At 42.4% G+C, this 144,179-nt stretch overlaps 1 protein-coding gene across 16 annotated transcripts; it reads right to left on the reverse strand.

Annotated features, from left to right (window-relative positions):
* Positions 1-10,070: 10,070 nt before the first annotated feature.
* Positions 10,071-115,766, reverse strand: ST8SIA4 (ST8 alpha-N-acetyl-neuraminide alpha-2,8-sialyltransferase 4). 16 transcript variants are annotated; one of them, XR_004420693.1, is made up of 6 exons: positions 115,285-115,748; positions 101,419-101,550; positions 89,686-89,943; positions 69,494-69,787; positions 50,836-51,482; positions 22,562-23,128 (listed from the first exon to the last, which is right to left on the reverse strand). XR_004420693.1 is itself a non-coding variant. In XM_033085022.1 (5 exons), exons 1-5 carry the CDS (start codon positions 115,395-115,397, stop codon positions 10,804-10,806), a joined length of 951 nt encoding a protein of 316 aa, XP_032940913.1. In that variant the 5' UTR covers positions 115,398-115,750; the 3' UTR covers positions 10,071-10,803. The 16 variants fall into 16 exon arrangements, 14 of the variants coding, with proteins under 14 accessions (XP_032940913.1, XP_042636111.1, XP_032940914.1 ...); XR_004420692.2 differs by lacking the exon at positions 22,562-23,128 and adding an exon at positions 38,693-40,312; XM_033085022.1 differs by lacking the exons at positions 22,562-23,128; positions 50,836-51,482 and adding an exon at positions 10,071-10,957 and having other exon boundaries at positions 115,285-115,750.
* Between the last annotated feature and the right edge of the window lie 28,413 nt (positions 115,767-144,179).

The following is a 144,179-nucleotide window of genomic DNA, read 5'->3' on the forward strand; positions in this document are numbered from 1 at the left end:
ATTTGACCCATTCCAAGGTCGAAACTTTTTATTTCTAGATGCTGCTTATCAAACCTACATCCTTCTACTGCTCCCACCTAACATCTGGAGGATTCCATCTGCTTTGTCTCACCATTTCCTTTTGTTTTGCTTTGTAACAATTATTTTCTGTTGATATGAGTACAATTTTGCTAATATAGTTACAATTTAGTTAGCGCGAATCACATTTATCACAGTTTGTATGTATGTACAAAGAAACTGCAAGTTTCTCCTGAAGAAATTAGGAGAGCAGTGTTGACTTTTGTGAGCACAGCAAGTATGCAGACATTTGGGGACAGTTTTATTCCTGTGTAACTGTTAGGCTGCCTAGTCACAACATCTTAAGGTTTGTGCATGGCAAAAAACTCAACAGCTTTCCAGCTCCAAAATTCTTTCATCATGCTGTGGTCTGAAAAAAAATCACATTTTTTACAAAGGTCCATACTCATGAAGTACACAGGGATTGCTGATGTTTATTTCAAGAAAATTTATAAATGTGATAAGACTGTGCTAGGCAATCTACCACATGGCAGAAGAATAGTTTATTTCTGAAATAAAACTTAGCAAAGAACATGGCATATACTGGAGGTCCAGTATTAGTAGCATTGCATGAGGCTTTAAAATAATCCAAGATAAAATAGTTCAGTTGGAGGGGACCTATAGTAACAATGCACTCCAAGCGCTTGATAAATTCTGAGCTGACCAAAAATTAAAGTATGGCATTATTAAAGGTACTATCCTATGCCTCTTAACACTGACAGGCTTGAGGTATCGACCACACTCCCTAGGGAGTTGTAACTGCCTCTCTGCACACTCTATAGATCACACTGTAGATGCACCTAGCATCTAATGTTTATATTTTGACTGGACTAGATTTTCTTCCCTTCCTAATTTCACTTTCCAACCACTTCTTATTACGAACTTCAGTGAAAGACTGAAAAACTGCATAGAATCAATGGTCTTTCCCATGTCTGACTTACAAGTTACTTCTAAACCCCTTCTAGAGAAACCAAGTAGACTAGGTTTTGATATTTAACACACTCCACCCCAGCAGTTGCACCACACACATGAGCTGTGACTGGCTAACCATTTGACCATTCAAAATTGAGTTTTATTTAATCTAAAAATTTTATTAACAGAAGTAATACAGTGTCTCTACTGTAGTTGTGGATGACTTTCTTAAAATGCTTAAACTATCTCCTATTGCACTAAGCATTTGCTTACGTTAAAAAAAAACAAACATAAAAATCAGTTTTGAAGGAACAGGTAATAGAATAAATTCTTAGTTAGTTCAAGGTATTTAAAAGGGTTTACTGAAAAAATAAAGGTTTTCGTCTTAATTTTCAGGGGAATCAGCTTATCCAATAAGAAGTAAAAATGAGAAGTAAAGAAAAAGTAGTTGTACCTAAAGGACTCATTAAAAAATAGAAGGGGAAAAACAAGCCATGATAAAGATCCAAACCTTAAGTTATACTTTGAGTTTTCAGATTCACGGTGCTTATCCAGATCTTTCTTTTGCAAGCTTCCTTTCCTTCCCTTCCTTTGCATTTTCCTTTGCAGGTATGAGTAATCAACACAAACCGGGCTGGTTTTTGGTACTAGCAGTGAACGGCCTTCATTCTTCCACCTAAACATATTTTACCTCCTAAAAAGAATAGCAAGCTGTCTATTGGAATCAGTTCACAGCACCCTGTTTCTAAGTCCTAAACTGGGTCTGACAATCTCCTAGAACAGAGTTTCTGGTCCCGTAAAATTGCCTGTGAAAAGTTTAACATTAGGACAGAATATCTTTTTGAATTTTATTACTGAAATACTACCTTCTTAATTCATAGCATAGATGAAGTGCTGTTGAAAGTCCCAATACCACTTCAATAAGATAATAGGTAGAATGTAGGAGCCAACACCTGGTACTCTTCAGACATTTCCTCCAAACATTAGTTATGAAAAGCTTGCTGCCAAGTGCTAGGAGGAAGCAAGGATTTGTCATCACTCTTGAAGACCAGCTCTGCCATCAGGGCTGACCCTGCCGCAGTCAGGAGCTGGGCTTGAGATGTCCCAAGGCATCTTCCCACCCGAATTGCTTTCCCTGTGTGTGATATTCTGGTACACTGGTCGTAAATTAGCTCCTTGTAACTCATTTTCCTGAGACTCAGAGCATAAGGATGCAGTACCTGTAAATGCAACCAAACACTAATGCCTTCATAGGCAGTGCCTAGGTCTCAAAACACCTCTCTTACTTCTCTTTCTGTTTTGTTTTACAGCTATTCAAAGTTAGTTCTGCCTCCGCAAATAGAGACTACTCTGGCAGTAATATGTTCACAGTGTTTGTATACCTTATTTTATTAATGTGTCATTAAAAAAAAAAATCTCTAAACCAAACCAAAGCTCTAGGCTGGACTTCTAAGATATAGGCTATTTCTACTGTCAGGCAACGAATTTCAATAAACAGAAAGAAGAGATTTTGTTTACTTTTCTTTTTTGCCTGTAAGATAGTCTTAAAATGTTTTCCTTTAATAATTTTCTCTATAACTACCACAAAGTTTATAGTTGCATAAGTGTAATTAATCATGCACATTTACCAGCGAATGATATAATCAAAGGCAGCCCAAAAACCTGTTCAAACCCTCAGCTATACCATACACTGCAGAGCATCAGTGATGTCACAAGTTCTTTGCCAGTCACTCTCGATCAGTTTTGTGTACTTCGCTTCATTTTATAGTTTATGCTAGTCTATCAAGGAGTTCAAAATGTTAAGCTGGTCGTTTCATTTTAAGTAAAGTATTATTGGTTATATTACAGGTATCTTTGGAAACATCATTTACTCACATCAAAGGAACATACTGAAAATATGAAAATATGGCAGTCCTTGCTATGATAGTATTTTGGAATACAGATTTCATGATGTCTGTGAATATCAGTAACATTATGAGTTTCCAGTTGTTTCAAATGCTTTACAGAAGATGTGTTCAAGTCGAAACAATATTTCTCCATTTCTGAAAATGTAATTTTAAAACTCTTCCATACATGTAACAAATGTTTCTGTACAAAATAAACGCTCTCAACTTTTTATGTTGCTTAAAGCTATGGGGATGCTGAGAGTAGAAAGTCCATTAGGATACCAGCATTAGAAAAAGATTATATGAGTAAATGTGAAAAATATATTTAGTATATTCTGGATTTGATTGCAAACTGTAAAGCATATAGTCTGGAAGTACACAAAATGTATATTAATTAAATAACACTAGTAAGGATAGCACTTGTGATAAGAATACTTGCATAATTTTCCAAATATTTATGGGGCTGTCTGGTTTGGCTGATCTTTATCCAAACCTTATTCAATTTGCAAACTGGAAGCATGCAGCAGTGCAAGAATAAGACATTTATTCTGCTCAAAAGCCAATTTTTTTTGTTTTAAATGGCTGCACTGTTAAAAGGACCAATTATTCAGAGAAAACTATTAAGAGCAAAATTTTAATACTAAGAGAAAGAAAATCCTGTCAAGTTATTCAATAGAATATTGAACATTAGCTTGAGCAGACCATTGCAAAGCACTCTACATTCCTTTTATGAAAATAAAAACAAACTTATATAAGGTATTAATTAAAACCTTAGATTGCTGAATTCTGGAAGCAATTGACTTTGATGGTTTTCTAACAACATTTTATTAGCATAAAATATCTCCATTTAACCTCAATAAATATCTCACTTATGACTACCAGAGAGAAAGTTTTATTTCTTAAATATGAATAATAAAGAAAAAAATATATTCTATTTGCTTTAGGTTCATTCCTTTTGGTTAGAAAGGCATTAGTTAAAGGGCTGCTGGTCACAACTGACATACACAGTTCATTGCAATTTAAGCAAAATTCTCACAAGCTGAAGGCATGCCACCAGGAGTTATAAAAGACAAATAGCTTACTGATGCCTCATAAATTACCCTAGAAGAAGACAATAATTGTGGAAAAACCTACAGCTGAAATACTACTTTCAACTAATGCTGCAATGTTTCAAGAAAGGCACTGTGTACCTGTTCCAAGAAAGCCTTTGTAAACTGCCAAACACTAGGAAATTTGTAAGCTAAATTCTAGTCTTAGTGCCTGAAGAGCTTTTAGTATGTGGGTTTTTTTTTTATTTTAAGTGATTCAAAAAATTCACATTTTAAAAATATCAAACAGCTCAAAGATCTTTTAGGTATCCACAAAGGCTTTCATATGAGCAAGAAGCTGAAAATGTTGAAGATGTTTATATGAGAAAGTGAAATATGGGGTTATGTTTAAATGATGGGTTTTTAGGATATTTTGCAGTTCTTCAAGTCTGTTTACAGTAGTTCAAAAAACTCAATGGGAATTCAGCTTTCATTCTGGTTTTTTGTTTAAGTGCAAACGTCATCATCATGTCTTGATAAGTTTACAAAGTCAGATTTTACAGCTTTGTAGAAGAAATGCACCTAATTCTTGTATCAGCGCACCTGAAGAGAATCAGAGATGAGGTTGCTCTGACACTTTTTCTTGCTGTATTGTCTCATTGCAGTTTTGCTAATTATCTGTCATACTGTAATTTCTATAGCAAGATCCAATGCTCTTTGCTTTAACTTCATGGCATTGGAGCACACCATGGCTGAAGATTACAGTAATTTCACGACCATAAGGCGCACCGGACTATAAGGCGCACCCCCCGGGACCCGGCACATTTTGCAACTTTGTAGATCAGATAAGGCACACCGGACTATAAGGCGCACTTTTTTTTTGCAGTGAGGAGCAGCGCGGCACGCAACAAAGTAACGAATTGCTGGCAGGTGCTCAATTTACAAACATTTTTCAAAGATCGGTGCCGCCTTTAAATGCAACCCCAGGTGCCCTCCCCATGCAGCGGGCCCCGGCACTCCCGCCCGCCCCCGGCGCCAGCTGGCATGGCTCACGGCACCCGGCTCCCACCACGCGAACGCAATGCGTCCCGGTTTCCCTGCGGCCAGCGGCGGTGGTGCTTCCCATTGCTTTCCCACGACTGCGCTGCTTCTCTCCGCTTCCCCGGGGCTGCGCCACTTGTCGCCGCTTTTCGGTGGCTGCAAGGGCTCCGCTGGCATCGCTTCTCGGCGGCCGCGGGGGCTCCGCCGGTGCCACAGTTTGGCAGCCGCAAGGGGCTCAGCCGCTGCTGCAATTCGGTGGCCGCAAGATGCTCGCCCAGTGCCACGATTTGGCGGCGGCCAGGGCTCGGCTAGTGCCGCGATTTGGTGGACGCGGGGGCTTCCCCACCGCCGCTTCTCGGCGGCTGTGGGGGCTTGGCCGCTGCTGCGATTCGGCGGCCGCAAGGGGCTTCCCCAGCACCGTGATTTGGCGGCCGTAAGGGGCTCGGCTGGCGCCGCTTCTCGGCAGCCGCAGGGGCTCAACCAGCACTGCTTCTCAGTGGCCGTGGGGGCTCCGCTGCCACTGCGATTTGATGGCCGCGGGAGCTCCACTGGCACCGCAATTTGGCGACTGTAGGGTCTTGGTCAGTGCCGCTTCTCTGAGGCCGCGGGGTCTCGGCTGGCGCCGCTTCTCGGCAGCTGTGGGGGCTCAGCTGGCGCCACGACTCGGTGGCCGCAGGGGTTTCCCCGCCGCCGCTTCACCACCGCCACTTTTTGGCGGCCGCAGCAGCTCGGCCAGCACCGCGTTTTGGCGGCCGCAGGGTCTTTGCCGCCGCTGCTCCGATGCCACCGCTGGGTGGGCTCTACTCGGGGTTGTTGCGGCTTGCACTTCTCATTCCCTCTGTGCCTGGGCCAGGGCCGCCCGGGTTCTCGTTTCCCCCGAGTCCGGGCCAGGGCCGGCACCGCCTGGCTTCTCGTTCCCCCCGCGCCCATGGTGGCACCACCCGGCTTCTTGTTCCGCCCGGGCCAGGGCTGGCACTGGCTCCCTCCCTCCCCTCATTGCTCCTGCTGGCTGTGGCCGCCCGCTCCCGCCCCCACCTCGCGACTCGGCGCTCCCACGGCACCGCCCCCCCATTGCGACTTGCACTTCTGGTTTGGCAAATTTCGCAACCTTGTCCATCAGATAAGGTGCACCGGACTATAAAGTGCACTTCAGGGTTCGAGGAAAAAATTTAATCAAAATGGTGCGCCTTATAGTCGTGAAATTACTCTATTTCTCTTTGTGCCTCTCTGCCATGTCACTGGTTTACCTCCTTGGAAGAGAAAGCAGGTTTGGACAGCCTGTTACCCACTTTGCATGCATAATACCCAGATATATGTTTTGTGCTCAGGTTTGACTAGCTGCTACGGTAGGAACTTGGGTAATTAGTTTTAGAATTTAATCATTTCCCCAGAGTTTGTGAAAAGCTCAAACTGTGACTTCAATTCATCAGGTAAATAAAATAGGGTGGGAAAATCAAAGGTACACGTATCTTGTAAGTGTGAACTTAGAAATCTGAACCCTGAGGCATACAGCCGTAAGATATATATCCTTGAAAACTTACAGAACTGCCAGTTCTCAGACCTCCTTTTACTCTTTTCATACTAAATTTTCAAAAAAGTAGATTCCAAACAAAATTTTAACAAAGAAAAATGAAGCATTATGTATCATTATACTCAGAATAAAGTAGTTATTATGGAGAGTTTCATACAGAAATGCACCCTTCAATCAATGTCTATAGTCACAAATGTGATGGAAATTCAAAGCGGACACTTGTTCACCATTTGCCAGAACATCCCTAGATTACGATGTTAGACTTCAAAGGAAGTAATTCTTTACTTAACATATAATTAAAGTTGATAGCCTGATATTTTACCACAGGATGTTGTGTCTGAAAAACATGCAGGCTTGACAAATTAGGAAACTAAAATAACATAGATACACGATAACCACTGGAACACAGGAGCCTTAGTAGAGTTTTAAATGGGAAACTTTCTGAATAATACTTTTTGGAGGCAAAGAAAATATTTCCTATAAGTGCCTCTTCCTATTTTCCTTCTCTTTCTCTTCTTTGGTAGTGTCTAAGATGACATATCTGAGCAGAAACTGTTTTGATGATCTTTTCTTAAGGCTGAGATGTCACAGAAAGGACAGATTTGCTGGGAAGGAGAACCTTTGCTGGAAATACCAAGAAACCTGGAGGTTTTGTTGCAAGAGTGTCTAGTTTTCACTGCAAAAACATGGAGAAATCTTAGAACCCGTTGAGATCAATAGTGACTGCTCAGATTTGCAGAGCCATTCAAAGCACATGCTTAAACATCTTGGTAGAGGACAGGAGAATTACAACCAGCAACTTCAGTTTCATGATCCATAAGCTTTAGTTCAGGTTGAAACAGATTATTTACCTCCTAGTTAGAACTGAAAGAATGGAATAAGTACTGAAATACAGATCTCTATACAAACTGAAATATAAAATTCATATGTTTCTAATTATGGACCAAAATTTTAAAGACTTTAACTTTCTCAGATGTCTGTCCAAATTGTAATTCTAAAGATGCATTCTACTGTTTCAATTTGTTTTTTTTTTTTGGTTGTTGTTGGTTGGAGTTTGTTTGTTTGTTTAATTTGGGGTTTTTTGTTTTGTTTTGTTTTAATTTTCTTCAAATAAATAGCTTCAGTTTTGGTATTTGAATCAAAACTGTATAAGCAATTTTAAATCTGAAATAAGGTTTTCCATTTGTTTATTCAGTAAGGAAACTAAGGAATAATAAGTTGATTAGATATAAAAAATATACCAGAAAATTAATATTTAAACAATACCTGTGTTTTATTTGTAACTTTTAATAACAGTTGTGAAGAAATGTATTATATATAGGATATTACAGCAATCCATCGTACAATGATGGACTTCATTAAAATATAATTGATTTCAGTTATTTTTGCAGCCCTCAAGTCAAGAGCAATGATACTAACAACTTAGGACCTAGTATCTGTACATATCCAAAAGAAGACATTATTGCTTAATTATTATTGCAAAAACACATATAAAAACCTGCAAAAACACAACCAAAGAGAAACACAAACTTAAACCCAAACCAAACTATTAAAACCCATTGACTTGTATGCATTGGGAATAAATTTTAAAAATGTTACTCTGTCTTTTCAATATATAAGGGCATTTCTATATCAAAGATATATTCACAAAATACAATGGGATCCTGAATTAGACATAACAATATGTGAACAGTAATAAATTGAAAATGGCAAGTCAATGAAAGATCTACCATACAGAACTTTTCACAAATTACTCAGTTCATGACACAAATGAAGTGCATTAAACTTTCTCATTTTGTCTTGTTTGGGATAATGATAAAGAATATACAGTCTCAAAACTAATTAAAGGGAAATTCTAAACAACAGCAAAGCCTAATAAGGCTTAAGAAGTATTCACAGGTCTGTCTTAGGGGATTGTTTGAAATTTTTGATTTAACACATGCAGTATTAAATTTGTGAAGGCAGTGAAACTTGCTCGAAGGAAATATTCCTGTGCCCAAACTAAAACCAGGATCTATATCCTGTAATACGTAAACAGCTATAAATCACAGCAGGTCGCTTTTTTCTTATTAGCTCTACAACAAACACCAGCAGACACAGCAGTAGCAAACAACTGAGCCATAGCAGTGGAACTCAATGTATTGCCAGTCACGCACCATGTGCATTTCCTTTCCCAAGCCCAAGCCCAAGTCAGATCCAGCTATTCCTGAATCCCTGATGAAACACACCAAGTCTGTAAGATGGTTCTTTGAGATACCCTTCTTGAATAATGCCAAAGGGTCAGAGCTTGGGTTGTTTTAGTAACAAAAAATTGTCAGGATAAGCCCTATTGCTTTCCAACTTAGTTTTGAACCCTGTTCCACAGGAGACTATTAAATGTCTGTCATTTACTTAGAGAATGCCATAGTAATTGCAGCTAGAAGCTGGCTCAGAGAGAAATCAGGGATCTGATTCTTATGACAGAAGTGAGAGGAAAGAAATGCCAGCTGTTTTTCTGTAGCACTTTATGTACTCAGTGCATACAATTTGACATAAAATCTCATGTAAGAAAAATAGCAACAAAAGAAAATAATTTACTGGTATGAAATACTTACAAAAAATATTTTCTATACAAACTATTTTGATCTATTCGAATTATGTTACATATATAAAGGTTTTGAAACTAAAACTTAAAACCTAGTAACATTTCTTTGATGATTTTATGACAGGACCAAAATGATCTTTCTTTAATGTGCAAACACCTTTCTGTCTCTTATCATTTTAGTGGGTTTTAACTTGGACTAGGTGAGGGAGTATATATAATGTAAATAAAGAAAAAGAGAGGGTTTAGACATTGGAGCTATGTTTGAGCAAAACAAATGCCTGTAACAGGGTGACAATGAGCCATTAACGGCCTTCTTAAGAAACTTCCATTTTTCTGTACAATCTTGTTCCTAGCAGGAGTGAACTTCTGAAACCCAACTCTTAAGTGTCTCCTTTTATCATGCTTTAGTTCACACTGTGAATGGCAAGATGAAAACTTGTGCCTACATGTATGATCCCACAGGGCACATGTATTCTAGAAATGCACCTGTTGGGACCTGTGGTAAACCTTGTGTAAATGCCTGAAAGGCACGGAGACTGGCAGTGGTGTCTCAGCATTAATTTGTTTTTCCTGTACAGAAGTCCTCATATTTGCTAAGGTGAGCACAACCTCAAAGCAAGTCATCTCCTAGAGAGAAAAATAATAACTACCTACACTGTCTATATTAGATGCTGACTCTTTTCTGAAGCAGAATACATTATCCTGAAGACTTCTTTCCTGAATCAGGAGGGTTGGAAAATAAAACTCAGACAGCTTCAGATGATACTGTGCAGCAGTGTTTTAAAACCTCTGTTAAATGCCTAACCTAACAGAACTATGAACAATGTAAAAAATCAATTAAGTGTAATTGACATGCATAGTTTCCAGTTATGGCAGTCTGTTTTTCTACAGAGCTCATAAAGAGTATCAATTTCCCTCATTTTGGGTATAGAAAAGTTCTTTTGTTTTTGTTTGGGTTTTTTGTTGTGTTTGTGGTTGTTGTTTTTATTTAGGTTTTGGGGTGGCTTTTTGCTTTTTTGTCTGTTTGGGTTTCTGTGTCTTTGTTGGTTTGTTTGTTTGTTGGGGATTGGGGTGTTAAGTGGTTGTTTTTTAATGTTTCTTTTAACAGCACTTTAAAAACTATTTGACTCTTGTAGTTCCACCAAGGCCTTTCACAACAGTGCTTATTCTTAGAGACTGTTTGCTTCTCTGAAATAGAAGAAGCTGTAAATGAAAAGGAAATATATAAGCCAGACAGTCAGATACCTTCTCTCAGAAGAGAATTTGCATGGCTGCAAATGCACATGAAATGGTTTAAAACCCTATTAAAATATGCCACCCACTGCATACGGCTATCCCTAGATAATTCATAACTGGAGCTCTGACATGGATGTGGAGGTCTCTCCACAGTGTTCAGATTCACCCCTCTTACCTGGTTTATTCAATCAGCTCTGTGGGGAGATTGCAAAATGCAAGGAGGAAACTAGTCCTCTGAACAGTAATCTGAAGGAACATGAGAGGGAGAGGTTCAGATATGTTATTTCAGCTCTTTCTCATGTCAGTTCATAGAACCAGGAGAGAAGTTGCTTGATAATGAAAGAAGACCTAGAAGTATTTTTCTCTTCTTCATTCTAAAAAGTGTCAATTGTTTGTTTTCTTGCCAATTTAATGCTCAATAACTAAATCCTTGTTGTATCAGGCAACAAGACGCAAGTATGTTTCCTTATTCAGAAAATGCTTGAAAAAATATCCAGGACTTTTCACTCTCCTAGGCTTTTCAATGCCCTAAACAAAATGGGAACTTGAGTCCGGACTCCAATGCGTGCTATTGTCTTCACATCCGTCAGGCCCAATAAGAGTTTCTGTCACAGTCAGATTCAGAAAGCAAAGGCAGAGTGGAAGTGGGGGCAGAAAGGAACCTGTGGGCTCTGATTTTCCTCTGCAAAAGAAGAAATGGCAAAAGGTAAATGGTACAGATGTTAAGAAATGCTTACAAAAGGGTACTTGTTGCCAGAATTGTTATTGCAGAAAGTCCAGGCATAAATATCTGACTTCAGAAGGGAGTTCAAGACTTCAAGTGATAAACCTCTGAGATTATCTGGAGGTAGACATGACTGCAGTCTTTCATCCCAGGGGTTTAGTTTGGTTGTTTTGTTGTGGACCACCTTCTGACATTTGTATTGCTTGACTCATCTAGCCACTATTAAATGACTACATCAGTGGATAAGAACTGTGGATCCCACTAAACATCTCTAAGGCCTTTGATATGCTTCCCTACAACATTCCTACCTCTCAGCTGGAAAGATATGGGTTTGATGTGGAATCAGAGTGTCTTGATTTGAAAGACAGGTGTTTGCCAGCCCAGTCTGGGGTTGAATAGATCGAGAGCAGCCCTGCCCAGAAGGACTTGGGGGTGCTGGAGGTGAGAGTTGGACATGAGCCAGCCATGGGCACTCCCAGCCCAGGCAGCCAACTGTGTCCCGGGCTGCATCCAGAGCCCTGTGGGCAGCAGGGGACGGAGAGGATTCTTCCCCTCTGCACCAGTCTGGTAAGACCTCACCTGCAGAGCTGCCTCCAGCCCTGGGATCCCAGCACAGGAAGGATATGGACTTATTACAGAGAGGGTTCAGAGGGGAACCACAAAAATGATCAGAGGGCAAAAGCACCTCTCCTGTGAAGAGAGACTGAGATAGCTGGGATTGTTCAGCCTGGAGGAGACTTGGGGCAGATTTATTGCACCCTTCCAATACTTGAAGTGGGCTTATAAGGAAGATGGAAACACACTTTTTACCAAGGCCTGTAATGAGAGAACAATGATTTTAAATTCAAAGAGGATACATTTAGATTTGATTTAAGGTTACAAGGAGGAAGGTGAGACATTGTAACAAGTTTCCACTGGAAGTTGTTGATGCCACAGCACTGGAGGTGTTCAAGTTAAGGTGTGGATGAAGCAACCTGATCTAGAGAAATATGTCCTTGCCCATGACAGCCCAGTGAACAAGATGAACTTTCAAATGTCCCCCAGCCCAAAGTGTTCTGTGATTCTATTACTGTATCCTTCATATGCACAGGTAAGGCCTGTATCCAGGACCAGGTGCAATCTCTTCTGATACCAAAGAATTTCAAACCTGAAAGGTATCTGAAGTGGACTAAATATAGGCTCATTCTGCTAACTAAATAAAGAAAAAGTCTATGAAACACAATTTTTTTTCCTTTTTCAGTTTTCACTGAAGTCCCTTGCTGTGAGTCACTAACTTAACAATGTTTACACTTATCCAAAGACCACATTTTTCCGTGTTTTGATGTCCCCAAAATCTTTCCAGACAGATGACCAAGTCCAGTAGTGCAACCTTTCCAGGGAATCATATTTCCTTGAGGACTGTCCACCTCTTCATGTGCATCAGCTTGATCTGAAGATTTGGGAGTCTAATAGAACATAAAAGAAAAGCTATAATAAAATGCAAATAATTCAAACACCCCTATCTGTGGTGGCTAACAGCTAGCCTGGAGGCCTCAAAGTCGTAGATAACCACGATTATAACTCAACTGGTCTATGCCATCAGGGAAAAGGGGTAAACATCCCTATGAGGAAGTCACTGAGCAGCAGGAAGATTTAAACATCTGCTAACTCTTGTTGGATATTTGAAGGATGCTTTATTCTATCTTCCAATCACCACCAAAAACCCACACCTTTCTGCACACTGAAAGTACAGTGTCCATCTAAATCATCAATGGTTCTTTTAGTTAGACAACAAGATGCTGTTAGTAGTTCCTCAATTGTCCGTGAAAAAGATTTATAGGTGAACTGAGGAAAAGGTTTCATTTTATCTCTTTTTTTAAACCTCCATTTCCCAAGAATGTGAATCTTGCATCAGCTATTTCAGTTTCTCAGACAATTTTTTCTCCATCTGCCTGGGTATTAAAATCAAGACAATTCATTTCTTTAAATAAATTTTATCCTTGATTTGTTTTTTAAAAGTAAGGTTTCAGAATTTTTAGCATGTAATTTTTTAAATAATACATTCACTTTGTTATGATAACTTCTGTGTGGTTTTAACGGTCACTGCCAGGAACATCAGAAATGTGTGTATTCATGTACAGAAATAGGTTTAGATTAAAGTTCACTCAGAGGGCAAAATAGATACAGATAAATTATTTATTTAAAAATATTTCAGGGGGCAATAAGACAAAGTTTAATTGAATAAAGTAACAGGTTTGCAGAAGATCACCACAGGACATATGCAATACCTAAGTTCATGCTGAGATAATGGGTTTATACAGTTTTAGCAAAGTAGTTGAGAAATTTTGTTTGGTTTTTCCATTTGCGTTGTATCTTATTGTCCTAGTTTGGAGGACAGGTGTCTGCTAAGAAAGGCAGAAGCCTCTCTTTGAAATGGACAATGTAAACCCCCTCCCTCCAAATTATTATAATTTTGAAATCAAGTGGCTCTCAGGCAAAAATATGGGAATTAGGAATAACAGTTCTTTACTAGGGAAATTAAAATAGAAATACAGTACTACAAAGGAACAAACCCCAAACCCTGACAAAGTCAGAGTACAACCTGACACCTCGTCAGGCAGGGTGTTGGTAGCAGTCCGATTAAATGATGGTTGCAGTCCTCTTGCAGTGACAGATGTGATTCAGTTGAAGCAGTGGTCCTGTAGAAGGTGCAGTTTCCCCCCGGGGGTCCAGTGGTGATGTGGAGGAGTTCCATTTCCCTCTTGAGTCCAGTGGAAAATGGGGCTTACCTTAGTGTCCCAAAACCTCTGTTTTATCTTGGTAAGAAATGTTGGGCCCTTCCCCCTGGTTGGAGCAACTTCCAATGGGATGAAGCCTGCCAGGCCCCGAGCCGAGTCAGTAAACCCCGCGATCATGTGATTTCATTACTAATTCATTACTGTGTTGTGTGTGACGTGGATCCTCGTTGCAAAAAAAAAGTGCACCTTATAGTCCAGTGCACCTTATATATGGACAAAGTTTGGAAATTTGCTGACTCCCAGAGGTGCACCTCATAATCTGGTGCACTTTATAGTTGTGAAATTACTGTAATTTTATCAGTCACACAGTGGGACTCAACGGGCCATTAGCAGAAAATAACTCCCTGGAAGAAGGATAGGTTGTGAAAAGATAAAGAACAATGTCCCACCTGGTTTCAATGCATGGACCATTAGCAGAATATCTCCCACAGAGATAAGGATCACTGCCCCCACCCTCAACAGATGGTGATAGAATAGATACCTTTTATCACATCCTGTATTGTTACCCTAGACACTTATTATTTGTGCTGCTGAAAATCCAATGTCTGTTTTAGTATGCAATCACAAAGGCCACAATTAGCAGAGAGGGAACAAAAATCTCAGTTGTTTTGAATCTTACAAACATATTTGTAACACAGTTATTATAGTTGTAAAGTCTATCCATGCACCTCATTGTTTTATTTTATTTTATTTTATTTTATTTTATTTTAGGAATCAGTTTTTGTTGGGTTTTGTTTAGTTTTGACCAATATGCAGTTTAACAAGGGAAATGACTAAAAGACCTGGCAAAAGTAATTTTCAATAATCACAGTAATTTCATGACCATAAGGTGCACCGGACTATAAGGTGCACCCCCTGGGAGTCGGCAACTTTCGCAACTTTGTTGATCATATAAGGCGCACCGGACTATAAGGCGCACTATTATTTTGCAGCAAGGAGCAGTGTGGCACGCAACAAAGTGACGAATTACTGGCAGGTGCTCGATTTGCAAACAATTTTCAACGATCGGTGTAGCCTTTAAACGCAGCCCCAGGTGTCCTCCCTGTGCAGCGGGCCCTGGCACTCCCGCTCACCCCCGGCGCCGGTTGGCACAGCTCATGGCTCCTGGCTCCCACCATGCGGCCGCACTGCGTCTCAGCTTCCCCCAGGTTGGCGGCGGCGCGGCTTCTCAGTGCTTTCCCGCAGCACTTTTTCACCGCTTTTTGATGCTTTCCCGGGATGCTTTTTCGCCGCTTTTTCACAGCGCTTTTTCGCCGCTTTTCCATGCTTTCCCACGGTACTTTTTCGCTGCTTTTCACCGCTTTCCCAGGGCACTTTTTTGCCGTTTTTTGGTGTTTTCCCAGGGCGCTTTTTTGCTGCTTTTTGGTGCTTTCCTGTGGTGATTTTTCATGGCATTTTTTCTCCACTTTTTTGCCGCTTTTTAACACTTTCCTGGGACGCTTTCTCACCGCTTCTTGGCTCTTTCCCCAGGCGCTTCTTGGCGCTTACCCACGGCTGCGCCGCTTCCCCCTGCTTCTGCCCGGTCAGTGGCTGTGCTGGTTCCTGGCTTCCCCTGCCTGCGGTTCTCGGCTCAGTTTGCAGCTAGCACTTCCGGGTTCGCAAATTTCCGAACTTTGTACATCAGATAAGGCGCACCGGATTATATGGCGCACTTCCGGGTTCCGGGGAAAATTTTAGTCAAAAGGGTGTGCTTTATAGTTGTGAATGTACTGTAATCCATTATAAGGTAATTGTGTTTGGTCAAATTTATTTAGAAAATAAAAGAACTATATACAGTGCTCTGTGAAATATTGGTAATGTTGGTATTACATGAAGTTGATTACATGAGATGCTTGTCTGATAAGCACTTCGACACAGATCTAATATTGGGATTTGCCAAGAAAGAAGTTGAAGACAAATTGATTGAAAGACAATTCAGTGAAAACATTCCTGCAAAGGTTTTGCTGGTAAGTATGTAAGTGATCACACTGAGATGATTAAAGTAATTTCACGATTATAAGCTGCACTGAGTATAAGCCACACTTCTGGGTGTCGGCAACATTTCGTTCTTTGTCCATATATAAGCTGCACCAGATTAATAGCCGCACTTCCGTTCGCAGCGAGGATCTGTGTGCAACTTTCACCAAGTTTGCAATTAGTAACAGAATCGCGGGATCATAGGGTTTACTGGCTCGGGGCCAGGGGGGCCCCACTCCCTGCTGCCTCCCCGGGGCTGGGCTGTGCCTGCCGCCGCTCCCTGCCACCTCCCCGAGGCTGGGTAATGCCTGCAGCCGCTCCCTGCCGCCTCCCTGGGGCTGGGCAATGCCTACCGCTGCTCCACACCACGACCCCGGAGCTGAGTTGTGCCTGCCACCACTCCCTGCCGCCTCACTGGGGTCGGGCTGTGCCCGCTACCACTCCCTGTTGCCTCCCCGGGGCTGGGCTGCACCTGTCGCCACTCCCTGTTGCCTCCCTGGGGCCAGGCAATGCCTGCAGCTGCTCCCTGCCGCCTCCCTGGGGCTGGGCAATGCCTGCCACCACTCCGTGCCGCGACCCCAGAGCTGGGCCATGCCTGCCACCGCTCCCTGCCGACTCACCAGGGTCGGGCTGTGCCCGCCGCTGCTCCCTGTTGCCTCCCCGGGGCCGGGCTGTGCCTGCTGCCACTGCGCCCTGCCTCCCCTGGGCCGGGCAATGCCTGCCGCCACTCTGCCCTGCCTCCATGGGGCCGGGCAATGCCTGCCACTGCTCCCTGCTACCTCCCTGGGGCCAAGCAATGCCTGCCGCCATTTTATCCCACCTCCCTGGGGCCAGGCTGTACCTGCCGCTGCTCCACCCCACCTCCCCGGGGCCTGGCTGTGCCTGCCGCCGCTCCCTGCTGCCTCCCTGGGGCAGGGCTGTGCCTGCTGCTGTTTCCTTCCGCCTCCTCGGGGCCAGACTGTGCCTGCCGCTGCTCTCTGCCGCCTCCCCGGGGCTGGGCAATGCCTGCCGCCGCTGCGCCCTGCCTCCCTGGGGTCAGGCTGTGCCTGCCACTGCTCCCTGCCGCCTCCCCAGGGCTGGGCTGTACCTGCCACTGCTCGGCGGGCTCGTACTTCTGGGTTGGCAAATTTCTGAACTTTGTTCATATATTGGCCACATCTGATTATATGCCACACTTCTAGGTTTGGACCAAAATTTTAGTCAAAATGGTGTGGCTTATATTCGTGAAATTACTGTACCTGGCAGAAGTTCTTTAGTTTTACCTCACATTTATTTCCTTGGTACTGCTCATGTGTTTGAAAGCAGCCAAAAACAGTTGCAGAGGATTTTGAAGATGGTAACCTTTGCACATATCTTCACTGAAATGTTTCACTCAAATTCTCCCAAGGTCCCCAGAACTGGATGACTAACTTCTTCTTGTGGAACAATTCAAGTAATCTGTTTCCACTGCTCTGTATAACCAAGATTATTTCAATATTTAAAATGTGTGTATAGAATCAGTCACCTTTGAACCACATGCACCGGCGCCGGGGCAGTGCCGAGCCAAGTCCACCCAGCCCTGAGCCAAGCCAGTATTCCCCGCGATCACGCACTTCCGTTACTAATTCGTTACTTTGTTGCATGCAGCACAAAAATCCTCACTGCAAAAAAAAAAAGGGTGCCTTATATGCCAGTGCGCCTTATACACGGACAAAGTTCGGAAATTTGCCGACACCCAGAAGTGCACCTTAGACTCCGATGTGCCTTATATTTGTGAAGTTACTGTACATCTGGAAGTTCTCAGTAGTGAAGATACTTCTTTATGCGTAGACTTTCTTTTTTCTTCTCTGCAATAGAGAAATGAATCTCATATACCAATTTTGTATAATAATATTTCATATGTATTTTTGGTGGCAGTGCCAGACTTTTCCCCTGGTGTAACTAGAATTAGTGGTCTGAGTTGTCCACTTACCCAATATTGCTCAATAATGAATAATTTTCTTTCAGCTACCATGTTTCCCTTTAAGCATCAACTTTCACAGACTAATCTGCGGTATGGAAAAGGCCAAAAATTGCTAGAATTTTATGACCAGTGGACCTCATATAAAACCATTGAATCAGTATCACTTGGTTAACATTATGTTTCTGAATTTCCTTTTCTCTCTCATTCTTTCCAAACGAAAAAAAAAATCCTTTTTGCCGATCAAGTTATTTTAATGTTTTATCTCAAATTTTGTTCAAATAAATCAGTTCACAAAACACTAAGAAAAACATTTGGTATAGAGCTTGCCTGAAAAAAATGCTGTGAAATATTTCCATATATTGTAAAATCTGCGGTCTGATTTTTTGCCCATTCTACCTCAGTAGATACTTTCATTTTGCATCAGATTTCATGTTATTTAAATCACTTTACACCTGCTTGTTAATACATGAGATACCATATACTGTTTTATGTTAATCAAAGAACAGTTTTTGGGTCTGATAAATTCCTTTACTCCAAGTATTAATATATATTCATCATACATATTAATTCATCTTGGAAAGTAAGGAAACTTTGACCTTGCTAACCTTTGAAAGAGAGAACCACTAGGAATCTCACACAGGCCTAGGATCAAGGTGAGTTTTTAGCAATCACTCCATCATTGGAATGTGCAAGTCGAAAGAACTGTTAGCATCCCTTGCCACTGTTCTACTACTAGATGAGGAAGAAGGCAAAATTGCAATTTACTGGAAAGATCTGCAAAGCAAAATGCAAAATACTTTTCTAAAACCTTGGGTTTGGTGGCAAGCATTTATTTATTTGTAGAGCGATTAAGAAATTAATATTGACTCAAATACAGATTGACTCTTTCCTGTTGAACAGAGGAAATGTTTATAATACAAGAAGTTGCCAGATTTGTTGCCAGATCTAATTAGTACTGTGTCTTATGCACTTGGGAAAGCTGTTAGCAATAGTTGGTGGAAGAGGCAGGCAAAGAAAAACGTATGTGTGTGTGCATGTGTACATGTGTGTGTGTATGTGTGAGTGAAAGATTAAGAAAATGGCAAGCCAGTTATGTCTAATAACTGACAACTATTTGCATGGTTGCATTCTCAGAATCCCAAAATCCTACATTTTCCACAGGAGAAAGAAAATAATAATTTTTAATGCAACCTGGGGTTCAGTAGTTTTTTAGATGAATATCCCCAAAGAATGTGATACTCATCATGTATTCATCAGTAAGCACTAAGCTACTGTGCAAAGAGTGGGAGTTTCCTCTTAAATCTTTACTGTTTTTGTAAAAGAGAAGTGAGCCATTGGTGTAAATTATAAAGGCATGAGTTAGGTGCTTCATTCTGGAGGGAAATTTGATGGCGAATGCCCAAACTGTCTCCCAGTATTTTAGCTCAGGAGGAGAGAAATGGGAAGATCTCTTGCATGTGTTTAAGCGTTGTAGAAAACACGTCAAATAAATATCAAATAGTTCATCCTGTAATTTTGTAATCAACAATTACAGTAATTTCACGAATACAAGCCGCACGGACTATAAGTCGCATCTCTGGGTGTTGGCAAACATTTCATTCTTTGTCCATAAATAAGCCGCACCTGAATATAAGCCGCTCTGTCGTTCGCAGCGAGGGCCTGCATGCAACAAAGTTGCCAATTAGTAACAGAACTGCGGCATGGCGTGGTTTACTGGCTCAGCTCGGGCTGTGCAGGTTCGGCCCGCTCGGGGCTGCCAACAGGGCCAGGTGGCCTAGCTCGTCGCTGCCACTCGGCGGGGTCGCTTGGGGCTGGCCACCGCCGCTGAGCTCACTCGCCCTGGCCCGGTGCTGCCCTGTGGTGGCAGGCAGGGACGGAGCCACCCCCGCTCCCACGGAGGCGGGCAGGGACGGAGCCCCCCACCACCTCCCCAAGCCACGGTGATGGTGGCACGGGGCCCCCGCCGCCTCCCCGAGCCATGGCGATGGCGGCACGGGGGAGCCGCGGCGATGGCGGCACGGGACCCCCCGTCTCTCCCCCGGGCTGCGGCAGAGGAGGGAAGGAGGGAGCTCTCCTGCCTCTCTCCCTGCCCCGCACACCAATTTGACTAAGATTTTGCTCCTAAACCAGAAATGCGGCTAATACTCAGGAGCGGCTAATATGTGAATAATTTTCTGACATTTACAACCTCAGAAGTGCCAGCCAGAGTGCCGAGCCGAGCTGCTGCAAAGTCGGCATTTTGCGATTGTTACAAATTGCTACTCTGTTGCACCGCGGGTGGAGCCTGGCTGCCTGCAGGCAGCACGGGGGGCGGGAAAAGAGAGGTGGGAGAGCTCCCTACCACAGCCCGGGGGAGAGATGGGGGGGCCCCGCACCACCATTGTCATGGCTCGGGGAGGAGAAGGGGGACCTGGGCTGCCCCTGCCGCAGCTCTGGGAGGTGGCGGGGGACCTGGGCCGCCACTGCCGTGGCTCGGGAAGGCGGTGGGGGGCTCCATCCCCGCCCTCCGCCGCGGGAGCGGAGGGGGCTCGGTCCCTGCCTGCCACCACGGGGCAGCGCCGGGCCGTGGTGATCGAGCCCAGTGGCAGCGGCGGCTGGCCCCCAGTGGCCCCGCTGAGCGGCAGCGCCAGGCTGTGCTTCCTGGCCCCGTCAGCAGCCCCTAGCGGGCCGAGCCTGCACAGCCTTAGCTGAGCCGGTAAACCCCACCATGCCGCCGTTCTGTTACTATTTGGCAACTTTGTTGCACGCGGGTCCTCGCTGCGAACGACAGAGCGGCTTATATTCAGGTGTGGCTTATTTATGGACAAAAACCGAAATATTTGCCAACACCCAGAGATGCAGCTTATACTCAGTGTGGCTTGTATTCGTGAATTTACTGTACTACTTAAACCAAACCCCATATGTGTATTTGGTGGTTGAAAAGCACTTTGGTTAACACACTTGAGGAAGCTGTTGCCTAATGATTACTATTCTGAAGATTAAATAGACAAAATATCACATATAAATTACATGAAATTACATGAAGTAAGTGACACTGTTCTCTTTCTGTAGCATCACAGCATCAGAACTTGAATGTTTATAACTTCTTCAAGCCAGACTCTCAGAGATGCTGAACATATTCTCTTATGTCTAGCTGAATCACACATTCAAGAATACCCCATCTGCATTTTCACACAACTATCCAGGCCTTTATCTCTTTTTGGGTACTCAAGAACAGGTCTTTTAATGATTGAAGTCTGAGTATTCAGAATTGAAGGTCCTATATAATTTATTCCAATTACAACTCTTTTGAAATACCAATTCAAATCCTACTTTCTAACCTATTTTTACTCCCTAAGTACAAACTCTCTTAAATCTGTTACTGAAAACCATGGTCCTTAGATTTTCCTAAAGCATTTTATATATAGGTAAAACTTCTTCAGTAATGCCAAAAATGGAATAAAACTACATAATGGTGATGCAGATGTTGAAAGAATCAACTTAATATTTGTAAACCCTCACATGAAAATTGAAGCTGGACATTCACAAATACAAAAGTTTTCATTTATAACAACTACTAGAAAATGTTGATCCTGAAATATCATGACAATAGAAACAACTTGCAGAGAACTTTTTCAGTACATAGAAAAAAGAAATAATTCCTCAATGAAAAAAAAAAATAGCATGCTGGGAAATTTAGTTTTAGTTATTACTATAACCCAGCAGGAAAATGCATTTTTTGCTTTTAATTGCATGTTGGCATGGAGGAGAAGTAAGATTTGGAACACCAACTTTTAACTAAAGGAGCACAAAGAATGAAAGGCTCCTTCTGGAAATACTGAAGGGGCTTAGCTTGGAGCACAATGTTTTTTGAGGACAAACTGCCAAACTTCTGTATTCTTCCTGATTTTTAAACACCTGCCAGCATCCAACCTATGTCCATTCACAGCTTGTCATGCTGGTCTCTGAAGGTTTACAAAGATTTGCAGTATCTCTTCATATTTTACCTAACATCTAAACACCCAGAAAGAGCTCACCCCATGTTTTTCACGTCTAATTTCTCCTGCTTCCCTCCATCTTGCAATTCCAACTTCTTTTAAAAGCAGGTATTCCCTGCCTTCCAGTCCTAGCTCAAATGAGAATAGGATTTGTACATCAATGATTCAAGAGGTTTGCTTGTGAGTCTGCCATGGAGAACATGACTGTGGGTTCGGCAAATCCCTCTTGGCAGCAGCAGCATTGTGACTGTGAGTCCCTGTCTGCTTCACATATTGCCTTGGAATCAGCTGCAGTGAATGCCATGTGAGCCACTTCTGAGAGGCACAGAAGTCACAAGTGTGATTCTATGACAGTTTTCTAACCAGAAAATTTATACTAATTAGTCTCCAATGGATTAAATAGCATTTTATTTGTATATTTGAATTTCTTTCTTTCCTTTCCTCATCCCACTGTAAGTATTAACCATAAAACATACTGCTACAAGATTTGCTGGCTTTAATGTTTTGTTTAAAACACTTCTGGCCTGTAATGTTTTGCTTGAAACACTCCTCTATCACATTTTATGATTCTTTTCTAGCTATATACTACATATAAATGAATTTAACTGCAATAAGTATGTGAACAAAAGCATTAAACATAGAGGAAAGATGTTCAGAGTAATTTTCCCTTGTATGATTTATTTATGAACCCAAATTATAATATTTTATCAGATTTTTCTAGATTACTTTTCCTTAGTTCTTTTTCATTCTCCTAACTTTTATTCTCCTAACTTTTTAAACCACATTTCATACATCTTCTCTTGCTTTTTATATTTTAGTACAGTAGTTTCACGATTATAAGCCGCACTTTCATTTGCAGCGTGGATGCTCGCGCAACTTTCACAAAGTTGCCCATTGGTAACAGAATCACAGGATCGCGGGGTTTACTGGCTTGGCTTGGGGCCATGCAGGCTTGGAAGGGTGGCACCGCGCCCTCGCTGGGGCCAGATGGGCTCGGATTGCACCTGCCGCCCCCCACTGGGGAGTATGGCACAAGGACACTTAATTCAGTACTGATTTGTCAAGTCATCCCTCTGTAGAGGCAAGTCAGTTGCACCTTCTGAATATACACCTGGAAATTGCTGTTCTAGAGGTGGTGACACAGATCTTGCTTGCGAATGGATTTTGCATCAGCATGTGCATCAATTGGAGGTCTGGATGACTTACTGACTCATGAGAACACAAACTGTCTTGCCAGGATCATACAGGGGCTTTGGCTGATTATTACCATGGAGATCAAATCAGCCTATTTCAGTCTGTGTAAGGATGTTACAGAGCCAAATTAAAAAAACTCTGTATATTCCATGCCATGCTTTCCCAGTTCTCATGTATGGGAACACATAGTTTTTTCATCATTGTCAAGCTGAGGATATTGCTGGAAGACCAAATGGATCCTACTAGCTGTGCCTGCATTCATCCACAGACTCCTTGTATCACACTAAAAGAAAAAACAAAACAAAATAACCTTTCCTTGCCATTCCTTTCTTGTCTCACAACTATTACAACAAACTCAGCCTGAACTCCTGTATTCTAATTCCTCTTCCAAAACTTTAAAGAATAAAAAAACCCCAACAACATGATTTTCCTTTTTTCTGTGCCAAAGTGCTCTTTCAGCCCTGAAAACACTTTGTTTTTTCTCTCAAAACCTGGGGGAAAAATGTGGGTTTTTTCCTCCCTTCCAATCCAAAGTCCTCTCCTTTCCCAACAATCCTGCAAAGATTCTTACTCTCCTATGAATCAGAATATCTTGTTAGTCAGCTACCTAAATTTCATTGTCTTTTATTCACTAGATAACTTTTTTTCCCTCAAAATAGCCATGCACGTATAGGTCCACCAGTGAATAAATGGTTACAGCCCCTCATGTCAACACCCACCTTGGGACCTGAATAGTACAGAGCCATTCTTTCCTACCTCGGGCACACTGCTGCGTCATAGGGCAGGATAGTAAAACAAATAAACTTACAATGTAGCAGAGCAGAACACAGCTGAAGTCAAAATGTATAATTAGATTAAGAGCACTAAACTAGAAAATTCTAATATTGAAGGCAAACCCAGAAAATTTTCTGATCAAAAGGTAAGAAGAATGAGTCAGGGATGAAAATAACAACCATAGCAGTAAAATCCCTGGGAAAATGAACAAGAAAAATAAGTTATTAATAGAAATGACAGGTGACAAAAAATCTGGGGAACAGGGAATAAAAACCTCTCTGGCATTCTGCAAAATATAATGAAAATGAAGATGTTTTGCAAGATAGCCCAGAATGTGTCTACTCTATCCAGAGCAGTTAGAGCAGTTCTATTACCAGCAGACAGAGGTCCTCTGTCTAAAGGTTACCAAGGTAGCTGTTGTCTAAGCAGAGGGAGCAGGGGAACTATCAAGAGGTTTGGCAGTGTCATAATACCACATTGCAATCCAGGGTTTGGGTTTCTCCCTATTCCTATTCTTTTCCTTGCAATTCCCCATGGTGGCCTTCACGGTAAGACACCAGCTGAAGTTGGTGGTCAGTCTGTTTTGGAGTGCCTGCCATGTCAGCAAGCATTTCTTGTCTTTTTCCATTGTATCACTGGCATCAGAACCATTTCCTTCTCATTCCAGAATATGGGGAAAGAGAGAAAACATCTTTTTACTACTGCCTGGGAACTCAAAATAATTGATTGATATGGTTACCCAAATCAGTCTTCCCAAAGAGCAAGCGCATATCAAAATCCCTTTAAGAGTGTGTCTGAAGATGCCAAAATGCCAAAGCATTATGCTTTACAGCTTTTCTTTCTTTTTCTGGCTTTTGCCCCAGAGACAAAAGCAGTGTGCCTGGGACTGCAGCTCATTTGGGAATTTATCCATATATACAGGCTTAGAAGATCAGCAGGAAGCAAGTAAGTAATATGGTTTGGAATTACATAGCAAAAAGTTGGTTGGTTATTTGAAACAGTTATAAATTAACTATCATATATAGTATAATTTGAAGAAAAAGTAAGGGAGATAAACTGCTAAAACTTAGCAAGAGAATGGCAGATGGAAAAATACTAAATATAAAAAATCTATCCCCAAACTCATACTTTGCATTTATGTAAATGAGATTTAGACACAGAGAGTAAAAGAAAGGACAGTCACACCCAGCTGAGAGTATGACCTGCTACCTCTGCTTGACTTTTTTTGAGTGAAATGCTTCTTACTGACTGCTGATGTTAGAACTTTTGAGGTCTGGCTAGTTTCCAGGTTCATGGACAAATTCTGCCTTTCCTCAGGAGCTATGATTAAATTGCTACCAAAATGCTTGACAGAGAGAACAGAGACAGGTTAAGATATCCAGTGTGCTTGCCAGTGGCTTCAGCCCTTATTGGCCCATGGGGAAAGTGAGACAAGGCATCCTTAAGAGCCAGTTCAGACTGGAACAGCCTTTTTTCATACTAGTGTCATGACTTTGACTGAAATGACAGGAAACAGAACCTAGAAATATATTTATTACTGTAGAAGGAGATAAGATGCTGTGGAAACACCTACAGAATGCCATGGCAGGCTCAGGCAGCCTGCCTGAGGAGTGGGCAGTGTGTGATCACTCCCATATAAGGACATTAAAGTGTTTTGCTGATGTGGCAATTTGTGATAGATTGTTTAGAGAAAAATACCATATAGGGAAGTACTGTGTCTTGAAGAGGTGCGTGACACCCGCTTGTTTCTCACTAGAAATGTTTCAGTATCCCACCGGTCTGAGTCCCTGCATCAGTTGTTCACAAATTACATTTAGGAACAGAATGTGGATTGAAACAACACCGAAGTCCTTGTGTGACTGCATATTACCCTGACTAAAGACAGACGGACTTCTTGGAATGTGACTGTGCTTGTGAGAATTTGGCTAAAAAGTCTCAGGCTGACATTTAGTGAGTGAGCAAAACAACAAGGATCAGCACATGCCAAAATTAATGGCATTTCAATTCCCTTAATGGAAAGAGCAGTTTTCACTGACAGTGTGTCCTGATGCTGTCAAGAAAAAGCAATCACCCTTTTTCTTTAGTGGAGTTCAGTAAGTGAAGGAATTATGCTTTTTCTTTTCTGCAAAGGGCATTTGTAATTTAATTGTGGAAGAATGATGTGTGTCAACATAGAAACAAAACAGTTAGGAAATACAACTGGCTGATGTCAAAATTAGACAGAATGTGCAAAAATTGACAGTATCAGGGTACAGATTGCTAGGCTCCACAGAGAAATATCTAGAGAGGAAAAATAATTACAGATAAATACACAGCATCTTAAAGAAGAAGTCTGCTCAGAGCCACTACCTATTTTCCACCCAGGTGGCCCAGCTCGGCGCTGCCGCTCGGCAGAGTTGCTCGGGGCTGGCCGCTGCTGCCGCTGGGCTCACTCACCCTGGCCTGGTGCTGCCCCATGGTGGCAGATGGGGACAGAGCCCACCCGCTCCCGCAGTGGTGGCAGGCGAGAATAGAGCCCCCCCGCTCCCGCGGCACTGGTGGGAAGGGGGCACGGAGCCCCCCGTCTCCCCCCCTGGGCCATGAGGCCGGCAGGAGGGAGCCCCCTGCCTCCCCCACCCTGCGCTGCTGGCACAGAGCCTGCCTCCACCCACCATGCAACAGATTAACCAATTTCCGGGGTTAGAAATTTCCAAACTTTTTTCATATATTAGCCGTTCCTGAGTGTAAGCTGCATTTCTGTGGTGGAAGCAAAATTTTAGTCAAAATGGTGTGGCCTATAATCGTGAAATTACTGTATTTTCATTCCTCCCCCCAGGATTCGCTATTTACAAGGTTTTTCCTCAGGAACATATAGAATAGGTTGAAAGGGTGCTACAGATCACCTAGTTGCAGACTTCCCATCATGGCCAGGGATGCCTTCCAATACCCCAGGTGGAGTCTCACCAGAGTGAAGTAGAGGGGCAGAATTCCCTACATGGCCACAGGGCTCATCTCTCCCAAAGGGTACATAATTTTGACCTGCATTTGGCAGTAGTTGTTTTCAGACATATATAAGAATCTAAGTGCAGAAATACAAAGAAAGGTTTCAGGGACTTGTGTTGATGAGACATTAGTGGCAGAATAAAATTTAGCATATTCAGAACAACATTGGAAAAGCTGCTGACAGGCTGGACTGAAATGATATTTCTGAGTTCAGTTTTGTAGAACCTAAGTATAAGTTCTGATTCTGAAAAAAATTCAAGCTAGAGAGAAGATGACCAGTATGTTTCTTTATTTCATATTATTTGAAACCAATTAGTTATGAAAACATTGTAAGGCATCTTACAATGCTGCTTTCTATTCCATATATTTTATTAGAAAAGCGAAATAATATTTAATTTCTGTTCATCTAAAATTAATAAGTCACATGTATCAGTCTTCCTGAACCTTACAGATAGTAATTACAGTTATGACGATATTTTATAAAAACTTTTGATAAATTTTTCTTTCTTCTCATTTATTCTCAAGTGAGTATTCCTTATGAGGCCTTTACTGTGTTTATATTTAGAAAGAGGCTAGAAACTTCCATTTGAATTATGCTATATTTAGTGCTGAAAGTACCGCCATTGTTAAAGACTAATATATGTTTCTCTGAGTACACAATTTGTTAAACGCATTTTTTACATTCTCTTAATCTCAAGCATTGCCTTTTCTCCTTGCATATAGTTCTTTCTATTTTATAACAGCAGTCACAAAAAATCAGTGGAAATTATTTATACAACAATTCTACATATCCACACTAACCCCTTCCTCTCTGATAAATAACAAGTTTCTTCTTGAATACTCCAAACTCCTCCCTGTCTAGCTATAAAGGTTCAGCTGAAATCCTTATCTGCCTTAGCAACTTTCTTTATTTCAGAACCTATCTGCACCTGTTGCCATGTGATGCCATATTTCCTACTGTGTACATATTTCCCTTCAATTATACTAAATTTAAATTAATTATAAAATAGTCTTTTAAATTCGTGATTCAATTCAAGCTGGCCTGACATGGCATATTGATATAATATTGAGCAGAGCTGGAATTCAATGCACATTGTATGTGTTTTCAGCAGGCACTTTTCCTTTATTTTGGTCTCTTAAGAATTCAGGAAAGGGAATTAGGATTTCAGAATTGAATCTATTTTTGGAGAAGACAATATGATCTGAAGAAGTCAATATGATTTGATGGAGTGATTAAGCAGCTAAGACACAAAAAAATAGTTCAAGCAACTGGAGAAATTCTTCCCAGGAATGCATGGAACAGATATAATTTTTTTCTTTTACGCACAAGTTGATCGCATGAAGCTGGTCTAACTAGTAAGGCTGACAGAAAGATTGAAATATGTAATTACACAGTATTTAAGTATTTAAAAGATTAAATAAAGACAAGGGGAAAATTAACTAACAAAATTGATGATTTCTATATCTTAGTTAATGGAGTTAAAAGGTGATTAACAAAATTATATTACGGTTTAAAGGGTCTGAAATGAAACAATAATGTGTAAGACTTATGTTCTCCAGAGCAGAGTTTTTCCAGATTAAACTGCAATCTTTGAACTGCAATTGTCTAAATGAGTGAAAAAACAAAGATTAAAAATAGATGGATTAGAAAATGAAAGCAGCAGAAACAATCTGTCATCTTGACCTGACTGAAGGACTAGTGAAAATAAGAAGAGAAAGTTAACAAATACTTCTTTAAAGAAAAGTTTATTAAAAATTTTAATTCTGCATTCTTTATTCTTGCAAAGAACAGTGAGAAGAGCACCTGTTAGCCTCCACAAAACAATGATAATAAAGTTTCTTGATTACAGAAATACAGATAAGCTGTTACAGCTGGCTACACTGAATAAGTCTGATGTATAATTCAGATAAGTACTGCTACACCTTGATTGCAGATTGAAGATACAAAGGAAGCAAAATCCATAGAAACTGAGAGAAAGCTTTGGGATTAAAAAATCGAGTGCTTGTTTTATGCTACTAGGCTTGAAATTGATGTGCATGAAATCAGATTGTTTCTTTTATAGTACAGAAAGATTATCACTCTTGATTTACACAAGAGAGGAATAGACAAGATGATTGCAAATAAAGGATTGATATTCTGAATGTGAATATATGCAACTGCTGTTCACGAGTCCTCTCAAGAGCAAAGAGCCCACAAGGCCTATTCTCAGCGTTACTTCTGTGTAAATGACAGTTCAATGGATAATAGCCATGCAGGACACAACGGTGTCTTCTCTCAGCCGATTTAATAGATATTCTTAATACTGTTTCTTCTTTCTCAAATACCTCTGCCTTTTTGGAGTTGTGGTGCAGGTACATACTTGATATATATTTCAGTAGGCTCTTGGGCTCCTATAGAGTACAGTAATTTCACGACCATAAGGCACACTGTTTTGACTAAAATTTTGCCCCAAAACCAGAAGTGCGCCTTATAGCCCGAGGCAAGGACACAGAAGGGCCCCCTGTTTTGGTCCTTCACAGATTTGTCTCAGGAGACACCCAGCTACTTTGTTCAGGCATTCAATTCATTATTGTCCAGGCATGAAACCCTTCAAGATGAATAAATTTCAGAGCACCTTGCAGACTGCATGGTCAGTGCCAAAGGGAAACAGGATATACTAGTGCATGCAGAACAGCATTTTGAGAGAAGTCTACCGATGTGATATATAGTGCGGGAACTACAGGGAATGAAAGGGGAAAGATTTTAATGATTTAGAAGAAACAAGAGTGGGAAAATGGAGGAGTAAGTTTATGGAAAAGGGTCAGTTAAATGTAAACACTTTGCTGGGAAAAGTGTACTAGGAAATCTACTGTATCACATTTACTTGCTGTTAAGTCGAAGGTTCAAAAAAAGGTTCACAATAACAGAAAAGAATTTACAATTTATGACAAGTATAATAAATTATGGAGGATAATCAAAAAATACATTTTTCTCTACAGTGGGGGAGAGAGGACTGTATTGGTCTTGTTCCCTTTCTATCCACATCTTCCATTCACCAACTTGTTAACTAAGATGGTTAGTTGGTTGCCTCTCTCAGCCACTTACCTTTTGATAAACACAATTTTATGGATTGAACTCCGTATTTTGCAAGGATAATGCAAAACCAAAGCAACAATTTCTAGTGCCTTCATTAAATTCCCTCTGTGTTTCCAGAAGAGGCAGAAGTCCTGTACAGTCTACATGCAAGAGATTGGAAGAGCATAAGAAACCAAGAAATATACAGTAATTTCACGAATACAAGCCGCAGCAATTTGACAAAAATTTTGGTGGAAACCCGGAAGTGCGGCTAATACTCAGGGGCGGCTAATATGTGAATAATTTTCTGACATTTACAACCCTAGACGTGCCAGCCAGGGCGCCGAGCCAAGCACCTGCCAGTAAAAGCCGGCATTCCGCGATTGTTACAGTGTTACTCTGTTGCCCTGGATCCCTGCAGGCAACATGGGGGGCGGGGAGAGAGGCAGGAGAGCTCTCTCCTTCCCTCCTCTGCTGCAGCCCAGGGGAGAGACGGGGGGACCCCGCGCCGCCATTGCCGCGGTCCAGGGTGGGGGGGGAGCCCGCACCGCCATTGCCGCGGCCCGGGGAGGAGAGGGGGAGCCCGCGCCGCCATTGCCGTGGCTCGGGGAGGAGGGGGGGAGCCCGCACCACCATTGCTGCGGCCTGGGGAGGAGGGGGGAAGCCCGCGCCGCCATTGCCACGGCCCGGGGAGGAGGGGGGGAGCCTGCGCCGCCATTGCCACGGCCCGGGGAGGAGGGGGGGAGCCTGCGCCGCCATTGCCATGGCTCGGGGAGCCGATGGGAGCCCCGCACCGCAATTGTTGTGGCTGGGGGAGGAGGGGGGGGGCTCTGCCCCCGCCCTCCGCCGCCGTGGCGGGAGCAGGGGGTGCTCCATGCCCGACTGGCGCCATTGCCGTGAGCGGGGCACTCTCTCCATGCCCAGCCTGCGCCGTGCCGCGAGCGGGGCGCTCTCTCTGTGCCCGGCCGGCGCCGCGGCGGGAGCGGGGCTGGGGCGAGTGAACCCAGAGGCGGCAACCAGCCCTGAGTGGCAGCGCCGGGCTAGGCCACCTGGCCCCGTCAGCAGCCCCTAATGGGCCGAGCCTGCACAGCCTTAGTTGAGCCAGTAAACCCCCTGCCATGCCGCGGTTCTGTTAGTATTTGGCAACTTTGTTGCACGCGGGTCCTCGCTGCGAACGACAGAGCGGCTTATATTCAGGTGCGGCTTATTTATGGACAAAGAACGAAGTATTTGCCAATACCCAGAGATGTGGCTTAGTGCGGCTTGTATTCGTGAATTTACTGTATCCTAAAGACTAAGCACAGCAAGGGCAAATTACAATACATGAGCTCATATAACAGACTGCTGCTTTCTAAAGGGTGTTATTGGTTTAATCCATGTAATGTACAGTAAATTCACGAATACAAGCCGCACTGAGTATAAGCCGCATGGCTGGGTGTTGGCAAACATTTCGTTTTTTGTCCATAAATAAGCCGCACCTGAGTATAAGCTGCTCTGTGTTTGCAGCGAGGACCCGCGTGCAACAAAGTTGCCAATTAGTAACAGAACTGCGGCAGGGCAGGGTTTACTGGCTTGGCTCGGGCCATGAGGGCTCAGGGCTGCCGACAGGGCTGGGTGGCCCAGCTCGGCGCTGCCGCTTGGCGGGGTCGCTCGAGGCCGGCCGCCGCCACCGCTGGGCTCGGTCACCCCGGCCCGGCACTGTCCCATGGCGGTAAGGGGAGCACAGAGCCCGCCAGCACCTGCGGCGGCCATGGGAGCTGGGGATGGAGCCTGCCTGCTCCTGCGGCGGCGGTGGCACGCGGGGACGGGAGCCCCCCAAGCCGCGGGGCCAAGTGGAGAGAGCTGCCCCTGCTTTCCCCGAGCCGTGGGGCCAAGTGGAGAGAGCCGTCCCTGCCTCCTCCGAGCCGCGGGGCCAGCAGAAAAGAGCTGCCCGCCTTCCCCCGAGCCGCGGGGCCAGGCAGAGAGAGCTGCCCCTGCTTTCCCTGAGCCATGGGGCCAAGCGGAGAGAGCTGTCCCTGCGTCCTCCGAGCCACGGGGCCAGCAGAAAAGAGCTGTCCCTGCCTCCTCTGAGCCGCGGGGCCAGCAGAAAAGAGCTGTCCCTGCCCCCCCCGAGCCGCGGGGCTAAGCAGGAGAGAGCTGCCCCGCCTTCCCCACCCCCTGTGTTGCCTGCACGGAGCAGCTCCACCTACCGTGCAACAGAGTATCAATTTGTAACAACCGCACAAATGCAGGGTTTTACTGGCAGGAGCTTGACTTTGCAGTTTGCACTGACTTGGTTTGCACTCCCAGGGTTGAAAATGTCAGAAAATTATTCACATATTGGCCACACCTGAATATAAGCCGCTTTCACAGTATGAGAGCAAAATTTTGGTCAAAACAGTGCAGCTTGTATTCGTGAAATTACTGTAATTTTATCTCTTATGTGATACACATGCAGAAACAATAAAACTCACTAAATGCCCTCACTCAAACTGAGGTATTGCAAATTTAAAACAGAAATGAAAGTAAAGGTGGATGGCATTTCTTATAATCCATAGCTTGTGTTTATTGAACTTTGTTCTAATAATTGAAAGAGACTGGCCCTGCCAGATTCGGCACAGTGTTTAGGCATAAGAAAGACTGATACTTTTTTAAATTTTACGATGCTACTCCATTTCTTTTCATGAAGAAAAATGTCTTCCTGTTTCTTTAAGGGTAGCAGACCAAGCTCTGAAGTACATTTCAAGAGTTTTTATCATTTTGCTCAATTTTTTAATTATTAAATTCACAGATAGAAAAGCAAGAACAAAATGCTCATAGCATTATTACATTATTAATTTACATTACATGTTACTTATTATTACACACTACTGATATTTAATCTTAGACAGCATAAAGCTATTCATATTAGGAACATTTATTGTAGATTTTGCAAGCTCTGTAGGCCACCTCCTCCACCGGAAAAAAAAGACATTTAAAGACTGAGTTTTGTGGTATTATAAATGCTGCCTAAGAAGGTAGAAATATTATACTCTTGGGGATATTCTACATCTGCTTCTTCCCTCATTATTCCTATTATATTGACCTCAATATGATGTCACAAAGACATTACTGTTGTACTTTCAAGCACACATCTGGTAAACTTCTAAGTATATGCACTCATTAAATCATACTAATTTAGAGAGTTCCACAAATATCAGTAATACTAACACACCAATGACTTTCCATACAACTGTCCTTCTGTCATTTCTTACACTCATGACAAGACTGGCCTAGTAGATGATATAAAGATTACCATGTGGATGGTATGAATTCTCTAGTTAAGGAATTTAAAATTGATCGAAGTTCCTCTGAAGGGGTCAGACTGCCAAACAGGTAACACTATATTAGGGATTCAGAAGGAATTTAAGCTACATATAACTTTTTAAACACGAAGTTAATCTCTGAGATCCTTCAAGTTTCAACTCAGAAATCTTCATTTAGATAATGAAAACATTAAAAGTAAGCAACACCTTTTTATTTGTCTAAATTTATCATCCTGGATCTTAAATTTGTTTTATTGACAACAGGGTACACTAAACTCCCATTCACTGGAAGTTTAGGTTTTTTTCAGAAGATTCAATTTATGCCTTTTAGACTATAAATTTCAGTGTCTCAAATGGCTAGGAATGAGCATGTTTAAGATACAAACACAAAAGTTTAGTTTCAGAACTAAAGACTGATTCCACTGTTATCTGAACTGTCAAGAGGACATACAGAACATGATAGATAATTTTCAAGCTTTCAATTTTCCATAATCTTTTAGCTGACAAATTAATTTGGAGGCTATTTAAAATATATGAAAACACAAAGCACACTTTATAAATAACTTGTGCAATCAAGGTGCAAATTAAAAAGACAAAGTGTGCTGTAGTATTGAAGTATTGCAGTAAATTGAGAATGACAACAATGTACACTTGGAATCCAGGTCTTAGAAATTACCAAATCACTTAATAGTTCTAAATCTTTGTTGTAGCCTTTGTTAAATATAGTAATAAAGATAGATATGTATTTTTGTTGTTTTTCTACTAAAAACTGAGTATATATTTCTGTGCATACAGCTTGAAATTCTAGTGAATTAACCAACATAACTAAAATGAAAAAAATGCTGTCTTTTAATCTTGAAATGAAATAAATATATCAATATCTGAATAACAAATTGGAATGAGTCAACTCATTCATATCCTGGGAAATTATAGGTTATGGTGTTATCTGAGTTAACATGACCCCTCTGAAACAGAAGGACAGAGTTTGACATCAACATGATGCTGCAAATGCATAATTTTAGGCTATTGTTTTCCAACAACTAACACTTATCCTGCCTAAATATTCCTTTTTGACATGGAATGGTTTGTAATCACTGTAACTTCATGTAGTAAACTAATTTTACTCTGAGCAAGTACTGATTATGGTTGCATTATTTTTGTCAAGGCTAGTATGAATTCAAAGCAGAAGAAAAAATATACCATGATTCTGAAACACTCTACCTCAAAGCAACCAGGAGGGATCAAGACCTCCCTGCCTCTGCAATTAGGAGGGCTCACAGGCTGGTCTTTTGCATATCACATAGCATCACTTTTAGTTAGAATCTTCAGGTGTGGTTTACCTTTGGCTTTGGGCTTGGTACAATGAGAATTTCTCACCTTTTTCTCCTTTTTAGACTGTCAGGACAATACAGACTTCGATTATGCTGAAGGAACACAAATATTTTTGGTATTTATGAATACCTAATTTAACAAGTTGCCATTTTCTCCTTTGATACTTCCAGAGAATTCTTCAAAACAAAATATACATTCAGTTGTTTGCTCTGGATCTTAAATCATATATGCATAGCCCAATGATCACTTATTTCTACTGTTTATTCTGATTATCTCTTGTTTCTATCAGTAAAATTATTTCAATATTACTATGAGCAACATCTGGAAAGGAGATGTTGTCACAGGCACAGCATTAAAGTCATTAGTCCATTCCCCTTTGTGATGCTGAATCTGCCTAATTTTGTCTGTTTTTATTATTTTCAGTGAAGAAACACTAATATTTTCTCCACACACACAAAATTAAATTTCTTTACAGTTTCTTTACATTTCTATAATCCAAACAAATTTAGAAGTAATCATAACCTTTCCTGTTTATTTTGAAGAAGCAGAAATAATTTTCTTTATTTGATAAAATAAAACTAATTCCTGGGAATGTATCTTGTAGGAGACTGTAGGAGACGCCAGTGGGCTGGATGGTTGGGACAGATGGACAGATCTCTAAAGTCAGGTCTTGGAACTTACAGTTTATTGCAAAAGGGCATTTGTCAAAAGGTCCTGCTTTGAGCTGCTAGCCGCAGCTCAAAGCAGGACAGTAAGAGAGTGCAGGGTAAGAGAAAGAGATAGGAGGGTGGTAAAAGGGAGACAGCTAAGAGAGGCAAGAGGAAAAGCTAAGAGTTCTAAGAGAGCTAAGAGTACAGAAAGCGAGGTTCCTGTTACAAAACAATGAATCTTCTTCTGTGTTGAGCATTTTAATTTTCACTAACTAATCTGATACAAGATACAAATACTAGAGCATTTACATACAGCCTATAACAATCATTACATTACCATATTGAGTTACACTTTAAACCCTAAAAACTACTCTTTGGACCCCTTCTGCCAAGATAGCAGGGTCTTCTCTGACCTTTGGACCTACTTGCAAGCAAAGAGGTTGTTCAGTTAAGAGGGGATTACTTTCAGCTGCCTTTTCTATTTTTTCTAGTTATTTAGTAACTAAGGTTTGGTATCTCAAAGATGGCTTTCATTTCAATTTTGCCTATGGTTTCCATATTCTCAAAATGTTTTGCCAGGCAATCATATTTATAAGGTTTTCCTGATTCATCTTTCCCAACAGTATCTCTCACTTGTGAGTTTATATTCTTATGTATCAGTTAAGTAACAAATGATGAAAGAGTTAACCAAATTAATTTTGCCCAGATAAAACCCTGTTTCTATATGTCAACGCTGTTATTGCAACACACTTGCAAAGTAATAACCAAATATCCATTTCTTTAGAGGAGTTAGATTTTATTACTGAGTACAGTAATTTCATGATTATAAACTGCACTATTTTGACTAAAATTTTGGTCCGAACCTGAAGTGCGGCTTATAATCAGGTGCGGCTTACATATGGACAAAGAACAAAAAGTTGCTGTTTTAGTTTGGAGGACAGGTGTCTGCTGAGAAACGCAGGAGCTTCTCTTTGCAAATGGAGAATGTAAATCCCCTCCCTCCAAATTATCATAACTTTGAAATCAAGGGGCTTTCAGGCAAAAATATGGGAATTAGGAATAACAGTTCTTTTCTAGGAAATTAAAACAGAAATACAATACTACAAAGAAACAAACTCCAAACCCTGACAAAGCCAGAGTACAACCTGACACCCTGTCAGGCAGGGTGTTGGTAGCAGTCCCATAAAATGGTGGTTGCAGTTGTCCTGCAGTGACAGATGTGGTTCAGTTGAAGCAGTGCTCCTGTGGAAGGTGCAGTTTCCCTCCCGAGGTCCAGTGGTGATGTGGAGAAATTTGGTTTTCCTCTGGAGTCCAGTGGAGAAAGGGGCTACCTTAGTGTCCCAAAACCTCTGTTTTTATTTTGGTAAGAAATGCTGGGCTCTTCCCCTTGGTTGGAGCAACTTGGGATGAAGTAATTTTATCAGTCACCCATTGGGACTCAATGGGCCATTAGCAGAAAATGACTCGCTGGAGGAAGGATGGGTTATGAAAAGGTAAAGAACAATGCCCCGCCTGCTTTCAATGGATGGCACATTAGCAGAATATCTCCCACAGAGATAAGGATCACTTCCCCCGCCCTCAACAAATGGTGATAGAATAGATACCTTTTATCACACTCTGTGTTGTAACATGTGGCTTATAATCAGGTGCGGTTTGTAATCGTGAAATTACTGTACATGAAAATAAAAACGGAATATTTTAAAAGATTTCTATTTAACTACTTGCTATAGTTCTTCTATACAATTTTTTAAACAAATAACAGTTTCATAGTTTTAATCAATATTTCTGTGTGTAAAGCTTGCATTCTACCTTTGCTAAGAACTCAAGACTAGAGCATAAATTTCATTCAGTAGCCAGCATAAAAAACATATTTTTATTTATGAAGAAAGACAGAATTTCTGTGCTGAACCTCCCACTACTGATCTGATGAACATTTTACCTTCCATACCAAGGCCATCCATGCTTCATTTTTCCCTTCTATATTTAGGAAGTGATATCAAGCAACATAAAATACTATGGAGTTACTTCTTTTCAAATATGCTGAAGAATTCTCATTTAGCCCAATTTGTTACATCAGTTTTAAATTTAGATTTAAAGATCGATCTATGGAACAGGCAATTTTTTTGGCATCTTTGCAAGTGCTGATATGAACCCTACAAAAATTATGCTTCTGCTGCTACAGCTAAGCACATTTCTCAAGTTAAATAGGAACAACTTCCATAACTTAAGCCAAAAATAAGTAATCTCACTCTCAAATAAGATGTACTTTCAATATCAGATGGAATTTCCAAATGCCAACTCTTGCATCATATGAAACCTCTCTTTCCTCATACTGGTGTTTCCACATCATTCAGATAAGCACTGGTAAAGGAAGTGAAAGAAGGAGCAAGACTTTCATTTCTCCAATAGATCATGTGGAATTTCTTTTGCAGTCTGATCTGAAAGTGTTGACTTCTCCCTTTCATTAGTTTTTTTCTTTTCTTGGAGGAGAATCAAACAGCATAGAAGGAAAATGAAGTGAAGTCTGTCTGTGGGAAAGTACACATGAAGATTTTAACTCAGTTGGGGTAGATCAGCTCTTTATCCAGTAAATCTCAAAGCTCTGGGAATATACCCAGGCTGAGAGACTGCTCTGTTTTGAATAAAAATGTAGAGAGAAGTAGGCACGTACCTAACAAGGAGCACACCTGCTAAAGTCAAAACAACTGCCTTAGTACTGATTAACGGTGCTGTAGACAATACACCTCAAATGAAGTATCTACTAACAAAAAATACCATAAAAGATTTCCTTTTTCATCTTAGTCTACACATAAGAGGATTCTATACCCTTGATGATGAAAGCAAGATAAAGCTTAAAAGGAAAAAATGTGTTTAATTATCTGAGAATATGTCAACATATATGACAAAATAAAAAATTACCACTGATTCATAAGTAACAAAAAGTCCTGTGAGGAATATATATACATTTCACTAGATTTTATGTACAGTATTTTCACGACCATAAGGCACACCAGACTATAAGGCGCACCCCCCAGGAGTCGGCAAAATTCACAACTTTGTAGATCATATAAGGCGCACCGGACTATAAGGTACACTTTTTTTTTGCAGCTCCCCCCACGCGGTTGCTGGCTGAGGTCCTGCCTCAACCTGGAACCCACTGGCTCCGGGGACCGCCTGGACCCGGGAGGGGCAGTGCCACGGGCCCCCTGGCACGCCTTCACCGAGCAACTATGGGCCCCCTAGCCTGCCTGGACCCGGGAGGGGCGGTGCTGCGGGCCCCCTGGCCCACCTTCACCCAGCAACCATGGGCCCCCGGGTCCACTCAGACCCGATAGGGGCGGTGCTGTGGGCCACCTGGCCCGCCTTTACCCGGCAACCATGGGCCCCTGAGCCTGCCTGGACCTGGGAGGGGTGATGCTGCTGGCCCCCAAACCCACCTGGATCCGGGAGAGGCATCACCGCGGGCCCCCTGGCTCACCTTCACCTGGCAGCCATGGGCCCCCGGGCCTGCCTGGACCCAGGAGGGGTGGTGCTGCGGGCCCCAAGGCCCGCCTCCACCCAGTTGCCGTGGCACTGCCGGCTCCGCCCATGGCTCACGGCTCACACTTCCGGTGTGGCAAATGTCGCAACTTTGTCCATCAGATAAGACGCACCAGACTATAAGGCGCACTTCCGGGTTCGGGGGAAAATTTTAGTCAAATGGGTGCGCATTATAGTAGTGAAATTACTGTATATATATACACATAAATATATACACATTTATCTTCAAAATATTACTGTGATATTATATATGTGTTTCTATTTATCTGTGTATGTGTATGTTCTAAACCTATGAAAACAGTATGTGCAAGTGCACATTTACACTCAGTAAAGGGGAAACTATTTCCATGTCAATTGCAAATTAGCAAAATGCAGAACGTCTGGGGTAGAAGTAGAAAAATATTGAAAAAATCTTCTGTGTTGTAGAGAACTTGATCTGAAACAGACTAGCATCAGCAGGAAGTGAACGGTTTCCTAGTGTGTTATCTTCCTGAGATTAAAGAACATAAAATATCCTCTTTGCTGTCATGTACAGGCTGTCAGGGAATCCTGTGAGTTCCTTGCAGATGGGCAGGAGAAAAAGCAGACCTCAGAAACTTAGTCAAGACTCATAGATAAAACAAATAAAGAAACAGTAGGCCATCAAAGCACACAGACCCCACTTAGTCCTATCATTATTTGCCATTGCAATCATAGAGAAATAAAAGTCTGCAATTACAGAGAACGGTCACCTTACAATTCTTCAGAACTTCACCTTTTTCCTTGGGATATCAATGCTCCAGAGATGTGTCAAGTTAGATTTTATCCATCCAGCTTAACTCTTTTGAAGCTATCAATTCCATCCATAACCAAATCTAAGCTCTGAGGCAACTGTGCCAGGGTATTGTAGAATATCATCGTTCCAGTCTAGAAAACCATTTCTCATTATAACATTCCATGTTTTAAATTTGTTTATTTATAGGTTTTGAGGGCTTTTAAATTTGGAGAAATGGAACAGTCTTATTTTAAAAGTTAACATCTTTGGTTACAGGTCCCTGTACAAGTGTTTGTTACAGTCCTAAATTCAGGTATGTACAACCAAAAGCTAAGCTGACAAAGTATAACTATAATATCTGGTCACTGAAAACAGAAAGATTTATGGACTGAAAAGTAAATGCTACTGGGTTTAAGTTTTCATTTATACTGTCCGTTTTTTGAACATATTTGTTGCCTATCCATGTGTGAATAGAATGCAAGAGTTTGTGAAGAAGTAAAGGTTATATGTAATTTGGTAAAGTTTTATGCAAATATTTTTCTTTTTTTTTTTTGACATAAGGTGAGGCCAAGGTGATAATGATCTCTTTCTGTTTTACTGCAGATGTGTTAAAAGGCTTTGGAAACTTCTGACAGGGTTTAGAAAGCTTTTTATCCCTGTGAGAGTGAATGCATTTCCTTTCTCGCATACACAGTTTGCAATGCTGTCATTCATCTGAAGAAAAGTCCTTTCCCCTTCCATCTGTTTTGGCTTATGCACACACAAAATCCACACTAAGGCTGAAGGGAAGAGAAAAGCTTCATTCTGTTTCTCTGTGACACGATTCCTGCTTTTCCTGTGTTTTCTACCATCCTTGGCCTCTTAGAAACTCCATTTCTTTTGACACTACAATCAAACATCTTCAGTCTTAGACAGCAGTACACATCTGTTACTGATGCCGAATAGGCGCTTTTCCTTTGAATTGCCTAGCAGTGAGGTGTAGGATCTCTTTTCTTCCCAAACAGCTTGTTCTCTTTAATCATACTTCACCTTGTTTCTTGGATTCCATTTTTCATCAGAATTCCTCAGCAGAAGTTAAATTATCTCACAACAATTTCTGAAAGAAAAACAAGCTAATGAGAATAATATTCAGGAGGTAGTAAGGAGACAAAAGTCCTAGGAACACTATCTGAACAGCACAGCTAATTAATCAAAAAGATTTTTGAGAAGATATTCTTTCAGAAAAGATGCTTGCACTTGACTATCTGCTGACATCAATGGAAGTAGCTCATTTCATCACTTCTGTATTAGCAAAACACTGTGAGTGTGAATCCACTTTATCAGGATTTCAGAAATTAACTGATTGCTTACTAATTTGAGGCAAGATGATCTAGTACAAAAATCCTACATGTCTTTAAAGTACAGTACTTTCATGACTATAAGACGCACCCTTTTGACTAAAATTTTGATTGAAATCCGGAAGTTCGCCTTATAATCCAGTGCGCCTTATACATGGACAAAGTTTGGAAATTTGCCTACCTGGAAGTGTGAATCGCGAGCAACGCGCTGCGAGCCACGAGCACCGCGTCGTGAACTGCAAGCACCACGCTGTGAGCCACGTGCCATGCCAGCTGCGAGAGCCACATGTTGTGCCAGCCACGAGAGCCGCATGCCGCGCTAGCCAGGGTCGGGGGCAGGTGGGAGTGCCAGGGCCCAGGGCTCGGGGAGGGTGCCTGGGACTGCGTTTAAAGGCTATGCTGATCCATGAATAATGTTTGCAAATTGAACACCTGCCAGTAAACCCTGCTATCACATGATTCCATTACTAATTCATTACTTTGTTGCATGTGGATCCTTGCGGCAAAAAAAACCTGTGCCTCATAGTCCAGTGCTCCTTCTACATGGACAAAGTTCGGAAATTTACTGTTAGCTGACACTGCATCACACCTTTCCCAAGCAAAAAGTCGCGTTGCTTGCATTATTTAGACTAGGGGATGTTGGGGCGTGGCGATTTAGATGAATCCTGCATTTCTGACCATGATAAACCAATTAGAGAAAAGCTTCTTGCCTTCCTGTGGATGAAGGCATTACTGAGGGGGGGTGTTAATGGGGAGAGTGACTTCGAAATGGCTCCACAGAGGAGACTTGCTTACGATGCAGATTTTAAATTGAAAGCAATCAACGATGCAAAAGAACATGGAAGTAGAGCTGCAGTTAGAGAATACAACATTAATGAGTCCATGGTGCGCAAGTGGAGAAAGCAAGAAGATGACCTACGTCTTGCAAAGAAGACAAAGAAAAGTTTCTGCGGAAATAAAGCAAGATGGCCCCAACTAGAAGACAGACTCGACCAATAGATTTCTGAACAAAGAGCAGCTGGCAGAAGCTTCTCAACTGTCGCCACTGGGATAAAAGCCAAAGCGATGGCAAATGAAACGGGTATAAATGACTGTAAAGCAGGGCTGTCTTGGTGCTTCTGTTTCACGAAATGATGGCAGCTCTCTATCCGTACAAGGACAACGATTTCTCAGCAGCTGCTGGCGGATTATGAGGAAAAGTTAGCCAGCTTTCAGAGTTACAGCAAAAGCAAGATCTCTGAAAAAATATACAGCCAGACCACATCATCAACATGGACGAAGTCCCCCTCACTTTCGATATGCTGCTGACCCGAACTGCCAAGAGAACTGGAACATCCACGGTACCAATTTGCACCACAGGGAATGAAAAGACATTGTTTACTGTAGTTCTCAGTGTTTCATGAAATGAGCAGAAATTACCCCCAATGGTAATTTTTAAAAGAAAAACGTTGCCTAAAGAAACATTTCCAGCTGTTGATTGTTGAAGTGAATCCCAAAGGCTGGATGGATGAAGAGATAATGAAGAAGTGGCTATTAGTAGTTTACGTTCACATACCAGATAGATTTTTTTCGTGCGTCACCAGCAGCGTTGGTTTACGACTCCATGCGTGCCCACTAAACAAAAAGTGTGAAAGTCCTGGTGAAAAAGATGAACTCGGAGCTTGGTGTAATACCAGGTGGTTTGACCAAAGAAATGCATCGGACATAAGTGTCATTCGTTCCTTCAAGGCAAAACTGCAAATTATGTGGGAAAACTGGATGGTAGAAGGAGAGCACTTTTTTCACAAATACCTGGAGGCAACATCAGGCAAGTTATGCCACTGTGTGCCAGTGAATAGTGGATGCCTGGCATAAAGTATCCTCCAGAACTATCATCCGAGGGTTTGCGAAGGCCAACATCATTCTTGGACTGACCAGTGATGGCATCAAGAGTACCGAAACTGATGACTCTGACGATGAAGATATGGGTGATACAGGTTCGGGTTTGCTGGATGCCGTCATCGCCCAATTAATGATTTCCGATATAGAGGACGAAGAGTTCGAAGGTTTCATGGAAGATGAATAGAGCCGACTGAAAAATAAAGCTGTTTAAAAGTTTCATAGAAGTGAGTGATTTTTCTCTGTATTTGTTTCAGTGTTTTGATTCTTTTTAGGCTGCACTTAAAGGCTATGCCGATACGTTGCAAAGGTTTGCAAATTGAGCACCTGCCTGTAAACCCGCATTCGCGTGTATCCTTTTTCCATTGAAAAGGTTTGCAAATTCAGCACCTGCCCATAAACCCACGTTTGCATGATTCTTTCTGCATCCTTTTTCCTTTTCAAAGGTTTGCAAATTAAGCACCTGCCAGTAAACCACATTCACGCAATTCTTTCTGCATCCTTTTTCCTTCACAAAGGTTTGCAAATTTAGCACCTGCCCGTAAACCCGCATTTGCATGATTCTTTCTGTATCCTTTTTCTGTTGCAAAGGTTTTGAAATTCAGCACCTGCCTGTAAACCTGCGTTCGCGCGATTCTTTCTGGATCCTTTTTCCATTGCAAAGGTTTGCAAATTTAGCACCCACCCATAAACCCATGATCACGCGATTCGTTACTAATTCGTTACTTTGTTGCTTGTGGATCCTGGTTGCAAAAAAAAAAAAGTGCACCTTATAGTCTGGTGCCCCTTATATATGGACAAAGTTTGGAAATTTGCCGACACCTGGAGGTGTGCCTTATAATCCGGTGCGTCTTATATTCATTAAATTATTGTAATTTTGGAGATGCCCGTCACGTAACAATGGTGACTATTTGGAAGGGCTTATTTAGTATACAGAACATATTTTCAGGCAGTCTTGACTGACTGTCCATGCCCATTCCGACACTAGAACTAATAATTTTTCCTGCTTTACATAGGTCTGGGTTTTAATTCCTTGATAGTATCCTTGTGAGGCAACAGGGGTTTTTTAGGCAGGAGCATTCCAGGAATGCCTTTTATTGTCCCTTAGATGGAGACTGTGCTTAAAAGCAGGAGTTGAACTTTTACTTAAGTATAGTCAGGATTGCTCACTGTATAACATTCACACATTAACGTAATTGTCACAGTATGTTGTCAATAAGTGGTTTAGGTTGCTTAAAGAATCACCATCAAACATATTAGCAAAAGCAGATTTGATGTAAATAGGCAGAAAACAACAGACTTGGATGGCAAGACTTAATCTTTTGCTTACTACATGGATGAAGCATACAGAGAAAAACCATCAGAAGCACCAAAAGAAGAACCACTGCCTGAGAGATCTATGTTGGTTTCTGATCTAGCAGCTGTTTGCTCTAAAATATCAAAGAGCACTGAGACTCAAGCAACGTCTCCTTAGTAGAGTGAATCCTTCTTGTTCCTTTTTGTCATTTTATGTTTATCATTGCACTCCCCTTGGAATGCATGTATTCTTTTTCTTTGGGACCACAGCCCCTTGAAGGGGTAGCAGAACAAACTGAAACACAGACCCCCATCTCAGTATGAGGAAAAGGTTTAACTTTGAGGTTGACAGAGTATTGAAATGGGCTGCACAGAAAGGTTGCAGAGGATACATCTCTGGAGATATTCCAAAGTCACCTGGTCACTGAGTACATCTGCTCTGGCAATGGGATTGGACTAAAGATCTCCAGAGATTTCTTCTAACAAGCTGCTCAGTGCTACACTGCTAACTAGGTACATGTGCAGTTGGCTAGCTCTGTGACCACCTGAGTGCCATAAAAGGACAACTAAACCAGAAGAGGAAGCTACCTGCTTTTGGTATTACACCATTTGAGGTACTCCTTTGAAAAGCTGTCTTTCATCTTGTCAGTCAGGTATCTTAAGGCAGCACTTGAATCTCATAAAAATCTTTAAAGTTTTGCAGTAAGAAAAGGGTGAAAACATCTCATTGATTTGTGCATTTATTTGGGAATATAGGGAAGAAGCAAGAGATAGGGCATAAACTGAATACAAAAAGGAGAAGTTCATGAGGTCACTTTCAGAACTGGCAGAAGAAAGTATAGCTGAACAAAGCCAGTGTGAGCAGGTCTTCATTGCAGTGTAGTAATATTTCATAAGTGCCATTACTTATTATCAATTATATGCTTATATTTTTGCTGTAGTAAGCAATCAAACAACAACATGTTTCAATAAAAATGGATAGCAATTAAAAATAATCAAATTAATATTCCAGAGCCATAAGCAGAATTCAGCAAAATTTGGCCTCTTTTATGCCTGTGTAATGAAAAACAACACAGTCATACAATTTTAAAAGATGCGTAAGCTCCAATAGTGCGGGAAGACTGAAACTGCAATTACAGCATAAAAATATCCAACTCGTTACAGAAAAAGTTGGGGATATTTCCTGGTATTTGTAACTAGAATGGAGGTGTATATTTCCTTTTGCAAGATATCTGTAAAGGTTTAGAAATCTGTTATTGTTTGAATCTATGATTGATAGTGATGTATTTAATAGGCTTTAAATGTACTGTATGATACTTGCAGTATTATCTATGATTTCCACATTCCTTCATACAATCACTGAGCACAATTTTTTTCCATTTCATTTAAAAATTTAAAGTGTGTACAGAGCTTAAATCTAGATCTCACTGAGTCGGTTTTGCTCTCCTGTTTTGCTTCAAACATTTTATAATAGATTCTATTAATGGGGCATTTGAGCCAGGACCTTTCCTGCCTGGCTGATATTCAGTGCCTGGGGGCCCAGGGTCTCTGCCCAGACTGAGGGCAGTGTTTTCTCATTTTCAAGCACACACAGAAGTGAAGCTGACCACACATCTTTGTGACACACAGAGGACATCAACATGGTTGGTCACTTGCACTGGCACTGTACAGTACCCCAGGGTTCCCTGCTCCTCCTGGGTTGGCAGGCAGAAGGTCCCCGGTACAACATTCTGGGAACACTCTCCAAGTTTATGAGCATGTTCATGGAGCCCCCCTCTGCCTGCCTGGTGCCCCTGCCCCAACCCCGGAGCCCCTTGTCAGACCCATGTGTCCTCAACTTTCTGGCTGGTCCAGATAGAAGCCTGCTGGTGACGGCCACATGCATCTCATCTACACCAGATTTGGGGAGAACAGAGACACTTTGTCCCAGCAGTTGGCACCAGACAAATAAGACTGTAACCTGTGAACACAGTAGACTGTGGTTCTACTGCAACAACCAGCGCTGATCCCCCCACTTGCCTCACCCATGCAGAACCTGCCCAGCAGCTGGTTTTGGGAACACCCAGCATTCCCTTCCCCCCACAGGGGGTTAGGGAACACTACTTACTACAGTGCCAACACTGAATCACAGAATCATTAAGGTTGGAAAAGACCTCCAGAATCATTGAGTATAACAGTTAACCCAGCACTGTCAAATCCACCACTATACCATGTCTCTCAGGTCTGACTCCCCCACTTCCCTGGGCAGGCTGTTTGAATGCCTAACTACCCTTTCAGTGAAGAAATTTCCCCTAACACTCATCGCAACCCCCTCCTGGCATAAAGCTCTTCATTTCAGTAGTTGTAGAGAGTGACTGAGACCCCCACCACTTGCTCCAGCAGCTAACATCACAGGCCAGGGGCATCCACATCCCTAATCAGCACTTCAGCAGCTGGCACCCAGTCCTCTAACAACAGTTCCCCACTATCTGGCACTGAGTCCTTCCAGCATGCACACACATGAGAAAGACATTGAGATTACACAGAGAAGAAGGTAAGAGAAGATTTAATGGACTTGAGATAGACTGGGGCAATCAGCCTTAGGAATCTGCCAGACAAGCATACTGACCCACCATGGTTTACATTTTCTGTCTATTCCTCTTCTCTTTCTCCCCTGCACATTGCCCCATTTGCAAAAACCCACCAATTCCCCTCCAACATCCTGGGTGCCCAGGACTGCATCCTTATCAGTTGGAAAGTACCATTTGCCCACAGTTCCTTGATAGCTGTTCAGTGTGACTGATGAGGTTGACTTCTCCTTGTCTCCATTATGACTTGCCTCTTAGGTTTGGGTCTCCACATACTTTGCTTCCCCTTTCTCCTTAGTATCCCATTTGACAAAGTCCTTGATCAGAAAATCATTCTGGAATAAAAAATACTACACTCTACCATTTTGTGTGACTCATCAATTCTGGTTCTCATCTCTGCCTCCCTTGTTATGGTCAGACAAGTTTGGGTCTCTCTGTTCTGTTTATGGCTTCGTCCTTTTCTTAATATCCCCTTTTGTGTTGAGAAAGTCCCTGATTAAAGGAGCAGACACTCTTCTTCCAGATTTTTACAATTAGCACAAGATTGATAAAATTACCATAACTGTGTTACAAAGGACTATGGAACAGAATATAGCAGAAAACATGAAAAGAAATTTTTATTTTTCAGTTATACAAATAAAAAACAATCCCCATAGCTGTACTTGAAATAAGACTAACAGTGTCAAACATGTAAATTCTGAGAGAATTTGTATCAATACTTTAAACCACAGAAATTGTATGATATACACTCAGTATAGTACTCTCCTTGACCTACATTTATAACAATTGTGCTTTTCCCTACACAAAGTTAACAGTGCTCTTAAAAATAAATTATGTGCAATTTCAGATTTCTATCCTGAAATATGCTAATCTTGATCCCCATCTAAATCCTGGACACATCTCTGCCAGGAAAGTCAGCACAAAGAGCACAGCTTAGCACTTTGCTAGATCAACCACTAAAAACAGGTACTGAACCCACACTTGTTTTTCTTCAAATTGCAGTCAATTACAGAAAAAGTACTGACCTCAAGCACATGTTGCTTATATAGTTTAACAAAAGAATGACACAGTTGTTACTACATGTCAGATTCAGATTTGAAAGGTTAAGTAGATCTTATATCTGGAGAGTGGCTCAGAGCTGTGGAAGAGAACTGTCCCCAAGCTGAAAAATTAACAATCAAACATTTATCTATTATTTATATAAAATAAGAAAGACTGTCATGTGAACATTAACATATGTCTTAATAAGAGATTTACAATCAATTTATCTAAATGAAATCAAGTTGCTTAATGCAAAGCTGCCATAAGCTTTGGAAAAATATACGTGTTCTGCTGTCTTGATTTAGTTTCCAGTTCCTATTTTTAATGCACATTTAGGAACTACAGCAGGCAGTTGATATAGTTGATGAGAGGATAAATTTGAGGAACACTCTGAACACAACTGACTGGCATTTCAGTTGTTTCACACCAGGGCAGATAACATTACAACATTAGGGATTTTTCTTTTTATCCTACTACTTTCTACTAGTTGTTGATACTATTGGATTATAAAAGTGGAAATTATAAATTTATTATCTCCTCTGTGTTGTGGGCAGCAGAGTTGTGAATGTAGATAAACAACAGAAATCACCCAAGGCAGCTATGAAGGCTTAAACTGTTGACTGCTAACCAGTGAAGGACCACAAAGTGAAATCTGTTCTACCTCAAAGTCTCTATACAGCAGTTAAGGTTTTGCTGCAATGCCCTGGGTCACCTTTAGGGAAAAAGTCACACAGTGGAAGTAATCTGTTTTTTCAGTTAGGTCCTGGAGTGCCTTAATGGAAATGCTCGAAGAGCCCCAGGAGGTAGAAGGGAAATACAAGAACAACGTCTGCAATTGCTACTGCTTCGCAGCTGTATAATGCAAACAACAGGGACAGTCCTGGGCATGTCTCACCTCAGGTCGCCTTAGACCAAACTGGTGGTGACAAAGTATCTCGAAACAATTTGTAGCAAAACAAACCACACACCTGGAAGCCTTCTAGTATCTCCGGGCTCCACACAGACACAGATCTTATACAAGACCAATAGTGCAAAATTACTCCTAGTGCTTGTGAAAACCCACACGGTCAAAAACTAGAACTGCTACAGAGTTGCCCAGAGAATAATTTGAGACCCACTCCTCACTACATCACACCTCAGCTCGGGATAAACTGAGGCAGGTGAGAGAAGAGATGTGGAGTCCCATGGTTTTGGTAGGGGGGCACACCTAGGTGCTGGTGTGAGGGGAGAGTGCTGTGAGAAGGATGAGCGTGGATGACAGCAGAGTGTCCTGAGCCTATGGCTCACGGTGTCCAAGAATGCAGTACTGAAGGTAGGAAGCCTGCAGAAGATGAGGTTAAGGCCCAGTTTTAAGGAGGTATGGGAAAACTCTGTTGTCCTTGAAGCAGGCGCTACTGTCAACGTCTTTTGCCAAACCAAGTCAGAGAAGTTAAGTGACACGGTAAAAATCTAGATTCCATGGCTTATGTACTAAAGTAAAGCTCACATGAAGACTTTGCTGCAAGATACATAATCAATATGTAACAAAAATCAAGGCATATTCAAACCTTCCACAGGTGAACAAAATCATGTGTCAGGTAGCATTTTAGATTACTTGAGCATGCTGTTTGTCGATGGCCTGACACGAAAGAGAAGAAAAAACATTCCCAGAAGAGAAGAGTTGAGCAGATGTTTCTCTGAGTTTCTGAGAGACTGGCAGTCTGTGAATTATTTATTTCAATAACAGTTTTGTCAATGCATATGAAATATGCTTTAAAAGATCAACAGTAGCAAAACCCTAACAGCAAGAACAGGAATATGTTCACCCTTCATCGAAGAAATAACTTTGTATTAAAATGAAGGTGTACATACTGAACAAATAGCACCCTCTGGTTTAACAGCAAATTTAACACATTCCGGTCTGCATGGCTGTTTAGTTCCTCATGATGCCTTGATTTCAGTGAGATTCATCTTTGAACCGCTTATTGTACATTAGCATGTGGCCAAAGTAAACTGTCCTAGATATGAGAGTCTGGTTACTATGTCTTACATATAACAGAACTGACTTTCTACTTCTTGTAATATTTGGCTGCAAGGCAGTGATTTAGCTAGCAAATCTGCATAATTGCAGATCTCCAATCATGCATGATGAAATACATGAGCTTAAGAGGAGAAAACGGAAGAGCTAGCAATGTTTGTGAGAATGGTGATACATATGAAATTGCTGAAACTAATTCAACATTTAGTAGATACACTGAATACCATATTCGGAGACTGGAACCAAATGTAACTCTGGAAACATAAAAAGAAAATATCCATACATTATACTTGCATGCATACTCCTTAGCCGAGCATAGCAGGAAAGATGTGAAACCATGATGTTACCCATGTATGTGCCCCTTCAGCACTAAAAAAATCATAGGATGACAAATTTTGTTTATAATGTATGCTGTACTGATACTCCACCCTCTCCCATGCTCCTGTAATTTCTTGTTCTCTTGTTTTGGAAAGAAGGAAGTGAAAGAACTCTTGGTTTTTTGGATAAACAAGACTGATGATCAAAAAAAACAACTGTGAGATAATGTAGCTCTGCACTATTTCAGTCAGTTACACGTCAGAACATCTAGATAATACAAAACAGGTATATTAAGCAAAGAGATAATTTAAAAGCATTAGAAGTTTAAAATAACTGTATGATCAGCAATTTTTTCTATTAATTGGCAAGGTCTTTTTTTTCCTTTAGTTCCACTGTCACCTGAGTTTCTTAAGACTTTTCCTTTCTGCCAAGAATAAAATTGTATATATATATACACACACATGTATCTTTGAATGCATGAAGTAATTTCTTTACTCCTGCAGATTTTTCTGAAGAAATCAGAAAATATATGTGAAGTCAGTGAAGAGGCTTTGATCTGAGATGCTTAAAAATATAAATAACAAAGAACATGTTCCCTTAAGCAGCAAAGAAACAAAAATCCATATCATTTCTCCAAGATAAGGAAAAAGTATGTATTAAAGTAATCTTTGGCACCAAAAACAAGGGCATCCTCTCGTATGTCTTCAAATCTGTACAGGAAAGAAAAACTTCTCTTTAAGACACATCAAAATGATATCTGCATGGATTCATGTAATGAGTACTGACAACAGTGGCTAGAAAAACAATTGGGATGTTAAGGATTGTCTGACAGCAGGATACAACACAAAAAACACTTAATAAAATATTTGATGTTTCCCTCTACCTTCCCACACTTAACAAAACTTTTTTCCTGAAGACAAATCTGTAAGATAAAAAATGTAATTACTCATAACATCCTTGAAATCTTTTAAGGCTCCAAAAACTTAAAAGCAACAAAACGCAACCTATGGCAGTATGAAAAACAGCAAGCAAAGGTGAGGTTATTATACAATATCAGAAACAGTTCTCTGACTGAAGGCATTTACTGATTTGTTTGATCTAACAGACTTCACTTTCTCTATTTAAAACCATCATAATATTTTCTGCCAAAGCCTAATTTACTTACTCAAGTAAATATTCCATCTACTGGGTATTCTTGTGTGGGCTGTCTGATCACAGTTGCAAATTGGTAGGCTCTTTTTCTTCTTCAATTCATGATGAATGTGTCACTGTATTCTGTAAACACTACTGAGCATACATTCAAGCTTTGTTCTTAGTGAAAATGGCACTTACTTGAACCTTTGCAGTCAAGATAGCTCAGTTATATAGCACTTTACAGGTATAATAGCTGGTTATGTACTTCTGATATAATACCTTTTTCCAATTACTTAATGGGTATTGAAACAAATCCCCACTGTGGTTCCAACGCCATTCCACAACATCTTTATGATGAGATGTGTATTCTATACTTATTGTACTTTACATGTGCTTTATTGCTGTATGCATTTCCCTGTTGTTAATTTAAGTGCTCCTCTATTATGTAATACATACAATGTTTTAAACTCTAATGGCATCCTGTGAGGACTGGCATTAGAAAAGTACCGATACTTCAGATCATCATAATAGTGATACTTGACTGGTTTTCCATGTAAATCCTTTGGGAATGGCCAAAATCCGTACAGGTGAATTTCATCACAAAATCTGGTGGCAAGTGTATACATGAGGAGACCAGTGCTGGGTCGTTTAATGTGGACCTTGTTTGTCAGCCAATAGCTGCAAAGAAAGAAAAAGTGCATTAAGAAATTCATGTAACTTCACATGCATAAATCCTGTGAACTTATTTTATCTACTATGCATTCATTTTACACTATAAAAAGGTGAAAGTCTCCTTGTCTCTAAACTAAGATCATAATGAGATTGTTCTGGTGCACTTTTATTCCTCCTATAAGAGGATAAGGGAAATATTATTTAGCACAGTGCTGGAAAAACCCTGGTCAACTAAGGAACTTAGTTCAGGCTTTAATCCTGACACAACATCATGTCTGCAGAAGCTAGAAGACTGTAGTCAACCTCCTCAGCCAGATCAGGGAACAGTCTCTTGCTATAAAATCTGACCTGTTGCGGTATCCAATTCATGTGATCAAGTGTGCCCTGTGCTGAATATTCGATTGCCTGGCAGTTACTTCAAGATTACTTGTCTAAATAGAAAGCAAGTGGAAATTATAAACATAAGTTAAGAATTTAACTTTCAGTAGACAGTAGAAGGGAAGCTTAATTTACTTGCTTGTGTTTGTTTCTATTCCTGTTGTTGTTGGCTTGGGATTTTTTTTGGTTTTGTTTTTGGATTTATTTTTGCACTTTTGCATTGCAACTCAAGTTCATTTTTTGAAAGTTGAAGAACCCTGCAAAGCAGAAAACATTTCTGAGCTGAGTAATTGCTTCTCCAAAGCCAGCACAGAGAATGACTCAGAATTTTGCTTGGTTGCAAAAACAGGATGGGTAAAAAGCATATTTAAGGAGTGAATGCAATTGGGAATGGGTACTTCTACAAATGACACGTGCATATATGATTTTTCATTGTCTTCGTAAACACTATTTTTTAGACATAACATGCTATGCAGTTTGCTTTTTACTCTGATAAACTGCAACTCTGTAAGACAAGATAAACGGAAGGAGGGACTCCATTCTAGAAAATAAATGTTTATGGAAAAATTGCTGAAGAAAGAAATCTGAACACTTTTAGCACTTCACATCACAGATACAGCAGAACAGATTAAAAGCTAATTACAGTAATTGCATGACTATAAGGCGCAGCCTTTTGACTAAAATGTTGATCGAAACCCGGAAGTGTGCCTTATAATCTGGTGCGTCTTATATATGGAAAAAGTTCGGAAATTTGCCAACCTAGAAGTGTGAGCCGCGAGCTGAGTCGCAAGGGGGGCGGTGCCACAGCAGCACCAGCCGGGAGATGTGTGGTGCCGCGGTAGCGCTGATCCATGAGCCGCGGCTGTGCCACAGGAGCCCCAAGCTGTGAGCCTCAGCCACGCCGTAAGAGCCCCAAGCCGCGCCAGCTGGCACCAGGGGTGGGTGGGAGTGCCGGGGCCCGTGGTACCAGGGGGGTGCCTGAGCCTGCACTTAAAGGTTATGCCAATCTGTGAAAAATGTTTGCAAATTGAGCACCTGCCAGTAAATCCTGTGATTGCATGATTCCGTTACTAATTTGTTACTTTTTTGAGCATGGATCCTTGCTGGAAAAAAAGGAGTGTGCCTTAAAGTCCAGTGCGCCTTATAGTCCAGTGTGCCTTATATATGGACAAAGTTCAGAAATTTGCCAACACCTGGAAGTGCGCCTTATAGTGTGGTGGGCCTTATAGTCGTGAAATTACTGTACTTAATTTTTGTAGTCTTCAAAACTTCTTATGCACTTCAGACATATTAGGTAGGGATCCATGGCCTCATATTAAAATTCTGTATGCTAAAACGTATTTTTTGTCAAAAATCCTTCTTTGTTTCTACTAAGAAAATAGAAAAACTCCATGAAAATTGTGCAAGAATTGACTTTTAATTGAGGCATTGGTACAAAACCTAAACATCTCAGTAATAATGACTTCTACAAGAATCATGAGATTATTCCTATTGGAAGGAATGTCAGCAGACCTCTGGCCAACCTCTGAGAGATCTCAGCCCAATCTCCTTCTCTAAGTAGTGTTCTTCAGCCATTGCTGGCTGGGCCTGTGCTCCAGCCCAACCACATTTGTACCTCACTGTTTAGGTTGTTCCAGTTGGTAATTATCTTTAGTGTTTTAAGGGGCCCAAAGGTGCTTGAGCAGGATATTCTGTCTACATTTTAAAAAAGCATTTTAAAAAGCATTTAAAAAAAGTGGAAGTCTGCCCTGGTGAATATGAAATAAATAGATTATTTACTACCATAAGCAATGTTAAAAGATTACAGTAATTTCACGACCATAAGGCGCACCAGATTATGAGGTGCACTTCTGGGTGTTGACAAATTTCCAAACTTTGTCCATATATACGGCGCACTGGACTATAAGACGCACTTTTTTTTTTGGCAGTGAGGATCTGCGCACAACAAAGTAACAAATTAGTAATGGAATCGTGTGATCGAGGGTTTTACTCGCTTGGTTCAGGGCCAGATGGACTCGGCCCTGCTTGACGTTGCTGCTGGGGCCAGGTGGTGCTGCCGCTTGGCACTGCTGCTCGGGACCAGGTGGGCTCACACTTCCAGATTGGCAAATTTCCAAACATTGTCCAAATATAAGGCACACTGGATTATAAGGTGCACGTCCGGGTTTCAATCAAAATTTTAGTCAAAAGGGTGCACCTTATTGTCGTGAAATTACTGTACTTTGACACTTATATTTGTCTTTGCGTTTATGGACTGTCAATATTTTGGCCTTTAAAAATACTGAACCTGTTCCTACCAGATCAAAATATCACCTACAGTTAAATATACAGTCAAATCTACCAGACTTTCCCCTATATCTAGCAAGATATCCTCATATTTATGGAAATGGAATGTTCTACTATCAGTATGACTGCCAGAGGAACGTCAATTGAATAGCACATTGCTACCTGATAATGACTTATTACAGCTATTGACAAAAATTAAGTTAAAATAAACACATAAAACCACAGACATCTGTCTTAAAAATAATTAACGTTAAAATGATCTGAGGAGACTCTATTACAACAACTAGTACATGCAACAACTGATGCCAATCATCATTACATTATATGACTACTGGGGAATTCAAATGACAATTGTTTATCCTGCTGCTGTGGAATAGATTATCTCTGACTAAATTAAAACAGGACATGTGCTTTCCCATGGCTGTACTCAGAGCAAAGTGTTGTCTCAGACAATGAAAATCAGATATGATGGATTACATTCAAAAACCAGGTAGTATACTTAGCATCTTTATTTGTCTTATCTACAAATCCCATAAGATGTCATAGCACAAAAATATTCAGAATCTGAATATATATTTCAATGGATTTTGAATTCCTTGCACTGGATAGGGCTGAATCTGAAGAAACATATATGCTTTAAACTCTGAAGAGCTCAAAATATTATATATCAAGTTCTTTTTCTTGAGATGTCCAAGGTGATCTCCAAAGCAAACCTACTCAACACACCTGGCTGTCACTGAAATTCTATTCCTTTCACTGACAGAATATTTTAAAAAAGAGCTTTCTGAGAAATCATAAATAATATTTGAGAAGTTAAAATATTAACATTAATAGGAAGGTAGGGGAAAAAAAGATTTTTGAGAGATGACAAAACATCTCAATATTACTCCAGAGTGTCTGTGTGAGAAGTTAGAGGATGTATATTTTCTTGGTTACACTTCCTCAAAAAATACTTCAGAAAAGGACAAGACACAGAGTAAAGCAACATATGCTTTTAGGAGAATAAAGTATCTTCTGTATGAGGAGAGAATAAATAGAATAGCTTGAAACAGAGACAACTAGCTGCAGAGATGGCAAAACACTCCAAAGTGATGAAGTGGTGAAGGTGGCAAATAGGAATTTAACGACTACCTTACCATAAGCACTATAACATAAAAAGGTATGAACTCAATAAAGTAATTTATTAGTAGGTCTGAAATAAACAGATGGAAGTACTTTTTAAACAATACAACACTAAACTGGGAATTCATGGCAATAGGATGATTTGGATGCCATTGGCCAACTGACTAAAACTTGTCAATGTTCACAAACCAAGTGGTGCCTATGAAGCTTCTTCTGCAAAGTTTGCTAAGCTGCTGGGAATGGGAGCAGAGTAATATTTCCTCTGTTTCTAACTTTTCTTCTATGTTTCTGTGTTGGCACCTGGCACGGGAAATACTACAGGCTAGAAAGAGATCTCTTAAATAGCCACTTTTTTGTTCTTGGACCCAACATCTGTTTTCTAAAGAAGGTGTTAGGGCAAATATCTTCCTCATATTCAAAGAACAAATCCATTTCTTGTGCTTTCTTGTCTTCAGTGGGATTAATCATGCCAATGATAGGATGACATGAGCAACCCTTCAATTTACCCTCTCAATTTATGTGGATGTTTTAATTAAAAATGTGCTATTTGTCCTCTTCTTACTGAGATTGCTTTGCACAGAATGCTGCACAAGGAATCTAAAGTGTGAAAGAATTAAAGTGTGAATAACAACATAGAAAATGTGACAGCCAACACAGAAGCACTGCTGAGTGTTTGCACATCCACTTGAAAGTTTACAGTGTATAGTAATTTCAAAGAGCATACATAAAAAACCCTCTTTCATTAAAAGGAATAATACACTTTACGAAGAGCTGAAACTCCATTAGGATTCTGTCCTGATCTGATTTGCCTCTTTAGTAGTTAGAAATGTACTCTGTGATATATCACACTACAGGAATGTCAGCGGTTACAATACAGGATGTGATAAAAGGTATCTATTCTATCACCATCTGTTGAGGGTGGGGGCGGTGATGCTTATCTCCGTGCGAGATGTTCTGCTAAAGGTCCATCCATTGAAACCAGGCAGGGCATTGTTCTTTATCTTTTCACAACTCATCCTTCCTCCAAGGAGGTATCTTCTGCTAATGGCCCACTGAGTCCTACTCTGTGACTGATAAAATTACTTCATCCCATTGGAAGTTGCTCCAGCCAGGGGGAAGAGCCCAACATTTCTTAAAGATAAAACAGAGGTGTGGGGGACACTAAGGTAGCCCCTTTCTCCACTGGACTCCAGAGGGAAGTTGGATCTCTCCACATCACCACTGGACCTCCGGAGGGAAACTGCACCTTCTACAGGACCACTGCTTCAACTGAACCACATCTGTCACTACAAAAGGACTAAAGCCACCATTTAATCGAACTGCTATCAACACCCTGCCTGACAGGGTGTCAGGTTGTACTCTGACTTTGTCAGGGCTTGGGGTCTGTTTCTTTGTAGTATTGGATTTCTATTTTAATTTCCCTAGTAAAGAACTGTTATTCCTAATTCCCTTATCTTTGCCTGAGAGCCGTTTGATTTCAAAATTATAATAATTTGGAGGGAAGAGGTTTACATTCTCCATTTGCAAAGAGAGGCTCCTGCCTTTCTGAGCAGACACCTGTTCTCTAAATTAGGACAAGGACAACAAGGGGAAGTAAAGGCTACTTACTTATGTTTCTAGTGAAACTTGCAATAAATATCCATCAATATATTAAAAAGATTATTTAAGCCCTCAGGAATCCAATTACATGAAAAAGAGACCTGAACCTTTGCCAGTAAATATGGTTAGTATTCTACTGCATAGAGACTGAAACATCTACCATTGCTACAGGACTCACGAAAGGCATCAACTGACACTAGCACAGTACAAGCCTCTGCTAAAAAGCCTTGCTTGCTCAAATCATGTAGAAAACAATTTTCAAGAGTGAAACACTGATTAATTTCAGAAGAAGTCACCTACTAATAATTTGAGATTACAGTTGCTCTGGATGTGCACACAGACACACAGCAAAGGTGCAGTGAAACAGATTGAGAGTACATTTTTACAAGCTTAGAATGTCAAGAGAGAAACTTGTGGAGAAAGTTTTTCCCAAATGTGATGGAAAGAGATAGGTCTTCCAGTGAGGTGTTCCACGCCTATGTTATTTCTGTGACATACTTGGACAATAACATATGCCTACTGTACAGACAATGAAGCAAAATATAGAATTCTATAAAATAAAGAATCACAGAATTAATTCAGTTGGGCGGGACCTTCAAAGATCAATTAGCCCTCTCCCACTCTTTGGGGTATGGACATATTACAGTAGACCAGGTTGCTCAAAGCTCCATCCAACCTGGCCTTGAGGAATTCCAGTGATGGGACATCTGCAACCTCTCTGAACAACTTGTTCCAGTATCTCAGCACTCTCATGATAAAACATTTCTGCCTTCTGTCTAACCCAAACCTATCTTTTTTCAGCTCAAAACCCATTGTCCTTTGTCCTGTCTCAGAGAGACAGATAGAAAGTTTCTTCCTCGCCAGCTTTCTTGTAAGTTCCCTTCAGGTACTGGAGGGCCACAAGAAGGTCTCCCTGGAGTGATCTCTTCTCCAGGCTCTGCAAGCCTAGCTCTCTCTGCCCTTCTTCAGAGGAGGCATGCTCCAGCCCTCTGATCATTTCTGTGTCCCTGATCTGTACCCACTGTCTTCTTTCTGCTGAAGACTCCAGAGTCAGATGCAAGACTCCAGGTGGGGTCTCAGCAGAGTAAAATTGGGCAAAATGAACTCCCTTGATTTCCTGTCCATGCTCTTTGTGATGCTGACCAGGATACAATTGGTTTTCTGGGCTGTGCGTGTATAGTTACAGTTCATATACATATGAAGACATGTTAATGATTTTTCAGGTTAAGAAATCACTCAAAAAGCATTTTCTAAAATTTTTCAAAATCAATCTGTAGCCATAAACTAGAATCCACTAGAATCCACCAGTGATAAACAACAAGATAGCAACAATTTTTCTGTTACTCCACACACAGATACTACAAATTAATGAAGTACCTTCACAATTATAAAATGAAAGTCACTATGCCAGTGTGTAATTTCAAATCAAACAGGTTTTGATTAATACAGACTGAACCTGCATCTATTTATTTTTTTTGTTGTACATTTGTTGAAAACTGCTAGCATTTCTCATTTTTTTCCTTTACAATTCCAACAGTTAAGACGGTTTTTATTATTTTGTATATTTTTATCTTGTTCCATGGAACCATTTAAAAACATGGAAATATTAAAGTCTAAGATAAAACCTTAAAAATGTTGGAGAACATTTGAACAACGTGACTGGCAGATGTAAAAATGGTGATCAAGAAGTATGCATACGACTCTACAAGGACTTGAAATGTCAGGAGATGTTTTTAGATGGTACATAAACAGTTAATCTAAATAAAATGCAATGTAGAAACATACAGTAGCAAGCAAAACACAAAAGAGAAAGTATCTGATAAATTAGGAAGAAATAGAACCATCAAGTTGAATATTGAATCTGAGCAAGTATATGCCATAATTTTATAATCCTCCTTTCTCTTCTGTCTCATTCTTTCTGCATGAAGCCTCAGAAGATAAACTATTTACCTATGTCTATAACTATGAAGTGCAGTTATGAAAGAAATAACCTTGGCCAGAAAAATTGTGTGGGATTGTCATTCTGGAAAGCCCAATTTTAAGAAAATGCTTATAAAAGTAGGTAAAAAGAATAAAAGAATGCAATTATATTTGAAATAAATAGAGTTACGAATGGTTTCAGAGGGAGTCAATGACTTTTTTTCCTCTCATATAGGTTGTGAATATTACTTATTTTCTTCTTTAGAAAGAGTACTGGTATTAGACTGGATTAAACAGAAGCAATGAAGCAGAGGGATGATTCATAATCAGACTGAAGATGGCACAACAATATTTTATACTGGTTTTAAAAACTAAATTTTCTACTCAGTAAAATAAGAATTCCTACCACTATTCCATGCACAGAAACTTATTTAAAGATGGAAGAAATTTCTGTGATTTTCAAGTAAGAACATTAATAGATGTTTTTACTCAAGGAAATTATTTTGCATTTAGTTTGCTTTCTGATGGGACAGATTTCTGAATCATCTTCCCTTTTGACTATATATGAGAGTAGTATAGAGAAAATGACAAAAGACTTTGCCATTATTAGCAAGTATTAAAAAAAAAAAGAAATGTGTCCTCTGCATTGTACAACTTGCTTTTTCTTTACATAGGTTTCATGCACTTAAAATCTGCATTGCATCAATAGAGGCATACAGTAGATAGCTATCTACTATTTTTCACTTTATTACTTGCTGTTATGTGTCAAATAAAGAAAAAAAGGAATCGTGAACCAAACCATATAGCCATCTCAATAGACTGAAAGATTAAAACAAAGCAAAACATAAAAAAAAGGAAAAAAAAAAGTTGTGTAAATGCATTTAAAATTATTTTAAAAGGAAATAATTCTCACTTTATAGATTAAAGCCTTTAAACAAAATCTGAGCTGTCTTACCGCAACTTAAAATGCTATCTTCGTATATCGTCAGTGGCTTTACTAAGTTACCATCAAACATGTAACTAAAAGTCATTTGAAGTGCAATTTTCACACTGAATTCAAGCTACTCTACTTCAAGTTATCAATGCTACAGAAATAAATTGTGTTTACACATTGGCACATTTCCCAGGTACCCCGTGCCCAACAAAACCAGAAAGACAGATCTCCTCTCCTCTCCTCTCCTCTCCTCTCCTCTCCTCTCCTCTCCTCTCCTCTCCTCTCCTCTCCTCTCCTCTCCTCTCCTCTCCTCTCCTCTCCTCTCCTCTCCTCTCCTCTCCTCTCCTCTCCTCTCCTCTCCTCTCCTCTCCTCTCCTCTCCTCTCCTCTCCTCTCCTCTCCTCTCCTCTCCTCTCCTCTCCTCTCCTCTCCTCTCCTCTCCTCTCCTCTCCTCTCCTCTCCTCTCGTCCGGGCTTGGGGGAAATGAGAACCTGGGCAGCCCTGGCATGGGCGCGGAGGGAATGAGAAGTGCGAGCCCGCAACAGCCCCGAGCAGAGCCCGCCCGGCGGCGGCATCGAAGCAGCGGCAGTGAAGCCCCTGCGGCCGCCAAAAAGCGGCGGCGGCGAAGCGGCGGCGGGGAAGCCCCTGTGGCTGCCAAATCGCGGTGGCGGGGAAGCCCCCACGGCCGCCGCATCCCGGCACTAGCCGAGCGCCCGTGGCCGCCGAATCGCGGCGCCGCCGGAGCCCTTTGTGGTCGCTGAAAAGCGGTGGCGGTGAAGCCCCTGTGGCCACCGAAAAGTGGCGGCGGCGAAGCGGCGGTGGGGAAGCCCCCGCAGCTGCCACATCCCAGCACTAGCCGAGCCCCTTCTGGCTGCCAAATCGCGGTGCTGACTGAGCCCCTGCGGCCGCTGAGAAGCGGCGGCGGGGAAGCCCCCGCGGCCGTCGAAAAGCGGCGACAAGTGGTGCAGCCCCGGGGAAGCGGAGAGAAGCGGCGCGGCCACGGGGAAGCAAGGGAAGCGCCGCCGCCGCCGGCCGCAGGGAAGCCGAGATGCAGTGCGGCTGCGCGGTGGGAGCTGGGTGCCATGAGCCGTGCCAGCCGGTGCCGGGGGCCGGCGGGAGTGCCGGGGCCTGCTGCACGGGGAGGGCGCCTGGGGCTGCATTTAAAGGCTACACCGATCTTTGAAAAATGTTTGCAAATTGAGCACCTGCCAGCAATTCGTTACTTTGTTGCGTGCTGCGCGGTTCCTCGCTGCAAAAAAAAAAAGTGTGCCTTACAGTCCGGTGAGCCTTATCTGATCTACAAAGCTGCGAAATGTGCCAGCTCCTGGGGGGTGCGCCTTATAGTCCGGTGCGCCTTCTGGTCGTGAAATTACTGTACTTCCCCTCTGCCAATTCTACTAGTAAGTGTGCCCATGCTTATACTGAAATTGAAAAAAAAAAAAAAGAAACAAAAACCCCTACCTGGTGAGCCTCCAAAAAGTTCTGAAAAAAGGGATGCACATGTTTTTAGTAAGGTTCTATCTCAGATTCTTTTACAAGTCTTCTTTTCTTGCAAAAGCAAATAATTAATCATTTTCTTTGGAAATTCCTCTGTATCCCAGAGGTACACAAGGAAATACAAATAAATGCGAAATGAAAAAGCAAGTTCTAGCAATAACTTTTGCTAAGTCCATTTTCTTTGAATACTTTACTAAAGATATGATACAAAAATGCAAATTACGACACTTGCTTCCACGAAATACAGACTAGAAAACATCCATAAGCCATTTCTGCTTTCCATGAGGTACAGGAACTATAATATTTCTATATAGAAATATTGCTTTTAAAAAGTTTAAAATGAAAGTAATTATTCTTTACACATAATAGAAGTAGCTATTATTTTCCTAATTTTTCCTATGGCTTATTAATTCACCTATTGAAGACAGAAGGACAGAGCTCAGAAAAGGACTTCAATACAGCAGTGTATTCATACTCATAATGTGAATCCAAACAGCACTAACCTCCCACACATTTATAAATACATCCTCATGCCAACAAACGAGGAGAAGGGTAAGAATAAGCATAATGCCTAAAACCAGGATTCACAGGAGCAACCTCTGCTGAAAGAGACACAAGACAGAGTGGAGAAGGACAGAGACTTTGGTCTAGAATAGAACGGAATTGAGTACCAGTGAGAAATTTAAAATCTCATTCCATCCAAAACACATGCACTACTAGCATCTAACTCAACTCTGGTGTGCCTTCCAACAGCAAAGGAGCAGAATTCAGATTTAGCACCCGATGAATCAGTTATTTTCAAAAAAAACATGTTCTGTTCTTAAAACATCAACACAAGGCATGTCAGCACTTACCTAACCTTCCCAAGGCTCTGAAATACAGCAGTGCTCTCCTTTTTTCTCACTTTCTAATTCTTTGATGTAAACTGAAACAGGTTAAGAGGCTTCCCTCAGCCTCTGAAAAGCCTATACATGGCTCATGTACCAAATAAACAAATTCCTTCACTTACATGGGGGCCTGACTCTTCACAGACGGTTTCACTCCCCTCCCCACTCCTCAGTGGGGAGAGAACAGAAAAGTCAAGTAAACAAGTACAAACCAAGTAAAGTCAGGGACCAAGATAAAGACAGCTTACCAGGAGAATGAAAGAGTCACCTCCCTCCTTCTTCTGCTACCACAGTTGTATTGCTTGCTGAGCATGATGGTGGATGGCATGGCATTTCCTTTGCTAACACGAAGTTTTGAGGCTATGCAAGTGCCATTCAGGCACAGCCAAACCACTGGTGTGTTATTAATTACTTTTTACCCACAAATACAACGCACAGCACATTTTGGCACCAACGATCAGGAGGAAGGTAGTAGCCATTAGTGTTAGCACTTGGTAAGTCCAGACAAAATATCCCCTGATACTTCTCAGTGCTTCTGATCTGAAACACTTAAATCTCTCCTTGTATGCCAACAAGAACTCAGAGACTTCAAACAAATTAAGTAAAATATTCTTGAAGGAACTCACATGGATTAAAAAGCAAGGCTACAGAAGACACTAAGCCAAACTGCTCCTTCCTGTACTGACACTACTGCTTACATTTGTGCCAGAGTATTACTTCTCTGAAGCACTATTCATGTAAACAGCCCAATGATCCGAATTGACCAAAGCAAAAGGTCAAACCATATAGTGCATATAGCTACAGCTTTGCATATTTCCACATTACCTCAGTAGTTAACTGTAATATATGTTATAAAGTAACTGGTGTTGGTTTGTGATTTATGAAAAGTAAATAATGTTCATACAAATAAAGAAAATAATAAAGAAACTTTAGACCACTAGCCATGAGAAGGAAAGATTGCCTCATGAGAATTCCAACCAACGCTGCAACTATTGACAAAGCCGAGATTAGCAAGTTAATAGAACTGGCTTCAGATGGATTCAGAGACGACTCTTTACAGAGACAGTCCAGGAAACACCCAAGCGATGAACACTTGATAAGGATCGCCAATCAAGATAACCAGAGTCATCAGGGAAAACTACATCTCAATACCTGGTTCCCACAAGCCAAAATCTGCGCTCATTGAAATTCATCACTTCCCAGAAACGTTTTTGTCCAGCCCAATGCAGAGAAAGGAGGGTACATGAATATGCGAAACCACGAAAAGAAAGGAGGACCTCTGCCTCAGGCTAGAAAAACTGTATAAAACCAAGACCAACTGAAAGATGTTTGGGAATACAGGGGGATCTGAAGCGATAGAGTTTGGATCAGTGTATGTGTTCAGCCAGCGCTGATCCTGGGCTTGGTATCATCCTTTTTGACTGTGCTTATCGAGGACTGTATTTTGGTGGTGAAGTAAAAATTGTTTCTTTAATCATTCTTAATTCGGCTTGATTCTGTAATATATGTTGTTATAATTAATGTTTATATAATATAAGAAGGTTGTATGAAATAAAATAAAAAGAACCTCTTAAACACCAAGCACCCAGGGCCATAGATAACGGCTGTAATTAGCATATCAACAGACCTAGTCGGGTGATCTCCACAACGGACGGGAAGAGATCATCGATAAAATACCTGCCAAGTACCAATCACCTCCGATGGTTCCCATAAGCGAGAAGACAGCACTTCATTACACATCAATATGGAGCAGACACAGCCTTCATCAGCATGCAGGAAGGACCTTTGTCCAGGGCAGCACCAGAAAACGATTTAATCTAAATATGAGAATCTGCAGCAGAAACAAAGGAAACTCTTGCCTCAGGCCAGAAAAACTGTATAAAGCTGGACTCTCCGAGATGGCAGGGTGTGAACACAGGGGGATCTAATGCAATAGAGGTCAGATCAGCGTGTGTGTCACCCCGCACTGATTTCCTGGGCTGGTGCTGTCAGGATTTTCGCTTGTGGCTTCCCAGGACCGTATTTTTGGTTGCGAAAATAAAAATTGCTGTTTTGTTATTTAATTCGACTTGATTTGCTTATTATCTACAACAATTCTTTTATTATCTATAACATTAACTAAGCCTTTGAAGAAATCTGTTACTGGTTGGATGCTTAATACAACCTCTCCTCATCAAACCAGCCCAGTAAGATCAAAACTAAAAGCATACATCTTTAAAAACTCTTAGAAGGCATTACAATCAAAACAAAAAGTAGCAGAATTTTTATTATTGTCTTGTCTTGGAAACATCACTTCAAAAATAAAAGGAAGAAAACCTAACAATATTCTCGTGGATATATGTTCCAGCCAGAATCAATAGATTATTCATCTCGTGTCAAAAAAAATCCAAAGAGAAGCTACTCTCAATTCTATTAATACTATATGGCCAATATCACTGTCTGTGGATTCTACTCCTATTATTGGTTTATCAGAAGCAGACTACAAAAAATGTTTCTAGTTTGCTTCTCAATTGCACATCTACAGTTTTGCTTCTTTTTACATAAATGTGAAATAATCAAATGGGAGTTATAACATATTTTTATGGTTTTCAGAAACACAGGTTTTATATGAGGGAAAAGAAATAGAAAAAAAAACCCAACCAAAAACCTAAAATTGAAAAATAATCATAATAAGTACTAAAGTAGTTTTCAAGTAAACAAAAACTTGCAGATACACTGTATGAATAAACTATGTGCTATGTATTCCCTGCTTAGCTCCTAGAAGCCATTAGTATTAGTTAGAGTGCTGCTGCTCATGGTAGATAACCTAAGCAACAAAATTTGAAAATTGAAAATTTCATTCCTCTTTTTTCTTATGACTAATTCTGTTGCTCTCCACTACTTGAAACCTGAAATTCAATCTGGGAAGAGTAAGTTTTACAAGTGCTAGGTATATAAAAATTGCTGATAAGGACAAAATGGCAGAATGGACCAGGGAGTAAAAAATACACGAAAGCAGTTCTGTCAGCAGCATTGTCAGTTCTGATTTTGTGTTCTCTACTTCAATTGTGCTTGCCTCCAATGAAAACAATCTCTCAAAAAGTGAGATATCTCTTGACAGACCTTGCTAAATCTTTCAGAAACCTGATAAAATAGGAGAATTTGTGCAAAGGAAATAAAAGCTCATCCTGTGAAACTTTGAAGTAGATCAGGGCATATCCTTAGGAGATGCAGGAGTGCTGCAGCTCTGGTAAGTAGTTGCTAGACTGAAAAGTGTCTCCACTTCAAGAACAGGAACATCACTTCCTGCTTCCTGCATAGGACAAAATATTTGGATTAGATGAACATCTTCACAGAATCGATTAGGTTCCTAAAATTCAAACTAACTGGCTTCCCATTTGTTTGCATAAATTAAACAAAGCCAACTCCAAGGATACCTTATGCTAGGGCACAAGGGTCCTATAAGAGAAAACTCTTATTTTTAACATCCACATGCATAAAAAACAGGTTTATACCGCACTGAAAAGTAGCTAGTGTGAGTTTTTTTTCCCCAGTCTTTTGAATATTTATATACATGATGTAAAAGACAACATGGTCATCTTAGATTTGGAATTCTATTTTTAGTGTAATAGCCATTTTTTTTCCTGAGGGGATTTATTTATCCATGTATTCCAAAACACATTTTCTTAATAAATATATTTTAGCAGTAAACTGAAAACGAAAGTCTGTTAGCAGGAAGAAAATAAACAGAAGTTTTGGCAATATAGATTACTCAGATTAGCTGTTTCTCAGCACAGAGTTGCTGGAGAACTACTTGTTTTCTGCATGTTTCAGTTTATGAAAGTATTTTCCCTGTAATTCCCAGAGTAAAGAACTCTGAAGGTAAGGTTAAGTTGTGCAAAAGGTCACTATATCCAAAGAATAACTGTTTGCTTTCACTAATAAAGAAAAAAGGACCCTGCACTGAGAAGTGACCATAAACAGGCACAGCATACTCCTTACATAGGCAAAACTCAGAGATTTCAGTGGAAGTTCTGCCATGTTTAATGCAGGGTAATACTGCTCTTTCACAGGTAGGATGAAGAATGAAATAAGTAGAGCACAGGCAAATCCTACAGGATGTCCACACAATTGTTCTGTACCCAAAAGATGGGAAGGACTCTAATGTGAAGCAATTTCAGTGATACTGCTGCTGAGTGACTAAAAATTTAAAATAGCCAGTTTCCTGCTGGATGGCTCCAGTTGGAAGAGCAGCCAAGAAAACATTCTCACACATCAAGATGAGCACGAGAGGTTTGTTTTGTGGATTTAGGAAAGGAAATACAAGAAAAAACTTCTCAGAAAACTAGTAAGTACATTTTAAATCTGCATTGTTTGTCAGCGCAAGGGAGGGGTGGTATTCAGCCTCTTCAACACATGTCCTCAAGTATTCACCAGCAGAAGCACAAAAAAAAAAAGAGCTGTGCAAGGCTCTGGGAGTTCACTGATCTCCACTTAATGTTTCTACATGTTTCATCTCAGGAATCCTCTCTAATCCCTCCACAGATCCATAATGTGAGATCCACAGCAGAACATCCTGCTGATTCTTCTTCTGAGTTTGGTTGTCTGCTGCCACTGGAAGTAAATAATACGATCTGGACTCTAACCCCAGCAGGCTCAGTCTCTGTTTGCCACTTACAGCTCTGCTACTGAGACAAGCCTCTATACAGACACTTTCCAGCTCACAGAGTATAATTTCACTTGGAAAATATTATTACATGTAATCCTAATGAAACAGTTCAGCATTAAATCTCAGCCTTTTTAATACAAAAAGGTTTCTGATTAGTCATCAATAGTCATAAAACAGAAATTTTTAAAAAAGTTATGTGATTTGTTCATTATAATTACTTTATAATTAATATTTTTGGCAGTGGCATTAGAGACCAAGTAAATGTTTTTAATCAGTTAAGATATTAATTTAAAGATCTTATTTCCATCTTGAACTCAGTCATGTATTGATTGTCTTATTTATTTTGTCAATATGTACACAGTGACACTAAAAGTTCCATAAGTTAGCTTTTAGAGACACTTGGGGAAAAAATCATGCAACAGCTCCCAAATTACTTCAAAATCTAATATTCAAAACTTAGATCAAGAAGTGAATAAGCAAACTAGAGAAATATTATCATAGGTAACCTATTGAACTAAATTTACTGAAAAAAAAACCTGAATACAATGGCCATTTATGATATTACTGATTTAAAAAGTAGTTATCATGTTGGGTTTTGTATGTATATAATCTGGTTTTAGAATATGAAACACTTCTGAGATTCTAGAGAAGCATCCATCACTCATAGCAGTTTTATAAAGCATGAAATCAGCAAAACACTAGTTTCTTTTTCCAAGACACATTACCTTTTTTTTAACCCAAAAAGTACATAATGGAAAGGTAAAAAAGCTTTAAAAATTATCTCAGAATGCAGTCATCCAATCAATAGAAACTATTTGATCAATAGCAACTCCAAAACACTATGTACTGCTTATAAAGTTTCTTTCATTAAAAGAGAAGGAAGAACAAGAGTGAGAATTTCAGTGCAGTCTGTGATTGTAGCTAAACTGGTCTGTTACTAGACAGAACTCTAATAAAACTTTATACTGCATTAGAAATAAAGAACTTAGCCTCATTAGATCAGGTCTAAGAAACTTTATGTTCTACCCTTAGAACGTGCCTAACACCATATGCTTTAAAGACTAATGAAGAAAAAAATTGACAGTTTGATACATACAAAAAGGAATACAGACAACACTTTCCAAACCTTGAGCCTGCACCCTTCAGCATAAGATGTTCTCCATCTGTATTTAACATGTCAGGTTGGAATCATGAAACTTTTTGATTATTAGATATTAAATTATTTGGCCCAAAATTCACCTACTTCCATATCTTAATAAAATTTTAGGTTCATTAAATCAAAGAACTCTTGATATAATTTTAAATTTACTGATTCAACAGATTCAACAACCGGATGCAGTCATATCAGATGACACTGCTAGGTATAATCCAAAATACAGCTCAATCCAAATTTTCAACAATTCAGATGGCAGATTTGTTGCCTCATTCAGAGAGCAAATGTAGGCACTCACATTTTTTTTTAAGACAAAGCCCCCTAAGGGATGTTCTAATTGGCCAGCTAAAGACTGTTCATTCTGAATTACCATTCACATTTTTCCAAGATTTAGAAGATGGAAATTAAAACTTTTGTTTGCAAACTCCGACAGGTTTATATAGACATACATACACAAACCACTATACTTATGTACTATACATATTTTGAATACTTGAAAAGTCAACACAATCATGGTTCATAAACTGCTGAAGTCTAAACATGTAATGAAAATAACTCAGTAAAAAAGCAAATGTTTGCTGAAGGATTTTCTAATTTCAAAGGCAATAGATTATTTTTTTCCAGTGCCAGAAGTGCACCACAAAGGGAATGCAGCAGTTAATCTATGAAATATGACAAGATATACTGATAAGCAACTTATGTCTAAGCTTTATTCTCATATACTAAATTGGGATAACAGTTCAAACATCTTTTCTAACCTTACCTCTGCTGCTGGAACAGTAACTGCAGCTACATGATCAGTAACTGGTGTTCAAGCCAATAGCAGCACTTCAAGGCATCTTCCTAAACTCCACGAACAGCAAATTTCAAGGAACTCTAGCTGAATATTACCATGCTGTCATAATTTGCCATACAAACACATTGCATTAGCATCATCTTTTAAATTATTTTCAGGCATAGCCCTAGATACTTGTAGTATATATATATAGTATATAGTAGTTACAAAAACATTGGAGCCTTCATCTGACAGTTTTGTTTAATCATGGGGTTAAAAAGAAAAATATCTGCTCAAAGCATGGATATATTTTCTTTTAAATAAGTGGTTTCCTTAACATTTTCTGTGTTTCTGATCAATGTTTTTTAATTGCACAAGCATCTGGTCAAATTCAAAAGGAGAAAGACTGCTCCATATCCTAGATATTATAGAAAGGAGATCAGTACTTTCAGATCTGCCAGGCTTCATTAGTTACTGATGCTATTTAGATCGTATTTTTTATCTTCACAGTTGTTTCCCAAAGAAGACATGCAGCACTTTCATTGTACACTGAATTGAGACTATTTTTAAGATTAGCTTATCACTAAATGATGATACCTTTTTACACATAAAAGTGCAATTGGAAAAGTTATTGCGCTAATGCATTTCAGCTGGCTAAATGAGTGGCCAGCATTTATTACCAAACAAACTTGTCATAAATGCAATCCATTACATCAATAAGGGAAATGTCATGCTCCTTCTGACGCTTATCTTTTTTTCTGCCTACTAGTTAGGAGTTTCATTGTGCTGAGGACAGACCAGTCTTTCCCATACACTTACCCTCTGACAGCATGAATAAGTCTCAGTGATGGATAGGCAGTTCGCACTTTCAATTTATTCTTAAGGATTAATGCATTAACCCACTCCACATGCTTCTCTCCACCTTTGACCATGAAAGCTGGGATCCAAAGGACACTGTCATTCAGCATGGATAGTCTATGCACAAATTTTTCTCTGTCACTGTCATTCCGAAAGCCTCCAAATGCTCTTTGTACAACTGATGGGTTCATGGTAATAAAATCAGATTTAGTTCCCACATCGGCAGCAAACTCCAGCACAGGAGCTAGATTGCACCTGAAGAGGAAGAAATTAATGGAAAAATGAAAATAAATATGAAACATTAACTCAGAAAAATGTGTGCATGAAGGGAAAGCTAAAAATGAACAGGCAAGCCCAATTCAATTTAATGTGAGAAAAAAATACCAACGATAATTTGATACCACATAGTATTTTACCAAGTTGGACAACAAGGATTTTTAAAAACATTATGTGTATGGAATACTGTAAATAAATTCCACTTTGGAATCATTTGAAAACCGTATCATCATGCTCTAGAATGCATCAACATCTAAAGCAGTACTAATGAATAATGTGCTTTCTTAAACCTATTACCTTTCACTATTCATTTAACATCACGTTACCAACAGCTCTCACACAAAGAAAGCCATGCTAGCAAAATAAGGCATAATTTACACAGTTTAGTCCACACATTTTTATTTTACTTTACTTACAACACAGTATTTAAATATTATTTACAAACTAACTTTACCCCATCTTTAAATGAGTTTTTGGTACTTTTGGTTTTGGTATTATCACTTCAGTTGATGTTTAGAAATCTAGTATTTTTATTTGACTAAGAACTTTGTCTTTTGGAAAAAAGTATTAAACTTCCAATTTTTGGTTCACAACTCATTTTCAAACATTCTCTAATTTTGCAGTAGCTTTGTGCCTTTTTCCTAGGTTTGAGAAGTTCTCATTATGAAGTTCTCATTGCTCAGCAGATTTTTACCCAATTACCTAAATACATACATATGTAATCACATATATGCATTGAATGCAGGTGACAAAATGCGATTCAAAAATTACAGTAAATTCACGAATACAAGCCACACTGAGTATAAGCCGCATCTCTGGGTGTTGGCAAATATTTCATTCTTTGTCCATAAATAAGCTGCACCTGAATATAAGCCGCTCTGTCGTTCGCAGCGAGGACCCACATGCAACAAAGTTGCCAAATAGTAACAGAACCGCGGCATGGTGGGGGGTTTACTGGCTCAACTAAGGCTGTGCAGGCTCGGTCAGCACGCTAGGGGCTGCTGACGGGGCCAGGTGGCCCAGCTCGGTGGTGCCGCTCGGGGTTGGCCGCCGCCTCTGGGTTCGCTCACCCCCGCCCCGCTCCCACCGCGGTGCCAGCCGGGCATGGAGCACCCCCTGCTCCCGCCACCGTGGCGGAGGGCGGGGGCAGAGCACCCCCCCCCCTCCTCCCCGAGCCGCGTCAATGGCGGTGCAGGCTCCCCCCCTTCCTCCCCGAGCCACAGCAATGGCGGCGCGGGGCCCCTGTCGGCTCCCCGAGCCGCGGCAATGGCGGCGCGGGGCCCCCCCGTCTCTCCCCCGGGCTGTGACAGAGGAGGGAAGAAGAGAGTTCTCCTGCCTCTCTCCCTGCCCCCCGTGCTGCCTGCAGGGAGCCAGGGCAACAGAGTAACAATTTGTAACAATCACGAAATGCTGGCTTTTACTGGCAGGTGCTTGGCTCGGCGCCCTGGTTGGCACATCTGGAGTTGTAAATGTCAGAAAATTATTCACATATTAGCCGCCCCCGAGTATTAGCTGTACTTCCGGGTTTCCACCAAAATTTTTGTCAAATTGCTGCGGCTTGTATTCATGAAATTACTGTACTCATGATTTCAGCATCTGACTGAAACAAATCATCTCCACAACACCCTCAATGCATTAGCCTGTGGCTGGTATGCCCCAGAAATGCATCCTGATACAACAATATTTTCATAACTTAAGAGACTGCTCTGTTGAGGTAAAGGATTGTAAGAAACAATGCTGGAACAGGTTCTTCCAAAACACTGCATGTTATCACACTCCTAATATAAACAATATTCCATTAATTCTGCAATTTTTTATCCACTAGTTTCTTTCAATGCTAGATCTCCAACGACATAAAAATAAGTCAGCATTACTTAACACCCACTGATGATCCAGTCCTGTCTGATAATACTAATTCCCCAAAAAATAATTTTCATTATATAATTATCAGGTTAAGAAGTGGTCCTATTTTCTTCAGAAAGATGTTCTGAAGACTATAAAGCAAATATATTCCTAAGAGATGAAGAAGTTCAAGTTTCTGATAACATGTGGCCAGATGAAGGCTAAGGAAATAGATTCACATTCTTCATTATCTTTATACATCTTTTCCACAAACTATCTGCATGCATTTCAGGTTGCTAAGGGTAGTATCTTCTAGAAAACGGCAGCTACAGCATGAGGAAAACTTTCACTGAATTGAATACTGGCTTTGTAAATTATTTCTGAAAATCTCAATCCATGAACTTACAATCTGCCATTATTACAAGTTTTTTAAAATCTAAAAATAAACATTATAAAATAATCAAACCAAGTACTTGAAACCCCAAGCCGCAACATTTTGACTAAAGTTTTGGTCTGTACCCGCAAGCACGGCTTGTAATCCGGAGCGGCTTATATAGGAACAATGTTCTAAAAGTTGCCAACACGGAACTGAGAGCCCGCAGCAGCCCCAAGCCAAGCTGGAGCCCGGCCAGCCCCAGCAGAGGCAGGGAAGCCCAGCAGAGGCAGGACCGGTGGCACGGGTGAGCCCAGGGCAGGGGGAAGCCTGACAGAGCTGGGGCCAGCAGTGCGGAGCCACCTGGCAGCACGGGGAAGCCCAGCAGAGCCAGGGCCAGCAGCAGGGGGAAGCCCAGCAGCATGGGGCCATCCGGCAGTGCAGGGAAGCCTGGCAGAGCCGGAGCCAGCAGCGTGGGGCCACCCGGCAGCGTGAGGGAAGCCGGCGCGGCGCAGAACCGGGCCAGGGCGAGCAAACGCAGCAGTGAGCAAGCCCCGAGTGGCAGCACTGACCTGGGTCACCCGGTCCTGTCGGCAGCCCCGAGCGGGTCGAGCCCTCCCGGCCCTGAGCCAAGCCAGTAAACCCCGCAATCCCATGGTTCTGTTACTAATCGGCAACTTTGCGAAAGTTGCACATCCTCGCTGCAAACGAGAGTGTGGCTTATAATCCAGTGCGGTTTATATATGGAGGAAGAACGAAACGTTGCCGATACCCCGGAAGTGTGGTTTATAATCAGGTGCAGCTTGTAATCGTAAAATTACTGTAGTCTGAATATACCCTCCTTCTCTTTAAAATTATTGCACCTTGTCCTGGTCCAGCAGGTTGGAGTAAAAAATTTATACCTGTATTTCCTATATGTTTCTTTATTAAACTGGCTATTGTGCATTTGTATATAGACCTGAGTGCATGTATATAGCTTTTACCTGTTTTGCAGCCTTTATCTTAACCTCTAACACATCTTCATGCTATGCCACAGTTTCACATTTTGTTAGAATTTTTATTTTGTTATAAGATGTCAGTGATCTCCCAACAATTCTCATGATTCTTTCAAGAAAACTTTACATTCAGAGGTAAACATACATATACTAATTTTCTATTAAATGACATGAAGAAGCCTGTCAACGGAATAACTTTTAGATAATCAAAGCAATTCTCTTTCCATGTTGTACTTTTTAATTCTAGTTAATTTGCCATAAGGGACAGAATGCCAAATAAAATCACAACACTAATGAAGCAGTGAGGGTGTTTCTGCACCAAAAGCTTTACCATCAAATGCCTGTGGATTTATTTACCATAATTAAACACATACTTTTATTAGGATCTTTTACGGAAGAATATATAGAAGAGTATAATTTACTGAACTTCCTCTTTCTCACATGCCACATTATTAGTACCTTGCAAAATGTGAATTCCTAGGTACAAATGCCTTAAAACAGACCATCACTTTCCATTCATCCTAAAAACAACTTCAGCACTGTCTTCATGTCAGCATGTAAGTAAGTAGGCTACAGGTGAAAGCTGAGCAAGACCATCTTGCTATGCTACTGTTATTGAGAACATAGGAACAGTAATTAAGAGTCACATTGAGCACTGAAGATTGACTTAATTAAGCAAATAGCTGAAAATATGAGTATTGACAATATATCACGTTATAAAAAGGTTTGTAAGTCTCCTAAACTTCCTTTTCCTGAGCACACTATTGACTGTTTCCAGACAGAAAGATGGAATGAGGTTTCTCCCAGCAAAAATAATTTTCAAAATTGATGATTTTCATGGGTTCCTTTGCTATTTTTCCCAATAAAAATTCTGTTGTTTCAGTATATTGTTTGAAACAAACAATCTTACAGGTATTTTTCTATATAAAAGCATTTAATCAGAAGCTCTAACTACTACTTCTTTCCCTTGCATAAAACTAGCAAGTAGTTATTATTTGTTTCCTTACTTCTTCTAAGCACTATCTATAGCAGAAGTGTTTAGAAAACAGTCTAATGAGACAAAGATTGATACGTTTTAGAGAAGGGATTAGAAAAAGATTAAGTGTATGGGAAACATTCATAATTAATGTGATTGGTAGTATCATGGGCAATAACACCCACAGTACCTCAAATTAATGCTGTAGTGTCTCTCTTTCCCATAACATCTGATCAGACCATAGGCAAAACCTATGCACAGTCATTTCAACAAAGTGGTTACTTTAAACTTAGTATTAGGCATCAATTATATTGTTTAAGAAATCCCTAAGCTTTCAGAGGTACTTAACTTATACAAATGTTACGTACAATCATGATACTAAAAGGCAAATATATCCATAAAATATTCCCAGTAAAAATACAGGGGTTCCCACAAATGAGCTTTCAGTGTGATAACAAGATTTTCAACTGAAAAATGCACAGCATTGCTATCACTAAAAAGAGCTCTGGGACAGAAGGGGAAAAGCTGAGAATATCTGAAATATCATGTAGTGTTTGAGCATGCGTAAAGCAACTTAGATGCTATGACACACAGACCAAAAATTCTCAGTGATTGAAAACCTGTTCCTTCTACAACCACCTGTTGCATGTACAGTAGTTTCACGAATACAAGCCGCACGGATTATAAGCCGCACCCCCGGTGCCTCGACAATGTTGCTGTCTTTGTCAATAGATAAGCTGCACCCCGAATATTAGCCGCACTTTCGTTCGTCGCGAGAATCCGTGCGCAGCTTTCACAAATTGGCCAATTAGTAACAGGATCGCGGCATAGCGGGCTTTACTGGCTCGGGGCGGGGCCAGGAAGGCTCGGCCCGCTCATGGTTGCCGACGGGGCCGGGTGGCCCAGCTCAGCGCCACGGCTTGGCGGGGCTGGCCGGGTGGTACTGCCGCCGCCGCCGGGGTCGCTGGCCCCCCTCTCCCGTCAGCACCGCCCCGCTGCCGCGTTCGCTAGCCCCGCCGGTGGGCTCGCCGGCCGCGCCGCGCCGCGTTCCCTAGCCCCGCCGCCGGGCTCACCGGCCACGCCGCGCCGCGTTCCCTAGCCCCGCCGCCGGGCTCGCCGGCCGCGTCGCGTTCCCTAGCCCCACCGCCGGGCTCGCTGGCCCCCCTCTCCCGTCAGCACCGCCCCGCTGCCGCGTTCGCTAGCCCCGCCGGCGGGCTCGCCGGCCGCGCCGCGCCGCGTTCCCTAGCCCCGCCGCCGGGCTCACCGGCCACGCCGCGCCGCGTTCCCTAGCCCCGCCGCCGGGCTCGCCGGCCGCGTCGCGTTCCCTAGCCCCACCGCCGGGCTCGCCGGCCGCGCCGCGTTCCCTAGCCCCGCCACCGGGCTCGCCGGCCGCGCCGCGCCGCGTTCCCTAGCCCCGCCGCCGGGCTCGCCGGCCGCGCCGCGTTCCCTAGCCCCGCCGCCGGGCTCGCCGGTCGCGCCGCGTTCCCTAGCCCCGCCGCCGGGCTCGCCGGCCGCGCCGCGTTCCCTAGCCCCGCTGCCGGGCTCGCCGGCCGCACCGCGCCGCGTTCCCTAGCCCCGCCGCCGGGCTCGCCGGCCGCGCCGCGCCACGTTACCTAGCCCCGCCGCCGGGCTCGCCGGCCACGTCGCGTTCCCTAGCCCCGCCGCCGGGCTCGCCGGCCGCGCCGCGTTCCCTAGCCCCGCCGCCGGGCTCGCCGGTCGCGCCGCGCCGCGTTCGCTAGCCCCGCCGCCGGGCTCGCCGACCGCGCCACGTTCGCTAGCCCCGCCGCCGGGTTGCCGCCGCCGCCGCCGGGCTCGCCGGCCGCCCCCTCCCGTCTGCACTGCCGCCGCGTTTCCTCGCCCTGGCCGGCACTGCAGGCCCCCGCACTGCCGGGCTCCCCCACGCTGCTGGTCCCGATTCTGCTGGGCTTCCCCCGCTGCCAGGCAGCCCCACCCGTCGGCCTTCCTGCTTCTGCCATGCTCCCCTGCACTGCTAGCCCCAGTTCTCCCGGGCTCCCCTGCCCTGCTGGCCCGGGCTCTGCCGCCCCCCCCGCCCCGCCCTGCTGGCTCAGGCTCTGCCGCCCGCCCCCCACACTGCTGGCCCCGCCTCTGCCAGGCTTTCCCACCTCAGCCGGGGCCGGCCGGGCTCCAGCTTGGCTTGGGGCTGCCGCAGGCTCTCACTTCCGTGTTGGCAGCTTTTAGAATTTTGTTAATGTATTAGCCGCCCCGGAATATTGGCCGCACTTCCGGGTTTCCACCAAAATTTTGGTCAAATTGGTGCGGCTTGTATTCGTGAAATTACTGTACTTGTTACAGTGGGATACATCAAGAGAAATTGTGGGGAAAAAACTGCTAATGGCTGGAGATATATGCAATGAGAAAAGAATGAGTAATGGAGTAGGTGCTCCTATATCTCACTTTCATCAAACTGGGTGATCATCCCTGGAATTGCTGTGCCATCTCTATGGCCCAAACATGCATAACATACATCGTCTTTTTGACAGCAAAGCTTAAAAAAGAAAATAATGCTATCAAAATCACAAAATATGCTCAAATGAGAAGTCAGTTATTTCACAGAGATTCAGTTCAACTTGCTTTGTCACTAAGTATATAGACAATGTATATGAATACAAAGGTCCAGTACATAGTATTCATAGACCATATTCCAAGTTAATTTTAAATAAAAGCCATCAAAATTTCCTCAAGTAAAACGACTATAATTTCCATTTTTGAGAACCAGAAGAATATTCTACCTACAGCAGAATAATGCAAGAAATGGTCATGAATCTGCACACATCTTAATCCTCTAACAATTGGTGTACTTGATGTTTACAAGTTGAAATAAATTCTAAAAACACTATAAAGCCACAGGAAAAAAGTGCTCTATACTGATGCTGTGTTTCATTAATATTGTCTCTCAGTAGAGCAAAGCCAAAAATATCCGTTATACAATAATAATCATATACATTCTGAGAAGACAAAAAATGAAAATAAGATTGTTGCCAGCAGACACATTAAACCTTTCTGAAACATACAGTGATTTCACGACAATAAGGCGCACCCTTTTGACTAAAATTTTGGTCCAAACCCAGAAGTGCGTCTTACAGTTCGGTGCGCCTTATATAATGTACAAACTTGCGAAATTTGCCAACCCGGAAGTGCGAGCCAAGAGAGCCGTGGGGGAAGCCGGCACTGCCGTGGCACTGCCGAGTGATTTGGGCTCCTAGCATTGCAGCGCAGCTCGGGCTCCCGGAACCACAGGGCAGCATGGGCTCCCGGCACTGTGGCAGGGCACAAGCTCCCAGCACTGCAGCGTGGCACGGGCTCCCGGTACAGTGGCGGGGCACAGGTGCCAGGCACAGCAGCGCAGCAGAGTCGCCTGGCAATGTGGGGTAGCATGGGCTTCCGGAACCCCGGCATGGCTCGGGTTTCCGGCAGCGCGGGGCGGCACGGGCTCCCAGCATGGTGGTGGGGCGCAGGCACTCAGTACTGCTGCGTGGTAGAGTTGCCCAGCAACGCAGGGTGGAACAGGCTTCCAGCATCCCAGCGCTGCTTGGGCTCCCAGCAGCATGGTAGGGAACAGGCGCCCGGCACCGCCACGTGGCAGAGTTGCCCGGCAATGCGGGGCGGAATGAGCTCCCAGTACCATGGCAGGGCATGGACTCCTTCCACCATGGCGGGGCACGGACTCCCGGCAACACAGTGGGGCACAGACACCTTGCACAGTGGTGCAGCAGTCTCCCGGCACCGCGGCACGGCACAGGCTCCTGGCACAGCAGTGCAGCTTGGGCACCTGGTATCGTGGTGCGGCTTGGACTCCTGGCTCTGCAGGGTAGCTTGGCTCCTGGCACCGCGGGGTGGCTCGGGCTCCCAGCACAGTGGCGCAGCTCGGGTGCCTGGCACTGCCGTGCAGCTCGGGTGCCTGGCACCAGCAGCAGCCCCGAGCGGCGCTGAGCCTGCCTGACCCCGGACCAAGCCAGTAAATCCCGTGATCGCACAATTCCATTACTATTTCGTTACTTTGTTGCACGTAGCGCGGATCTTTGCTGCTATTCCTTTAACAAGAAAATAAAGCAATGAATTTCTATCACTGAAAGCCTTTTGCGTTTTTTAAACTTTTTTTTTTAAAAACCCCACAGAAGCTACAACAGTGAAGCATTGAAAATTATATTTTAATGCATGAAAAACTAAGAAATGGAAATTAGACATATCCTGAACACTGTACCTTAGCTTTTTAATGTGAAAATACCATCACACATTACTATCTATAAAAAGCATACTCAATAGGGCAATTATGAAAATATACAGAATTGTTATAAATCTGGTAACAGAAAATTTTAAAAAATCTGCAACCTTATGAAGACAGAAAGGGTTAAAAAATTTTATTAACCTTGCAATAAATTTGGGGAAAAAATGGTTTTCATTGTTTTGGAGAAGCACTTTGGAGCTGTTAGAATGGAATGTAGAAAGCAACAGTAGTTTGAACTTTCCAAAATGGAGAACAGCTAAAAAGGAAGTTATTTAGATGAAGACTGTTCTGAACCTTTTCACCTCTTAAGAGTCAAAGAGGAAAAAAAAGCAGTGTTCCTGAGTATCCAACTGTTCAGAAAACTACCAAATTAAAGGTTCCGTATTATCAACAATAGGAATAAGTATCCTTTTTTCTCAGGACAGTTATAAGAACTTTCAGGCTAACCCTATCCAAATGCTCTACATTTGGATGCTCACAGGACATGTATTTATTTAAGCAGCCTCTTTAGAGTCCATGATCATTTGTATATGAGTATAGAGAAGTCACTTTCGACAGGCATTTCCTGAGCATTCTAGACTTCTGCCCTTAAATATCCTCCTAAATCACCTGCTTAAGGACTAATTCCTTTTTAAAAAACCCCCCAACAACCCTAAGATGTGGCTACAGGAGTCAAGACCACCCACACCTGGTTGACTGGAACAATTCCACTACTGCTCCTCTTTCTCATACATGCAAATCCCTGAGCAAGAACTTTGAAAGATGATAGATTTCTTCTGTTTTCATTTAATGTTTCAAAGTAGTGTGACAAGTTTAAGGAAGAAACAGAAGACGAAAATAGAGCTGCCACATCTGAGTTCTGAAATAAGTCTAATGAGCTAGTCATGATGTATTCACATGTTATTTTTAGAAGAAGACTCATGCTTTAAAATATGTGTGTTAAATTGGCAACTTTGCTTTCAACAGATCTTCTGGCTCCAAGGATTTAGCTCTACTTGGCAGGATGGCCATGGTCCAAACAAGGTCTACTAAAAAATATTTGGAGATAAAAGCTGGTACGAATTACAAAAAACAAGTTCCAGAACATAGGTAAATTACTATTCTAAATATCTTTATTCTGACAAATTTACCATGCTTTTTCCCTAGAACATGAAGGAACAACACACATTAATGAAGCTACTAGTAATTTCTTATTATTAAAGTGTTTTGCTAAAATAAGATACCACACCTCCATGGTATGATTAAGTCTGTCCTTTTCTTCTGCCTGACCATATCTGCTGTCTTCTGCTCATACCATATATGATGCTTGCTTCTGCATATCACAAGTGCCCACAAAAATCAATACACTAGAGAGAAAATCAAAACAGATTATCATCACCTACATACAGAGCAAACCAAGACATGCATTAAAGGATGTATTCTTTCATCTCAAAAGGAAAAAAAAAAAGGACAAGATTTTTCATGTCAACTTCACTAACCACAAGGATGGTCAAGTTAAAAAATGAAAGTCAAAGTATGCTGGAAAAATAGACCTGCATTTTCCCACCAAAATTTTATCACCAGTGATGGCAAAAATATCCATTTGGTTCCTAAATGCTGGCAGAGTTACCAGGAAAAAAACTCCAATGGGAAAAGAAAAGTTGTAACATATAAACTAGGCACTTCAATCCAAAGAAAGAAACAAATAATATTGTCTCATGGCTGTTCCTTGTCAGACCAGCCCTAACCTACTGAAAAAGCTTCACTTTTTATTTAAAAATAAAAAATAAAACTGCTTATTCTGATTTTTGATATTGTTCAGATTCTGAACCCAAAGCTGAACTGTTTGATACACATTAGTCTCCAGAAGTAATTCCAAGTTATTACTCGGCAATGTTCAGTATTGTTATTTTACTCTTGCCCAAAATACAGCTGCGTTTCTCAGAAACTCCTACATAACCACTGCATATCAAAATATACCACTTATAATAATAAGTTCATATGCTCTGTAAGATTCAACAGTTAACTCAGCCCTGTCTTAATAATTTCATCATGAGAAAGTGCAGACAAAGTGAGAATAAGATGTATTTATTCATCTAATCAGATATTTTGGAATGCTTCAGACTCTCTCTGGGTATAAGATCAAAATGCAGTACACATAAGCCCAGCACTAGAAGAGAGTAGCAGGGGCACACAGATCAACAGCTCCTAATGGGGTCTAAAAGCATGAGAGGTAAAAAGAAAAGGTATGCAGGAAACAGAAAATAGTTCATAGTCATCACAGTTTGCGATTTTTTTAATAGTAAAGAGTTTCCTTTCTTCCAATTTTAATTAGATAGACCACATTTTCTACTGCCAAAATAGGCATGACTTCACTAATCTTGTTCTGTGTGTTTGTCCGTTATTATTAGCACCTTCACACTACCATTAATCTATTGTGTCCTCATCATTGTCACAGACCTTCACCGTCAGTTTTATCATTAAATTAATAATATTGTTAGCATTAACTCTAACATAAGAACTACTCCTAGCAGTTACGCACATATGCATAATGCACTTGGCATCACAAGATTCTACAAAACTGTCCTTCACCAGCCTATACACCTGGATACATTCAGTAACTTCCTTTGACAATATCATCACGTGGCACGTAAGTGAGGATATCTGACTTCTAGAGAGATCACATAAAAGTAAAAAGATTAACAGTATCATGGTACATTTTAACACCAGAACCCTAACAGTGATAGAGGTAAGTGTTTATGAAGCACTGCAGAACTTCATAATTACAGTAATTTCACAACTATAAGGCACACTCTTTTGACTAAAATTTTTCCCCAAACTCGGAAGCATGCCTTATAGTCCGGTGCGCCTTATAGTCCGGTGCGCCTTATATGATGTGCAAAGTTTGGAAATTTGTGAAGCTGGAAGTGCGATCTGTGAGCTGAGTCGGGACCCGCGGGAGCTGCGGCCGTGCAGGGGGAGTCGGGAACTGTGGGAGCTGCGGCTGCCGGGTGGGGGAAACCGGGAACTGGTGCGGCCGCCGGCTGGAAAGAAGCAGGGGGAAGCGGCGCGGCCGGGAGGAAGCGCCAAGAAGCGCCGTGGGAAAGTGCCAAGAAGCGGTGAGAAAGTGCTGCAGGATAGCATCGAAAAGCGGTGAGAAAGCGCTACGGGAAAGCGCTGAAAAGCGGCGAGAAAGCACCGTGGGAAAGTACCACGGAAAAGCACCAAGAAGCGGCGAGAAAGCACCGTGGGAAAGCGCCACGAGAAAGCGCCGGAAAGCGGCAAGAAAGCGTCGTGGGAAAGTGCTGAAAAGCGGCAAGAAAACGCTGCGGGAAAGCACCGAAAAGCAGCAAGAAAGCACCGTGGGAAAGCACCGAAAATAGCGCTGCTGGCTCCGTAAGCGGCACCAGCCACCACCGCCACTTTGGCCCCATAAACAGCGCTGCCGGCTCTGTAAACAGTGCCGCCAGCCCCGTAAGCGGCGCCACTGTGGCCCCAAAAGCAGCACCGGCTGCCACTGCCGCTGTAGCCCCATAAACAGCGCTGCCGGCCCCGTAAACAGCGCCGCCGGCCCCAAAAGCAACACCAGCCACCGCCACCACTGTGGCCCCATAAACAGCACTGCCGGCCCCGTAAGCAGCACCACTGCAGCCCTGTAAGCAGCTCCGCTGGCCCCGTAAGCGGCGCCGTCACTGTGGCCCCGTAAACAGTGCCGGCCACTGCCGCCTCTTTGGTCCCATAGACAGCGTCGCCGGTCTGTAAGCAGCACTGGCTACCACCGTTGCTGTAGCCCCATAAACAGCGCCACTGGCCCCATACGCAGCACTGGCCGCCGCCACCCCTGTGGCCCCGTAAACAGCGCCTCCAATCCTGCAAGCGCCGCCGCGGTCCCGAAAGCAGCGCCGGCCACTGTCGCCACTGCGGTCCCGTAAACAGCGCCGCCAGCTCCATAAGCGGCGCCGCCGTGGCCCTGTAAGCAGCGCCAGCCGCCACCGCCACTGCAGCCCCGTAAACAGCACCGTCAGCCCCCGCCGCGGCCATGGCCCCAAGCTGCACCAAACCACTGCCACCCCGAGCCCTGCATTGCCAGTCGGCGCTGGGGGTGGGTGGAAGTGCCGGGCCCTGTGGACAGGGAGGACGTTTGGTGCTGCGTTTAAAGGCTACACCAATCTGTGAAAAATGTTTGTAAATTGAGTGCATGCCGGTAAACTCCACGATTGCGGGATTCCGTTACTAATTCGTTACTTTGTTGCGCGTGGCACAGATCATTGCAGCAAAAAAAAGGTGTGCCTATAGTACGGTGCACCTTATATGATGTACAAAGTTGCGAAATGTGCCGGCTCTTGGGGGGGTGTGCCTTATAGTCCAATGCGCCTCATGGTCATGAAATTACTGTACACCATGTGATTATGTATCAAATGATGCATAACTTTTTCTAAATGGAAGATGAGGAATGTAGGAAACTAACTCTGACGAACGATTCCTTTTTTTTCTTTAACTTCAGTTGCAAACTAATTCCTTGCTATTTAAACAGATGCTATATAACTATATATGCATTGAAACTTCAATAAATAAATATAATACAGTTTAAATTATAATATGTAAATTCTAAAGCATCTTAACTTTCATTTGTAAATAAAAAAAAAATTAAAAAGTCACCGCATCGAAACTCCTTATAGGAAGGAGGGCCAAGTATGTTATTCCCAAAAGATTAGACACTATTATTCAGAATATATGTCTGACTCACTAGTTGTTACACAGATCACTTTAACTGTCATACCATATAAAAGATGTTTCATGGAATCATAGAATGGTGTGGTTTGAAAGGTGGCCTTAAAGATTATCTAGTTCTAAACCTACCACCATTGTCAGGGACATCTTTCACTACACCATCTTGCTCAGAGTCCCATCCCACCTGGCCTTAAACAAACACTTCCAGGGATGGAATATGCACAGCTTCTCTAGGCAGCATGTTCCAGTTCCTCACCATCTTCACAGAACACCCGCATCTCTCTCCAGTCTAATGAATTGATTAGCAACAGTAACCTCCTACTGCTCCTATTAAGATTCATCAAGCCTTTAGAATATTATCTTTCCTCTGTGTAGTTGAATTAGTAAAAACCTCCTATCAGATATCATCACCTAGTTTCATGGCAAGTTAAAACATGTGGAACAGCATGGGGATGACTGCAAAGGAATTCAACACATGATTTAAAATAGAGTGTGTACTTTACCTTCTCTATGAAAATATTAATCTAGAAAATCTAGTATCTAATTCTTTCTGTAGTCTTGTGTCCTGGAGTGATGTTATTGTATTCCCTATGTTATAAATGAGAAACAAAAGTCTCAATTTGTAGCAAAATTTAGATAGCACAGCAGCTCTGAGGAGAAATCAGTGGTCACCACCTACTCCATGTTCCATCAAATCTCTGTTGGCAGCTTCTTCTTATAGTGTGGTCTCTCATGGTTATCAATAATTTTTGTTTTCTTGATGTCATAATTTTTCCAGACAAACAGTGGTAGTTGAAATAGACATCCATGTGAACATCTCTAGAAGTCAGTCCCATAGATAACCACCTGGTCTTGGTAAAACTGCCAGAAATTGGGAAGTCCTGGTCTTGTAGATAGGCAGTCATTGATAAAACAAAGGCAGGAAGTATGATTTTGCAAAATCAATCAGACTATTGGAAAGTCTGACTTTACAAAGTTGCAGTAGATACAAATTATTTAGAAACATAATATTCATGACAAGGGGATTAAAACAGAATGATTTAATAATTCCTCCATCAAGGCTCCACACTTCATTTCAGATCTTTGTATTTTGGTTTATACAAATCCCAATACTTTTATGATTAACACGAATCTTGTATCAATTATCACACCTATCACCTGCTTGTGCCCAAAAATAGGCCCCATAGCTTTAAATTAAGCCCAGAGAGAGAGAAAGAGGAAAGCGAAGAGATAAAATTTTTTCATCGACTGTGTTTAAAAACACAGAGATAAGACTCACAGTTTTTCCCAACTCACAGCTTTTTCTCTCCAAAGAAAAAGAGGTTAAGTAATTTCTTTGCCTTTTAAGGTAGATTTTCATTCATTAAATGAAGTAGACATTTTTCCTGGAACTGTAGCTTCATCTTCTAGAACTATTCAACTTTTCTCCAATCCAAAACATCAAAACATCGCCCAGGAGCCCCCCACACTGCGGCCCAGGGGTTGGATGTGCACTCAGAAAAAGACTGAACCACACATATAGAAAAAACTCTGAATCTCTTAAAAGCAGCAAAAAGTTTTATTATTTAACATTATTCATTCTTTTCATACCTGTAAACAACTTGCTTGTTACAAAAATAATTTTTTAACTTTCTCCCAAAAGATCCTTTTGAACCTTAAGAAACCTTAAGGGCCTGTAAAAAAAGTTGCTAAAACCTACTCTTCATTAAACAAAATACCCTTTCAGAAAGTTTCCTCCTAAATTTGTTCAAAACCAAGATATCCTGTTAAATTAATCACATTTAATCTCAGAGACAATACAAAAGCATGCCATAGGCTAAATGCATTTTAAAACTGTGGTAATTACTTTTGGATTTTGTGGAGAATTAGGGATGGACGTGCGGAAGACATCGAGCTGTACAGGTAGATAGGACCCCTCCCCTCTGCAGTCAAAGTTGTCTAACCCCTGCTCAGCAGCCGGCCGCACCCAGCCAGACATGAGCAGAAGGAAACGATGCCGACTGCCCAAGCTATAAAAACCCCTGTAACCTTTTAATAAATGCCATTTGCCATTTACCAAATTGGTGTCTGTGAACACATGGACTGAGTGGCCCTGGAATGGGTCGCCGTGCCGTTCCTGAACCAGGTCACTATGCCTTAGGAAGGCAACAAGTGGTGCCGAAACCCGGGACGCTATTATTGTCCGGGTTTGAGGAATCGCCTGGACGGGTGAAGGGCGGCTGTGCAGCTGGACCAGCGCAGCGGGGACGACGCCCCGAGACCAGTGAGAAGGATGGAAGCTCTCACGCAGGCCGTAAATGAAATTCATAGGCAGTGGGGTATTGATTGTAAGCTCAAGGACTTTATTCTTGCAGTGCCGAGACTGTTAAAGATAGGGGTTATAGATTGCCCGGTTGATATACTTCATCCGGTGATATGGGAAAAGTGCACGGCAGCCCTAGCTGAGGAAACCATGTCCTCAGGCTCAGGGGAAAAACTTAAATCATGGGGTAGAGTAGTATAGGCTCTACAAAAGGCTCAGCAAGAGCAGGAGACCTGGAAGGTTGCGCGAACTTGTTTATTGACTACACCGCGGCTGGGGTTGAGGTGACTACACAGACCGCGGATGAGGTCGATTCCACTGAACGCATGGACACATGGTCGCAAGACCCATGTCCGCAGCCACTGGGGCCGGACTCACCATCTGAGGGAGGGGAGTGAGTGCGGTCGTTCCGGCATGGGCTAGCGGAGGAGGTGCGGAACGCCGTTATAACATCAGAGCCCAAAGGGGCTGCAAAAATGCTGCCGCCACACATGTTCAAAAATGACACTGAACCTTGTGAAGATGGGAGGGGCGCTGACACGGGTGGTGGAAATGCTGAAGGTTCGCCGAACAGCGCAGGTGAGCAGGAAGGAGGGATGACTCCCAAAAAGGGGCTTAAGACCAATCAAAGCGCTCGTTTTAAATAATGTCCTTATAAGACAAGAACCTCCCCCAGCAGGAGGTAGGGTGAACCCAGGGGGAAGAAATGGCCTGAAACTACGAGAAAGAGGCGGGGTCGAAGCCCGAGAAAAAGGCTCTGGAGCCCGGAAACATCCAATCAGTCGACTTCTGGCTCCGAGTCGAGCTCCAGCTGGGTGGTGCTCCCGGTCACGGTCCAGCCTCAGAGGAGAGGGGTCCCGACCCTGACACAGCCTCTGTAGGGCGCGTCATCGGCAGAGAAAGAAGGTGTCATTCTGCCCCAAGTCACGATGGAAACCTCTGCCCGGTATCACCATGGAAACCTCTGCCCACAGCTGCCCAGAGAAAGAAGTCCCCGACAGCACTCCACAAATACCCAGGAGCACCTTGAAAAGCCACCGGAACCAGGAAGGGAAAACACCATAGCTCCGAAAAACTCTCCAGCTCAGAAAACCTCTAGTTTCAATTCTACTGCAATTGTTTCTTTGTATCAAAAATCGAAAGTGGATCAATTTCAAGAAATCGCTGTACAAGAAAATACCCAGGACATCCAGAAAAATAATACAAAACAACTTAATGTTACCAAAAAGCCAGAAACAGCTCCAGCTCCATCTGATCCTGCTGTGATCTCCGAAGCCAAAGTAGTCATCACACTTTCAAATTCATTTACATATCCAACTGAAAACTGCAAGTTGCTAAGAAAAGAGGGAGAAAAACTATCTAGTTTAATCAATACCCAGCATCCATAGGGACAAAGAAATTTCTCCCCAGGAAATAAACATTTACACACTAACCTTTCATTAAGCTATAAGGGAGAAAAACACAAAGATTTAAAAAGAGAATGTTTGCAACCAAGTATCATTTCCAAACAGCCACAATCAGACGAAAAGCCACCATCTCAAGCAAAATGTGGGACTCAAACACCTACACAAATTAGAATGTAGAAAAAACCTTTAAAAAATATCCACCAAATAAAAATAAAAACTTGAAAACTTAAAGACATTAATCCAAGCGATGTTTGCCCTCAGGAAAGTTCAACAGCTGCTTTACCCATCCCAAAACTAAATTTGTTAAAGCCTGTACATTTTGCAAACTTTACTAATTTAATATTTGCCTTGTTCTCTTGCAGTTGCTAAAAACGTGTTTTATCAATGCAGCAAATACATGTTAATGTCTCTTAAATGTATATTGAAGTTGGCACCACACTGCTTGTTAATGTTGTTTGTATACATTGCACTAGCATTATATATTATTAGCCATCCAGAAAAACTTTAAGATGTTACTTCCTTTAATATTATAAGTTTAAGGAATCAAAATTATGTGAATTAGTTTAGTGGAAAATATTTCATTGTCAAATTAAAATTGGATATTTTTCTATCACTTTTCAAAACTGAGTAAAAGTTTAATTTAAAAATATAATAGAAAAATATTTTGCCTAGTCTAATATTTCAGCCCTGGTCAGGTTGGAATATTAGCTAAGCAAAAGAATGTTTACTATCAAAACCCTCTCAGTCTATTTCAATTGTGGCCAGATTGGAATGGACTGACAAAGGGAGAAAATTATAAAATTCAGATATTTCTGAGTTAAAATTGAAAGCAAGTAATTTGGACTGGTTGATTTAGCCTAGTAAAAGTTAAAACCTCTTCCTTTGAAATAAACATGAAGAATCTTATCTGGAGAAGATTCTCCTAAGTTATCATTTAAAAGGAAAATTCTTGAACAATATTAAACACTAAAATAGAATTGTAAAATATCAACAATTATAATTTTCACCAAACTAAGGTAATTCAAAATGCACGTTTTTCCTCTGTTGTAATTTCAAAAACAAAAAAAGGGGCGAGAAAGGCAGGAAACTTGCCCAGAGACACTGGGCCACCCGAGCACTAGAGAAAGGCCCACTGGTTATAATTAAAAATGAACTAGGGGAGTGGGAGCAAGGGTGGAGACTAGTGCTCATGGGGCGAGGGTATGCAGCCGTTAAAAAAGATGGTGAAATTAAACAGTGTCCACTAAAATCTATCAAACTAGACCTTCAGAGTAAAACTAATGAGAGTTGTGAGATTCTATTTGCAGGACCAGATCATCAGACGCCCCCGCAACTCGTACACCCCACTACCTGAAGAGACAAACCATCCAGTAGCCTGGCACCGCCCAAGATGCCAGCAAACCCAAAGGAAAAAGAAGCTCAGCTGGGATGGTTCGAGTCATGGTTCAATCGGTCCCCATGGCTCACCACCCTAGTTTCCACCCTAATAGGCCCTCTCACTCTAATCCTACTAACTCTGATCTTTGGGCCTTGCATATTAAACAAATTGGTGTTGTTTGTTAAGAAGCGTTTAGAAAAGGTTAATGCTCTGTTTGTTGAACACCAACAGTTGCTTTGAGGCAGGCCTGTTACTAACATGTTTACAATTTTTATACCAGTTTTATTAACCTTTGTGCTTTTATAACATTTACATTTTATACGTTTTTTACTAATCATGAGGGAGGGGGGAAATGTGGAGAATTAGGGATAGGTGTGTGGAAGACATCGAGCTGTACAGGTAGATAGGACCCCTCCCCTCTGCAGTCGAAGCTGTCTAACCCCTGCTCAGCAGCTGGCCGCACCCAGCCGGACGTGAGCAGAAGGAAACGATGCCGACTGCCCAAGTTATAAAAACCCCTGTAACCTTTTAATAAACACAATTTGACATCTACCAAATTGGTGTCTGTGAACATATGGACCGAGTGGCCCTGGAATGGGTCGCCGTGCCGTTCCTGAATCAGGTCACTACGCCTTAGCAAGGCAACAGGATTTCCTCTGCAGTAAGTAAGGATGCTAATTTGAATAACTAGTGGTGCAAGTAAGACTAATGAGGAAAATGAAAGAGAAGTGTGTTATCGCTTCAGTTGCAACTTGTTAAAATAACTTTCAAATTAAATACAAAACTCACATATATTATTCTTTTATTTAAGTACTGCAAAACTGTTGTTTTTCTTTTCCATGTCCTTTCAGTATTTACTATCACCATCATTCTTCAAGGTGAAAAAAGAAAAAACAAATAACTCACAATGACTAATACTTCTATATTGCTTTCTGATACAACCCTCTTGTTGTCTGTCCTTTCACCCTTCTCAAACCAAATAAATTGAAACTTCTGCTTCAAAAGCAAAACTACCCATCTCTTGCTCAGCATTTTCTACAAAATGCCAAGATGTCAAATGAGGTCAGCTTTGATATGATACACGAAATCCAAAGGTCCTCTATTGTGTATGTTTGAAGATCAAATACAAAGTGAAACATCATTTTTCCCCCAAACTGCAAGAATAGACTCTTAAACCAAAGTGAAGGAATATATTAGGTGTGACTTCCAGCTACCTCAGTGGCATCCTGGTTTAGCATCAATACACCACACTGAAATTTTACTGCATGCACACAAAAACAATGTAGTAATTTTATAAAAGGCCATCTGTGCTGACCAAAAGCTAAAAAAGAGTATTTTTAAAAGAGAAACTATTTCTCATTTATTCTACCAAGACCTCTACAAGAATAATTTTGTCTGGAATAAGGAGAGCAAAAAGTAAAATTCAGAAATGAAAAACTTTCTCCCTTGTTTTATTTTTACTGTAAAAATAATCTTCTTGTCAGTAATAAAGACATGAATTTAAATTTGGGGAATCATAAGTTGATGGATACTGTTTCAGATTAATTTCAGATAATGCCTGTAATACGTACCTCAGATTAAAACAGTTGTCCCACCTTTTCTCCAAGAAGCATAGTAGCCTGCATCTTCAACAGCAGATAAAAACTTACCTTATTACAAAGTCATGGCTATCAATCTCTTTTCCGCAACCACTCTTTAGAAGGATGCCAGAATTCCCAACAACTGCACAGGTTTTAAATCGGCGATTTTTCATTGGGGAAACTTCAGGGAGAAGGCTGTGCAAATCCTGAGAAATGTTTAGAGTGCGACGTCTGTCCAGTACATAATGAATTACATCTCCTGGCTTGAAGCTACTTTTGACCACTGAGACATCTCTTTCAGCATCCAAGAACTGAAGAATGTTCTTCCTACATTGACATAAAAATACAGAGATAATGTCCAAAATTCCCTGCTTGAATGGAGTTTATCTAACAGCAATATAGACTGTACAAGGCATACAACATAAAGCAGAAGGTAGACACTGTCAGTCCTGCTAGAGTAATTTCCCATGTTCTAGGATGAGTTAGAGCAAAGCTTTTAGAAGGAAATCCACACTGTGGTTTACAATGCAACATGTAAATACTGAAGAAAAAGAGTTTAATGACTTATACACACAAAGGCACAGAGAGATGAAGGAAAGATAACTGAAAATTTGAAGGCATACTGTGCTTGACTATCTTCACAAAAATTTCACATATTTCAAAAGGAATGTGGCAGTTTGATTTCATAAAAACATAAATACATAAAATACATAAATACAGTAATTTCACGATTATAAGTCACACCGAGTATAAGCCACACTTCCGGGTGCCAGCAACTTTTCATTCTTTGTCCATACATAAGGCGCACCTGATTATAAGCCGCACATTACAACACAGAGTGTGATAAAAGATATCTATTCTATCACCATCTGTTGACGGTGGGGACAGTGATCCTTATCTCAACAGCAGATATTCTGCTAATAGGTCATCCATTGAAACCAGGCGGGGCATTGTTCTTTATCTTTTCACAACCCATCCTTCCTCCAGCGAGTCATTTTCTGCTAATGGCCCATTGAGTCCCACTGTCTGACTGATAAAATTACTTCATCCCATTGGAAATTGCTCCAGCCAGGGGGAAGAGCCCAACATTTCTTACCAAGATAAAAACAGAGATTTTGGGACACTAAGGTAGCCCTTTCTCCACTGGACTCCAGAGGAAAGCCAGATTTCTCCACATCACCACTGGACCTCTGGAGGGAAACTGCACCTTCTGCAGGAGCACTGCTTCAACTGAATCACATCTGTCACTGCAAGATGACTGCAACCACCATTTAATGGGACTGCTACCAACACCCTGCCTGACAGGGTGTCAGGTTGTACTCTGACTTTGTCAGAGTTTGGAGTCTGTTTCTTTGTAGTACTGTATTTCTATTTTAATTTCCCTAGAAAAGAACTGTTATTCCAAATTCTCATATCTTTGCCTGAAAGCCCCTCGATTTCAAAATTATAATAATTTGGAGGGAGGGGATTTACATTCTCCTTTTCAAAGAGAAGTTCCTGCCTTTCTCAGCAGACTCCTGTCCTCCAAACTAAAATAGCAACTTTTTATTCTTTGTCTGTATATAAGCCGCACCTGATTATAAGCCGCACTTTGGGTTTGGGCCAAAATTTTAGTCAAAATGGTGCGGCGTTTAATTGTGAAATTACTGTACATTAAGTATTTGTGATCAGGAAATGTTATCTCTCACCAATCAGCTTGGCTCAGGCTATGTTTTCTTATAGGTTCTTATTTCACCATAAAAGTAATATATTCAGTTTAGCATAAACTTGCTCCTAATTAACTGAAGTTTAACTAAAGCTATCCTAATTAACTTGTTATGAGAATACTTCCAGTCTTTTGTACCAAAATCAACTTAAAACACATTGCAAATTAAACTACTGCAGCTCGGGGTCCAGTTAAGCTGTTAGCTGAAATAAAAATCTCTTACAAACTCATCAAGACTTTGAAATAATTGTTAAAACAATTAAACAGGTTTAGACACACACGACCAAATAAGAAGGTTTAATGAACTACCATGCATCAAATGAACTGTGGAAGTTGAACAGTTGTATACTCCCAGACCCCAGCAAGTAACTGATGAAGAATGTTTGCTTTTATGTCAGTTGAAACGCGAAGTCATAGTATCTGCTTATGGGGCCATTAGGATGCTCTGCCTAAGTGAAGGTAAAGCAGTTCAAGCCTGCCTCTATTTGCTAAAGTTATCAGTGCTGATGGAGAAGAGGGGGTCACCCTGCTTTTGTTGTTGAAGAATGCTCAGATTGGCCTGACTGATCAATCCCAATATTAAATACTGTTCTATGAAGAGCAGTCTTTCCTGACAGAAAATAGCACTGGTAAGGATGCAGCAGAGAGAGTTCCTGATAATGGAACCAACAAGTCACAGTATACTGATAAGTTCAGTAAAGTTGCATAGCAGATACATCTGACTGTCAATCACTTTATAGCACAAAAGCCAAGAGTCTCTTTTCAATGGCAGAGAATTCTGACACACTTGTTCTTGGATGGACTGTGTGTCTAGCTTCCTTCCTTGAGTGGGACTCTCTGTCCTGGGGTGACGTTATGGTGGCTTGTATCCCCAATCGTGTGTTCTGTTTAAGCGAAAAGTTTGTTTAGTCTACTTATCAGTTGGCTCCCCTCCCCCATGTCTGTGCTTGGGAGGCTAGCTCTGCTGGCCCAGGCTTGCTGCTGCTGCTGCTAGCTGCTTTCACTTGCTTTGCTTGCTTTTGCTAGCTTTAGTTTGTTTTTGCTTATTAGTTAGGCAGTCCAATCTCTTTCTGTGGACTGTTCTTTGTTCTTTTCCCCCTTCCCTTTCTGTATACTTTCTGAACCTGTTTGGACTGAACTTGGATCACCGAGGAATACCAGGACCCTGCAACTGAGATCTGCAGCAGTCATCCCAGCGCCGGAGACTGACACTACCCACAGGAGAGATTTTCCTGAGTTTGTCACCCTCTCACACCGGTGAAAAAGTTTTTTTGTCATCCGGGGTTGTTAATTTTCTTCTCTTGTTTTGGGAGTGTTTTGTTTAATTAATAAACAGGTTTTTTCCACTTTTTTTTTCCCTCTGCGGTGGTGGAGGAGGAGTCTTGGGGGGTTGGTTTGTTTGTTTGTTTTTTTTAAATTTGCCCTAAACTAGGACACTCTCCTTTCAGGTTACTCCTTAAGGCTGAGAAAAAGAGACTTGCCCATGGTCACTTGCATGGGTAAGTACCATCAATTTCTACTTAATTATTTTTCTGTTGCTTCAATATAGCTTCACTAAACAGTGTACTATAGTAGAAGTTATAACAATTCCATGTATTAAATAAAAAAGATCTCTTAGTCTAATTATTATCATCATGATCATCAATAAATTATTTTAATAACTTAAGTATATTTGATTTGCCATCTTAATCTTGTGGGACAAAGTCGCATAAAGGTTCAATTGCACTTGCACAATACTTTAAACATAAACAGTTGGCCAAGTCTGGGGCTAAGATTAGATCCAATCATACCTTGACGCCTCTTTGAGAAGGAGTTTAACATGCAAATGGTTTGGAAAATGAGTTCTGTACCTCATAACTCAGTGGGAGGGGTTCTCCAGTAAATTGTCCAAACCTTCCATTCTGCCCGTAACAGTGGGGAATGGGGTCCAAAAAATTGGCACATGTTCAATACTTAGGTTCAAAAGAGATACTTAATGACTGCAGTGTAATGACTAATGCATGCAATGACTAATAGTTGCACTGGCAGTGTAGAGCAGTTTTCAGTATACCCTTGATGGAAAAAAGCTAAAAAAATCCCTAAGCCAGAGCTGCAGGAGCAACTGATAGCTCAGGACTGGAAGTGAGCAAAGCTTTACAAGCTTGTGTAAAGCAGGTATGTTTGTGAAGAAAGATCACATCTGAACCAAGTACAACACTCTTAGGGAACAGACATGGAATGCTGAGCTGCAGCAGGGTGTTTAGTACATAATAAATCTACTAGAAACTTCTGCTTCTGCAAGTATTACAAGAAAAGAAGAAAAACAAAAACTTTAATTTTTCACTGCTGTCAGTAGGTAAGGCAGAATTTAAAACAAAATGGGTATTTTGTTGACTAGAATAATTTTATTTTTGCATATTAAGCTTCTAGAGAAGAACTTCCATAGAGCACAACCAAACAGGAAAAGATACAGTAATTTCACGAATACAAGCCGCACTGTTTTGACCAAAATTTTGCTCCCATACCGGGAATGCGGCTACTATTCAGGTGCGGCCAATATGTGAATAATTTTCTGACATTTTCAACCCTGGGAGTGCAAACCAAGTCAGTGCAAACTGTAAAGTCGAGCTCCTGCCAGTAAAACCCTGCATTTACGCGGTTGTTACAAATTGATACTCTGTTGCGCGGCGGGTGGAGCTGCTCTGTGCAGGCAGCACAGGGGGTGGAGAAGGCGGGGCAGCTCTCTCCTGCTGGCCCCACGGCGCGGGGGAAGCAGGGGCAGTTCTCTCCTGCTGGCCCCACGGCTTGGGGGAAGGCAGGGCAGCTCTCTCCTGCTGGCCCCACAGCTCAGAGGAGGCAGGGGCAGCTCTCTCCTGCTGGTCCTCCGGCTCGGGGGAAGGCGGGCAGCTCTCTTCTGCTTGGCCCCGCAGCTCGGGGGAAGCAGGGGCTCTCTCCTGCTGGCCCCGCGGCTCGGGGGGCTCCCGTCCCCGCGTGCCGCCGCCGCAGGAGCAGGCAGGCTACATCCCCGGCTCCCATGGCCACCGCAGGTGCTGGCGGGCTCTGTGCCCCCCCTGCCGCCGCGGGGCAGTGCCGGGCCGGGGTGACCGAGCCCAGCAGTGGCGGCGGTCGGCCCCGAGTGGCTCCGCCGAGTGGCAGTTCCGAGCTGGGCCACCCAGCCCTGTCGGCAGCCCCGAGCCCTCATGGCCCAAGCCGAGCCAGTAAACCCCGCCCTGCCGCGGTTCTGTTACTAATTGGCAACTTTGTTGCACGCGGGTCCTCGCTGCGAACACAGAGTGGCTTATACTCGGGTGCGGCTTATTTATGGACAAAAAACAAAATGTTTGCCAACACCCAGCGATGCGGCTTATACTCAGTGCGGCTTGTATTCGTGAATTTACTGTAACTAGAAATGTTATTCTAGCAGTAGCAACACTCAGTCACAGCCATAAAGGCAAAATAATCCCCAGAAATTTAAAAGGATGAACTCTAGAAACATCCATGGTCACTAACCAGCTCTTGTGTTGCTGCCTCAAGAAAGAAGAGTATGTCTGAATCTTGCAACCAACAACACAAAATACTCACCATGGAACTGATCTTAAAAGCCACAGAAGTGAAACAGAAGTGTTTTTTAAGTAATTCCTCTTATGTCCTATACTTGGGAAAAAAAAAAAAAAGAAAATAAAAGGAAAGAATATCTGCAATGTGCTGAGTTATCTGTTACAGCTGTAACATGCGAAGGAAGCAGCATCGGAGCAAAGGTAACTTATGCTAAGGTACATGAGGGACTCAGAATAACCATGCAAGATAGACAATCTTAAAATCCTGAGTGTAGTTTTTGTTAAGGCCAGGCAAGGTATTTTTATAAAAGGAAGACAAAGAGTCAAATTTGGCCTTTAAACTGAAGAAACTTTAAATCTCCTTGGGTTTGATAGTTTAACTTCATGGACACTCTGCAACAGATAGATCAACTGATACAAAACAAAAAAGAGCAAGAAAGAAAGAATTGACCAATCTAGAAGTACTAAAAATTGCTGCAAATATTCTTTACACAGGAATACAACTACTACAGCTGGGACTGAAAAGGATTATATGAATGCATCAAAAGCTACAAACATTATCTGCCAAGCTATCGAGAGACTAATTTCACATGAACTCTGACTTGAGAAGGGATGACCACAAACAAGTGTCAAAACCTCAAAAAATTATGTGATAGGTACAGAAACTAGATTTCCAACTACAAAAAGTCACATGATCACCAGATTTGCTTTAGTCCCTGATATCTACAAAAAAACAGTGTAAAACTGTCCATGTTAGCAAAAAAGTAGCAACATTCGTGCATGAACACAATATCTTCTTTACTACTTTAAAAAGAGGAAGGCAGTAAAGTTATTCAAACAGCGTGAAAAAAAGTAAAAGCACATTGGCTTCCATTATTCATTTGGTTGCTTAGATTGAAAATTAATTTATCTATATGCTCATAAAAGTCCACCAAAGAATTTCACGTGGATCTGAATTAGAATCAGATAAGCAACCACTCAACACAGCTGAAATTTCAAAAATGTCTACGGAATTTATTTTTCAAAAAAACGCTGAAGTGGTCAGAAATCACTAATCTTAGTATCTTCTCACATACTTAAAAATGCTTTCTTACCTGAAGCTGTCATTAGCATATTTAATTAAATGTGCACCCAGATATTGCAGTACACAAGAGAAATCTTTTGTAAGAGATATGGAATAATGCTAACATTAAAATTTTTAAATTGTTTCATCTGGCTGTACCCAGGTATCTTCTAATACTGAAAGCAATATGATAAATAATGCAGAGTCCATGCTATTGCTTTAAGTTCCTCTGTGCTACTGACTCATCCATACCATGGGGACAACAGTAGTTCCAATTTTCACATAAGCGCTAAGAGAAAAAAAATTACTGAGGGACATAACAAATACATGAATGTCTCAGTCACTCCCGATGCTGATTAACAATAACAACTTGTTTAGGCCTCTGTCCTGTCCCATGTTTATCTAATATGTTCCTAATAATCCCTTGTTGTGGGGCCTTGACAGCCTCCCAATGCACCTCTGTCAGTGCTTCCTCAGCCTTACTGGAAGCATAGTATTCCTCAGACCTCTTCTACAGCAGCTGAGGGTGCTCTTGTTCCTTATCCCTTGCTCAGGACTACACCTTGTTTTTAGCAATATCCTTCATCTACCTGAGGACAAGAAACCCCTCAACATTTTTTTTAAACTTTTATGCTGTAGATTTCTAACTCCTCCTCTTGATCTCCTTCAACTCAACTTTCTAACCCTAGCAAGTCCTGACTCTCCTTTGCATTCTGCAGCTGGAAGGCAGAAAGTGGCTCAGCCTTTAGAATCACCACGGATTACGGCCCTGATAAAACACGATTTTTTGCCAGCTAAATTAGTTGAATTAAAAACAACATGAAAGAACAAACTCTGGGGTAACAAAAGGTCACAGCTTGCTCTTGTACATGACTAGAATTCTAGCTCCTGTTGGTTTCTTGAGGAGGAAGCGGGCACCATAGGTATTTGCACCTGTGCTGGGTTTTACTTTAGTCTGAAAGAAATTTTAAGAAGAGCTCTTCCAGGAGCTTTTCAGATTCAGATTCTTCCAGGAGAATTATAGGATAGTCTGTGTCAGAAGGGGACTTGAAGGATCATCTAGTTCAACCACTAATTTGGATTTCTTAAAAACATACCTAACCTCAGCTAGTCCTGGAAGGGTTCCTAGGAGCTTCCAGCTGACGAAGGCCACACAAGCAGAAATGCTGTAATACAAGAGAGTGGGCGTGCAAAAGGAAGACGGCTTTTAAACAGACCATGACTCAACTATCGCTTATCACAGGAAGGTCATCCATATACTAGCTTTTCATGAAGATAAGCAAGGTAGAGTAAGACACATTGGCAAGCAAAAATCCCCTGAGGTTTATTATGACTAAGCCAGACCACAGAACCCCAGATTCTGTGTCTTTGACACAAAAACAATCAGAAGGAAACAGTGCAAGTGGCTTCAGAATATTGCTCCAAAAGCTTCAGAGCAATTGTAGTGCTCCACTGCTGGTTCTGTAATTACTGCTTGCACTTCAGGGACTTAACACAGCTGTTTCACACCAACTTGTAAGACAAAAATTGATAATAATCTGAACCTTTTGAAGAAGGAAGATGCTTTTTTTTTTTAGATGGTGCTGACATCTTACAAGTACTCATACTTTCCTGACAGGAAGTATTTCCTGCAGAAAAAATTGCAGTTTCTGCAGTTAAATTGCAGATATAAAACTTCTTCTTAATAACCTTCTTCTGCTCCTTGCAGCACAAATTCCCGTATTTATTTAAAAGTACAGTAATTTCACGAATACAAGCCGCATGGAGTATAAGCCGCATTTCCGGTGTGTTGGCAACGTTGATGTCTTTGTCAATAAAAAAGCCGCACCCAAATATTAGCTGCACTTTCGTTCACGGTGAACTTTCACAAAGTCATCATTTAGTAACAGAATCACAGATAGCCAACCTTGGAAACATTATTTCCAAGTGAAAAAAGACACAGACCATAGCTGCGGCAGCGTACCCTTTATTTACATGCTGAAAAAGACACAAACAATAGTGTGGTCATTTTGTGAGCATTCCCAATGGATCCACTTTGCCTTTAAACAGCAGCTCAGCCACGCAGGCACGGCCCAGCCCGGCCCGGCCCCTCCCCTCCTTTCCCCTGATCTGCGGGAGCACAGCACAGTATAGCGTGGCCCGACCTGGTCCGGCCCCTCCCCTCCCCTCCTTTCCCCTGATCCGTGGGAGTACAGCACAGTACAGCCCGGCCTGGCCCCTCCCCTCCCCTCCCCTCCCCTCCCCTCCCCTCCCCTCCCCTCCCCTCCCCTCCCCTCCCCTCCCCTCCCCTCCCCTCCCCTCCCAATCCACGTGAGCATGGCCAGCCGCACAGCCGCACAAGACTGAAAACACTTTAAAAAGTACAGAGAAATATCACACACTTTTATCAAACTGCCCAGAGAACACTCCGAGGGAACTCACCCCGATAACACCCCCTGCCCCTCAGTAACGCCACCATCCACAGGCAGGCAATAAGCTGTTCTGTGATTGGCTCATCGTCGGAACAACGGGAAACCATGGATTTCAAACCATTTTTGCTCGGGACAGGACCGGCACGGCACCAGGTAAGGACAGATATCACATTTTTGTTAATAAATTAGCCGCCTCGGATTACTAGCCGCACTTTCGGGTTTCCACCAAAATTTTGGTCAAAACAGTGCGGCTTGTATTCGTGAAATTACTGTAAGTAGAAGAAAGTCACAGACCTCCAACTGTGGTTCATTTCACACAAGTCACAGATGTGCTGTCATCAGCCCTGTGTGGAAGGTTTCCCCATATAGGTTTGCACCATCTCAGCCACATCCCCACTTTCTGAAACTATGGCCTTCATTACAAATGAAGTCTCCCTATTTCCATAAACATAAGGAAAACCTTCACATTACTACAGACAGTAGAAAGGAGTTAAGACATAAAAATTAGCAGATAAACCTTAGACTCTTCTTCATAACTGAAATAATTCAGATAGAAAAAGGAGCCAAGAAAGCAGTCTTCTTCCCTTTGTCACAGGAATTATCAATTCTTCTTCAAAGAAATTGCCAGCAATGAGAAGGTAACATCAGTTGCAAAAATCACTCTCCCACTAAACCAGTCATTGTCAAGGCAGCACATTTTACACAGTCTCATATAATATTCTCAATCACAGAAAGTCTAGTTTCTTCTTCTTAAGCCTGCTTAGTATCTTCAAAGGGCTGCTGCCCTCCCAAGAGGGCTGCTGCACTCCACAGGCTGCCCTATCTGGCTACAAAGTCCTAGAGCACCAGAAACCCAGTGGAAGCTTTCCTACTGTGGGGTCTCCTGATGAAGAAGATTTAGCACTCATTGACTCCTATCTGAGCCTGGCCTTGCCACGAATTCCTAAGGACTTGAGGCTGATAAATATATCACTAACTTGAGCAAATATAAAATGGCCAGATGTGATGCCCACAAAGGCAACAAAGCAATAGTAAAGTATAATACTCTAAATGCCAATCAACAAGATTTGACACATCACTGACCAGTAGTCCTTCCACAAAGCAAAAGTCACTATAAAATACTTTCTACATTTGAAAATTGCTAGTGTGGGTGGTAAGCTGATGTAAGACAGAAAAACATCTGTCATTTATGGGTGACTGTAAGTTTTATGAAATATCTTAATGATGCATACTAATGGATTCACAAATTATTTCTCCATTTCTTAGAACTGATAGCATTTTATATATTATTCAACAGGTCCTAGCTTATTTTTGTTTCTCTCTTACTGTTACTTCCTATGGTTAACCTCACACGACAAGACTACCAACCATTGCTCACATTAACAGCTGCAATGATAGACTATGAACCATCTTCATGGTCTACACAGTGCATGGAACATATTATGGAGGGCTGAGCAGTTAGTTAAACCACAAGAATAATTTATTACTTTGCTAGATACTTTTAAAGTTAGTCCTGATAGGTATGTAAATGTAAAACTACAGATAAAATGCTTCTTACTGCTTTAAGAAAGGTGTATAGCAAACCACTTGTAAAAGTGAGAGAACGTACACAATTTGGTCAGCATCAGATTGAAAAACGTGATAAGGGGTTGCATGCAGCTTCCTCAGTGAAAAGCATGCCTGATATCCCTCACCACTGAGCAACATAACTGAATGTGCTATGCATGTCAGTTATTCTGAAACTCATTAATTTAGTAGATTGAGATGATACACACGTATTAACAGGATGAAAAAATACTAAAGCACTCTCTACTGTTTTACCTCTTTGTCTAAATAATATATTTTTCATTTGGAACAGGTGGAAAATTGGCTTAACTCAAGCTTAACTTTTTCTCTTAATGTTAACCAAAAGGTTATTGTAATATTTTTCTTGCTTGTTGTTTGGCTTGAGCAGTAAGGTGTATTGGTTTTAAATGGTTCTGAAATGTGATACTCAATTTTTCAGTAAAATGACTGAGAATGGTTGTCTCTACTTACAGTCACTCGCTCATTTCCAAATCAGCTTACTTCACAAGTAGAAAAAGTTGTTTTCTCCCAACTTTCAGACCCGTAATTTTTAAAACACACATTTCTGAGCTACCTTTATCTTCTGCATGCTTTGGAATTAGGGACATAAAATAGCAGTCATTAAAAAAAATCCTTAAATTTCTCCTTCAGAGAAGCCATGCTTCTATACACGGAAACAATGCCTGGTTTAAGGGGTTTCCAAACTGTCTTTTAATTAAAAAAAAAATAAAATAAAGCCAAACATTTTTTGAAGTAGAAAGGGAAATCACATAAAAACCACATTTTAATTAGAAAACAGTTGTATTCCAAATCTTAATATTCAGAAAATCAAGTCAAATCTGCTATGTGATTGTTGTTAAAAATAGTTACAGTAATTTCACGGCTATAAGGTGCACCCTTTTGACTAATATTTTGATCGAAACCCAGAAGTGCGCCTTATAATCCGGTGTGCCTTATATATGAACAAAATTTGGAAATTTGCCATCCCGTAAGTGTGAGCCATGAGCCGAGCCATGAGCCATGCCAGCCGCAGGATCTGAGCCGCGAACCGCGAGCCAGCCACAGGAGCCGAGCCACGAGCCATGCCGCGAGCTGAGCTGCGAGACCTGCACCAGCCAGTGCTGGGGGTGGGTGGGAGTGCCGTGGCCCACGGCACGGGGAGAGCACCTGAGGCTGCATTTAAACGCTATGCCAATCGTGACAAATGTTTGCAAATTGAGCACCAGCCAGTAAACCCCGCCATCATGCAATTCCGTTACTAATTAATTACTTTGTTGCACACTGATCCTCGCTGCAAAAAAAAAAGTGCGCCTTGTAGTCCAGTGTGCCTTATATATGGACAAAGTCCGGAAATTTGCCAACAGTTGGAAGTGTGCATTATAATCCAGTACACCTTACCGTCGTGAAATTACTGTACTTTCCTTCATTTTTCATAGAATGCAACACTCCTAGATCTCCACACTGCCAATCCAATAATAATAGGCAAGGTGAAATTAATTCTTTTTTGTTTAAGAAACTCACCTTATCTCCATTACTAAAGAAGAATTGATTTTCCAATCTCCTGCAGCATGTTGGAAGATTGAGGAGCCACCCTTTCGAATTATCTTATCAGAGCTATTGATCACTGATCTACTCAAAGTCAGTTCACCATCTCTGCAATGCAATATAGAAAACAGACAATTACATCAAGGCTAACTCCAGTTTAAATAATTTACATTCCAAGCAACAGCAATATATCCTTTTATTCACAACAAAAATAAGCCGCTATCTCTTAGCTTTCTAAAGAAACTAAACTGCAACAGAAAAAATCTATGAGACAGCGATCTGTAATACTTGAATATGCAAACTAAGACCTTAAATATGTTTATATTTGTGATGGAATAGACATAACAAGAAATACAATAAACTCCAAATTGTGAATCTGGAGAAAACTTCATTATGTTCATGAGGCAGATTCTGCACATCCAGGTTCCAAATTTCTAGTATTAAACTAAGAATTAAGTATTATACCTCAAGGCTTTTCCCAGTTCATTATGTGCAATACTGGCTTAACAGGTATCTTTGGCCTCCTGCTGACACTAAAGACTTTTAGGCATGGAATTCTGGAGTTTAATAATATACAAAATACAGTATTTCCCCAACACTTCATGAAACTTTTGCATGCACACATCCAAAACACCCAAATGGTCTTACCCTGTCCATCAGTCTTATAACTTTTTAGCAAGGTAAGCTTTAGGTGATGACCACTGAACACCTAGTGAGCTAGCACAAGTTGCAGTGGTATTAGCCAACAGGATACAAATGGGACAGAGAAGCCCAAATGCAACAAGCACAACTTAAGGTGTTAGAACTACAACTAATTTTTATTTCCATATCTTTCTATTATCATCCATAGTGTTCCTGTTTAGATGTCAGAGCAATGTTCAGCTGAGTTCAAACACAACTGCTAATCACAAATATACTAAAGTCGTCGGATGCAAATATCTACCACAAAAAATGTGTTGTTAATCAGGAGTCTTGTAACTCAGGTGTGCACAGGAGAATATAATAATGTACAATATAATATAATATAACATACATAACACAAAATAACATACATAACATAATTGTCTTGGGTTACAATACAGGATGGGATAAAAGGTATCTATTCTATCACCATCTGTTGAGGGTGGGGACCGTGATGCTTATCTCCGTGGGAGATGTTCTGCTAATGGGCCATCCATTGAAGCCAGGCAGGGCATTGTTCTTCATCTTTTCACAACTCATCCTTCATCTAGGGAGGTATCTTCTGCTAACGGCCCATTGAGTCCCACTGTGTGACTGATAAAATTACTTCATCCCATTGGAAGTTGCTCCAGCCAGAAGGAAGGGCCCAACATTTCTTACCAAGATAAAAACAGAGGTGTGGGGGACACTAAGGTAGCCCCTTTCTCCACTGGACCCCAGAGGGAAGCTGGATTTCTCCACATCTCCACTGGACCTCCGGAGGGAAACTGCACCTTCTACAGGACCACTGCTTCAACTGAATCACAGTTATCATTACAAAAGAACTACAGCCACCATTTAATGGGACTGCTACCAACATCCTGCCTGACAGGGTGTCAGGTTGTACTCTGGTTTTTGTCAGGGGTTGGGGTTTGTTTCTTTGTAGTACTGTATTTCTATTTTAATTTCCCTAGTAAAGAACTGTTATTCCTAATTCCCATATCTTTGCCTGAGAGTTGCTTGTTTTCAAAATTATAATAATTTGGAGGGAGGGGGTTTACATTCTCCATTTGCAAAGAGAGGTTCCTGGCTTTCTTAGCAGACACCTGTCCTCCAAACTAGGAAAGATTTTGGCGCCCAACGTGGGGCTCGAGGGCATCAAGAGATAAAAGGAATAACAGTTCTTAGGTTACCTAATTTTTGTGCTGATACAGAAGCCTCATTAGGTGGCAATATGTTGTCTAGTTAACCCTGGTTTGGGTGGTGTATGGTTGTGTCTGTATTTCTCCCATTTGCAGGCCCTTATCCCAACATGGGCCCTATAACTAAGGCTATTGTGGCTGTTATCCAGTTTGCTTTACGGGTTAACAAGGTGAGGAATTCATGGATTTTTAACTTCCTTTGGAAGGTGGGTACATGGATTCAGGGCTATCACACACTCATTTTTGGGGTTACTTTAATAATGGTACTTATTGTGAGGGAATGACACCAGGGGAAATTTTCTCCCAACCCTTCACCCAGATTTTTGGGTCTACCCCACCACTTTTTGAAGGGTTCAGATCTCGTCTAAATGCTAATGACATTATACAGTGGTTTGTGTTACTGATAGGCTTGTCCTATTTAACATTTAGAGATAAGGGAGGATTGAGCTGGATAACAACCCTGATACCTACTCCAGGAAACAGAGATGGTGCTGCAGACATTGACCCTGCCCCAGAAACTAGGGATGCTGCCCCAGAGCCTGACCCTGCCCCACAGCCCACCTCAGAAAGGAACCACCCGGAGTGGCTGGGGGTTCTAGTGAAAGAGATAGCCAGATGCTAAAGGTGTACCTTTCCCCATCTGGTGAGAGACCTTCCTCCTGCCCTAAAAAGGGAGAATCTAATGATGCTGCAGTAGAACCTTCTAACGTTACATCTGTCCAGGCTCCAACTATACCACAGGGGCACTCGCAGCCAGCAGCAGTCGCCCTTGTGGAAACTAGAAAGTCTAAGACAAAAACAAAGCACCTAGACAATAAGGATGATAAACGAGGCCCCTCAGAACCAGCAGGGGAACCAGAGGTTGAGATCGTCACTGAGTCCCTGTCGTATGAAAGTCTCTGTAATCTCTGAAAAGACATTGTACGGCGGGGCCGTGAAGTTTTTACAACTTGGTTACTTCAGGTCTGGGACCTTATGGGTGCAGGCGTGCAACCGCATGGTACTGAGGCAAGAAATTTGGGACCTTTGACCCAGGACTCAGCTGTACATCAGGTATTCGTAAGAGAGACAGGCCCCCTTTCCCTCTGGGAGAGGCCTTTAATGAGTGTGAGAGAGACATTCATCCACAGGGAAAGAATGCAGGAGCATCACCATAGAATGTGCTGGAAGACCCTTGAAGAAGGGATCCAACAGCTGAGGGAAGTGGCAGTATTGGAGGTACTTTTTGGGAGGGGTGGATAGCATGACAATGACCCTGACAAGGTCAGGTGCACAGGGCACATGCTGTGGAATCTGGCAGACCTGGGGCCATCTCAATACACCACATTCATTGCAACAATTAATACCGACAGCAACCAAGAAACAGTGGGTTCTGGTGCTAACAATCTCAGAAATTTTGAGAGCATGATCAATGGCAAGCTCATGTTTCTGCTGTGGTTAAGCAACTCAAAGAGGAGTTTAAGGAGGAGATGAGGGCAATAAGGGAAGGGGTAAGGAAGGTCAATGCAGCACCAGTGCGAGTCACGGACCACAAAGTCGGAACCCAACAACTCCCAGCGAGGGAGAGAGGGTACACCCCACGAGCTGATCTGTGGTTCTTTTTGCGTGACCAGGGGGAAGATATGGGAAAATGGGATGGGAAACACACTTCAGTCCTGGCAGCATGGTTGCATCAACTCAGGGAGGGAAACACTAACCAAGAGAAGTCCACTAAAGTGAAGGTAGCCTCAACCTCCCATAATCAAGGTGCAGGGTATAACAGAAGGGAGGATAATCGGTCAGACCCACTTGAAGGAACCTCTACTATGTATGCCCAGGAAGGAAATAATAACCAGGGCTAGAGGGTCCCTGCCTCTAGCCAGGGAGAGGCATAGGATAACAGGGTCTATTGGATGGTGTGGATCCGATGGCCTGGCACATCAGAGCCACAAAAACATAGGGTGTTAGTTGATACTGGTTCACAGTGTACCCTGATACCATCAGGACATGTGGGGGAAGAACCTGTTTCCATTGTTGGGGTGACAGGAGGATCACAGGAATTGACTTTGCTGGAGGCTGAGGTGAGCTTGACTCAGAAGGGGTGGCAAAAACATCCAACTGTGACTGGTCCAGAGGCACTGCGCATTCTAGGCATAGACTTCCTCTGGAGTGGCTATTACAAAGACCCAAAGGGATACAGATGGGCTTTTAGAATAGCTGCTGTAGCGGTAGAGGGCATTAAGCAGTTGAACACCTTGCCTGGACTCTCAGAAAACCCATCTGCAGTGGGACTGCTGAAAGTGGAAGAGCAACAAGTGCCAATTACCACCTCAACAGTGCACCGCCGGCAGTACCGGACGAATCGAGATGCCGTGATCGCAATCCACAAGATGATCAGTGAGCTGGAGAGCCAAGGGGTAGTCAGCAAAACCCACTCACCCTTCAACAGCCCCTTCTGGCCTGTGCGCAACTCCGATGGAAAATGGAGATTGACTGTGGACTATCATGCGTTGAACAAAGTGACTCCACCACTGAGCACTGCCGTGACGGACATGCTGGAGCTCCAGTACGAGTTGGAGTCCAAGGCAGCAAGGTGGTATGCCACCACTGACATTGCCAACGCATTTTTCTCCATTCCCCTAGCAGTAGAGTGCAGGCCTCAGTTTGCCTTCACCTGGAGGGGCGTGCAGTACACCTGGAATCGTCTGCCCCAGGGGTGGAAACACAGCCCCACCATTTGCCATGGACTAATCCAGGCTGCACTGGAAAAGGGTGAAGCTCCAGAACACCTGCAATACATCGATGACATCATTGTGTGGGGCAACACAGCAGTAAAGGTATTTGAGAAAGGAGAAAAAGTCATCCAGATTCTGCTGAGAGACAGCTTTGCCATTAAAAAGAGCAAAGTTAAAGGATCTGCCCGAGAGATCCAGTTCCTGGGAGTAAAGTGGCAAGATGGACGGCGCCAGATCCCCACTGAGGTCATCAATAAGATCACTGTGATGTCTCCACCAACTAACAAGAAGGAAATGCAAGCTTTCCTGGGTGCCATAGGTTTTTGGAGAATGCACATTCCCAAGTACAGTCAGATTGTGAGCCCTCTCTACCTGGTCACCTGTAAGAAAAACAATTTCCACTGGGGTGTTGAGTAGCAGCAAGCCTTTGCCCAGATCAAGCAGGAGATCGCTCATGCAGTAGCCCTTGGCCCAGTCAAGAAGGAACCAGAGATGAAGAACGTGTTTTACACTGCAGCCGGAAACCATGGCCTGTCCTGGAGCCTTTGGCAGAAGGTGCCTGGGGAGACTCGAGGCCAACCTCTGGTGTTCTGGAGCTGAAGTTACAGAGGGTCTGAAGCCAATTACACTCCCACAGAGAAGGAGATCTTGGCTGTCTATGAAGGAGTCCAAGCTGCCTCAGAAGTGATTGGCACAGAAGCACAGCTCTCCTGGCACCCTGAATACTAGTGCTGGGGTGGATGTTCAAAGGAAAGGTTCCCTCTACCCACCACGCCACCGACGCCACATGGAGCAAGTGGATTGCCCTCATCACAACCCGCCCGTATTGGAAACCCAAATCGCCCTGGGATTTTGGAGATAATTACGAACTGAAGGTGAAAATTTTGGTCTCACTGATGAAGAGCAGGAACAAGTGACCCGGGCTGAAGAAGTCCCACCATATAACCAACTGCCAGAAGAAGAAACATGCTACGCTCTTTTCACCGACAGCTCCTGCCACATTGTGGGGATGAACCACAAGTGGAAAGCAGCCGTATGGAGCCCCACATGACAGGTTGCACAAGCTACGGAAGGAGAAAGTGGATCAAGTCAACTTGCTGAACTTAAAGCGGTTCAGCTGGCCCTGGACATTCTGAAAGAAAGAAGTGGCCAAAGCTCTACCTTTATACTGACTCGTGGATGGTAGCCAATGCTCTGTGGGGTTGGCTGGAAAGGTGGAAAAAGGCAAACTGGCAACGTAGGGGAAAACCAATCTGGGCTGCTGATGACTGGAAAGACATTGCCACCCGGGTAGAGAAGCTACCTGTGAAAGTTCGTCATGTGGATGCCCATGTCCCAAAGAGTCGGAATAATGAGGAGTACCGACACAATGAGCAGGTAGATTAGCCTCAAAGATAGAGGTGTCATGGATAGACTTAGATTGGCAACACAAGGGAGAATTTTTCCTGCCTCTATGGGCCCATGATGCCTCAGGTCATCAGGGCAGAGACACCACGTATAAGTGGGCACGAGACCGAGGGGTAGAAGTACAGTAAATTCACGAATACAAGCCGCACTGAGTATAAGCCGCATCTCTGGGTGTTGGCAAACATTTTGGGTTTTGTCCATAAATAAGCCGCACCCGAATATAAGCCGCTCTGTCGTTCGCAGCAAGGACCCGCGTGCAACAAAGTTGCCAATTAGTAACAGAACCACGGGAGGGCGGGGTTTACTGGTTGAGCTAAGGCTGTGCAGGCTCGGCCCACTAGGGGCTGATGACGGGGCCAGGTGGCCCAGCCCGGCGCTGCTGCTCGGGGTCGGCCGCCGCTGCCACTGGGTTTGGCACCGCCAGCCGCTCGGGGCTGGCCGCCGCCGCTGCCACTGGGCTTGGGGCCGGCCGCCGCCGCAGCCACTGGGCTCAGTCACCCCGCGTCGGCGCTGCCCCGCAGTGGCAGGCTGGGACGGAGCTTCCCCCACTCCTATGGCAGCGGCGGTGGGCGGGGACGGAGCTTTCCCGCGCCCGTGGCACCAGCGGCAGGCAGGGACGGAGCTTTCCTGCACCCGTGGCGCCGGCGGCGGGCGGGGACGGAGTTTCCCCGCTCCTGCCGTGGTGGCAGCGGGCCAGGATGGAGCCTGCCTGCTCCTGCCGTGGCAGGCGGGGACAGAGCACCACGCCTCCTCCCCGGGCCGCGGCAATGGCTGCACGGGGCTCCTGTCGGCTCCCCGGGCCATGGCAATGGCGGCGCGAGGCCCCCGTGTCTCTCCCCTGGGCTGCGGCAGAGGAGGAAAGAGAGCTCTCCTGCCTCTCTCCCCGCCCCCCATGCTGCCTGCAGGGAGCCAGGGCAACAGAGTAACACTGTAACAATCGCGGAATGCCGGCTTTTACTGGCAGGTGCTTGGCTCGGCGCCCTGGCTGGCACGTCTGGGGTTGTAAATGTCAGAAAATTATTCACATATTAGCCGCCCCTGAGTATTAGCCGCACTTCCGGGTTTCCACCAAAATTTTTGTCAAATTGCTGCGGCTTGTATTCATGAAATTACTGTAACCATGGACAGTATCTTTCAAATTATCCATGACTGTGATACGTGCGCTGCTATCAAGCAAGCCAAGCGGGTCAAGCCTCTCTGGTATGGTGGGCGTTGGTCCAAATATAAGTATGGGGAGGCCTGGCAGATTGACTACATCAGACTGCCTCAAACCCACCAAGGCAAGTGCTACGTGCTGACCATGGTGGAAGCCACCACGGGATGGTTGGAGACCTACCCTGTGCCCCACGCCACTGCCCAAAATACCATCCTGAGCTTTAAGAAACAGGTCCTTTGGAAGCATGGTACCCCTGAGAGAATTGAGTCAGACACTGGGACTCCTTTCAAAAATGGTCTTATCAACACCTAGGCCAAAGAACATGGCATTGAATAGATGTATCATATCCCTTACCTTCCACCAGCTGCCAGGAAAGTTGAACGGTGCAATGGGTTGCTTAAGACCACACTGAAAGCACTTGGCGGGGGAACCTTCAAGAACTGGGAAACGAACTTAGCAAAGGCCACCTGGATGGTCAACACCCGAGGGTCCATAAATCGAGCTGATCCTGCCCAATCTGAACCCTTACACACAGTAGATGGAGATAAAGTCCCTGTAGTATGCATGAAAGGTATTTTAGGTAAGACTGTTTGGATTAGTCCCACCACGGGAAAGGACAAACCCATCTGTGGGACTGTTTTTGCTCAAGGACCTGGTTACACTTGGTGGGTAATGCAGAAAGATGGAGAAACCCATTATGTACCACAGGGAAACCTAATCTTAAGTAAAAACAGTGTGTAAGGTGTCATTATGCAGCTGGTAAGAGAATAAGGGGTGGATAATGTCTTGGGTTACAATACAGGATGGGATAAAAGGTATCTATTCTATCACCATCTGTTGAGGGTGGGGACCGTGATGCTTATCTCCGTGGGAGATGTTCTGCTAATGGGCCATCCATTGAAGCCAGGCAGGGCATTGTTCTTCATCTTTTCACAACTCATCCTTCATCTAGGGAGGTATCTTCTACTAACGGCCCATTGAATCCCACTGTGTGACTGATAAAATTACTTCATCCCATTGGAAGTTGCCCCAGCCAGGGGGAAGAGCCCAATATTTCTTACCAAGATAAAAACAGAGGTTTTGGGACACTAAGGTAGCCCCTTTCTCCACTGGACCCCAGAGGGAAGCTGGATTTCTCCACATCTCCACTGGACCTCCGGAGGGAAACTGCACCTTCTACAGAACCACTGCTTCAACTGAATCACAGTTATCATTACAAAAGAACTACAGCCACCATTTAATGGGACTGCTACCAACATCCTGCCTGACAGAGTGTCAGGTTGTACTCTGGCTTTTGTCAGGGGTTGGGGTTTGTTTCTTTGTAGTATTGTATTTCTATTTTAATTTCCCTAGTAAAGAACTGTTATTCCTAATTCCCATATCTTTGCCTGAGAGTCACTTGTTTTCAAAATTATAATAATTTGGAGGGAGGGTGTTTCCATTCTCCATTTGGAAAGAGAGGCTCCTGCCTTTCTTAGCAGACACGTGTCCTCCAAACTGGGACGTAATACACAGGACAAGAAATCTGTTCATCTGTTAAATAACCATGCTCTGAAATACTGCCAGTATGTGTCACTTAACTTAGAAACAGGATACCTGCCCACAACCCTTCAACGAAAAAAAAAGGGCAAAGATGCAAGACTTCAAGTTTTCCAGGAATTGCCGAGTTGTGTTTTTCTGTAGTTGTAAGTTCTGATAACAACAGGATCACTGCCCTTACTAAGAAACACAGCAATATTACTGCTGTATATAAAGCAATAATAGTAAATTATACAACAGATTAAATACAAGCTAATCTGCAATGGGACGTTAATGAAGCCAATGATAATATACAGTAATTTCTAAAATGTGCTGTCATTACAAATCCTCAATAACTAACAAACCAGTATCATACACTTCACCAAAACCATCCTGCATTATTCGCAGCTTCCTTTCTTCCTGACCTCCACGCCAACCTCCTTCAGCCTAGACATCACACTGAGGCAGAGGTAAGGCTGACACCTACTGAAAACCTACAACTTTAGTTTCAAGATCTGTACACAATTTACCCAAATCCTGTTAACTTGAAGACATGGGAGGATGCTGAAGAAGTTCATAAATCCAATAGTCAGAATCTGACACATTTTTCAATATTAAATTTTTTTTATTTCCTAAAACTTCTCCAAAATGGTTGTAATAATATTTATTACATATGTATCCCTGCATGTATTTTCGAGATGCATTGAGGGCATGCATCTGAAGGAAAATTACTAAACTACATCCAGGTAAAGTTCCCAGTGTAAAGATACTTTAGAGATGTCTCTAGTTTATTCTGCATTAAATATTATTTAGTACACACTTGAACAGTGAAACAGGTAATAAAATTTAGTAATAAAATGCATTGTACTTAAGCCATAGTATTTAAAATGTGGTCAATTTCCATAGTCACAATTTCTAACTGCAGTAAGTTACACAGAATGTACAGTAATTTCACAATTACAAGCCACACTGACTATAAGCCGCATCTCCGGGTGTCAGCAACATTTCGTTCTTTGCCCATACATAAGCCACACCCGATTATAAGCCGCTCTGTCGTTCGCAGCAAGGACCCGCGTGCAACAAAGTTGCCAATTAGTAACAGAATCATGGGATCGCGAGGTTTACGCGCTTGGCTTGGGCCGTGTGGGCTCGGCCCACTAGGGGCTCCAGGCAGGGTGAGATGGCCCATCTCGGCACTGCCGCTCAGTGGGGCCGCTCGGGGCCGGCTGCTGCTGCCGCCGGGCTCGCTTGCCCCAGCCCGGCACTGCCCCATGGTGGCAGGTAGGGATGGAGCCCACCAGCACCCACAGCAGTGGTGGCAGGTGGGGACGGAGCCTCCCCGCTCCCACGGCGGTGGTGTCAGGCGGGGGCGGAGCCTGCCAGCACCCGCAGCGGTGCCGGCAGGCGGGGATGGGAGCCCCCTGCCTCTCTCCCAGGCTGCGCTGCCTGAAGGAGGGAGCCCCCGCCACCCCCAGGCTGTGCTGCCGGCACGGAGCCCACCTCCACCCACTGCGCAACAGCGTAACCAATTTGTAACAATTGCGCAATGCCGGGTTTTACTGGTAGGTGCTCAGCTCGGCACCTTGGTTGCACTTCCGGGGTTGGAAATTTCAGAAAATTTTTCACATATTAGCCACTCCTGAGTGTAAGTCGCATTTCTGGGGGTGGAGCAAAATTGTAGTCAAAATGGTGCGGTTTATAATCATGAAATTACTGTACACTGAAAAAATGCTAAATTATGTTCTTAAGAAAGAAGGTCCTAGGCATTTTGTGCTAAAGTTATTACTATTAACAAAATTGTGCTCATTTACATCCTCCTCTTGCTTTTATTGAATTAGTTTTCACTAAGAGTAATATTACATAAATTAATGCACAAAAATAAAAACTTTCTCCAGGTAAGTCTTCATTGTGTAAATAACTGAAAAAAACTGGATTACTTTGTACCTTCTAGAATCATTGTAAATTCTCTCTGATATAAATTAAAGAGCTGCCATACTCTGAAAGCATCTTACAGTTGACAGTGTCAACCTTCACTTTGGATTACCTTGCCTTGGTAATCAATCAGACTCATATAATAAGACTCTCTTCTCATGAAGATTAAATAAAGTACAGTAATTTCACGAATACAAGCCGCAGCAATTTGACAAAAATTTTGGTGGAAACTCGGAAGTGCGGCTAATACTCGGGGGCGGCTAATATGTGAATAATTTTCTGACATTTACAACCCCAGACGTGCCAGCCAGGACGCCGAGCCAAGCACCTGCCAGTAAAAGTCGGCATTTCGCGATTGTTACAAAGTGTTACTCTGTTGCCCTGGCTCCCTGCAGGTAGCACGGGGGGCGGGGAGAGAGGCAGGAGAGCTCTGTCCTTCCCTCCCCTGCTGCAGCCTGGGGGAAAGATGGGGGGGCCCCACGCCGCCATTGCCGCGGTTCGGGGAGGAGGGGGGGAGCCTGCGCCGCCATTGCCGCGGCTCGGGGAGGAGAGGGGGAGCCCGCGCTGCCATTGACGCGGCTCGGGGAGGAGGGGGGGAGCCTGCGCCGCCATTGCCACGGTTCGGGGAGGAGGGGGGGGGCCCGCAACACCATTGCCGTGGCTTGGGGAGGAGGGGGGGCTCTGCCCCCACCCTCCGCCGCCGTGGTGGGCGCAGGGGGTGCTCTGTGCCCAGTCAGCACCGCGGCGTGAGCGGGGCGCGCTCTCCGTGCCCAGCCGGCGCCGCGACGGGAGCGGGGCCGGGGCGAGCGAGCCCAGAGGCGGCAGCCAGCCCCGAGCAGCCCCACCGAGCTGGGCCACCTGGCCTTGTCAGCAGCCCCTAGCAGGCCGAGCCTGCACAGCCTTAGTTGAGCCAGTAAACCCCCCGTCATGCCGCAGTTCTGTTAGTATTTGGCAACTTTGTTGCACGTGGGTCCTCGCTGCGAACGACAGAGCGGCTTATACTCGGGTGCGGCTTATTTATGGACAAAAAACAAAATATTTGCCAATACCCAGAGATGCGGCTTATACTCAGTGTGGCTTGTATTCGTGAATTTACTGTAACTGACTTCAAGCGTATTCCATATCAGTAGAAGACAACACTGCTTAAGAAACACTACTCTGCATGCATAACATGCATGTTTCTGTATTTGCTTAACCTTCAAAGGATATTACTTCCTATTTGAAGCAGGGTGTGCTTCACAGTAATTGTCCTAGCACATTCTTCCATGAAAGCACTCAGCTAGTTTAAAGTTTCTCATGTAATTTTGAACTGTATATAGGCAGTCCATTTCAGATTTCCTAGGATTTACCTCTGGTGCCACTAATAACCATAAAATGGGCCGCCTCGCACATCCATAACTTCTAAAAGTAAAACAACGCATAGAAATCTAATGTGGCTTGCCCACACAGCCAGTCAAAAATAAATCAATGTCCCAAACCCCTAATTCAGGAGAAAGGCAAATGTAACATCAGTAGTGTCAGCAGTTATGAGCAACACATTTTTAGGGTGTTTTTTCTGCTTCATACAGTAATGAATGGGATGACAGGCTGTGAAGAGAAAAAATATTTCAACAGTGAAAGTGAGCAGTACCATACAGTACAAGAGGTCCCCCTGATAAAGGAATATAGATTTCACAAAATGATTAGTCAGAAGTGTATTACAGTTGTATTTTAAAAGGTGTGTTAGGAACATACATATTTATCACTAAACACACTTGTTTCCTTTAATTTAGCATTAAAACAACAGTTTTAGAAAGTTTTAAGTGGTGAAAAACAAAGTGCAGTAAGCTGAAGGTAGTTTTTTCTTTGCAAACATATAAATTTCTGAATAATTTCATCAGTTCCTTTTAGCAGGAGAGGAAAGAGCACATACTAAGAAACATGGGTATCAATGACAATTCTACCTCACATGTTCTTCTTCACCTCTGCTTTCACACAAAATTTTAAACTTATGTACGTCTCCTAAGACTATAGATAGCTTTGTGGTATCTGTAACCAGGTTACATCCAGGCTAAACAAGAGGAAGAGATAACCGCAAGTTGCGAAAATCTTGGATAAAAAGGAGCAAAAATTGCACAGGTGAGGACAGTCCCTACTCTCAGTACGTGCTGGGGCCACAGTTGCCCAGCCGTGCCCAGCTGCCTGTTTCCCAGTCCCTCACTAGACTGTCTGAAAAAGACGGATGTGCTTTCTGCCTTTAACTCCGGGGCTAAGTAGGCTGTAATTGCTTCAGCTTCCTCCAGGCCTGTACGGGTACATACAAACCCGTTATGCCTCCTCCTCAAATTAAGGCAAGACAAGAGAACAAAAATCTGCTGTGAAAGAATTTTACCCAGACTCGACATGCACAAGCAAACAGAAAGTGTGAGTCTCTACCTTAGTTTTTACTGATTACATTAAACCACCAATAAATTTACACTCTGCTCCAGTGAAAAGAAAATCTTATACATCTCCAAGGAATAAATAGCTGGACTGAAAACCCAACATTCCAGAGAACAGTGGAAAGCTGGGAGAAAAATGAGGAATGCACGCATTCACATACATAAAGAGAAAGCTGAGGTGCAAACAAAAACGGCAAGGCACGGTGCTTTTCGTTTTGAGTCATCCACGGACAGCCAAGAGAGAGTATGTAACAGATGGTCTCAGCGGAGGACCAGACTTTACAATGGACGAAGCTCGAAAGGTAAGGGGGATGACTCACACTTCTCTCAGAGCAAGAATCCTTAAGAAAAAGCCAAGTTAAGTAAGGCTCCCAGGCAAACTCCAAAGACGTCCACCTGCATCCCAACATGACTGCCTGCCAAAGGCAAGGAACCGAGGCACAATCCGCTCCTGCGGCCGCCCTCGCTATCTCGGGCCGTCCCAGCCGCCGGGGCAGGTGACCCTAGCAGCATCCCGTTACGGTGGCTGAGCGGTAACTTCAGAAGCAGGGCAGCTTCCGATTTTTCCCGTGCATTTGCACCCACCCTGTCGCCGCCGAACCTCGGCAGCAAGCCCCGCTCGCCACCCGTCCCGCAGCGGCATCCGCGCCCTCCGCCAGCGCCTGACAGCTGCGAGAGCGCCGAGCTGCGCTGGCATCGCAGGCTGCAGGTCACAGCCCGAGCAGCGCCGGGGAACCTGACAACCCACGCGGGCACGCGGAGGGGACCTCGGGCAGGGACACGGCCCCGCCACCCCCTCGGACCTCCCTCCCGGTTCGGCGCCCCGCAGTTACCCGGCAAGAGGTGCCTCCTGGCGCTCCTCGGTCCGCGTTATTTCTTTCGTCTTATAGAAGATGAGGAGGAGACTTATGGTGCACACAGTCCACCGCTTCCTGACAGAACGCATGTCTTCTGCGAAATGCGGGCCCCCTCCCCCTTTTCCTTTGTTTATCAAGGCTGTGCTGGGAACAACTGCACATGCGGCACGAATTGCTAAAACCACGGCGATGTATTTTTTTGCTATTTTTTCCCCGAAATAATTACAGAAGATAAAATAACATAAAACCGGGCAGGAGCAGAGGCTGGGGGCTCTTTGGCGTTTAGTTTGTCTCTCGCCCTGCCAAGCAGTTGGGCTTGCAAGCGGTGGCTCTCTCGCGTCGGCCGGGGAGATGAATCCGCGGCGCCGCTGCGCGTTATCAAGCGAGCACCGCCGAGCAGCACTCAGCAGTTCCGCTACGCGCCCCGATCCGCTGCGGCGGCGCTCGGCCCAAGGCGCGGCCAATGGGCGGACAGGGCGGGCGGTGCCGGCGGGGCGAGAGGAGGTGGGAGTCCCGCCAGCAGCTCGGCCGGGTTTGGGAGGGCGTGTCTTCCTCGCCTGGTTGACGTCAGTTCTGCGTCTGTCGCCAGTTGGCTGTCTGAAAGTGAGAGCGAAAGAGTGGTAAGCCTGTGCCGCTGAAAAGGAACACACTTCCTTTTCAGAGAAGGATGAGGGGTTTTGTTCTTTGGTTATTTTTTCTTTCCCCTCGCTCCCGCTATGGATGATCGTGGCATTGGAGATTTTTTCCGGTCTCCCTTGTCCCAAAGCCGCAGGAGAAGGCGGAAATGCAGAAGGGGAGTGGCGTGGCCTCCGCGTCTGGAGTCCCTCCAAATCACCACCTATACCCGCTCCGCAGAGTGTTCCTTCATCCACATGGTCTCAACACGGCCATTGTTTTCCTAGTTGCTGGGACGGTTTCTCTGAAATGTACAAAAAAAAAAAAAAAAAAAAGGGAGGACAAACCACGAAACCCCGAAATGAAAAAAAAACTCCAACAAACCTTTGAGATGGATAATGCAACATGAAAATTGAATTATTGGCTACATCCCCTTTTCTCAGTATTGTTTTGTCTTTTCAAAGTCGGTGAACTGCCCTGGAACTATCCTGATTCGGTGTGACAGGGATCTGCCCACAACCCTGAAGTTTGCTCTTACAGACTAGCAAGACCACTATCACATTCCTCCCACGGGGACCCAGGAAGGGTTTGTGGTAAATCCAGTGCTACTTCTTTGTCCTAGCTTACAAGCAAGAACTCACGGGATGACAGAACCTTCCCTGGGTCTATTTGGTCTGGTATCTTGTGTCCAGAACTGATCCAGAACTGACATTTAACAGGAGAATGGCAAGGAAATTTGGAAGTAAGTACAGATTTTTCCTTCCCAGGAGAGTACTCCCTTGCAGGCATTAGGAGTGAAGAAAGATTAGAGAAGTTGTTGAACATCTTGAGGCTCGTAATAGTTGTTATGTTGGAAAAATCAGTTGTATGTAATAAGCAAGTTTTAGTTCAGTTTCAGTCTCAGAAACTGCCATTTCCTTCCACACAAGCCAGATCAAGCTGCATTTTTTGTGCTCTTCTCTGCTATGACTCTGATGACTTAGTCTCAGAAAGCGATCTCTGTAAGGCATCAGCAACAAAAGGAGAAAAGCTGTCTGTGAGAGTGAAGTTCACATTTCCCACTGGTACTCTTTTCTAAAAAAAAATTAAATTTATTCAGTGCAAAACCTTACTTAATACCTTTGTAAAAACTACACTACATCACATGTTCAGCCTAACAGTCAGGATTTTGTCAGTGTTGTTAATCCTGTTGAATATCTGTGATTTTTTAAAAATTCCTTATATAATTTTTGCATATTAGATTATTTTTGTAGTTGGATGGACTCACTGAAAATAGGTATTGAAAATATTTATAGAGGATCCCAAATTCACCCATCTTCAGAGATGGTTTTATTTGATTCCATCCACAACTACCAAAGGCAGCTTACTATACAGTTAAGCCACAGCAGCCCTTGGTTTCATGCCAGGCCACATGTACGTTCAGAAAACAGTATTGCCTACACCTTATTTTCTCCTCTACCTTCTGCTGCATTTCTTCCTCCCTGAAGGTTAAACCTGAGCTCTCTTGCTGGTTCATAAGAACTAATCCTCCCCCCACACAAGAAATTCCTGCCTTTGTGCAGGACACTTGAGAACTAACTGACGATTGTGCTGTGCCCCGCAGTGCACTTTTCTTTCCCTGCTCAGTCTGGTTGCAACCAGTCTGACTGAAACTGACCAAAGAAGTTCAAGCTCCTAACCATCAAGACTGTAAAGGTTTTTGTCTGGTTACTAGAATGTAAAACTTTCAGTTTATACTTGAGTAAAATATGGAGAAGACCACTTCTCAACAAAGGCACAATGTGTATAAATGTGAACAGCAGCGATGTCTTTTATGGTCTGAGATCACTCAGTGCACAGTAGTGGTGGTTTGAGAGTTCTTATTTTTCAGCCTGGGCACCTAAGGAAGAGTCAGAAGCCATTTTTCTTAGGTTTCCAAGGTTGTTTATTCTGTCTTATCTAAGGAATTTTCTCTCTGACTTAAAGCGGTTCACCCTGCATCTCGTTCAAGGTTTTCTGCCTGCCCTCCAGGGCAGGACCTGTCTTTTATACTCTCAATTACACATACATTGTTTACAATTAATCTCCAATACATGACACCTACATTGCATTGTCCAGTTTTCCCCTAAACCAATCCAGAACTGACATCCTAACCCAAAAGATGGATGATATGAAGAAGAAAGACATACCACGCCCTAAATCCTCCATCTTGTGTTCAGACCCCTAATATAAACAATTTTGAAACTTCACTTTTCTACTTTTTAATACTCTAATTTATACTCATTTTTGTGACTTTGTAATTCCTCATATAAAGATGGTAATTTCTCCCAGGGACTTAAATCAAACTCACAGGGGTTTTGGGCACCTTGCCAAGGCTTCTGAGCCTCCTGCCCAGATTCCAGGGAAGCCAGGGGAATATCCTGGGTTCCCACATCTCCCCCCACTGTTTGCACTAAAATGGCCCCTTTGGTTGCCCTGTCTATGGCCCGCTGTATGCATTGAATAACACATGGCAAAATAAACAGAAGAATTACAAGTCCTATCAATACATAAAATCCTATTCTTAGAAATTCCCTCCACAATGGTGAAAGACTGAAAAAATGAAACACACCATCCAACCTCAATCCAGTGACCTCTCCAAGTTTTGCCACGCCTTTTCGTAACTGTTTCATATCTTCATGAATTGATTTGGAATGATTGGACAAGTTCATGCAGCACATTCCTTCAAATTCCTCACATCCATGTCCGTGAGCCAGCAATAGATAACCAATTGCTCCCCTGTTCTGAAAAGTGGGTCTCCTTACACTGTCGACATCAGTTAACGTGTCACTTAGTGCAAGTGAAACTGCCTTAGCATGTTTGCTGAGCCAACAACCTATATGATCCAATTGCGTCAAGGCCTCCCCCAAAGCTGCCTGGGGTGAGAATATCACCACTGCAATTCTCTGCACCTTGTTCCATGTGTACACATTGTCATCACAATCCGGATCATATTGTTTGATTGCTCTCTTCTCTCTATTTTTTAGCTTTTTCAAAATTTTCAAATCTGGTGTTAATAATGAAAGTCTCCCAATGCTGCATGGACCTATGGACCTCCCTTTATGTTTGCAGGGATACCAAGCCAAATTCTGTCCCCACAAATGAAAAATGTTCCTCGCGGCAATTGTGCAGGAACTCGGAAGTATGGTTTGCTTGAAACCCTAGTGTAATTACACCAACAAGAAGCATTTTTATATACATCAAGATTTGGAGTGACATCTAATGTTCTATTTTCTGTCATTCCCAGAAAACTAAAATTGATGCAAAAATCCATTCTTGTTGACCCCAGAATTTCTAATTCTTGAGGTTCAAAAGGAGCTATAGAAAGAAATTGAACCCACACATGTCATCCGTCCACAGGTGTTGACACAGCCCGCAACACCTTTGGAGGAGTGTTTTTTGGAATTGGCCATTCTTTCACTGGCAATCCCACCAAGCACGTTGTAAATGGCTTCTTTGGCTTGGAATGTGTTAAACATATGCTATCTAAACCTGCTGCATGAGCCAAATTCTCCCAAACATTTTCCTTTGGTTGCATCATAGGTAAATCCACCCCACTGCTTAACGCAATAAACAAAAATATTAAACATAAAACCATTTGAATGAACATGTTCAGTTTCAGTCCTTGAGCTCTTTATATATTGCCTGAAGAGGAGTTCATGATCTCTGCTTCTGATTCTGTCCGTGAGCTCTCCTCTCCACTTCCAGGGATTCTATCTGCTTGCGTTTGAGTCCGATACGGTTTCACATTTCTTGCTGGCACCACTTTGGCCCTCTCTCTGTGGCGAAACAAGCAAAACCCTTCCCCCAAGTAATTAATTTGAAAGGTCCTTCAATCTGACTTGTTTCTGGATTTCTAATCAACACTAAAGGATTCTCCTTTAGTTTTGCCCTTGTACTATTCATAAAATGCCTTATAATCGGTGGAGTTGGTTCTGAAAATGAACCGTTCAGGAAATTCAACACATATAAAGCTTTATTTAACTGCATGTGAGGCGTAGCCTCTGTCTCCCCCCTTTTCTGTTTATCTAACAGTGTTTTCAGGGTGTGATGCATTCTTTCTATAATTGCCTGACCTGTGGGGGAATGTGGAATGCCAAATGTATGCCTGACACCCCATTTTTTTTAGAAATTTGTCCAGAGCTTTTCCAATATATGTTGGACCATTGTCTGTCTTAATTTCTTGTGGAACTCCTAATGATGCAAATGCCTGCAAAAAATGTCTACATGCATGTTGTGCTGTCTCCCCTGTATGTAATGATGCAAAAATCACTCCTGAAAATGTATCTACTGACATATGAATAGTTTTCGATTTTCCAAATGATGGATACTTTGTTACATCTGTTTGCCATAATTGAAGACTGCAATCCTCTTGGGTTGACTGCTCCTGTAGAGGCTGGCGGTTGCACAAGTTGACAATCCGGACAGGATTGAGTAATTTCTTTTGCCTGGCTTTTTGAAATATGAAAAGACTCCATCAATGTTCTCGCATTTTGATGAAAAAATGCATGGCTTAATTTTGCCTGCTCGAAGATGTCTGGCAGTGTTTGCAAAATAGACATAGTTAGTCTATCCGCTTGAGTACTTCCTTCTGCTAAAAGGCCTGGGAGTGATGAATGTGCCCTAATGTGCGTGATGAAGTATTTGTGCGCTCTGTTTTCCAGCAGTGTCTTCATATATGATAAGTATGAATACAAAATTTCATTACTTGTTTCTCGCAAAAGCGATCCCTCCAATCTTTTAACCACATTAGCTACATGTACTGAATCAGTGATCAAATTGAGAGGCTGTTGAAACAACTCAAAAACTCTGACTACTGCTGCTAACTCCACAATCTGTGGTGAACCTTGTACTATTTTCACATCTGACTCCCATTCTCCTGCAGCAGAATTTTGCCATGTAATGACCGATTTGTAAGTCTTTCCTGAACCATCAATGAATACCGTGATTCACTCCAACGGTTCCTCACTTATTTTTGGTTTCTCCCTGAAACTTATTTTTGCCTTTAACATTCTGTGGCTTGAGTAGTGAATTGTACAAATACCTGTATAATCTAACAATGCAATTGCCAAATCTTGCAATTTTTTCTATTTGCCCGATCAAAATATTGCTTTTTTAAAGGTAGATATATTACTGAAAAATCTTTGCCTGCCATTGTCAGCAACCTAGTTCTTGCCTTTATTATGATTTGAGCTGTCATTTCTAGACTTGTAAGAATTGTCTTCAGGGACCTGTAAGATAAAAAAATCCACTCTATGATTGGAAGAGGGTCTCTTTGAGACACGTCCCATTGAAAAATCAAGCCATATAGCTGTGTCTCTTCTCCCAACACCGCTAAACAAAAAGGTAGTATGTCTACATAACAATGTGCCTGTCTTTGTTGTATAATTTCTGCAACTCTCTCTAGAGCCTTTTGTGCTTCCGGTGTGAGAGTCCTGGGAGATTTAATATTACTATCTCCTCTTAGAAGATTGAACAACGATGAGAGATCCTCATTTGTGATTCCTACAACTGGCCTCATCCAGTTTATCTCTCCAAGAAGTTGCTGTAGATCTTGTAAATTGTTGATCCTTGAGCTGATCTCTATTTTTTGAGGCTTTATTGTTTGCTCCGTGATTTTCCATCCAAGGTATTTCCAGGGTGCGATCTCTTGGATCTTGGAAGTGCTGATCTCCAATCCAACCTTCTGCACTTCTTCAATCACACAGTCACAAACTTGCTGTAGCTCTTGTTGTGTCAACGCTGCAGTGAGCAAATCATCCATGTAATGAATGATCCTCGCTTCTGGATATTTCTTCCTTGCTGGAGCTAAAGTTCGTGCCACATACCACTGATAAATTGTTGGCGAATTTTTGAGGCCTTGTGGTAAAACCACCCAATGATACCTTTCCAAAGGCTCTTCCCTGTTTAGACTTGGAACAGAGAATGCCGTTCTGTGAACATCATCTGGATGAAGCAATCCTTGAGATCAATGATCACAAGTGGCCATTCTCTTGGAATCATCATGAGTGAAGGAAGTCCTTGTTGAAGTGGTCCCATTTCCTCCATGATTTCATTCAGCTTCCTGAGATCATGAAGCAATCTCCATTGTCCAGAAATCTTCTTCCAAATGACAAACACTGGAAAATTCCAGGGACTATTTGTCGGCTTAATGTGTCCTTTTTACAACTGTTCTTTTACTAAACTCATCAAAGCACTCAGTTTCTTCCTTTCCAGGGACCACTGATCCACCCAGATGGGTTTATCAGTCTTCCAAGTCAATTTTGGAGTGGTGAGTGCCACAGTGACCCCCCACTAAAAATCCATTTCCAGCCTCATGCCCCATTGTGACAAAAGGTCTCTTCCCCATACTGTGATTGGCCTTTGCACAATGAAACGACGAGTGACCGCTGGTTTTCCTCCTGGTGCTGAGACTACTATTGCACTTTCACTTTGCAGACATACAGAGCTTCCTCCTACACCTGTACAGTAATTTCACGAATACAAGCCGCACGGACTATAAGCCGCATCTCTGGGTGTTGGCAAACATTTCGTTCTTTGTCCATAAATAAGCCGCACATGAGTATAAGCCACTCTGTTGTTTGCAGGGAGGACCCGCGTGCAACAAAGTTGCCAAATAGTAATAGAACTGCGGCAGGGCAGGGTTTACTGGCTCAGTTAAGGTTGTGCAGGCTCAGCCCGCTCGGGGCTGCTGATGGGGCCAGGTGGCCCAGCTCGGTGCTGCCGCTTGGCGGGACCGCTCGGGGCTGCCGCTTGGCGGGACCGCTCGGGGCTGGCCGCCGCTGCCACTGGGCTTGGTCACCCCGGCCCGGCGCTGCCCCATGGTGGCAGGCAGGTACGGAGCCCCCCCCACAACTGCGGCGGTGGGCGGGGGCGGAGCCTGCCTGCTCCTGCTGCAGTGGCGGCAGGCAGGGATGGAGCTTCCCCGCTCCCACAGCAGCGGCAGCGGGTGGGAACGGAGCTTCCCCGCTCCTGCCGCGGCGGCGACGGGCGGGGACGGAGCTTCCCCACTCCTGCCGCAGTGGCGGCGGGCGGGGATGGAGCTTCCCCTCTCCCGCAGCAGCAGCAGTGGGGGGGGGGATGGAGCCTGCCTGCTCCTGCCGCAGCGGGCAGGGACAGGAGCCCCCCGCTTACCCCACGGACCATGGGGATGGCAGCATGGAGCCCCCCACCTTCCCCCCAGGCTGCGGGGATGGCAGCATGGGGCCCTCCCGTCTCTCCCCCGGGCTGTGGGAGAGGAGGAAAGGAGGGAGCTCTCCCGCCTCTCTCCCCACCCCCCGTGCTGCCTGCAGGGAGCCAGGCTCCACCCGCAGCGCAACAGAGTAACAATTTGTAACAATCGCGAAATGCCAGCTTTTATTGGCAAGTTGCTCGACTCAGCACCTCGGTTTCCACTTCTGGGTGTGGAAATGTCAGAAAATTATTCACATATTAGCCACTCATGAGTATTAGCCACATTTCCGGTGTGGGAGCAAAATTTTAGTCAAAATGGTACGACTTGTATTCGTGAAATTACTGTAATTTGGCCCAATGGCACTTTAGAGTCCACTCTCTCAGCCAGAAAATATATAAGACGAGTGTAACATCTGCTCCTGTGTCAACCAATCCTTGGATCTCTAGCATTTTTTCACCAAATGTAATTGACAAATGATAATGGGTCGGTCACGACCTATGTGTCTTATCCATGTAGCATGAACCTCTACGTGATTATTATATGAAGGATGACTGGATCAAGCACTGTCATCACTTGATGTGCCAATGGATGAGGTGGCAAAGCCATTACTTTTGCTATCCACATATTTTCTGGAATAGTTAATGGTGGTCGAAGAGCTTTTGCTAAAACGGTCAGCTCTTCATTACAATCTGCTACAACAACTGTAGGAATAATAGCTAATCCGAAGATACTACTTCTATCTTCACCTAAAATTAAGAAATCTAGTCTCTTCCAGGATGTCCCTCTGACTTCTGTAGGTATTGCCGTGTGCTCTTCACATAGGAGACATATTACTTTGGAAGTTGCCAGGTAGCGTTGTGCTCCGGGTGGCAATAACTCTGGGTCGCAGGGGATGCCTGCAATTGCCCTGCAGAGGAAGTCTGATTGATGTTCCCCGACAATTGTCCTGTTTGTGATGCTGTTGCTCCTTGTGTCATTGCCATTACTTCTGTCGTCGCACATTGACAATTCGCGCTCTTTTTGTAGTTTCCCGGAATAGGTAATTGTTTTCCATCAACATCTGTCTGTGAATAACACTCACTTGCAGGATGCTTTCCTCTTCTGCGTCTTGAACAAAGCTCTGATGACTTGCCTGTTTTTGCAAGTTGAGGACAATTTTTCCTAAAATGTCCAAAATTCCCACATTTATAACACTGTCCCTCTGGGGAGTTCTTCTGCTTTTTAAAATTTGCAAGAACCTTCACAAGAGTTTCATTTTGCACTTGGAGTACCCTTTCCATCCTTTTTTCCACAATTGATGCTATATGTTGTTGTGTGCCTACTTTACTGCAGGCCTCAATCATCTCTGCTAAAGAGGGTTGACCTGGAATTGCACTGATAACTCTCTTACATTCCCGACTGGCGTTTGCAAATGCAAGACTCTTTAACAAATGTGGTTTGGCTGCTTCATCAGTCACTTGCCTATCCACTGCCTGTGTAGCCTATCTGTGAATGAGGAAAAACTCTCTGAAGCACCTTGCCTGATATCTCTATAAATTGTGTTTTGCATACCTGCTGGAGAAATCTGTAGAATTGCCTTACGTGCAGCTTCTTTTATGTCTACTAACACCTCATGTGGAAGTCTTGCTTGCTGGGCTGGGTTGTCCTCTGGTGGATCACCTGCTAATTGCGTCAAAGTGAGAGCTGCACTTGGCCCACCTTGATATTTTGTTCTCAGCTCTGCAAGAGCCCTTCTCCATCTGCTGTCCCAGATGAGTGCCTGCGTGTCTGTAAGAATCAGCAATACGAGAGACCTGAGATCATACAGAGTCAAATCATATATATTGAAAGTACCCTTTAAAAGTTGTTTAAAATATGAAGATCCCAGTCCATTGTCTCTTATTGCTTTAATCAAATCTTTAATTACTTCAATATTGATTCAATATTTCCCATCTTGGGTTCTGCCCACGCATCCCGGTCGCTGCCGCGGATGGCTGATCTCCGCCTATCCCTGCGACTGCGTGCACCGAGCCCACAGCTTTTCCCCGCTGTGTCCGCGGTAATTCCTGCCTTTCCTGTCTCCACTTCTGCCCCCCACCCTATCCCCCTGAGGGCCGCTTGTACCGCCCCCCCGCACTCTAAGGACAAGGTATCTGAGAAGCTATAGAAACAGAAATCTAAGTCTTCTAACTCACTTGGGAAAATTTCTAACTTGAGTTTTCCTTTTCTAGGATAGGATGTTCTAGATATCTCTGGGGATCCTGGGATTTCTGAGGATTCACCTTGACCTTCTTCAGGCCCTTCATCTATATCTAAAGCCGCTTGATGATAGCAAGATAAATGTTCCTCCACTGGCTGATGACCAAGTGGCAAAAAACCTCTCTCCCCTAGCTGATGGCTAGAGTGGGATCCTTCCCCAGCTTCCGAGGGACCCAGAATTGCCCTCTGACAACTGGATAAACTTGCATTTCTGTGTGAAATAACTTCCAGCATCACCCTTGCCGGAGACAAAAGCTCTAATGCCTCTTTGTCTCTCTGGGTTGCTAAATGATATAAAGATAAATTAATCTGTTCCCAAAAACTTGGCTCAAATAATGAATTTGTTTCAGCACTTGGAAACCTAAGTCGGACCCATAAAAGCAGGCTTTTCAGTTTTTTATCTGGGATGGCCATGGGATGAGCTGACATTGCACTTTTTAAGGTGGCTAGGAGATTGATTTGTTCCTGGCTGAATCCATCCCCCATGTTCTGAATTTTGACCTGTCTTACCAAAAGCAAGTCCTCAAAGCCGAGCCGGATGGTTTTTCCTGGTCACTGGCCAGCAGATTGCAGGAGAGGAGTTCTGGGTTTCCTCCCTTCAGATTCTGGCTTGGGGCTGTCTTTCTCTCAGCAGAGGTCAAAATTTCTTCCCTGCAGCCTTCTCTGGTGGAGTGCCTCTCTCGAGCTGTTCTTCAGGCTGACGGCTCTTCATGTCCTGGTGCAGCCCACCTCTTGCCCTGGTGTTGCTCACCGAGTGCATGCTTGCCTCTGGAATGTCTTCGGTCAAAGGTGCTCACCTTTGTGAAGCCACCTCGAGCTCACTGCGTGCCCATGTTGAGCCGACGCTGTGCCCACGTTGTGCCCAGTGCTTGCCCACCCAGGAATGCCAGTTGTGAACGGTGGTGATCTCTTTTATGGTCTGAGATTACTCAGTGCACAGTAGTGGTGGTTTGAGAGTTCTTATTTCGCAGTCTGGGCACCTAAGGAAGAGTCATAAGCCATTTTTCTTAGGTTTCCAAGGTTGTTTGTTCTTTCTTGTCTAAGGAATTTTCTCTCTGACTTAAAGCAGTTCACCCTGCATCTCGTTCAAGGCTTTCTGCCTGCCCTCCAGGGCAGGACCTATCTTTTATACTCTCAATTATGCATACATTGTTTACAATTAATCTCCAATACATGACACCTACATGACACCTACATTGCATTGTCCAGTTTTCCCCTAAACCAATCCAGAACTGACATCCTAACCCAAAAGATGGATGATATGAAGAAGAAAGACATACCACGCCCTAAATCCTCCATCTTGTGTTCAGACCCTTAATATAAACAATTTTGAAACTTCACTTTTCTACCTTTTAATACTCTAATTTATACTCTGCTTATTTTTGTGACTTTGTAATTCCTCATATAAAGATGGTAATTTCTCCCAGGGACTTAAATCAAACTCACAGGGGTTTTGGGCACCTTGCCAAGGCTTCTGAGCCTCCTGCCCAGATTCCAGGGAAGCCAGGGGAATATCCTGGGTTCCCACATATAACAACCTGTGTCATTTTCCTGAAAATTTCAGCTGTTCCATGCCTGTCATTCTACTACCATGAAAACACACATCTGGGTCAGAAAAGGACTGTGGCATCCTCAGACATACACCATGTCATCCCCTACAGTGATTCACTCTCTTCACCTTCTGCTCATGCTATTCAAAGCTTTGATATTATCTATATAACAGGGACCCAGAGTCTTAGAAGCTGCTTAAAAGTAGATTCAGAGCAAGTTCCTAATTTGTTCATTCCTCTTCCAAATCACTCCTGAGCTTTCATTCAGAAATAGGCTTATAGCTCTGACTACAGTGAGAGGACCCCTCTCTTAGATGTTCTGCCCTTCCTTAGGTTTCACTCCTGGTATATTTTATAGCTGTATACTTAAGTAACAGTCAGACACAAATAATATATATATGTATAGCACATATGTAACAAAATTCAGCCAGGTGTTACGTTTCATTTATGGTGATAGAATTTATTTCTACAGAAAATTAGTTTACTGTGCAGAGTTTAAATATTCTTATCTAGTATTTCACCCATTCCTTTCTCTTTCTTTAAAGAGTCAACAGCAGTTCATATCTCTAACAAGCTATCTAAATGATACCTTGAAATTATTTCCTCTTTCTCATACATCCTAATGATATTTAAATAATTAATATAATTTATATGAAACACTGTGGTTTATTTTACATGAATTAGAGAAATCGTTTAGCTCTGTGAACCATAAACATGCTCAGTAATTCCTATTTCATGGCATCTGGTTATAACAGTGGAATTTCTTTCATGAAGGCTACCAGAGGAGCAAAAATGTGAATAATACAAATAATCATGCACTTAAGCATTTCAAATTTCAGAGTGCTAATTAGTTTCTATGGCAAAGAGTTCTTGAAGGACTGCATTTCATGCTGAAGATAGTGGCTAGAACCATGAAACATTTATCTTTGTTACTGCATATTACTATATAAAGTCCTTTTTCCATTAAGAGTATTTCATATTTTATGTGGGTGGTCAGAAATCTGAATTAATGTAGCCTGTTATATCACTGAGGATAGAGAAACACAGAAGAGATTTTCTAGGGAAGCTGTAGCATTTCAATTGCTAGTTGTTGTTAGGACCAACTTACACAAATCGTGATTTTTAACTCAAGGTGGAAGGCTGAATGAGGTAAATGTGCCAGGTACCCTCTGGTTTCTTTTAAACATATAATTTTAATGTCAGTCTAACAAGTTATAGTGAATACAGCTTTCTGATTCCTACATAGTTAACTTTTAACAAAATACTCAATATTGTGGAAAGGTCACGTGTTTGTACATGCTTTTGTTTCAGGAGCAGGCAAGACTGATGTGGCATTCTTGCATTTGCTTAACAACATTAACTGATTGAATCCTATGGAACCCATTTAATAGTATTAATATTCATTTATTTTTGCAAGAAACACAGCTAAAACAATGAATGATGCTTTGTGAAGTTATAAGTACTACTGCTGCTTCAATCTGTTGTCATTGCTGACTTCAATATCCTTCAATATTTTCATTGATGGTTCAAGCAAAGGCACCAGACATCCCCACAGTTGCTTATGACTAATGTGCACAGAGCACTTAAATTTACAGAATTGCTCTTACAGTCTAAATTTGAATCTTTTCTATCCTTCTGATTATCATCATCTATACATACTTTCATGAAAATATACACCTCTTGAAATATTAGCTCTTCCTCTTAGAAGTTCAGTATTACATTTTAGCATTACTGGCATTACAAAAAGCAGCACATCAAATTCTTCATATTTGTAATGCAACAGCTTTTCCATATGCAGCAAAATAAAAGATAATGCACTAAGCCGCACTTTGGCAGTTATTCTACTATATAGGACTCAAAGTTTGGGTTGGTGGATATTAAATTTCTCTTGATGTTTAGAGGCAGAAAAGTCAGGTCAGAATCCATATTCCCACTCACCTCCCCATCACTTTTGTGACTGGCATGCAGAGATGACTTAGGGTTTACAATCGCCTTGCAGAACATCTACAAGATCAACAGTGAGGATACAGTTAGAATAAACTTATCTGAATTTCTCAGCCATTTCTTTTCTGTGTGTGATAGGAAGAGTGTGTGCTTTTCTCTAGAAGAAATTCTGCAGCAATTCCTTTGGAAGTGTTAGAACTAAATCCCAATTAAGCTGTCCTCTGTTTTACATTCTTTTGTGCAGTAGTGTATTTAGTCAGTGTAGAGATCCTCAGATAAAATTGCAGTGCAACAGCAAGAAAGGATGTTTAATTTAGGAGCATACAGTGTTGTGTTTATTGCATTGCATGCTTCCCTGATCAACGCACACTTTTATATCGTAGTGAAATCCAAACCATATCCATATTTCAAACAAAGTGATCATGCAGGTAGGGACCACTCTGAAAGAAGATATTGTCTCTTATCATGATCTCCTCCTTACTTTTGTGACATATGTTGCAAAAGTCCCAGAAACATTGGTTATAAAAATGTTAATTCTATGCTAATTCAAGATGGATCTCAGCTAGTATGCCTTTCAAGAAGGCTAAAACATTACTACTTTTAGTCAAAATGTCTATCACATGCATAGGGACATTACATACATGTATATGTAAAAACTGATGATGATGAACTGCAGTACTTCCCATATTGTATTTGAGTGAGACATATTGTATTTGAGACAACCTGTATTTTTCATAATTGGGATGAAGAGAAAAATTAGGGAGCAGAAATAAGGGTTAGAGAACACTGGGAAACTAACAGAAGAGAAGGGTAGAAGAAGTAGATATATAAGAAAGGTGAGGATTAAAGGATTAAGGGGTTGGTAACTGAGAGAGTTCATACTGACATGCTGACAGGAAGTTGGTGGTATGTGGTAAGATTGGAGGAGACAGAAGCAAGACAGGTGACTGCAACTAACCAAAGGAATATGTGACATCATGCTCAGTATACAAAGTGAATGAAGAAGGGGGAAAGGGTGATTTGAGGGAATGTTTGAAGTGATGGTGTTTAATGTTTGTCTTCCTAAGTCACTCTTATGAATTATAAGGCCCTATATAATTACAGTAGTTTCATGATTATAAGCCGCACCATCTTGACTAAAATTTTGGTCCCAATCCAGAAGTGCGGCTTACACTCAGGAGCAGCCAATATATGAACAAAGTTTGGAAATTTCCCAACCCGAAAGTGCAAGCCTGCATCAGCCTCAAGCCAAGCTGGAGCCCACCTGGCCCCGGGCAGTGGGCCAGCAGCAGCGCTCCCCGGCCCCGGGTGGCAGCGCAGCGGTGGCACTCCCCATCCCTGGGCAGCGGCACAGCAGCGGCGCAGCAGCGGCGCTCCCCGGGCCGGGGCAGTGGCAGTGCTCCCCAGCCCCAGGGAGCGGGGCAGCGGCAGTGCTCCTCAGCCCTGGACGGCAGGGCAGCAGCAGCACTCCATGGCCCTGGGTAGCAGGGCAGCGGTGGCGCAGCAGCAGCGCTCCCCGGCCGTGGGCGACGGGGTAGCAGCAGCACTCCCTGGCCCCAGTGGCGGGCCAGTAGCTGGGCGGCGGCACCTCTGTCCACAGGGCCCCTCCAAGCAGCTCTACCGGGCTCGCAGCCCCCAACACCAGAGGCCCGTTGCCATGCTCCCGCTTGCTGCTGCGCAGTGCCCAGGGCAGGGCACCGGCCTGGCAGGCGAGCAGTGGGGCTCGCCCGGCATCGGGGCCACCCCAGCACCGGGGCGGGCCAGCGTGGCGCTCGGGGGGCCTCCGCTGCTTGCCAGGAAACTTTCCCACCTGCAGCCCCCGCTGCCTCTGACAGCCCTGGGCAGCAGCTCCCCAGCCCACCTGGCCCTGCTGCCCTCGCCCCTCTGGGCTGCACCCTCCCCTCACCTGGGTGAGAGCGGAGCTGGCAGGATTAATAAAAGTGAGTGATTTCTCTCTGTATTTTTTTTTTTTTTAGTTTTTAGGCTGCGTTTAAAGGCTACCCTGATCCATAAAAAATGTTTGCAAATTGAGCACCTGCCAGTAAACCCTGTGATCGTGTGATTGTTACTAATTTGTTACTTTGTTGCACGTGGGTCCTTGCTGCAAATGAAAGTGCGACTTACAATCCGCTGTAGTTTATATCTGGCCAAAGAACGAAAAGTTGCCAACACCCGGAAGTGCAGCTTATAATATGATGCGGCTTATAATCATGGAATTACTGTATATTTTATAATTGTTATTATCCAGGCCCTGTTCTCCTGGATATGGCTGAACATCAGCCTGTCCACAGGAAGCAGTGAATTAATTACTTGTTTTGTTGCTTGTGTGTGTGGTTTTTGCTTTCCTTATTAAATTGTCTTCATCTGGGGCCCTGAGTTCTCTGGTTTTTACCCTTCCAGTTATCTCCCCTGTTCCAGTGGAGGGGCAGTGAGTGAGGGACTGGGCTGCTAGCTGGGATTTAACACCCTATATTAGTCCTGTGGAGTTTTCAATGATCCTCCTGAGTTAAGAAGTGAGATCAGACTTAGTCAGATCATCTCTGGTTTTGCAAACTCTTTCAACATGGCACAAAATCTCCAGGTTTATTTTTTTCTTCTGTGATTTTTATAAGTTTCTAGGACTGTAAGGCCTGGAATCACAGCAAGGTGAACTTGAGTTTCTATACAATTCCAAACCCCTGCATAACAGTGTGATTAGTTGTAGTTGAGACATGTTGTCAACACACTTGCTACCAGTCTGCTTTTCAGTTGCAAAAATGCAGTTTAGGGAATTATCTCATAGATAAAGTCATAAAATAATAAAATAATACTTGCTTTACATCTATTGATGTAGAGTTTGCATGTTGATTTCTTCTTCAGAGTGAGTAGCCATGGTTGTAAAAGCAAAGGTGACTTTTTCCTTTATTTTGAAAGCTATGCTTTAGTTTCATTTATTTATAACTCTATGTACCACATTAGTGCATGAAGAGAAAATATATTTCCTAAAATACTTTTGTGAAATTATGAGAGATTACTTCATGAGTTTTCTATGACTGAGAATGGGAAAGAGATTTTCTGAGAAGCTAAATGGCGAATTTGTGAGTTCTACTGTATTTTAGTAACAGTGAATAGTCTCCCAGTGAGAACCATCATTTTAATAAAAGTTTCCAGCCAGATACCCACCTAGGCTATATAGATTTGAAGATGGGAAAGAACATTTTTTTGTGAATTCAAACTACAGCAACAGATATTCAGTCTTTGGGAACTAATTCCCATTTTTATTACTGCTATTTTAAATTTTGCTTAATTAAATGCTGGTTAAAGTATATAGTTAGATAGTATAAAATTGCCTGGCTTTCATTGTTTTGTGCTGGATGAAGTCATAAAAAGTGTTTCCTGTGCCTTCAACTGTATTTTCTTACATATTTCTTAAGGCATTTGCTGAATTTGACATTTTATTGAGAATTTTTTCCTTTCTTTTTCCTAAATGGAAAAGCATAGTTCAACAACACTGTTATGGCGTCCTTGTAAATTTCAACAAAAAGAAATCTCCTTACCCAAAACTGATTTTCTGGTCATAGGGACAGGTCAGATCTGAAATTAATTTAGCCTGCTCTACACTCACCTGGCATACAAAGGATTTGGACTCAGATTCCTGTCAAAAAAGAGATTTTTCTCTGTCTTCATGGGCAGTTTATCGACCTTTATGGGCAGGTGAACAAGCAAGTCCTCTTGGTTGACAACTAAAGTGTCTTGACATCTCATATTTGCTGCAGTCAAAAGCATGTGTGCAAATTTTTACTGCATAACTAACAAATGCTGTAAGTTTATTACAGTACATCCTCTGCTGCAGTAAATTGTTAAGCTACCTCTCAGCCAGCATTACTATGATCAAGTTAATCTTTAATAACTGATTTCATTGACAGTTTTACAGTATAAGCGAGACACAGTAGTTTACAACATGCATGACCTGGCACTTGAAACATGAACCCCCACTTCATCTACTCTATTCCAGGAGTAAGTAAGTAGTATCCTTTTCAGGTCAAGTCATTCTCTTAAATGCAAGTATGTCCATTTCTTCCCCCCTCTATGTTTTATTTCTTTGCAAACTAGAATTTGGTGTTCCACTCACAGATGACCAGAGTCCTAGGTATTTAAATTCCTAGGGAAAGCCTACATCAGAAATTTTCAGTCCACAGAGAAGACACTGGCACCGACCTGGCAAGAAAACTCCACAAGGAAATTGCAATTCCCAAGTGTCACCCAGGTCAACAAGAAGATGTGAAGGAGATTTAAGATTGTGTTGCTGATCTGCTGATGTTAATGTTAACTTTTGATTGACTTCAGCAGTCTTAGGTTGTCCCTTCAGCTCACCTAACTTCTAGTCATATACTCCAGATAGGCAGCCACAGAAGTTTGAAAAGATGTATCAAAATAGGTATTTCTTAATGTTCCCTAGCGTTTTTGTTAAATCTCTTGCACTAAAAAGTTTTTAAAAGTGCAAATAATGCAACTTTAACTCATAAAAATTGAAGTAATAATCTAATCCTATTACTTGTAGTCTCCTCAAAGACATTACTGAGCTCAGTAATTTTTTCTCTATTTGATGAATCAGGGAAAACATACAAATTCTTAGCCAGTCACAGTTACAGAAGTCCTTTAGAAGCTTTTCAGTGCTGAGACTTTTTCTTCTGAAGAAGTATAAGCATTGTATCAATTTCAGAGACTTACTCTTTTGTTTTTTATATATATGATTTGCATTACATGAAAGCCAGAAGACTTTTTAGTTTTGCTTAGGCAATTTTATTTTTTAGTGTTCTTTAAAGAAAATTATGTCACAAAATCAAAAATGGCTATTTTTGGTAGCAACAAAGAACATCACTGTCTTTAGAGTTCAGAGAAATACTATGGAAAGTAAATTTGATTTACCAAGCTTATCACAGACTGTGAACTTTAAAGCAAAATAAATATTTGATTTTGATATCATTGGTTTAGCCCTAAATAAAATAAAGTAATATGTGAAAGGAAGAAAAAGTATATCTGTAGACAAACACTTGTAAAGTGCTGTAAGTCACAAGATGTGAATATTCTCTAATTACAGAATTACAGAGGAAGAGACAAATCTGAGTCTAAAATTCTTGAACAGGAAACGACCACTTACCTGGGCAGAATTTTGGGAACTTACTTTCACATACCTGTTTTTTTCTGACTGGAGAGTGGGAAAATATGTGTTGGTCTCAGGCTAAAAAAAGATATGAATAATCTACGTTTATGTCCAGAAACAGGTATTACAAAAATATTTTTCTCAGCTACTGCAAAGTGCTTTAGTCTTGTTTGCTTTCAGTGGAGAATTTCCATAATGCAAAACACAGATGTGTCACTGTCATGGACCACTAGCCAGTCAGCAGTGGAGTGAGAGGCAGTAGTTCTGCGACCTTCCGGAAGCGCCCTCAGTAAGGAGTCCATTCGGTGGCACAGGCACACACATACCCAGTCACTCAAGCACACCCTCCAGATAGCTTCTGTGAAGTCGCTGGCAACAAAGAAGTGGGAAGGGTCTTTGTATAGAATTCCAAGGTTTATTCCAATCATGCATGAAGAAAATCAGGGACAAAGACAAAAGACACAATGGAGGGTTGTCCTGGGATGACATTATGGTGGCTTGTATCCCCAGTCGTGTGTTCTGTTCAAGTGAAGGTTTGTTTTTCTACTTATCAGTTGGCTCCCCTCCCCCATCGTCTGTGCTTGGGAGGCTAGATTTTGCTCGCTCTGTCTGGCTCTCGCTCGCTGGCTTGCTAGCTTGCTCGCTCGCTCACTTTGCTTGCTTGCTTGCTTTGCTTGGCTTGCTAGCTTTAGTTTTGCTGGCTTTTGCTTATTAGTTTAGTTAGGCAGTCCAATTTCCATCCCTGGACTGTTTTTTTGTTTTTTCCTTCGTTCCGTTTCTGTATGCCATCTGAACCTGTTTTGGACCGGACCTGGAACACCGAGGAACACCAGGACTCTGCAATTTGAGATCTGCAGTCATTCCCAGTGCCAGAGACTGACACCACTGGGTTTGTCACCCTCCCACACCAATGAAAGAGGTTTTTTTTGTCATCTGAGGTTGTTCATTTTCTTCTCTTGTGTTGGAGAGTGTTTTGTTTGATTAATAAACAGGTTTTTTCCACTTTTCCTCTGAGGAAATTCTTCCCAAACCTGGTGGTGGGGGAGGAATCTTGGGGGGGTTTGTTTTTCTGGAGGCTCCTCCCAGAGGTTTTCCCTAAATTTGCCCTAAACTAGGACAAGGGTCCACGTTTAAATATGGGGAATAAGGAGGGGCTGGAGTGGAGCATCAGGGCCAATGGTCTGAGGGCTCAGGGGTGGTACAAAGGCAGGGCAAAGGACAGCAGCCAATAGGGTCAAGGGGGCAGACACTGCAGGAAAAAGGAGCCAAGGGGTAGACAGGGAAGGGAGAACATTCTAGGGCACGTACATATAAGGGAGAAAAGGGGTGGAGAGGCCAATGGGCCAATCAGGGAAGTAGAACTGGGGTATATTTAAATACATAACAAGGAATCTTGGGAGAAGCTTTGTTCAGTCGCTCTGAACAGGGAGATTTTCCCAACATAGGGTCTGTCCCTCCAATGGGCCCTTATTTTGTCGGCCCACCAACCTCCACATGTCATATCTAGATCTATGCTTATCTCCATGTACTTTACTGAAAATAAAAAAATGCTAAGCAGAGGGAAGAACAAACAGAGGAGATGTGTGATGTACAATGACAATCCTCTCTGGCAGTGATTGGAAATTGCTTTGTAGTGAGGTAAGTCCTACCAGCCCAAGCTCTGGCGCAGAGCTCAGAAACATTCTATGCTCTAAGAATAAGAGCTTAGGAAGCCATTTTTTTCATAGCAGTATAATATTTATGAGGAGTTCCAGGTGACATTGCTTCCCCCAAATCAATGGCTTTCAGATTTCATAATATTATAGGAGTATTTCTTAGTACACATGCATTGACATTCAGCTTTCAAAAGCATCTGGGATACCTTAGCCTGGTTGAACCACACCACTGCAAATGGCATTTAGCAGCCCTTTCCCTGAATCTTGGGCTGGAGAAATTAATCCTGGACATGTCTCACATCCAGGACTCCTAGCCTTTCTGTCAACATCTCAGATTATCAAGATTTGAGGTGTGCATCCTGCAAAGCACCATTGTTAGGGCAGTGGTTTTAGAATGCAGGCTGATGTTTTTGCAAGAAAAGTTTGTTTATTTGAAGGGAACTTGGTACATTTTCAGTCTGGGGAAGTAAGCAACTTGCTGCTGAATGAGCCCAGGCTTGCTACCAAAAAAATCCTTGTTCTTTGCAAAGTTAACTTTCATCACGTGCCATTCTGTGCTCTTCCCCTGTGAAATTCTTCCTACAGGGCAAGGCAGAAAGCAATTTGGTGACATGGACTCTCTCCAGATGAAACATTTTTGTGTATTCACAGACCTCTTTCAGCACTGACAGATCCTACGGCATACAAATGCTCCTTTTTTTTATCTTCAATAGATGTATCTTTTCTGGCAGGCTACCAGTTCTTTGGGTTTGTGAATACAATGTTTTTTCCCTTTGTCTTGACTCCCTGCATCTATTCAATTATCAGCTGCATTGCATATTGGTTTTGCTCTATCTCCTGTACAGCATAGGAAGTTTTTTAACTAACTGAATTACATCTCATTTGTTCAGCTTAATCTTTAGATTTGGCTTAATGATTGCTTCTTAAAGGCTGAAAAATAAACTCTGGAAAAATTATTTTGACCCTTTTTCAATCAAGTCAAAGTAGCATTTTCAGAAGGTGAAACCTTATAACCATGCTGAATAATATTTCTTAATAGTAGAATCCTGAATTTAAGCATAGGTCATTCTTATATTCCATCAGAGAGATGAAAGTAGAACTGAAAACACATTTCAGCATGCGCTGCAGGCCTGTTTCTCTACCCACCCTGTGCTTTCTCAGTAGTACTGACCAATCCACACAAACTCTGACACACAGTTTGCACCTCTGTTTCCATGCGTCATGTAATGCCATAGCTTCCTGGCTGCCACAGCCCACATCTCTTCATCTCCTTGGTACTGATACTTACATTTCAAGATCAGAATTTTATTTTTTGAGCCAATTTGAATGCATAGTTGTTGTATCAAAGTTCTTATCTCTGAGTTACTTCTTGGCTTAGTAGTTTCAGCAAGTTTTAGCTATCTCTCTGTTTTAGTTGGCAACTCTGCATTCCAACTTCTATCATCGTTCTCAAGAAGGATTTACTTTAATCAATTAAGACTGTAAGACTTACTCTTTGGTTATTTTAGTAATTTTTACTTTTTGGTTGACAACTGCTATATTCTCTTTCCATATAAAGTGAAGCAGACCTTTCTGTCTCAGGTCTCAAGTGAATATTAACTGAAGCTACCACTTCAGTCAGCCCCTCACAACTATGACATTTTAATTCTGCTGGAGCACTTGCTTGTCCTCTTCTTCCACCTTCCAGCTAGTGAAAACTGTGCTTCACAAATGCTCTTGTTAGGAAGCAAAAAAAGAAAGAAACTCTAGATAATTAAACATAGATATTATAAAAAGAGTCAATATCCAAGAGTGTTCTTTACTGCTGTTTATAGCTGGCCTAGCTGTTGTGTTCTCTTAGAACTTAAAGTGGTGTGACAGATACTTCAGAAAATATTCTACCACAAATATATTCTATCACACTTTATAGGCAGAAAATCAGGTTTAAACTTAGTTCTTAAGTCCTTTGGCTATGCTTACAAAATAGCAAGCACATGAAAGAAGATAGACTCAAGTATTGCACTGCAACCTCCATATATTATGACTGTATAAAATTACATTAATAATAATGTTTAATATATTTTTAATAGGAGGTTTGAGGTTTTTTGTTATTGTTAAAATGTTTAAAAGGGTTTTAGACCAAAGCAGCCTGTTTAGGATACTATTTATTCCTTATAGATAATATTTTCTTCATATATTCATTCTCAGGAGTTTTTGGGTTTTGGTTTTTAGTGTTTTTTGGTTTTTTAATGAGTTCATTTAAGAGCAGATGGAACAGAACTTTTAAAATGGCATAGTTCTAGTCACAATCTAAAATTGCTAACAGGGTGCATATGTGGCCCAATATTTATAGAAATAAATACAGATTAAGGAGCTATGTCAAATGTAGGAGGAGTTTTGAGCATTAAAATCCATATTCAATTTCTGTGTTTCAAGACAACCTCATCTAATGCATACACTGGAACAACGAGGAGACTACAGCTATTACATTACTTTAAACAGCTGCACTTTGGAAGGACTCTCAGAGGGCAGATATTTAATAAACATTTAACATTACTTATATGGAAAAATTTAACAAGCTGTTGAATTAATCAATCAAGAGCTTGAACCTCCGAAACAGAGCAGCACCCAGCCAACATTACAGAAGCCATCTCAGTCTGCACCTTTTCTTACCACATGAGCTGAAAATGGCAGAATCAAGTCCCATCTCACTTGGACTCTACCTTCATACCATCCTACTCATTAGTCCTGGTCAATTGACTGTGGACATGCTTTCCACTCTGGGGCCTGGATTAAAGACTGAAAAATGGATGAAGTCTAAAGCTAAAGTACTTGCTTCTTAATAATTTCCTGCTAATGAGGAAATATTTGTATTAATCCCTCCATATAAGTATAGATTAAAAATGCAAAAATACAAAAGTAGACTGGGACATTGGTAGTACTGCAATAAGATTCTTTTCAAATGTAATATTCTATTTTATTTGAACAGTTTCCAAAAAAAGCATACTCTGAGAATATCTCTTATGTCAGATCCTAAAAACCCAGATGGGAATTATCTACAACTCTGTCAGCTAAATATACATAAGGTCTGAGTAATAACTTGAAAAACATACAGATGTTTAAGTATAGTCTAATCATACTGTTTTAACATTAAAGTGTTTGAACTCTTCTGCCCAACCCCAGCCTCCCCATCTAAGTTGCCTGATACATCTGCCTCATACAATTTTTTTCTAACTCCTGCTAAAGCATTTTAGTTTCTTGTTAAATTTTATGTTGTGTTTTATTTTTAATGTGCAAGAATTAAATACTTGCACAACTCTTTTGCGACTCATTCACATAATAACAATTTTCTGAACAGGAATGCTTTTTTCTCAAGACCAAAAAAAAACCCATGTAAAAAAGGTAAATGTAAAAAAAATTATTTCTTGAACCACTGAATCTCCTACTGTTTTTGTCTGGGGTAATCTTCCATATATATATTATTAATTCTTAGACTCACAGTGAGTAATGACCATGTGAGTAAATTGCAACCTTTTATTAATACACAAAAACACTGTGTATGTCTGCAGATGATCTTGCTCTTTGAAGTAGCATGAGATGGAATAGAGAAAGTTCTCCCCATTTGTCAGCTTCAGCTGCTCTAATAACTGCAACAAAGAAATTCCATCCTATTTATCAATCATAGACTCAGTGGACTGATTAGACTTCTGATGGGTCATATCATCCAGACAGTACTTAATTTTTGATGTTCAAGTAGAAAAAAGATGAAAAAGCAAAAAAACCTCCACCAATAAATGCATATCTTCAAGTTCATTAATAAACTTCTATGTAAATTCCAAATTATGGGCAATTTCTAATTTTTTCCTAAGTTATCTGTAATGCCATATGACCTGTACAGCTCTCCTTTTCTCTGCTATAAGTGCTGTAAATTGCCTTTTCTCTTCAGTTAAATTCGAAACTATATCTGTATGTACAAGGCTAAAAAAATGAAATGGAAGGTTTTTTAACTGAGAATGAGAAATTGTCAGCACTTCAAAAAGTCTAATTTCCATGAAAGAAAAACAGAGTAAGTTTTTTCTTTTAGTAAATATTGTAGTATTTTACTAAATATGTATTTTAATAAATATTTTACTAAATATAATAAAAATTTTCAGGAATATGAATAAAACAGGCAGATGATTTTCAAAGTTGTCAGGGCTTCAATTTGTCCTGACTGTTACAGTAATAAATTCTTAAGAGGCTGACCTGCTAAAGATGAACTAAGATTTCTGGGCTGTATGTTGCCTTTCACTTACATGAAAGTAATTCAAACTTTTCTGTATTTATTTATAGAAACTTGACAGTTTTAAACATGTACTCTCAGGATCAGAAGAAAAACCTATGCTGTAAATTGGACAATCTTACGGTTAGACTCAGCCTCTAGAACTCTTTTTTCCTCGTACATTACCATTTTTACTATTATAAATTTTTTCTCTAAGTGGCCTGCAGTGAATAGAAGATGAAACCAGACCTTTAAATACCAAGCCCAGGAAATCAGAATAAATAATAAATCTAATTTATGCAAAATAACCTCTAGTATTTTCTTTTTACAATTGTGGCAGGGATCTCACTCCTTTGCCTCCAGTGCTTCTTAGGCTAACCAAAAGCACCTATAAAATGAAAACCCAGTTATTAACACTGGAGTGTATAAAAAATTAAAAACAAATCCAACCCTCCTCTGGTAATTTCTTGCATATAACTACAGTAATTTCACAACCCTTTTGACAAAAATTTTTCCCCGAACCCGGAAATGTGCCTTGTAGTCTGGTGCAGGGGGCGGCCCCGAGCAGCCTCATGCACCAGGAGCAGCGCGGGCAGGGAGGTGAGGGCCGATAGGGGCCAGTGGGGCCGCGGTGCTGGGGGTAGTGGGGCCTCAGCTAAGAGGGGCAGGCGTGGCCAGCGGGGCTGTGGCCAGCACAGGCCAGTGGGGCCACAGCCAATAGGGGCTGGCGGCGCCGCAGCTAATAGGGACCGGCGGGGCCACGATGCTGTGGTCAGTGGGGCCACAGCCAATAGGGACCAGCGAGACCGCAGTGCTGGAGGCAGTGGGGCCACAGCTGATAGGGGCAGGCACGGCCAGCGGGGTTGTGGCCAGCACGGACCAACGGGGCCAGAGCTGATAGGGGCAGGCGGGGCCGAGCGAGGGACGGGCAGCAGGGCAGCTGGGCTGCCACGCTGAGCGAGGGATGGTAGGCAGGGTGGCTGGGCCACCGAGCCGAGCGAGGGACGGGCGGCAGGGCGGCCGCACTGCTGAGCCGAGCAAGGGATGGGCAGCAGAGCTGCTCCACGGAGCCACGAGGGGGAACAGATGGCGGCACAACGGAGCCGCGAGGGGGAGCGGCACGGCAGGAGCGCCGAGCCAAGTGAGGGACGGGCAGCATGGCAGCGGCGCCAAACCCAGTGAGGGACAGGCGGCACGGCAGGAGCACCAAGCTAAGCGAGGGAACGGCACGGCGGCTCCACGGAGCCGTGAGGGGGAACAGCACCTTGGCAGACCGGAGCCACAAGGGGGAGGCGGCCCCGCGGCTGCGCTGAGCCGCGCCAGCCGGCACCGGGGGCGGGTGGGAGTGCCAGGGCCCACTGCATGGGGAGGGCACCTGCGGCTGCCTTTGAAAGCCTACGCTGATCTGTGAAAAATGTTTCCAAATTGAGCCCCTGCCAGTAAACTCCACGATCGCGGGTTTCCATTACTAATTCGTTACTTTTTGCATGCTGCACAGATCTTCGTGGCAAAAAAAAAGTGCACCTTATAGTCCGGTGCGCCTTATATGATCTACAAATTGCGAAGTTTGCTGACTCCCGAGGGGTGCGCCTTATAGTCTGGTGCACCTTATGGTCGTGAAATTACTGTAATTCCTTTTGAAATAAAGCAGATAATCCGCAGACTCTGAGTTTTTTTCTTATCTACTGGGAAAATGTATGTTTGGGTGAGAATGATGTGATCAATGAACACACTGGAAAAATTCATCATTATTACTTACCATGACATCTGTCTATAAAGTGATATTTTAAACTTCATCGTAACCCTTTTTATTTATGTTATTCAACACCCATTTTAAATGCTGCATTTACTTCCATGTCAAGGAAATGTAAGGGAAATAAGTGCAGTACAGCATCTGTCTGAGAGTTGGAATTTGAGAGAATACATTCATGACACAATTTATGTGCTTTACTTTCAAATGAAAAAAATGTTAAAAAGTTAATGTGTTCCAGTTGGTGTTCTCCTTAAATTTTAATTTAAAGTTACTGCTATAGAAGCATGGCAGGAATATTAATTTTAAAGATATTGATGTCTGGAGCTGAGTGCAGATGAGTGCTAAATGCTGGAGTGTAACATTGCCTGGTGCTGGGTTCGATAAGACTTTTGTTCTTGTGAACTCTCTTTAAATAGAGAGTTTGGAGTTCCCAGCCAAACACATATGATCAGTTGGGAGTTTTGATTGATCAACACTCTGACCAATTGGCATCTGAATCTCAGGATGGAACTCATTGCGTGAATTTGAGTTTCAATCTATCCTATTTTGAGTTTATTATTCACCTAGGGGCCTGTTTATCAAACCAGGCTACTTGAACTAGATCTCTTATTTATGGCTGAATTAATTGCCCAGCTACAAGCCAGCTTGTGCTGTGACGCTGCGGCTAATGGATATCTATTTTAGGGCAAAATTGTGTTCTATGCAATATCCACTTTTTTTTTTTCTTTCTTCTGTTTATGGAGAAAACCAGTATTTTCAGTCATATTTAGAGAATGTTTGCAAATGTTGCTGTATTTTCTGATGGGAATATTTATTTTTCACTGATCACTGAATTGTTGTCCCATTTAATCAAAATTTGCTGAGTTAGACAATGCCTTCTGTGTAATACCATGATCTGTCTTCCTTAATTCATGTGCATTTAGGTTTATCTCTAGCCAGCATCTAAGTGCCAAAAATTCAGTCACTCACAAAAAAAAAAAAAAACCAAAAAAAAACCAAAAAAAACCCAACACCAAAACCAAGCAAACGAAAACAACGAACCCAAAAAACCTCCCAAACAAAGCACCAAAACAAAAAACAAAAAAAACCCCAAAAAACCAACCAAACAAAAAACTTCACGGGTATCAAAATGGTTTGATAACTCAGTGGATATATTTGGGATTTATTAAGAATAAGGTATGAGTGTTTGGAGTGAAGCTATGTGAATGGACAGCACTGAAAAACATATGCTGAGTAATATTTACAGAGATAAAACCTATAAAATCAACAAAGAAGAGAAGTCCAAAGTAAGTAGGTTGAGATGAGCTCCATTTTTGTCATAAATGTTAAAACAGATGTACAAAAAAGACTGTAATTTCATTATCTTATTTCTTCATCAGACTGTATATTGAAAAGTAAGCTAAAACTTGTTGCAGACAGTACTGTATCTACAAAAACACCAGGCTGGAACTATAATGTTCCATGACAGATCCTTTGCAGAGAAGAAAACAGAAGATTTGAAATAGTTTTCTGGTATGGTTGGGGCTCCTCAGCTGTAGGGAGAGAAATAGGATAGAGTTGAGTTCCAGGCTGTGTGATGTGCCTGTAGAGCACCATGACAGCACAGAGAGCCTTGTCTCTGCCTGACCTGAGGGGAAGAAATGCCAGGTGGCAGATGCCCTGCAGAGAGGAGCCTGACAGAAACTGCTGGACACCTGAACAACCTGTGATCACTCCACAGATGGACATTAAGAAAGCACGTTGCTGACATGGCAGTGTGTGATAGGTTGCTTAGTGAAGAACACCCTGTAAGGAAATACTGTGTCTTCAAGGTATTAAACCAACTCATTTGTCTGAATAAATGTCTCTGTAGCCCTGCTGGTCTGAGTCCTGCCTTGGTAGTTACACAGCATAGTTTTAATAACTGTTATTTCAAAAGAAAATGTGCAATAGTCTCTGGCTGGGTCCTTTTAGGTTTTCCACAGAGGGAAGGCTATATTTAATGTAAAATTTACTTGTTTGAAGATGATGTTACATGGGATTTCTGTTTTATTAGATAAATCAAATGAAAAAAGGTGATGAAACAGTGAAACAAAATGTGCTGAAGCACAGTACAAATATAGGTTAATCAGTCACTCTGTATATTATTCCATGCTGCATCATGGTACATTTGTGGGTGCATTGCCTTTGCGCTTCTCCTATGAGCCTTCTTCCATATTAGGGTTTTATTTGTCAGTAACTGCAGGTGGTACTGCAATCTTATTTTCCTAGTGCCTTCTCTCACATTTTCTGGGAGGAAAAAAGGTAATGAGAATAGAATGCACAACTCCGGCCTGCAACTTACCAAAAGGATAAAAAGATAGGAAAGGAGGTAAAATTGGAAGATTATTTTCTTTAGTAAATATGTATTTCAATGGAATTAAGCTAAGTAAGGCTGCCCCCCATCTTTTGTGTTTAGTATTGGTTCAGACTATTGGCCAAAATCTTGCCTTCAGTAGTGTCCTGCAAAACCTGCTCTCCAAGGCTTGTTACAAGGTAATGCATCTGCTGGTGGTCCTTCCC

Source organism: Catharus ustulatus, chromosome Z (assembly GCF_009819885.2).
Source record: "Catharus ustulatus isolate bCatUst1 chromosome Z, bCatUst1.pri.v2, whole genome shotgun sequence".
Classification (NCBI taxonomy): Eukaryota; Metazoa; Chordata; class Aves; order Passeriformes; family Turdidae; genus Catharus; species Catharus ustulatus.

Bases quoted from the DNA above. Each gene is read 5' to 3' on its own strand.
- ST8SIA4 (XM_033085019.2), bottom strand. From the start codon at position 115,397: ATGCGTTCTGTCAGGAAGCGGTGGACTGTGTGCACCATAAGTCTCCTC. The intron at 101,551-115,284 runs GTAACTGCGGGG...ATTGCATTGCAG, and splicing joins CAGGAGGCACCTCTTGCCGG to AGATGGTGAACTGACTTTGA. The intron at 78,047-89,685 runs GTAAGTTTTTAT...TTCTTGTTAAAG, and splicing joins AGCCATGACTTTGTAATAAG to GAATAGCAGCAAAGATCCGC.